Genomic DNA, 125,957 nt, shown 5'->3' with positions numbered 1-125,957 from the left:
GAGTATCACCAAGCTGAAGGGAGAATTGTGGCTTTGTCTGGCAGTAGCTCAGTTTTGTTTCAGTTTTGTTGGGCTGGGAGGAGGAGTTGGCCGTCCCATTGGGGTCTGGAATGTGGGGCCTCCCTGCTGCTGCGGAGTCGGGGCGGTCTGCTTCTCTCCACCCCAGGGAAGAGGGTAACACCACCTGGGTCTGGGTGCAGTTTCCCCCTCTAGGGGCAAGGGTACCTAGATCTGGGGCTTAGGGTACGCTTGGGGAGTGTGATTGTGTGTACAGTGTCTATTTATGTCTGTCTCCACGTTGGGTGAGTGTTGAGTAATTGCATATGAGAGCATGAAGGTGGGAATGGATGTTTGTATCTGTGTGTGCCTGTTTGTCTGTGTCCATATGTCAGGTCGGGTATCAGACGCCACCTCTGTAGGGACATCTCAGGCCCTCCAATGTATGGAGGCCTATCTCCCCCACCATTCCCCCTTTCATTGGCAGACGCCCTCAGACATCGGTGCATTGGTGGTTCTTTGTGTCCGGGGATGGGCGTCCAGGTACACACCGGCTCACTCCTGGTGGCTGCTTGGCGGGGCCTGGAGCCTGGGCTCGCTCGGGCCCCTTCGGGGGTGGGGTGCCCTCGGCCTCTGGGCCTGGGGCTCGGTCACTCTGGCACAGCTGGCTGCCGGTGGAGCTCACGGGCACATCACTGCAACTCCCCCTGGCTTCTGCTCCGCGGCTGCTGAGTGACCCCTCATCTGGGGTTCTCCTCAGCTCTTTCTGGGAGAGTGGCACGGCTGCCCCTCTGTTGGTCTTCCTTGGTCTCTTGTGTTCTGGGGGCCTCTGGATGTCTGGAGCCAGGATCTCCTCTATACCTGCTTCATGTGCTGGAGGACGGGGCTATGGCCCCCCACACCCTCTAGCAGATCATTACATGAAGTAACCTTTTGAATACAAGTGCGCTCATGCTCACAGGTGTACACATGGGTGCTCACACACACAAACTAAACCTTTTTTGGCTCCTACCTCAAAACACACTGTGCGCTGTTGATCTTATGTGCTGCACAATAATATTCAATATTTAGTATTTACTGTTATATTCACATAGATTATTGTGATGATGTTGTTTATTATATTGCTCTCTTTTTTTGCTTGTTTTCTCTTTTTTTCTTTCTCACCAGGTGATTGACATATGTATTTTTTGTCTGTTTTGTTTTGATTGTTTTTCTTTTATGCCCTTTATCACTGTTCCTCTTCCCCGCTGTTTTTCTTTCCCTCTTTCTTTCTCCCTTTTCTTTCCCCCAGTCATGTCTATCCCGTGTTTAGCAAGTGAAAATATATTGGTAAAGAAAACCCATTGGGCATCTTTCTTGGCCTTTAGACAATAATTCTGATGGCAAAAGAACCAAACGGGACAGGCGGGGAAAAAAAAGAGTATCAGGAAGAAAGGTGACCGAACATGACGTGGTCATCGATGTCAGATGGGCTGTATTTCCCACACTTTTTCATGTACTGGGTTTTTCCCACATAACCATCGCTAAGGGTTTATAGAGAGTCATCTGAAATGAGAAAATATCCAGTGAGCAGCAGTTATCTGGGTGAAAATACTTTGATGATGTCAAAGGTCAGAGGAGAAAGCCAGACTACTTTGAGCTAATAGGTTTGTTACAAAGAAGCTACAGAGAAGAACATCTCTGAAAGCAAAACAGACCAACAGACCTTGAAGCAGACAGGTTACAGTAGCAGAAGACCACACTGGAGGCTACGCCTGTCAACTAAGAACAGGAAACAGAAGCTCCATTTCGCAGTAACTCATCAAAATAAGATAATACAAGATTGTAAAAACACTGTCAGTCCATTACAGAACCTTTGTGATGTGGCTGAAGGGAACAGCTAACATATCTCTCACTCTCAGGTTACATTAGCTTAGTAAACCTGTACTTTTGACATAAATCTGAGTAATTTTTAAGACTGATTTAGTGTTGAATATAGAGAACTAATTTCCTCATAACATTCAATTTTACTGTTGAAAGTAAAATACTCATTTGTTCTAAATCATTATGCAGATGCCACTTTTGTGTGTTATTTCTATACAGTCACCACAACTGCTGAAGTGACACACAGGCTAATTTAACCTGTTATTCTGTGAAAGGTTTTCACTGAGAACTTTAGAGGCGGTACGCCTAAGCAGCTTTGCATTCAACTGCATGCTGACCTCTCCTGTTTGATGAATGTCACTGAATATCACCGATGTCATAACCAGAAAATTCACTAGAGCACAGACGTCAAACTTATGGGCCACATACAGCCAGCTTCGATCTTAACTCAGCCGGTTTCTTTATGACAGTGTCAAGAGGTTTAACAAGGCTTGACATTGTCAGGAAGGAACGTTTTCAAAACTGAGCTCATCATTAGAATAATCATAAAGTAAAAACAAGAATCAAAGACACAATGAAATTAAATTTCAACATAATAATGTAACAGTGATCAAAACAGGAATGAAATGCACAGATATTAGCAGCTAGCTGTGGTTAGGGAAATGTGCTTCTTAAATGAAGAAGACATGCTTACTAAATTATTATTTACTGATGAGCATAATGATGATGGCCACATTGGAACGCGGTGCTTTTAATTATATGTTAATTAGAATCTGCAATATTGATCATAGAGGATTTAATACATTGTATAAATATCTTCTATTCATTAAAAACTCTTTTGTTGCCAGCCATTGAAATGGAAAATATTGGACTCAACAGGTGAACTTAAGACATAAAGCTTATTTCTGAGTCATTTCAGAACAGATTTACTGGATGAAAGTAAAAGCGACTGTTGTTATTGTGTTTTACAGAGGTCTGCAATGACACTTTGGTGTTTTCAGTAATAAGTCTACAGTATATCTATGTGGGACACAAATACACACATTCACACTCAATGAATCTTCTGTACAGTGTAACCTGTTTATTAATCCTCAGAGCTGGCATCACTCATTTCCATATCTGCATTGGGCTGGTGTTTGGAGCTCCAGGAGGTCTGCTTATGAGAGGGACTGGAATTGTTTTTTTTTCAGTCCCTGGAGCTACTGGCTGACAACCAGAAACTCATGGGATACAAACACACAACAAGTCCCACCATAGGAGCTCTGATGGGGTGGCAGGGCCAGTAGGGGTATGCAACAGGAAAGCTACAGATCAATATGGACAAGTTGCAGATAAGTATGGAGTATGTAGGAAAGTTGGGGGTGACAGTGGGGGCAGCTGCAGGAGGTTTTCTATCCTCGTGTACTCACAGCGGGCCGTCAGCAGTGTTCATGGGTCTGTGTGCAGCCATGGTTCCTGCTGCTGTTATCGTTTGTGCAAAGGCATGAAACATGCTTGTGGTGTTTGCATATAGTATTAGCTATACTGCTTTTAATATGGTTCTACTGCTCTTGCTCTTGTCATCATTCTCAAAGTTGGAGGAATTTTCATTTTAGCATTGATAACCTTAGCTACTAAAACTGAATTCTGTGTCCTTTGTAGTGCAAAGGAGGATTTACCACCTAACATTTTCAGCCTTTCTGTACTTCAGGAAGCAGAGGACAGAGTCAAGCAGAAAGGATTTTACTCAAAATGGTAAAGGAGGAGTCAGTCTTCTTGCTGTCAGGAAGGCCAGACATAGGAGCAGGAAGGTGAAAGCTCAAAAGCCGGCGTCTTGTATTTCAAGTCCCACAACTTCAGAGCCCTAGCTAACACAGTACTTCTCATCCATAATGGAATTAAGGTAAGGTTGGTCTACTGTCTGGCCCTCCTCCACCCCATCTCCTGCACTTAAGATACTTGTGTTAAAAAAAATAATCCAGTAAAAGTACTGAGTCAACTTCTTTACTCAAGTTAAAGTGAAAAAATACAGTCTCTGAAATCAAAGTAAGAAAGTCCTTACTTCTACCATCCATCTACCATCTATTTTTATGCTCAAGTAACTCGACCTTCAGCGATATAAATATAAAACTAATATAATATTAGTACATGACAATACAAATGATCATCGAAGCTAAATTCTAGTTCTAAAGAACAAAGTGGGGGAACACTAGGATCTGTTGTAGTGGCTCAGCGTGGGGAAAATACTAATAGCTCACAATAATAATGGGCTGTGATCAGCTGACCTGCTGTTATTTGTGGATTTACACAAGTGAATTCAACAAAATGTAAGCAGATGTTTCACATCTGGGCTGAGTTCCAACATTTTTCTGTATATTGTCTTTATACCAGACAGTATGAAGTTGGTATGAACTTAAATATAAATGAATCTCTGCTACACTTGATGTAACCTTTCGCTGACCACCACAGTCACTGTGATTTCTCCACGTTAATGGTAAATGGACTGGTTCTTATACAGCGCTTTTCTACTCTGAGTACTCAAAGCGCTTCATACAACTTACCTCATTCACACCAATTCATTTTTCTGCATAAGTGCTTTCTATCTAACAGTCACACACATGTATATGTCATTCATACTCTGATGGACACATCGGAGAACAACTTGGGATTAGTATCTTTCCCAAGGATATTTGGCATGCATACTACTTTCCACATCCTGCTCTACATTGTCACATTACATGTGTAAATCTGCAATTTATTTCACTGATTACAACACACTGCACTCGTTCCGGCCCAATTTGACTCCTGAGTATGAACACAATCACTGCAGTACTTTCAGCTTTCTCTTTCATCTCTGTACCTCAGGAGTTTGATCCACAATGAAAAAACAGCGCACTCTAATGGCTTCAAGCTGGAATTTGAGCTCACTCAACAGACCAATGGACGTCAGATTCCTGTTATGCCTTGTGCCACAGCTGACTGTGATCTTGAGTGGGCTGAACTACTGACACAAGTGTCAGTTTTTCTGCTCTAGTAAATGAAAGAAATCTTTTTCAGCATAAAGTGCAGTAAATACATGTGTCAAGGTTCAGATATCTCATTACTCAAACTGTCTTATAATGAAAAAAGAGAGCTCTTTAATCACTGTAAAATCAGAAATTTCTATAGTTGTGAAATAACAGAAAGATCTCTATCATTTAAACATTTATTTATTGACTGTCTGTCCATGGTGTCACTGTGTCTGCTTGTGAGTCTGTCTGTTGAGTTCAGTGTCTTGTCTGGTTCTTTGTGTCTGTAAGTTTCCTGTTATATTCTGAAGGTCTTTGTCTCATGTGAGTGTGGTCAGTTTACGTTTCCCCTGTCTCGTCAGCTCTGATTTGTCCCAGGTGTGTTCCCCTCCTGTCTCCCATCCCTTGGTTACTGCTGTGTGTATTTAAGCCCTGTGTGTTCTCTTGCCTGTTGCTAGTTCGTCTGTGTTAATTCCCTGTGTCAACCTGTGTTCCTCCCTGCGTGTTTCTATGTTCCCGGGTCTCCAGTTAGCGCTTCAGGTTCGTTTTGTTAGTTTTCTACAGTTTAGGTTATGCTTAGTTTCCTACACACCTCCGCCGTTTCTGTTTGTATCTCCATCTTCTCAATAAAACTCTCCTGCATCTCAGCTGCCAGCATCTTGGGTCCTAGTTAAATTCCACACAGCTCACCCCACGAGCCATGATACCTCCTAAGGAATTGTTGACTGCATTAATTAAGTCCACTTTGATGTTTAATTGGCTAACTTAATCTGAAAATACCATCGCAGATTTGTTTGAACAATCTGTCTTCACGTCACTGATGGTGGTATAGAAAAGTCTTAGACATGCTCTTGGCAGACAGGGGAGGTGTGTGTTCAGTGTTTGCTATTATTTGCTCCACTTTTGTTCTGAAACACACAACTTCAGGAGACATTGATGGAGTACCGTTGAGGACCTGGAAAGTGAGGACGAGAATCAAGCAAGTTAGCATGATTATCCACTTGAATGCGTTGAATCTTTCTGGCCAGTTGATCACCAAAAGGCAGATCACACGAAGCCCTGTTTAACAGCTCGTTTGGAAGTACTGTTAGTTTTTCAAAGAGCAGCAGGATTGTGGGGTCGCAAATTTTAAAGGCTTTGCAGAATTTCTATAGGCTGGAAAGATGTTGATTCAGGCTTTTGGAACACAATTGAAACCAAAACACAAAATCTACAGGAGATGAGTGAAGTGTGATGCCAACAGTTTTATTGAACATACAAGATTAACAAAGATTTAGAAGAAAGAAAAGCCCACTAGGGTGTTCGCCATAAGTACATGCAGGCCAAACGCCAATCAAGATAAATAAAGATGAAGACTCCCGGGACTGTTCTGAGGTCCTTTTACAAAACAACAGCTGGGTATCAACAGGTGGTCACATAACAGTAGTGCAAGCTATGTTAAAAATATGAATAATGAATGACCTAAGTATATGGGTCACAAACAATACGAGAACCTGAATCAACCGCCTAACATTGTCATTCCCTAAAATATTCCCTTTCCATCTACAAAGCACTTCCCATTAATGTCAATCTAGTGTATAAATTCATTAAAAAAAACCAAAATCCCAACAGGAGTTCTGGCAGTGTGCAAGTTAGCGAACAGTGTACAGTTAGTAAACTGTTTCATGCTTTAAACACCTTCAAACTGTGAACTTCAGAGAAAAAACTGATTTCAATAAAGGCTACCGCATGTACACGGGTAGTTTTTTTAAACTGATATTTCCAAGTGTGATTCTGAGAAATAGTTCTTTTATGTCAAGACCCAAAAATATCTCAAGCACTGTTGAGGCCATGCCAAAGAAAATGAAGAAACTTCAGTAAAGACAAAGCCCATAAACAATAAAAAATGATGTCAGAAAATGTGATAAAGGTGCAAACATTTCATGTTGCGAGACAAACACTTTTTCTTGTCCATGTGTGAAAAAAGAAACTGAGCTTCTGAAAACCTTTTCAAAATGAAGTTTTTAAATGATCCAAACACTGTTTATGTGATCTGCCATCACCATTTTCTAAGAATGAAACTTAGCATGTAGGATGGTTTCCGAAATGCATTTTCAACTGTACTAAAGTAATACAGAATGTGGCTTCTCACCTGTGTGAATTTGCATGTGTCTCTTCAAATGACTCTTCCTAGTAAATCTTTTCCCACAGGTGCTACAGCAATGTGGCTTCTCACCTGTGTGAATTTGCATGTGCATATTCAACTCACTCTTGCTAGTAAATCTTTTCCCACAGGTGCTACAGCAATGTGGCTTCTCGCCTGTGTGAATTTGCATGTGCATATTCAAATGACCCTTCATAGTAAATCTTTTCCCACAGGTGCTACAGCAATGTGGCTTCTCACCTGTGTGAATTTGCATGTGTCTCTTCAAATGACTCTTCCTAGTAAATCTTTTCCCACAGGTGCTACAGCAATGTGGCTTCTCACCTGTGTGAATTTGCATGTGTCTCTTCAAATGACTCTTCCTAGTAAATCTTTTCCCCAGTTGATACAGCAATGTGGCTTCTCACCTGTTGAATTTTGCATGTGCATATTCACTCACTTCTTGCTAGTAAATCTTTTCCCCACAGTGCTACAGCAATGTGGCTTCCTCACCTGTGTGAATTTGCATGTGCATATTCAAATGACCCTTCATAGTAAATCTTTTCCCACAGGTGCTACAAGAATGTGGCTTCTCGCCTGTGTGAATTCGCATGTGCATATTCAAATGACCCTTCATAGTAAATCTTTTCCCACAGGTGCTACAGCAATGTGGCTTCTCGCCTGTGTGAATTCGCATGTGCATATTCAAATGACCCTTCATAGTAAATCTTTTCCCACAGGTGCTACAAGAATGTGGCTTCTCGCCTGTGTGAATTCGCATGTGTGTTTTCAAATTAGATTTTACATGAAATCTTTTCCCACAACTACTACAGCAATGTGGCTTCTCGCCTGTGTGAATTCGCATGTGTGTTTTCAGATTTAATTTTACAAGAAATCTTTTCCCACAGGTGCTACAGCAATGTGGTTTCTCACCAGTGTGACTTCGCATGTGTTTAGTTAAGTCTGACTTCCAAATAAATCTTTTCCCACAAGTTCTACATAACTTAGCTGTCTTGGAATTTTGAACTGACAAGCCTGATACGATTTGCTCTGACTTATTTCTGTGTGAGTTACCATCCTTGCTTTCATCCTCATCTGTGTCAGAAGAGTTGTGAGAAAGGCACTGGTCACAGCATGGTTCTGATTCACTGTGGTCACTTTTTTCACGAGATGGAAAATTTGCAGTCTCCTGCATTAGTACAAGCGGTTTTTCCTCTTCAGTGGTACTGAGTTCCTCCTGTTCCCCTTTAATCTGTGAAGGATCCTCCTGGCCTAAACTGGAGTTCTTCTCCTGGTTACAGACCTGCTGATTTGTGAGCCCCTCCTCATCCTTACAGTCATGTTGTGGAAAATCTGAAGGGACAGATCAAAAAGCATACATTTTTTTGCCTTAACCATTAGCAAATCTCCACATGGTAAGCATGTTGCTTAGATATACCAATGAAAATCATGTTGTGGGGAGAAACAGTTTTGCTGACTCAGTGAAAACCATTTTGGCTGCTCATTTACAAACTCTACAAATAATATAAACAGACCATCTACGATGAGAAAATAAAGACGATATATAATCAAACAAAACAAAGTCGTATCCCTGAAAATTTTTAATCAAAGTGCACAAAACATTTAAAAGTTTATTTAAAATTAGTTAAAAACTTTACAGGACACTCACTGCAGTATTTTTTTGTTTATTTTTTTAGATTAACCATTCATTGCCTGAAAGTTGGGGAGAATGGCAGGTAGAACCTTCACCTTTCAGGTCCCTCTTCTGTGAAAACAGCTGCCAATTTGGATTCGGAAGACAGATACCCTCTCTACTTTTAAGATTAGGCTTAGGTCAGTACTGTTGGGGCAGTTAGCATTCTCTTAAAGTCTCTTTGTATGTTTTACTGTCTGGTGGCCTCTTGTTGGTTTACATTATGGTTAACACTAGAAATACTGACTTTTTTCTTGGTGCAAGTCCCTACCACTAGATTTACTAACCCCGTGCAAATTTGCGTAAATTCCCTGAACCTAACACCTACTAGCACCTCAATATATATATATATATATATATATATATATATATATATATATATATATTAGGGGTGCAACAATACATGTATCGGTATTGAACCGTTCGATACAGTGCTTTCAGTTCGGTACGCATATGTATCGAACAATACAAATTTAAATTTATTTTATCAACTTTTCTTCTGACGATGCTGTCTGTGTTGAGAGCTCAGTGGATCTGCGTTCGACTACTCCGCCTAGGCTGCCCTGTCGAGCGCAGATCCACTGAGCGCAGCGCAAGCTAATGAGACAGAAGCTAAGCTCGTTGCAACATGGCAACAGGGCTTTGGAGCGTGATGTCACGGGGGTGGGCGTGAAAAGGATTTTGGCCCGATCTGCCATTTTGGGGGTCTTGCGCAAGTGAAGAGGGAGCGAAGGCACACACAACAGCCATGGTTCGTTCTTGCTGTGTGGTCGTCTGCAATGTTCGATCGCACGACCGGCAAGAGAATAAGCTTGAAAAGGGTTTATCTTTTAATTCTTTCCCAACCCGGAAGCAACATGAGGCAGCTCGTGTATTGATGTTACCAAACAAAGGTGTCTAGCCTGGATAGCAGCTGTGAGACGAGCTGATATCCAGTTCTCTTCCATCTCCAAATATCTGTTGATGCTCCTGACATTTTCATTCCGGTAAGTTCTAAATATGTTCATATCACTCTTATTAGAGTCTTATTAGAGCCTATTAGTTTTATTTTCTATGCGCTCTGAGCTCATAGCAAATTAGAACAAACATCCTACTGAGTGATTTTGCAGAACTACCTTCTATTTATAGAGTTGCTAATTATTTGGCATTATTGCAGCAAACCAGCCTATGAAATGGGTGAAACACATCATGACTGGGTTCCAGCGCTACACAAGGGACCTGCTTCAAACATACCACCATGCCAATCAGATTACTTCTTCCATGTGAGGGTGAAGAGGTGACCCTCCTGGATAAGATGGTGAAGGTTTGCTGCGTTTTGGTGAACAGTGTGATAATAAAACCAGGGAAAAATGAAACCTGCTCCTGTTAAATATTCTTAAGTCTTGTGTTGTTAAAATTGCTGTATTTTTTCAAAAGATACAGTAAATAAAGTAATGTTAGTAGTGGGTGATATCATGTAAACACTATCATGATTTTGTGTAAACATTTTGTCATTTGTAAACTATAAATGACATTGATTCTACATTGTAACTGATGTGATGTTCTATAAGGTGGTTGTAATAAAAAAAGAGGCAAAAATTAGTTTGTTTCTTTATTCAACTTTTGAACAGTGGTACTCAGTCAGTATATATTCAGTAAATGCAAATTATTTACACGGCAGTGCACTACAGGCATAAATCTACAGGGAGTGCAGAATTATTAGGCAAATGAGTATTTTGTCCACATCATCCTCTTCATGCATGTTGTCTTACTCCAAGCTGTATAGGCTTGAAAGCCTACTACCAATTAAGCATATTAGGTGATGTGCATCTCTGTAATGAGAAGGGGTGTTGTCTAATGACATCAACACCCTATATCAGGTGTGCATAATTATTAGGCAACGTCCTTTCCTTTGGCAAAATGGGTCAAAAGAAGGACTTGACAGGCTCAGAAAAGTCAAAAATAGTGAGATATCTTGCAGAGGGATGCAGCAGTCTCAAAATTGCAAAGCCTCTGAAGAGTGATCATCGAACAATCAAGCATTTCATTCAAAATACTCAACAGGGTCGCATGAAGCGTGTGGAAAAACCAAGGCGCAAAATAACTGCCCATGAACTGAGAAAAGTCAAGCGTGCAGCTGCCAAGATGCCACTTGCCACCAGTTTGGCCATATTTCAGAGCTGCAACATCACTGGAGTGCCCAAAAGCACAAGGTGTGCAATACTCAGAGACATGGCCAAGGTAAGAAAGGCTGAAAGACGACCACCACTGAACAAGACACACAAGCTGAAACGTCAAGACTGGGCCAAGAAATATCTCAAGACTGATTTTTCTAAGGTTTTATGGACTGATGAAATGAGAGTGAGTCTTGATGGGCCAGATGGATGGGCCGGTGGCTGGATTGGTAAAGGGCAGAGAGCTCCAGTCTGACTCAGACGCCAGCAAGGTGGAGGTGGAGTACTGGTTTGGGCTGGTATCATCAAAGATGAGCTTGTGGGGCCTTTTCGGGTTGAGGATGAAGTCAAGCTCAACTCCCAGTCCTACTGCCAGTTTCTGGAAGACACCTTCTTCAAGCAGTGGTACAGGAAGAAGTCTGCATCCTTCAAGAAAAACATGATTTTCATGCAGGACAATGCTCCGTCACACGCGCCCAAGTACTCCACAGCGTGGCTGGCAAGAAAGGGTATAAAAGAAGAAAAACTAATGACATGGCCTCCTTGTTCACCTGATCTGAACCCCATTGAGAACCTGTGGTCCATCATCAAATGTGAGATTTACAAGGAGGGAAAACAGTACACCTCTCTGAACAGTGTCTGGGAGGCTGTGGTTGCTGCTGCACGCAATGTTGATGGTGAACAGATCAAAACACTGACAGAATCCATGGGTGGCAGGCTTTTGAGTGTCCTTGCAAAGAAAGGTGGCTATATTGGTCGCTGATTTGTTTTTGTTTTGTTTTTGAATGTCAGAAATGTATATTTGTGAATGTGATGTTATATTGGTTTCACTGGTAAAAATAAATAATTGAAATGGGTATATATTTGTTTTTGTTAAGTTGCCTAATAATTATGCACAGTAATAGTCACCTGCACACACAGATATCCCCCTAAAATAGCTAAAACTAAAAACAAACTAAAAACTACTTCCAAAAACATTCAGCTTTGATATTAATGAGTTTTTTGGGTTCATTGAGAACATGGTTGTTGTTCAATAATAAAATTATTCCTCAAAAATACAACTTGCCTAATAATTCTGCACTCCCTGTAGACCCCTAGATAAAACATTATGGGTCATTCCCACAACCCACAGCTTTACTGTGTTCCAGCAAAGTATCCAATAGCAGTGACAACTCCTCCACAGTAGCAGGTGGGATTTTTCTGTTTTGAGGACGGCTCCTTTTACCTGTCACTACAGATGGTCTGTTTATGTTTTGATTGAGAGCCTTTTTTTGGGCAGCTGAAGAGGAGAAGTCTATCTTATGGCCAACCTCTGGCTGTATATTGGTCATATTACCCAGCAAAACCCAGTATGCAGGTTCATCTGTAACAGTCCTTGTGCCACGGATCAACACTGTTGCTTCTACATTAAACAGAAGAGCAGTGACGTGGGTGCAGGTCTCCGCGACTCCGGCCTTACAGGTGCAGTGGGCGGCTTCAACCTTCCCTGTGATGCTCACAGTGACCCATGGCTGCAATGCTGGTTCATTCAGTCTTTGAGAGTGCAGTACCTGAAACACACACAGACAAAGTTCATTTAAAGACAAGAACTAATGAGCCATGGCCGACACAAATGTGTTTTATCTACTTTATCATAAATGTAACAGAGTGTTTAGAAAGTTAGCACATACATGTAATTTTTCATTTCTTTATGTGTCCATCTATAGAACGCTGCATGTTATATTCTAAATCTGCCTGTTCTGTCAGAAACCTGCCTGCAGAAAATGAACCTAAAGGATGTAATGCAAGGATGTAATCACTTTCAAGATGGAGAAAGCATAAAGTGACAATTATGAATCACTTAATATGATAAGGAGATTCTGCAGGTCATTAATCAATGTATAAAACTAAAATAAAATGTATTTTTAGTGACACAGGATACAAACATGGAAGCAAGATGCATAATTAGGATTATTTATAATAAATATGAATAAATTAGTGCAATTTCTTAACCATAAAGAATAACTAAATCCTTTAGGACAGTGTCTCATCAATGCACTGAACTCACTATGTTATCCACCTAACAGCCTCCACATGTTCTCACTGTAATTTCCCCTCATGAATGAATTTATGCTGCACTAATCTGAATGTTTGCAGGGAAATCAAACGCATTTCACTCGCAGTACTTGAGCTGACTTACCTTTGTTTGAATGACGACTTGTACGCGCTGACTCCACAGACAAGGTACGAAAATATGTCAGGCTAAGTCAGTAGCGGTTGGTCTTCAGGGTTTCTACTCCACGGCCGTATTTCATACGGGTCCACATTTCCAATGCACGCTATTTTCTGCAAGTACCGCTGCTTCGCCTCTGGACGTAATCGGTCTCTATACAGTCCGTTCTCTTTTGAGCTGCTTTTAAGCATCTTTCTTGTAGTCGTTGTTCCAACACAGTGTGTTTGTTTTGATTCGTAGACCCCGAAAATGGCGCTGCGCTCCCACAATGCATTGCGGTGTGACGTCAACTCCAAAGCCCTACTGCCTCAACGCTACCCGAAATTGAACCTCCCCCACCCTCATTCAGATCTGGCGTTTGGAACTATTTTGGTTTTCATGTGAAGTATGACCCTGAAGGTTAAGCGTGTCATGGACAAAAGTAAAACAGTATGTTGGATGTGCCACGCAATGCTCAATTACATTGGTGGAAACTAGTGCGTTAGCGCAGTTAGCTGGTTAACATGTTGACGCCGTCCAGCCCCACACACGGGGCGATCCACGGTAACTCGTTAACGGAGATTTGCCGCGTTATGATGTTGACGTCATTTTAACGAGATTAACGCTGACAGCACTAGTGGGAACACAACGAATATCACTGCACATTTACGCCGACATCATCCTAGTGCAAAGACAAGTGGAAGCAGACAAAAACAACAAGCACGCATGCTACAAACTTTACCCGAGTCATTTAGACAGCCGTTAGCACATGATTCTCCTTATGGGGACCTGATATGTTTAACATGCTGCTGAGAATATAGCCCAGAAGAAGCGTATAGTATAGCTTTTATTTTGGAAAGAGCCATTTCTCTGTAATAAACTCTCTTTTCCAAAGATGAGTGATGTTGAGTCTGTGTTTCCACAGGTCCCGCTAGTTTAGAGACTTATTCCTCATGAAGAACACAAGACAAAACAGAACATCTTCAACCGGTCAGAACCACGCAGTGGAGCAATGCTCCTCACCTGTCTCTAGCCCAGTTCCTTCAAAGAGCAGCTCTCCTCGTAGCCATTTTATTGACATGACAGTTACAATACACATCACAGCACAAGCACCCCCCAATGGTTCTAAGACAAGGCACTGTGTGTGTGTGTGTGTCATGGGGGTGCGTTTGTGTGACCTCCTGCTCACCAAAAGGGTCATAAAAGCAGGAAGCTTACAACACAAGAAACAGATCTTTCAGATAGAATGTATCTACAATAAAACCTACGTCAGCCTCCCCTAACACCAAATTGGCTGGAGAGGTGGTCAGGATCAAAGGAATGGCTTTGATCCTACTGCTTGAACTAAGACTTTACAAATTTAAGAAACACAATGAGAACATTCAAAAATTTGACTTAACAAGTGATTTCTCGATCAGATAGATTTCTTTTTTTATTTTTTTTATTTTGTTTTTTCAGCAACATTAAATTTAAAAACTGTACTTTTGAGTTAAAATATATATTTATAATTTAATAAATGACAAATTAAAAAGGCATGAACATTTTTTTTATTGAATAAATATCGAACCGTGACACCAAAGTATCGTGAATTTTGTGTATTGTTGCACCCCTAATATATATATATATATATATATATATATATGTATATACACATACACACACACATTTATACACAGGTCACGGTGATAATTGAACAAAAAGCACAAAGATCAGATGTTGACTGGATTTGTTTTTGCTCCATCTCCTCCTTAAATATGTTTTTAACATTAGTTATAATTCAGAATTGGCGACTGAAACAAGTATGGCACATACAAAGGATAGATATATCCTCACTAAACCAAGTCTATGTTGAAACTCCGAGAGGTGACAGTCAGCAGGGGTTATGACAGTTGTGTACCGAGCAGGTCTGTCACACGTGTGTGAAGGTTCTCAGTCATCCAGGTCATCACAGTCTAAGGAGCTTGGAAAGAAAACGTCTGGACTTCTTTATCATCTTCACGGAAACTTAAAGTCCAGACACTTTTCTTTCCAAGCTCCTTAGATGGACTATCACACACTTTGCTGTGAGACAAGGCTGGGCAGCCATCTCCGAAATCATCGAAGCACTTTTACAAACAGGCTCTATCTTGACAAACCTATAAGATATCTGAAGATTAAACCACTACATTCACTGCTAAAAAATATTAAAAGTGTATTTGGTGACACACAAACGGGGTTTTTCAAAGTGCATTTCAGTTATTTTCCACATGCCGGTTGTTAGTGTGGAGAAGGACAAAGGGGGCCACCAGGCTAAAGCAATGGTTTTGACTCTATCAGCGTTAACCTCGCCCCCTGAGTTTGATGGGTGAGGCTGACAGATAAAATAAATTCATGAACAGCCAGAGGTCAGGACTGTGAAAAAGAAAGAAATCATGAAATAATTAATTAAATGTGTCAAGAAATAATTTAAACATGAAATAAATAAATAATTAAATGAGTCAAGAATTTATTAAATGTGTCAATAATTAATTACTTAAATATGTACTAAATATGTATTTAATTCCAATTTTAATTAATAATTGATACATTTTATTAATTATTTTATGGTGTATTTAATTAATTCACTTTGGCAGTCCTGGCATTCCACAGCACTATCCACTTTTCTGCAATGACAATGCCAATTTTCCACTTGTGGGACTAATAAAGACAGATTTGCTGTGTTTGTGCGTGCGTGTGTGTTGTTGTGCAACATTTGCGTTTCTTTACTGCTCAGATCCAAGGCAGGCCAAACCTCTGTGTTACAACCTTCAGAAATGCCTGCCGTATCTATACAAAAAACACACATTCACAATATATGGATACACAAGTCTGCTTTATTTTAAAATGTTGCGAACTTTACAGTGTTTGCAGATCCCGTGTCCATCATCCCTGCATTTGTGAATTTCTGACATGTTGCACAGGTAAACCTGCTGCGATTCCTGTTGCAGCTCTCTTGCACCTGGCACTGCGTTGTCTTTACAGTCCCTGGCACAGCAGCTACAGCAGCTTCAGCAGCCTGCCTCTGTGCTAGTATTTCCTTGTGCTGCATGAATCGACAACAAAGTTCCTGAGCTAGAAGACTCAGAAACAATCTTCTTTCGCTTGTCCATCCTGTACATGCCTTGTACAAAATGTAGGCATTCATCGCCGCCAGGTCCAGAATACTGTAGAAAACCACTACTGGCCACCTGCGTGTGGCTGCTCTTACGGAATACATCCGCGCCATTTGGTCCAACACATCTACACCACACTGTAAAAGCAGAGAGAGAGAGTCATGAGTATATGGGTTAGGGGGTTAGAGGGTTAAGGGTTAGGGTTAGGTCTTTGCTGACGACACAAACATTTTTTGCTCTAGTGATGATCTGCAGAATTTATTGGAGGATATGACTAATGAAATAAGTGAAGTGAAGTTCTGGCTTGATAAAAACAGATTATCATTAAATTTGAATAAATCTAAACGTATGTTATTTAGAAACAGTAGTTTAAATACAAATGCTAAGATTCAAATAAATGGTGTTGATATTGAAAGAGTCAGTGAAAATTAGATGAAAAACTTAAATGGAGAGCTCACGTAAGATATATTCATTCCAAAGTATCACGAAGCATTGCAATACTAAACAAGGCAAAACAGGTATTCGACAGAACATCACTTCATATTCTATACTGTTCACTGGTTTCACCATACTTAAGCTATTGTGCAGAGGTCTGGGGAAACAACTATAAAACCACATTACATTCACTTTTTACTCTTCAAAAAAAAAGCAATTCAAATCATCCACAATGCAGGTTATAGGGAACATACAAACTCACTATTTTTGCAGTCTGAAATATTGAAAGCACAACAAACAGCACAAATTCTATTCAAAAAATAAAGAACTGCCAAGTAATATTCAGAGTATGTTTGTTTTGAAAGAAGGAAATTATAATTTAAGAGGTTTTTGTAACTTCAAAACAGGGAATGTACATACTACAAGAAAGAGCTTTTGTTTTTCTGTTCATGGAGTGAAACTGTGGAACAGTCTGAATATGGAATTAAAGCAATCTCCAAACATAAAACAGTTCAAAAAGAGTTATAAAAATATGATCTTCTTGAACTATAAAGAAAGGGAAAATATTGAAATTATGTGAACGTCCCTATTTTAAAAAAAAAGAAAAGAAAAGAAAAATCATGACGTGATAGTATAGGATATAGTATATAGTATATCAGAAATCTGTTCACTATTTTTATTACAAATTATATCAGTAAGGAAGCTGACTAAATATTAACTGATAATTTATGGCAAAGGGGTGGGATCAAATAAGTGTTTACTTCTTCCCACTCCCTTTCAACATGTAAATGAATCAGAATGGTAGCAATATTGAAATGTATTGATTTTCGTATTTTTTTCTCTCTTATTTTCTTTTCTAAATGTACCTGTATATTGTTAACATGTTTGAAATAAATAAATAAAATAAAATAAAATAAATATGTGCTTTTTTTCTATAGGCCTGTATAGCACACATGAGAAAACACTGTAGCACTGGTATAAAATTATACACACATTCACATACCTTCATGTGGTTAAAGTCGGTTATCGTATTGGGCTTCCTCTTTCTGTTGTCACCAATCGTCATGTCTTGGTGCCTTGAAGTTAAGACACACAGTCTTGGTTTTTTTAGGTGCATAAATTGTCAAGCAGACACTGACACTTCCAAGCACTGAAGTGGAGAATACCTCTCGCTGTGCAGTGTCACAGGGAAGTAAAGGAACTGTCCGTTGTGACATTTCTCCCATCATCCAAAAATGCCTCCATCAGTTTCATGACCACGTTGTCTGCCAGCCTCTCTCCCTTCTGACGACTGGGGTCCTTTCCCAGGTAAGGAGATGCATTGGAGACATGTTTGGTCTCCAAATCTGTGGCCATCCAGAATTTGATCCCAAATTTGTCTGGCTCGGTTGCAATATACTGTGTGGATGGACAACGAACCTTGGTAGGGAACAGCTGTTCATCTATGGTCATGTGTTCTCCTGGAGTAAAACTCTTAGCACAGTTCTCGTTGAAGCGTGTCCAGATGTCGGAGATCGCCACAAATTTGTCTGTTTTCACCCGTTCTGCCTGCGTGTCCTTGTCATCAAATCAAAGGTGTTGCATAATTGAAATGAATCTGTCTCGGGGCCTTGATTACCAGCACCAGAAATCTTTCTTACCAGCAATCCACAATGGCACCAACGGGACACATGATTGCTCTTTGTTGTAGCGTCCTGATGACACCCAGTTTGTGCTCCAGTGGATGATGAGAGTCAAACCTTAGATACTGATCCGTATGTGCAGGTTTACGGTACACGTCAGCTTTTAGATGTCCCCCATTCCTGATGGAAATCTCGCAGTCTAAGAAGGCTAACCTGCCACTTTTCATATCCTCCCTGGTGAATTTGATGTGTCGGTCCACCGAGTTAATGTAATCCGTGAAATGTAGTACGTCCTGGGACCAATGGCTTGGTGGTGTTCCAGGGTAGGATAGCAAAGCCCTCTTTTCCACTTGACCTCCCAGTCCAGTGTTCCTTCAGTGGGCTGGTTTCAGTCATTATGCAAATTTACTGTTTATAAGATTTGGGGAAACCTGCAGTCAGCTGAGATTGAAGAAGTCACTTGGATGAGTGACGAAACGTTTCTCCCACAAAACGCTACGTCCAGATGAACAGAATCAATTTTTGGAGATTTACTTTCCTGGATGATTGAGAATGCATCAAGACATAAACAAATAGAGAATGGTAAATTTACATGAACCTCACTCTAAATGGCTTTATATAAATATCATACGTACTATGGCAATGACAGACCTTAGCAGACTCTGTGGGTCCAGCTTGTGCAGTGAAGCACGAGCGATTTGCTACTGCACTGGGCATTCCAATGTCCTCCTCTACCCACACAGTGCCGTCTTTTGCCGTGTGGCTCAGACTGGGCTTCCCAGTACCACGGTGCCGCTTCCATGGAGGCATGTTGGGTTCTTGTTCCGTCTCCTTTTTAGATTCTTCTGAGGAGGTATCAGTGGCCTGCTGGACAAATGAAACCTCTCCTACATCAGAGTCTGCTTCATCCATTTCCTGAAGCAAGGAAATGGATGCGCGCCTGTTGCGCGCAGATGTTCTTCCTGTGAGGCAGTGATACAGAGGCCATCCTGATGTGCGTTGTCAGAAATGCGAAGAAGAAATGATTCTCCCGCCTGGGCTGTCTGCTTTTATGCACAGCACTGTGCTGAAGTAATGCAATGCCACTCCCTCACATACACAGTCACAATGGAAGATCTGTGGTGAGAGTCAAGGAACTGCATTGCTGAATGCTGCAAACAGACTATGACACAGACAGACTGTGTGGGAGAGTAACCTAAGACAAAAGGCAGAAAGATGAAGAGATGAACCAACCTGGAACTGAGGGACAGAATTAATTTTTTATGTTTTCTTTTTTATGTTTTGCTATTTTTACATGAACAGGCAAAGGAGAGAACATGCAACGCTGGGGAGATCACACATGTCACTCATGTCATTGTATTAGCAACTTTTCATTCTGTTTTCACACAATTTTTTATAAATAAAACAGACTTGTGTTTCCATATATTGTGAATATGTCTTACACATTTGCAGGTCAGTCAATGTGTGGGATATTTTGTATAGATACGGCAGGCATTTCTGAAGGTTGTAACACAGAGGTTTGGCCTGCCTTGGATCTGAGCTACTCTGAGTAAACAAATGCAAATGTGCCAGGCCTCAAAGATAATGGGTGGTTTGCACAACAAAAGCAGGAGAATTGAGCTGACGACCTTTGAAAATCTCAGTAGGGGTGAATAACACCTTGGGTTAGTAAATTTAGTGTTAAAAAAGTAAGAAAAAATAAACAACATCATTTTAAAAAATGTTTGAAACTCAAGAGGTCAGAAATTTCACCAAGCTGTGTTATGGCTATTCTTCCCATCCCATGCAAGGACACCTGGATTGGCTGGAGGACTGTTTACTTAGCCTGATAGGCCGAAGGACACTGTCTCAGCTAAACTATGGACACGCACACACACACACTTACACTGATAAGCACTCACTCATCCTCCCTCCCTTTCCAACGCCTTCGATGCTTGTGCCCTACCGGGGAAGATAGCAGTCAACTGGACCAGCACAGATGCTGCAGGACCGGATGCGCTGTCTACACCGGCTCTCTCTTACCCTTTACCCGCCCCTGTTGCTTGTCTTGTGTTTCTATGGTGTATTGATAGTCATGTGCTTTTGTGCTGAGGTGTTTTTTCTGTTATCAAACTGTTCTCCCACTAGGAGCTCAGTCTGAGTGGAGTTTTTTTTCTCCTCCTCTTACCTCATGTAGTGTATTTTCGTTGTTTTTTCCTATCAGCCTACCTTTCTGACATGTCTGCCCAATGTGATGTTTGTGTAAAGTTGGTCAGAAGGTTCCTTTGTAAGTGCGCATGCGCCATTAGCGTGCTGCCTGCTGTGACCCTAATTTCCCTCGGGATGAATAAAGTATTCTGATTCTGATTCTGAAGCTGAGCATTTTTAAAATCAGCGTCACACCTATACTTCTCTATAGCTCGTAAACATGAAGCAAAGACAGCGCTTTGTATGTTGCAGACATTCATCAGCAGCTGCTTAAAACAAATCCTCCGTATCCAGTGGCCAGAGAGGATTACAAACTGTGGACAAGTACAAACCAGAAACCAATAGCAATACAGTTCTGAGAGAAACTGGTGCTGGATTGGCCACACAATCAGGAAGTCCACCAATAACATCACTACACAGGCCTTGTGCTGGAATCCAAAGCGAAAGAAGAAGAAAGAAAGACCCAGAAACACATGGCACAAGGACACACCTATCATAGTGTTGTGTGGTTTGCTAAAAGCTTAGTTTCAAATCAATATATTTTATTTTTAAATTGATCGTTCAGTCCTCATGGGGATTATTATGTTATCCACAAAAGGTTTAGTGGATGTACTCAGTCATAATGTACAGGGGCGGCTCCAGAATTTTTTCATATGGGTGGCCATATGGGGGCCACTGAAAACATTGAGATGGCACACCAAAAACATAATTTAAAGTTCTTTTTTTGTTTTGTTTTTTTATATGCTGTTGTCAAATATAGGTCACTTGAAAAAAGAAAGAAAAGTACATGCGTAGTTAATTTCCTGTTATTAAATTTGATATTCACTGTAAGTGTGCCTGCAGGTGCAGGGGCGCAGCACAGGCGAAGGAGTGACGACTGCAATTTGGAGGGACAAACAAAGTGACCATATGAATGACAAATATGAATATGGAGGAATAAATAACAAACTGACGTTTCAACTCATTGTAGGGTGTCTTCCTCTCTCTTGTACTCAATTATTTTCAACATAAGACAGTCCTGACAGGGGCGACACTGGGAGGGCTAGACATTTTGGCTCTTAGAATATTACGTCAGTTTCCTTATTGCAGTCGGTCTTTAAATTCTTCATGTGCCTCTATAAAGTATATCGGAGGTCTGATTAGGACCCAACATGAGTTAGATTTCTTAATACAAAACTGAATCTATCTATTAAAGTTTTGCATACCTATTCTGTGCAACTTTACTTCAGGGTTCCACATGATGCCCAGCTCCTGCCCGGTCCAGATGATGATGCCTTTGGTTTCCTGCTTCAGTGCAAGCTGCTCTCCTTCCTCATTGGTGGAGATTTCCTCCTGTTCCTCTTTAGTCTGTGGAGGATCTGTGTTCTGCTGGTCCAGACTGGAGTTCCTTTCCTGGCTACAGACCTGCGGGTCATCCAGATCCTCATTTTCCTTACAATCATGTTGCTGTGGGAGGTCTTGATGGACAGAACACACAAGAAAAAAGTCACACTGTGAGCAGGTCTCTCAGATATGTGAGCGATATTTAAATATTCTCTCTCATGCAGCGAACAGAGAAGAATTCTGTTTACATGCAGAAAGTCATCATTTATGAGGCGTACAGCTCACTACTCCAACTTGGTCCTTGTGGCCAATAATCCACAGTTTTCATTGTCTCAACATTTTTCTACATTCTGCGTACAGTTCTGGGCTAACATGACTTAAATCTGAAACAGAAAACATGTCTCCAGTGAGGCAGTATCCCAGGCGGTAATGCACGCCATGTGTCTTTGTGACATTTTGTTATAAGTCATATTCATTTCTATATTATGAAATCTGCTTATTACACTTTTACATACCAAATCTGGTCAGCCGTGATCCAGGTTTCCACAACAAATCCAGCTGTTCTCCGGTCCAGACATTAATCCCTTCATCCTCCTGCTTCAGTGCAAGCTGCTCTCCTTCCTGATTGGTGGAGATTTCCTCCTGTTCCTCTTTAGTCTGTAGAGGCTCTGGGTCCTCCTGGTTGAGACTGGAGCTCCTCTCCTGGTCACAGAACTGCTGATCGTTCAGACCTTCGTGTTCAACAAAAGGACACAAGAAAATAGTGACTAATGTGATGATAAGAAAGCTCAAGAAGGATGAAAACGGTCACCTATTGAGAATTTAGCTTGCGTTTTATGTTGCCACAGAAACATTCACTGATAGTCATTTGTTCACTGGATGATGTTGATAACCTTACAGCTGTCAGGGGTCTGATTTTTAGAGGTGACTGCCAGTGATCATCACACACTGTGAATAAACAAACAAATGAACAGCAGCATGATCTGAATATGATCATGAAAGCTTAAAGTATTTTACGACAGCAGGTAAGATATGCTGTTAATGCTAATCTTTTAACATTTTACTAATAAATATGATGCAAATCTCATGGTCCACTACATTCCAAAGATGCTCTGTTGGGTTGAGAGCTGGTGACTCTGGAGACCCGAGTACAGAGAACTCAATGTCATTTTAAGGGAACTGCATATTTTCTCTTTTTTGGACTACTCTCTGTAAATCATACAGATGTTTGTGCTGGAAATTTAAACAGATCAGCAGTTTCTGAAATACTCAGATCAGCCAATGTGGCACCAACACCCACACCATGATCAAAGTGATTTCAATCACCGTCACTGATCGCTATATGCTGAAATGCATGGACTGCTGCCATCTGATTGGCTGATTACATTTTGGATTAAAGAGTAGTTGAACGGGTGTAGTTAACAAAGTGGCCGTAAGTATGTTTACATAGATGCAGTGTTAGGGAGTAACGGCATACATGTTATGCGTTATGCGTTTAAATGCGTTATGCATTTAAAATACAAAACATGAGTAACTGTATTCCGATAGTTACCGATAAATTGGTAATAATTATAATACAGTTACTTCTAAATAAATGGATTACACGATGGTCTTTTCCTGTTTCATATCTCAGGCTATACCCTCTCTAATTTTGTTGATTTCACGCATTACCGGAAACCCAAACAAAACACGCAACAAGAGGCTCTAGTGTAAGTGTCTCTGTAATGTTGGTGGCGTCAGTTATACAATGGACCCAGCAACTGAGCTGCTCTCAACTATAAAGACTCCACCCGAAAGAAACATCTGGAAGTACATTCTTTTTTTAAAGACTAACATTAGCTAGGGCTGTGCGACATGACCAAAATCTCATATCCCAATATAAGACATCTCTCGTCCCGATAATGATATATATGACAAAATAGTGCTTTTTCTGTAAATTCTGTGAATGTGGGGCAATTTGACTTTCATGAAGTGTTTTCAGCTGGGTGTCGTGTACCTGGAGTCGAGTATTTTGACCAATGCACTATATATTTTTAGATATATGTTGTAACGGCCGCCATTTTCTTTCTGAGTATTTATTACACGTGGGGGAAAAGCCTGTTCTAACGTTTGAGTCTAAGGTTTATATTGAGCACCTGATGGCTCTTTTTTGCTTCTCATCTATAAACTCTCTCCACAAACTTTCACATGATTCATGCGTAGGTGGTCGAAGAGGTTTGTCGTGTTTGAGTCCGTGGTGGGAACCAGTCTGGGCATAATTTCCATAGTACAGTTTTCTGATCCGTGTCAGACTTTTCATAACCAAACCATGTCCATGCAACAGGGGGAGCCCCTCATTTAGGAATAACATCCTCAATTTGTTTTGACTGGTCCTTCTGTTTGGAGCTACCAGGTTCTGCCTCATCTTTATTGATAGCTACATCTTTATGTAGCTATCTAGGTTATGTCTCACTTCAGAATCTTCGATGTACTATTGCTGTGTGACTCATTACTATTACTGAAGGCTGCATTACAACCTGCTACCTGCAAATAATCATGTGCAGTTCTGAAAGCAAACAGAAAGAAAACCTATTACTGATACAGAAATTGTGTTCTATACGAGATCGCTGCAAAAACTGCAGCCTTGCCTAATGTCCACTCTACTGTTACTCATTTTACATCACGATTTAAAAATTTACTTGAGATTGCTTTCAGAACTGCACATGATTGTTTGTAGCTAGCAGGATGTTAATGCTATGAATCAAGTCTAACAGTCTTTAGTCTATGAAATAACTTTAGCTAAAGCCAGCTAACAATGTTAGCTCGGTGGCTAGTAGCCTTCGGTTATAGCAATAATTCACACAGCAATAGTACATTCAAGTAGTTGTAACAAGCAAGTAATAAAGTAATAAAGTAATCCGGACCAAAGTATTCAGAATACGTTATTCACATTGAGTAACTTAACGGAATAGTTACAAACTCCATTTGGGCCATGTATTCTGTAATCTTTAGTGGAAAACATTTTAAAAGTAACCTTCTCAACACTGCACAGATATAACTTCATACACTTTACTGTGGTGTATTACTAGTTCAATGCATTTAGATCATGCCCACGTTGATCCCGCAACCCTCACACCTCCACACCTGTATTGTGTGACTTTATCCCGGGTCTGATATCAAGCAGTCTTAGCTGACGGATCTCTTCCTCATACCGGATGATCGTTTTTTCAAACTCTGAGAAGATTTCTTCTGCAGCAGAAGTTAATCTCTCCTTGATAAACTCTCTAAGATTCTGAACTGAAGACATTATTGCAACAACAACCGACACGGCCAAACCAACATCTTCAAACTTAATTCAGGATCGCGATGGGATCTCTCAATGGCGCCATTGCTGCTTTTCTTCTTCTACTGAATTTACGGTAGGCTGGAGGTATAAAAGGCGTAATACTGCCCTCGTCAGGTCTCCTGATTTCTCTAGTACAGACTCTGCTTTGTCTTTCTACAAAGAGTTGATGACATTAAATACAGATGTTTTAACAGTGCTTGAATGTTTTATTTTGTTTACTCTAGCCTCCAACTCAAACTTTGGTTGCTCCTATGCCCACGTCACTTCCTCCACCAATCAGAATGAGGGTCCAGGTTCAGGAAGACGTCTTTCTGATCCCAGTTCCACAAAGGTCGGTGAAAAGTTTTAAGTTTGAGCAGTATATAAAAATAAATCCCAATCTGATTGGTATAGTGTTTTTTTGTTGTTGTTGTTGTTGTTTTGTTTTTAATTTCTGTTTAATCACCTCTCATTGCTCTGCATCCCAGTGAGGCCAACTCCTGCTCTGTGTCGTGGCTGTGTGAGCAGGCAGCTCAGCGTTACTACCAGAAATGTGGCCTCCTGCCTCGTCTCTCTCTGCAGAAAGAAGGCGCTCTACTCTCCCCGCAGGACCAGCTACTGGCCGTCCTGCACACAAATGAAGAGGTGAGGTGACACTGAGGAGAGCCAGAAGTGACCATACTTGGACCACAGACAATTTAAAAGATGCTGAAGACTACCATGATTGGTTGATGAAGTCTGATCACGAGTGTTTAAGACAAATGTTGTCACCGTTGCTATCTTGGATTTAAAAAAAACAACAACCTACAGTGACAAGAGGACGGCTATGACTGTGAAACAGCTTGCATGTCAGCCAGTGAGCATACTCCTTTTCTTAGGCAAAGTATGACCCAAATTCATAAAATAGACTTTCTCATAGACACAGAGGTCTTTTTTAAATCACTGATAGAAGGAATGGAGGTTCTAGGTCCTTCCACAATGACTTCATCTTTCTTACCCAGATGAGGTGTGCAGGTTTTAGACTGTATGATTCTGGTAAGAAGGTGAAGGGCTGATTATGTTAACAAGCTGCCTGAGAAACTACAATCTGAGAAACTGTAAAGATTAGAACCATTTCTATTACCAGACTGGATGCTGACTTGCTTTTGGAGCCAGCTTCCAGGAGACACTGAAGGAATCACAGTTTTTGGGATTGAATCCTTGGCTTCACTTTCCCGCACCAGTGCAGGATAACTGATGGGTTTGTATTGCAGGTTCTGGCTGAAGTTTGCTCGTGCACTCTCAGAAATAGAGGTATGAGAGAAGAACATTTTTGTACCTATAGGTACATTTTTTAAAAATGTTCCCTTAAAAGTACAATACTGGTCTTTAAAAGTCCAGAAATGCCCCTTTAAAGGTACAATTTAAAGTACAAATCTGTACCATTTTGACCTGTACTGCAGTGACAGTGGCAGAATGTGGTAATGGGTCAGCATGGGAAAATCTCGATGGGCCTGGTTAATTGTAAAATTCATATGAGATGTGAGTGTGCTCATAAAAGCTACATGTTATAATCAAATCTGTTGGTCCTCTCCTCTGTACGTAAATTATCCTATGATGCAAAGAATATCTGTAACCTACCTTTGTGTAAGTTATGTTAAATTATATTTAAAAAAAAAAAAAAACACACAATGACATGCAGGCACAACCAAATGATGTTAAAAAAAAACTGGTCCATTTCCATTTTATTAAGTTCCAGTTATAATTTTTAATGTTTTAAATCTTGGTTGTAGCCTTCAAAAACGTGAAATCATATTACTGTTATGTTTGGCCATTTACTTTTTCGCTTTTACTACATCCTAGAATTGTTCATTAATTGGGAGGTTTTTATGGAATTTGCAACATCAAGTTAAACCGAGGTTCTTTGGAAGTTAAAATGTCAAGCAGATTTTTATGTTACGGTGACTACATTTTGTAAGTTACAAATATAGTTCGCCAAGACAGCATAACGGTTTCTAAACAACTGCGCATTAATACCACAATGTTGTATTTCCATGTATCAAGTTCGCAACGCGCATTAATCCCAAAGGCTGAAAAGCCAGCAGCGATGAGTGCTCCGCCTCCGCGCTGACTAGCGCAGAAAATGACTCTCGGGGGGTTATCGATGGAGGAGCTCCTTAAAAAGTTGATGGAAGAAGGCATTGATGTGTCAGACGACGAGGCGCAAAGGTTTAGAGGTAAGTCGGGTGTGATTTTGTGTTGTTATAAAAATTACAACGTGTAATTTTACAGTAGAGTTAGCAAAAGTCCGAAGAGCTAGCTTTAACATGGGTGAATGCTAGCAGTTAGCTAAGTTTTAAACAAAGAAAGGTACAAATGTGGACTATTTAGACTGTTGGTGGAATGGTCAACGTCTGTCTGCCCGCCGTATTCCAGTGTTTTATCAATAAATAGTCACTAACCTTGTACAACAATGTAAAAAAATCAATAATTTCTCAAAACATGCTAGTATGTAAATATAGCTATTAACAAAAACGTTTTCTAAGCAAAATTTATCGCATCTAACTTGTTTCCCGCTCAAAGGGATTTTAAACAATGGAAGGTACACATTTGTACCATTCCACCTACTTAGTGGGATTTGGGATTTTCGAATATGAGAGCTGTAAGCTCTGCACAGGGACACTGTCTGCAACCCAAGAATTGTTAAGATGATTGGGGAAACAGCTAATGATTTTTTTTTTTGTCTCTAAATCTGATTATTATTATTTTCTGTACTAACTGATTAATCAATCTGTTTATTAGCTTTAGAATTTTTTGATCAAGGGTTAAAGCACTTTACATTTATCTCCAGTCTGTGTCTTTAAACATGTCAAAAGTTTAAATCCTCAATGTAAAATGTCATTCTTTTGTCTATTCTGCTCTTTTCATTTCCAGTTGTGTGATGAGGTTGATTTAATGCATCTCTGCCAAGACAACAGCTGTCGCCGCTTTAGCAAAAACTTCACTGCTGTTCTTCAAATGACCAAGGATTTGCCACTGAAGAAGGTCTACATGGAGGCAAGAGAGAATGCACTGGCTGAAGACATTACAGGTGCTAATTTGACCTCATACAAATAGTAAATTTTGTGACAATTCATTTGCTCTCTCTTCCAAAGATAATTGATGTACCATAGTGTCATGTGAAGAGCATGTTAATGGGAATTTGCATGCTATCAAAATCTAATGAAGTGCATTTGCATCTGTATGACCTAGGAATTGACTTCAAGGGGGCACTTCTCTTGCCATCCATCTTCAAGGAGAAGATAGAAGATTTCATCATCCTTGGAGAGGTAAATGCATGATGCAATGCATAGCCTTTGGCCACAAGTTTCATTCTCGGTGTTTTGTTGGCATGGAGCTGAATTCAGCTGCGGTTCAGCATCTCAGCTAAGCTAATGTAGGGGAAACACTGCTGTTAATCCACAGTGCTGCTGTGCTCTTGGGTTTTGTCTGGTGTTTATATAGATAGATAGACCTTTATTGTACCCTTAGGGAAATTCTTCTTCACAGGTACTGTCACTGTCAGGGGTGATTGCTTTTGCCCTTGAATATTATGTCAAACTTTAGCAGCTTATCAAACACTACCACAACAGTCATTGGTCAAGAAGCTTTTTGTTTGGAGTAGGGGCCATGTTTACAGGTTATCAGAATAGACAGTTTTGTTTTGCAGCAAATAAAGAAGGTAATTTGAGGAATCTGTTGAAAATCCACTTGGCACATATTGCTTAAACATACTGTATACTAATGTTTTTCTTCCTCTTCTGCAGAATACTCCCACGAGTCCACCCAACCATTCGAATGAAGGATAAGAGTTGGACAACTGCCCTCTTAAGACAGTTTCGCTGTGTTGTGACAGTTGGAGTGGATGTTTGCTCGTGCCGCTCGCTGGATGAGGCCTACATCTCAGCATTCTCCACCTTCTTCGTGTTCAACATGACCTACCCTGCATACTTCAAGAAAACACTTGTCTTTCTTCAGAACTGCATTGTCAACATAGGAGACCAGGGAGACAAACCCCTGCCAGTAAGTGTCACCAGGGTACTTAACCAACTCTATTAAATATGCCCCCACCCAAGTGTCACTACCTTATTCACTACCCAAGGCTGATTTTGATGTATGGTCCTCTTCGCCCTTTGTGGTGTATGGGATATGAAAGCAAGCATCAATATTTCAAAAATCTAGCGAGTAAATGCAAAAACTTTGTAAACATCACTGCAACTCTTAACAATCGTCATCAAATGAAACAGTGCTGGGAGTTTTCTTCAGATAAGTTGCTTTTTGACTTTGAACATTCACTCAGCACAAGTGTCAGTGTGCCATTTTCATCTCTGCCAGGTGACTTACAGAATGCTCTGGAAATGAACAAAAGTTTTACAGATGTGCATTTTCAGGATAAAGTGCTTCAGTGTGTGTCTGCTATATCTGTCAGCAGTGTCAAATATGAACTTGAGGATGTTTTTGTAGTTGGCCATGTACACACTGAAGCCATACCTATATTCCTTAAAATCAAGTATATTTTGAATGTTGATACTTGTTGGGTATTGTGTGGGAAACTGTTACTTCCTTGCACTTATGAATGTAATTTCCATGCTTACCAAGTGGCAGTTGACAATGACTGGATCCTGTTCAATCCAGGAAATGAATTAGACTTTCAAGCTCTAGACACGTATTTAGTAGATGATAGGCTGTTTGTGTCCTTGAGGTATTCTGTGTGACGTGATTGCAAGCACATTTTCCATTGTGTTCAGGTGTTTAATGTCTTTATGTGATTGTTTACTTTTTTTTTGTTTTTTGTTTTTTTAAATGAATGTATTTTTCTTGACATGTCCTATGGCAATATACGAAAGTAATCAAGGATGTATTCCTGTGGTTGTTTAAATGCTTTGATGTGATTCTATTATCGAGAATAAATGGTTAAATAACCAAATATTTTGGACTATTGGGGGTACATTTTTGTCTCTTTAGGTACGAAATAGGTTGTCGCTGGGGGGGTACCCTCATAGGTACCCTATTGTACCCTTTTCAAGGGAACATTTCTGTACTATAGTTTCAAGGTACATTTATGTCTTAGGAAAGTACATGATTGTACTTCAGATGGTACAACTTCATAAGGTACAAAAATGTCCTTCAAAAAGGAACACCCCCAGCGACAAGCATTTGTACCCTTTTTGGTACACTTTGGTACCCCTATTTCTGAGAGTGTGGGGATCTCCCTCCTCTCCCTGAGCGATACAAGAAGGCCTGTCAAAGTCTGGCAGTGGGTGAGCAACACAGAGGAAATGCATTATAAAACGCACACAAGTGCATTTTTGTATTCTGTTATGAAGTACCATCTCTTTCTACCTGTAGATGAGAACAAGCGTGTCTCCCGGCTATGTGAGGTTCGGGACCGGGGTTCCTCTGTGTCAGGACTCCAAGTGTCTCGGTTTGGCCGCCTCTTCCCTCGGCCCGCTCCTCCGTGCCCTAAAACTTCAGGCCAGCCTCACGGAGCTGCAAATTTCTGGAAACCGTATGTCTGACGACCTTCTCCCTGAGCTGATTGCCACAACGCTCACCATGCCTCGTCTGCAGCTGCTGGACATTTCTGCCAACTGCATTACAGGGGACGGCCTGGAGAAGGCTGTAAATGCTTTAAAGGGACAGAGTGCACCTGCATTCCCGGTAAGGGCCTCAGCTAGCCAATAGTGGCAGCTCCAGGTTTACCATCTAACCTGTATTTAAGTACCTCTGGTCTTAATAACTACCTTAGATCTTAATAACAAGCTAACCTGATTCGTATCAATGATATCTGTCAGAGAGAATTGGCTCTCGTGATCATTTGCTTTTTCTGCTCGTTTCCACTCAAAGTGCCTGGAGGAGCTGGACCTCAGTATGAACCCACTGGGGGACGGCGTGTCTGAGTCTCTGTCCTGTCTGCTGTCCTGCTGCCCTGTGCTAGCCAAGCGGTCTCTGCAGGCCTGCGGCCTCACTGCTCGTTTCCTTCAGCAGCATCGACTGCTGCTAGCCAGCGCGCTCACAGGTGACTCTCTAACAAGCAGCTGACTGAAGTCTTAAGCTTCACTGAACTCCCACCCATAAGCAAAACTGCAACTAACTTTACATCTTCTGAACGTTCAGGCACAGGCCATTTGAAAGCAGTGTGCCTGTCCCTCAATCCCCTAGGCTCCACCGGCTTTGAGCTGGTGTTAAAGACTCTGCCCCTCCACTGCCTCCCACACGTGGACCTGTCAGCTGTCTGCAGAGGGCCTGCTGATTACCCGGCACTGGAACACCTCGCCAAAGTCCTGTCACAGGTGTGCACGCAAAAATCATGCAATGTCATTTATTGTCGAAAGATATAATTGTGCAATCAGGTTAAGACTTTTGTGTTTTTGCAGGACGAGTGCTCTCTGACCCACCTCAGCCTGGCTGCAAATGGGCTGACAGACAGCAGTGTAGCTACCTTGGCGAGGTGTGTGTGTGTGTGTGTGTGTGAGGGCGTCATTTCTACGGCTCAGTTATTACTCATGTTAGTGGGGCTTTGCCTTTGTTGAAATTGTCACTCTTTACTGGCCTGTTGGACTTTTTATTATTATTTCACAGGTGCCTCTCGTCGTGTCCCACACTGGTGAGTCTGAATCTGTCAGGAAATCCGTCTGTTACATCAGCGGTACTTCACAACATCCTGGCGTCTGTCAGAGAGGCCTGTCGACCACTGACACTTCTAAACCTCGAAGGTATGTCTGAACTTGGAGATACTCCATGGAGTTCCTTTTTTTTTTCTAAAGCTATTCTTAGATTCACCGTTTCGCACTAATTCACAATTTGGATTTCTTTGATGTTTTTATCACCTGTGCAAAGTTGTACTTGGCAACAGTTTGTTTCTTGCTATCAGTCCGTTTCCTTTTGACGCATTTCTAAGTTTGAACATTTAGTATGTATGCACAGAGGTGTTACATGATGATTACACACACAGACATTACAATATAGAAGTGTGGTTTAAAGATTAAAAAAAAAAAAATTAGTTGTGAATTAATTTTCCATTTTATGGAGCAGAAAACATTGCTGAATGCTAGCTAACAGGCTACATTTGGATGTCAAATATTTATAGGGGGGAAAATGGAAATTATGGATATGAAATAAAATGTTTCTTTGTTGCTTAACCTGCAGGTTGTCAGGTCTCTGGCCCCTGGGAGAGTCAAGACCTGGACAGTTTGTCAGAGCTGGTCCAGGATATCCGTCTTTGCTCTCAGGCCCTCAACAAGCTGGACCGACAGACCTTGAAGCAGAGCTGGGACAGGACTCAGTCACACGGACACTTTCTCTGCCACCTCTACTTGAGGGTGGCAGGTGTGTTCATAATAAATAATTAATAATGAAATATTAATTTCCTAATAATTCATAATAAAAGTGGTCATTTTTATAAACATTTTGTTTAATGAGGCTACACCAAAAAGAAACAAGATAAAAACAAAATAAAGTGACATGGCGTCCACCGACAGTCTGTGGATAGCTTGTGTTTTATGCATTTTTGTCTGCCTTATTTATACATGTAAAGCTCTGTATCTGTATAAAGAGTTTGTGTTAGTGTGTGAGAGGTTTTGTGTCACAATGGTCCTGTTTTGTAGGATTTGATTTAAAAAAACAAACATAATTAAAGTAACCCACGATGCTATACGTTGACATCGTTCTTTCACTGTAAGACTCAGCAGGCTATGATGAATAATCACAGCGATTTTCAGGTCTCTGAAGAAATCTATCTAGGAGCTATGACAGTGTAAAGACACCCTGCAATTTTAAATGTGTGGCGACATTTGAATGAGGCGCGTACCAGTAGAGGGAGCCAACGCACCACGAATGGTACACAGCCACAGATGCGCTTTGTGCAACGTATTTGTGACATGCAGGAGTGTCCGCAAAGAAATGTGGATAAGTTGTAAATCAAAAGCTAAAGAGCTCATTCTTGCACTGTTTTGATCAGAACACACGTGGGAATGTTCAAGTGTTGAGAATTTGTAATTATAAAGTGAATTAGGGAAAGATATTAGATACTGCCACTGGCTAGATTTCAACCTGGGTCTCTCGCTCCCAAAGCGCGTTCTCTGCGCCGCGGCCTGCCCTATAATATATTTCAAGCGTTTACCACAACTGAGAGGTGAAAACTGCCGTTTCTTCGTGTTACAAAATGTTCTGTAACTCCAAAAGTACACGGACTGCCGACATCATTCTTTCACTGTAACAATCAGCAGGCTTTACTAAAAAAGAAAAAAAAATCAAGGCGGTTTTCAGGTCTCTAAAGAAAAATACATCTAGGAGATATGAGGAGTTGAAAACGCCCCTGTTACAGAATTTCAGCTGTCATTTTCACTCAAGTCTCCATAGACTTTGAATGTGGACATTTTTTAACTGTGTTGCTTCAAGGCCATTTGCGAGGAAACGGCAACTCCGACAATAATGACAGTGCCATTTTGTGAAAGGCAAGAAAAATACCTACATTTTGATGTATAATTTGTGTTAATGAAGGCAAACTTGAGCGTTTGTTCGGACATGAAGAAGAGATTGAGAAAGCGACAATGCATGGTGTGTTTGGCGTCCTTAGCAACCATAACAACCAATATTGATTGATGGAAGAGATTTTGAGACAGGGGTAAAAAAAAAAAAAAAAAAAAGGCAGAGAGAGCCCATTCTGTAGGCTCGCCTGTAGGCTTCTAGCAAGCATAGCAGGTGAATTTCAGAGCCAGGGATTTTTTTTTTTTTTTTATTTTTTGGCCCCAACATATGGTCCGCATGGGATTCGAACCACTGCCCTCTGTCCTCAATCTCTGCCATAGGACCTGTCACGTTCCCTTGAGCCACTTGGGCGGCCCGGAATGACAGGGCAAAAGTGCTATATTTAAAGTGCACACCCGCGCAGCCGCACCCCAATTTTCGGCTCTTTTTCATTAGCTGGACACCAGGCCTTATCTAGTCAGCCGTTCCAACCACATCCCTGCCAATGTGTGCCTACTTCAAGCCGCATACAAGTGTGTTCACACCGAACGCGATGGACGCGAGAAAAAAGCCCCAAACGCCCCTAACTTGAGGCGTGCACATTCGCACCTCTACGCGTGTCCAAGAAAAATCCACCGCGCCCCAAAATATCATATTTTAACGCGCGTGAACCGGAAATGTGGGAGGGATGTGGGACGAAGTTTTGCCAGACCGGTATCTTTGCAGTCTCCCTTCTCTATTTACTGTGGAGAGCAGAGTAGCGGCGTAAAGGACATCCTCGCCGTACCTGGGTCCATCAGGTCCTCCAGAGGTGTGAGCAGTTTGGTGAGTTTCACCACTTGCTCCAGGAGCTGCGCCTGGATTATGGCCGATTCCAGCGCTATCACCGTCATTCACTCGGCCAGTTTGAGGACCTGCTGTCCCGCGTCGGTCCCAGAATCGCCCGCCTAGACACCAACTACAGGCGCTCAATCCCACCTGCAGAGCGCCTGTCCGTCTGCCTGAGGTTAGTAAAAGTATTTAATACGGTAGTCCTTTATTGATACCTGTGCTAATATGCTAAACCATCCATATATACACTGCTAACATGGATGTGCTATGCTAACAGTGAATGCTGTCGGTGTTTACTGAAAGCAAACTGGGGTACAGAGACGACTATTTATAATATTTCTAGTGATACTCAGAAGGTCTCATCAAGCCCCGATTTAATTTGATTTATGCTGTTATCAGTGTTTGCATGATAGCATTGCTGTGGTGTCACATCAATGTATGCGCTGGTGTTTGCTGATATCAAACTGTAGCATTAGGACCACTGAGTTAACCTTTGTAGTGATACTCACCAGAGGCGGAGCATGGGGGTGGCTTATTGGGCTTAAGCCCGGGTTGTTTTGTCAGAAGCCCGGGGTCTTTTGGAGTGTAATTTTTTCATAGTTAGATGCCTGGCTGACAACTGTATAAAACAAAAAGTACACACAATATTCGAAGCACATAGTGCACACTGTGGGAATTTACGACTGTGCGTGAATCCCCCCTGATATTGGTATGATCCGAGCTCAGGCACTAAGCGACTGAGCGAGGGGGCGGGGCAGCTGCCGCCTGTGAGTGCGCTGTTGGAGAAACGGAGCCAGCCATACTAAGGAGAGCTTAAGTTTGACCAGGTACCAAAGCAAACCATTCATACCGTACAAATAATGTAAATATGACGGTGTATCAAGAAAGATTGATATCAAACTGATCACTTGACCAATATTACGTTACTTGCTCTTCAAGTGAATCAACAAATGGCGAAATGAAAAGCCGAACAAATGCTATTTTTTTTATAGAGTCTTATCTTACGTGTGTTTATTTCATATTTTCAGTTCTTACCCTCCCCGACTAAATCGGTTTCAGTTATGTACTGAAATATAAGAATGGACATTAGAGGCTTCTTTCAAAGAAAAAACTCAGGTAAATGTTATTTTTTATATTATGCTTTGTATGTTGTTCAGTATATTTCTATGCAAAACAAGAGGGATTTCAGTACACAGCAGGATATTCACATTTGTAACCAGATATTTACATACACTTTAGGGAGAAAACATAAAACATTTTTACTGTACAACATCAATTTAGAGTAAACTTTTGTTTTAGATAAATATTGAAATATCTTTTGAATTAGTTAAATGTCAGAATAAAGAGAGACAGAGCTGTCTATTTTTTATCACTTTGATCAAATTTAGGAGTACATATATACTAAGTTTGTTAATTAATAAGAAACTGCAGACGATTCCATTCTGAGCTGAAGAAGCTTCTGATAGGTTAGTAGAGTCCATGTGAGTAAATTGGTGGCACAGCTGTGGATGCATATAAGGCAAAACACAGAGCCTGTTTTTTTGAAATGGGAAAATCAAGAGATGTCAACCAAAACACCAGGAAAAGAACTGTGGAGCTGCATAAGTGTGGCTCAAGTTTGAATACAATTTGGTGCCATTTGCAATTAAGAAATACAGATAGTTTCTCTCTTTACTCTTAAAGTTAACAAACATGTTTTTCATATTTATCAATCTAAAAAAAATAAACATTTAGTCTGATTTGATGTTACAATTAAAAAAGTGTTTGTGTTTTTATCTGAAGAGTTTGTAAATATCTGTATATTTGATGATTGTCAGCACAAAGAGGGAGAGAGAGGAACAGAGAGGGAGATGGAGGAGAATGAGGACAGAACAGAGATGAACAAGAGCAGGTGAGACACATGTTAGTCAAATGGTCGTTTACCAAAAGTATCACTGTATCATAGGTCCTCATGTATCTCGTACCTAGTGTTTCTTTTTAGGTTTGTTATTTTTCAAATTCTATATTTATTAAGTTCTGCAGGCTTGTTTGCACAACAAGGCTAAATAATTATATAAACTTTTCTCAATCTAAATAGTGTACTTTGGTAGAATTAAAAAATAAGTGTAGTGCAGGTCTATGATGATTTTTAGTGCTACTATCATCTAGTTCTGATTCTGGTTCTGTCTTGGTTAAATCCTAAGTAGTCCTGATTTTGAACTGTTGCAGTCCTGTTTTAATTCCGGATCAGTTCTGGGTCTGGTTGAATTGGGGTTTAGTCCGCCTGTCTTGATACAGCCCTGACCTTGCTGCTTAATTAAAAAACTAGTTTAAGGTGTCCTGCACATGTGATATATATTTATCCCTATAAAACTCAAAACAGAGCCAATTAATCTTTCAGTCATTTCTACCCCCCCCCCCCCCAAAAAAAAAAAAAAAAAAAAAAAAAAATCCCACATGCATACTACCCTTTAGGGCTAAGCCCCGGGTGTTTCAAATGTCTGGCTCCGCCTCTGATACTCACTCCTTTTTATTTAGACCTGGTTTAATTCTGGGATAGTTGAATATTTGTATATAATCCCTGCAGCTGTCAGACTCTATAGCAGGGGTCACCAGCCTTTATTAAAACAGAGTTAGATAAAACTGAACAGTTTGGTTCATCTTTAGTTACATGGTTCTATCTTGATAAGCTGTCTTATCACAGATTAATTTTTCAAAAATATTAATGATTTAAGCAAGGAAAGGGCTACATGTCAACATACAACTCTTTATTTCTATTAGTGTCTTACTTCATTCCTACCTGATTGACATGTTTAGGAATTATGAGTGATTGGCTCACTGTAGTTGTGAAAGTTGCTACCAATCAAATTATGATATGTTAAAGTTAAAATAAAACACAACTGTTTTAGATATTATCTAATATACATTTTGTAATTATCCTTATAATTACAAAAGGTTTTATGTAAGATTCATGTTTTGTGATTTAAATCTGACATCACAAAAGTATTTTGGAATTTGAATAATGTATTTTGTAACTGCAGTACACATAATACTGATTTTGAACAATTTTGTCCAGGTTCCTTGTCACCGCGGACTCCTTCAGCACCAAGCGTTCAGTTACAGAGTCGGTGTGTCAGATCACCCCCCAGGCAGCAACGACCATCTGGGACTGTCTAGTGGACGACTTCATGGCTGTGCCTTCACCTGGAGACTGGCGGTCCATCACAGAGGGATTTCCGGGAGCGCTGGAACTTCCCTCTGTGTTGTGCAGCTCTGGATGGGAAGCACGTCCAGACAAAGGCACCCCATATATCATATAGGAGACACACACATTGATATACACTAAATATTTATTTCATTTCTTTTTTTGTGGTGCCCAAATTTATGTACCTGCTTGATTTTGTTTAAACAATTATTGCACACTTTCTGTAAATCCAGTAAACTTCTTTTCACTTCTCAAGTATCACTGTGTGTGTCTCCTGTATGATATTTAACTGACATTTTTTATTGTAACAACCAACGATTTATACAGGAAAATAATGTCTATTAACAAGGTTGCCCAAACTTTTGCATCCCACTGTATCAGTATATTTTGTCATTAGTATAATATGAAATAAATTCTACATGTGTCAAGTCGTGTGCCAACATTTGCTGTGTAGTAGAACTGAGACATTAGTCATTATAAAAATTTATTTGAAATAATATTAGAATTCTCAAACAGAAAAACATTAAACATAAATATATAAAATATAAGTATTTACAGAGAGACAGGAATAAAAAGGACCAGCTGCTCTCCAGAGCAGGAACAAGGCTGAGGAGGAAATGCTCCATTGGAGACTGGCGTGGCCTCTTCAGGGACACCAGGATGGCCAGCTCCACCACCGATGGACCGTCCTGGGACCCGTCCCTCATCTGCCTCGGAGCCGTCCTCCCCTGTGGGCCTGTAAAACAGCACAAAACACAAAGAAATGAGAAGGCTGCTACTAGATTTTAATTTCAACATTGAAAAAAACAAACAAAACAAAAACAGGATATAATCAGATTGGTTGTAGATATTTAAGGTGATCACAAGGCAATCCCACCGACTAAAAAGGTATCAGTGCTTGCTGTACATACCTGTGGGTGCAGCAGCAGGAGCTCAGGGACTGGGGAGCCAGGAGAAGCAACAGGGGATGCTCTGCTTCAGAATCAGTTGGTTCTATCAATACAGTATTAAATGTTAACATGTTGAATATAATAATCGTAGAGTAGACAGTGGTCCCTCATTTATTGCAGCAGGGGTTCTCAGAATAACTAGCCCCTGGTCACGCACTTTATACACTGTTTTCCCCACACACATGAACATTGGTCACATTTCTCACAATTGATTCTCAAAGTGCAAACCTTTGTAGATTGCAAAACGTAAAAGTATTATTATGCCGTGTTTTGTCTTCATCTGCCTGCCACTTTCATGCGCCTTTTTCCCTCGCGGTGCAGGTGTCTATTTCCGAATGAGGGTCGTAGTTATGGGTGTTTTTGTGCTGTTTTTTCTATTGGACGTGATAGTTATCAAAACCAAACATGATCAATTTGGCAAGCGCAGGAGACATGACACGAAGGAGATTTGTCAATCAGGCTGCAGAATGCAATGCTGTACGGTGCAAAAAAAAGAATAGAAAAAGAAAATCAGCGAAAAAGCGAAGCAGTGACGGATGAACAGCGGGACCACTGTGTGCTGTTTATTAATAAACAAAATATATTCCTAAATGACAACATGCCTAAAAGCAGAACGGTATTTGTACGTCAGTGGGAAAATAGCGGTGGCTTGCTAGCTTTTGTGTGCGGCTTCCCCGGGTCAGTGAAAACTTTAGAGAAAACTTAAGAGAAATGAATGAACTTACCAGGTTGCCTGATCTCTTCACATATCTTCCTCCAAGCTCGGTCCTTTATATTCCTGTCTCGGTACAGAAAGCAGCTGGTGTCGTAGAGCTCCGGGTTGTTTGCTACCGCATTGATTAGCCTTCCTTCCATTGAAGTATGAAAGGCTTTGGCTGGATCTGCCCCTTTGACCTAGGTAACAGCCACGTCACCAAGCTCCTGATTGGTTGTCGCGGCGCGATTTGACGCTGGAGTTCAGATTTTTCCAACTCGAGCGGTAGACGCGAAACGCGCGTATGCACAAACTGCAACACAAAAACTCACACGCGTTTTTTTTTTCGCGAGTCAAACGCCTGAAACGCGCTACACTGACGCGCGTTTCACGCGTTTTGGCGTTTTGGCGACGCAAATCTGCTTCCGAATTTTCGCGGGAGCCGCAATCGCGGGTCATCGCGCCTTTCCATTGACTTTACATGTAAGCCTGACGCTCTGCCCGCCTCTATCGCGTTCGGTGTGAACACACCGTAAGGGAACTTAAGTGTTAGTGACGTCACACCTATGCGCCACTGCCCTCTGTGGAGAATGGGAGAAATGTTCTTGCACCTCAACCTATGGACTCAGACGGACATTCAATCATCATCTTCCTCACTCAAGGTAACCTTATGGCTTGTAGGAACACTGCACATGTATGATAAGACTGTAGCCGTTCAACCGGCCCTTGTAAGGTTGCTGAAGACAGTGAACACCGTGGAATTCTCAGTATCACTGTGGTCCTGGGTTTTTCCACTGTCCTGCTAAGTGCTTATGTAATTGTAACCAACATAAGAGAGAGACATAACATCGTGGAAGAGACATAAAGTGAGTAAAACGATCTAAATGCATTTAGAATATATTTAGCTTGGGACCAGCAAAAGTGACCTGAAATTTGGTCTTTAAGTCTGGTCATTAGCCGTGTCTGGACCCAAACTACACTGCAGGTCCCAAAGTCAAATGATCACTGAGAGTTAAAAATCTGTCTGAAGTTAGAAGTTAGCAGAGAGTTAGCTCGCTAGTTTCCGTCTAAATATAATATACCAGGTTCTGACTGAGGGATTTCTAAAACAAATCAAAAGGCACAGCTCTGCTATCACTTCTGACATACATGAAGACAGGAAAGTAAGCAGCAGTGATGTTTGTAGGGTTACTGAAGTTTGGCTAGCTGGTATATAGTGATGTGCTATGTGACTAGCGAAACAGCTATGTTAGCATAACATTAACACAGTGATGAAGGGGAACTTTTTTTCCACTGGATAAGAGTTAAGGTGAGGGTTCCCGATGGTTAGGGACAAATGCAGTGGCATGGCAGGATGCTGTAAACGGACCAAACTTCAGTCAAGAGAACAACTGAGATAATCCATCCACATACAGGTTAGTCATTAATGTGCTGCTGCATTGCCTGGGCTGTAGTTACATGGTAAGGTTTTAAAAACTGAGCTTTAAAATGAATAGTTGTAATAAAAACTGAGAGAGGCCGACAGTGATCACTTACTTTTTGTAAGGGGCTTGTTGAGATTAAATAGACCAAGTTACAAAGCATTAAAACATGTTAAAAACACAACAGCCTTATTAAACACAGAGTAGTTTGGGCCCAGAAGTAGGATTCATCACGTCATCACTTAAAGACCGGATAGACACACGGTGGAGTTACTCATGTTTGCTGTTGTTGCCACTTTCTAAATGTAGCAGGATGAATATTATATGTACTGGTTGATCCCACTTTTAGTCAGGCGCATTTTGAGGAGAAATAACTTTGCTCGTTATCAAATTATCAGTATCTTTGGAAACATTTAATACATCGTGATGGTTTAAATGCTCAGTCGTTTTCTGTTGTAGAATTCATATTCATAATAATATTTAGACAGCGGCACTATAGGTGTTGGCAGTTTTTGCAGTTTTACAAGCCCTCACGGTAAAAATATGGAATTAAATGTCACTAATGGGCTCTTCTCAAAAACATCAGCGTCTGTGTCACACTGATTTTGATTAACTGACTTATTTTATTGTAATCAAACCTATTTTGATATTGTTGTCTTGTTTTTCCTTTAGCGAGGTGGTTTCCTTCCAATTGTAGCAGGACTGCCAGCTCCAGGTAGAGCTCCAGTGACCAGGAAGACCTCAGCATTCACCAATTACTGCAAACAGAAAGAACTGACAGAGGGCATTGGAATAGAGGATGATTATAACACTGAAGACCAAGGTAATAGGTCTGTCTAAGGGCCAGTGGAATATAAGCTATATGTTGTAGTGGTGATTATTTTAGATTAGGGCTGCCACGATTAGTCGACTAGTCACGATTACGTCGACTATCAAAATCGTCGACGACTGATTTAATAGTCGACGCCTCGTTTGAAGCATCACAAAAGACGCAGGAATAAGTAGTAGGATTTAAGAGTGTAATAACGGACTGAAATAGAAGATGGCAGCACTGCATGTACAAGGATGCCAGCTGCCGTTAAACCCCAAAGAAGAAGAAGCTGTATCCCAGAATTCGTAGCGCAGCGCAGCGCAGCTCAGTTTACAACAATGGCGGCAGCTAGTTAGTTTTAATATTACTCTTATTATTCTTTCTGGGTCACAAAATAAACGATTAAAATATTTTCAGGCGAGAATGTAGCTGTGTAAACCTCAAATATTTGCTCAGTTTATCAAGACACCACACGTTTTCGGAGACATCTGTTACCCACTAGTTCGATAGCTAACTGGGGGCAAGGCTCACTAGGGCTGTATCCCAATTCAGGGTCTGCAGCCAAAGTACGCAGCCTCAACGATCCTCAAGAGCCGTGTACTTAAAAACTGCTAAGGCCGGAAGTGCGAGGCTTGTGAAATGGGACGGTCTAGCCCAGGTTGCCTAGCAACCATGATACTAACAGCTGGAAACGTTTCATACAGCTTTGTTTGACAGAAATGAAGGAGAAAATCTTTTGTTCATTTGTTTGTTTGTTTCTACATGAGCTTTGATCATTCTCTGTAAGATTAAGCTCAGCTATTGAACGGCGTATATTTTAAAGTAAAGGCTTTAAAACCAAGTTAGTACAAACGTCACTAATGTCACATAACTTTGCCGACATGTGGCCAACAGTAATGTTTAAATGTTCTTCGTTATTAAACATTTGCACATAAATAAGTGACATAATATTCAGTACTTAAAGTTCCCTCTTCGGGCGCCCCTCATCCGCTATTTTTTTCGGCAAAATTATCCACACCCACCGCCGCGCTATGCATTCTGGGATATGTTGGGCCATGAAGTCTACACCGCCACGTCCTTAAAATTCAGGGAAAGGAAGGACGCATTTGAGGGCCGCATTTCGAGCAGCCTTCGAATTGGGACAGCCTTCGTCGCGTCGCGGTGACGTAATCGGCCTTAAAATGCGGCCTTTAAGGCTGCAGACCCTGAATTGGGATACAGCCTAGTAGTGATGTGCGATACCACTGATTTCCTTTCCGATCCGATACCAAGTAATATTCAGGGTGGTATCGACGATACTGATCCGATACCGATACTTTATACAAAAACGTATTTTATTTATTGTATCTCAAATTATAGCGTCATAATAATTTACAGGACATCAGATTACTTGTTCTTATCACTTAATAATGCAGAGTTCATCATATAGAAATAAAAAAAACTGAAGTTGTGCGCTATTTGAACACCTTGCCTGCCTGCAGCACTAAAGGACTCCATGAGAGAGGTCTGTCTCGCCCTAGCAGCACCTGTCCCTCTCATCCTCTTCAGTTCGTCTCAACATACGCTCCTCATATTCTGTGATATGATTTACTCTGAGGTGTTTGACAAGGTTAGTGATGTTGCCACAACCATACATGCCAACCCTCCCACCATTCTCCCGAATTTCCACCTGGACAACAAAATTGAAAAACCACATTGCAGAATTCATAGCGCGGCCCAGCCAATTCCAGTTTCCAACAATGGCGGCAGCAACTTAGTTTTAATATTACAATTATTTCTCTTTCTGGGTCGCAAAAAAACAAACAACTTTTAACATGTTTTCAGGTGAGAATGTAGCTGTGTAAACTTCAAATATCTGAGCCGATCGACACATCGTCTTCAAACCCCCGCGGTCTTTCACCACTCGGGTTAAACATGATATATAAGTCACTTTGATAACTTAAAAATGTTATTGTTTGGCTTTTTCAGTGTTTTATTTGTTCGTGAGTAAATCGGTTTGGCTGAGATTAAAGTTATTAGATTAGATTAAATTAAATTTAACTTTATTAATCCCTCGGGAGGGTTCCTCCGGGGTTTTCACACAGCTGAATAAACATCAAACAGAAAACTAATTAAAGAAAGTGTGAGACGGTCGAGAGTTTACGCCAGCGCCCGGTTATATTTTAGATAGCAAGGAGCAGACGGCAGTTTCACTCCACCGAGGGAACTCATGACGTACTACCCGGCTTTCTTTAGACTGCGAAGGGCGGGTCCTCAGGTGGAAGCAGCCTCTGAATTTCGACACCCCCGCTGTTTCCGGGCCGGCTAATAATAACGGTGACATTTAACGTATTTTATCCAATAAATAAACACTGTAAAATGTATTTATCACCCCCCCCCCCCCCCCTCCCCAACAGCCCTTTTGAATGTCTCCCTAATTCTGAGGTCTCAAGGTTGGGAAAGTATAGCCACAACACCTCACTGTTGGAGCACTTTTTTGCCACATGTATCGCAAACCACGTCTCAGCTGTTTGTGGAGGTAAAATACGTCTGCACAATTACGCTCAGCCATTGTTGTGAGTGCGCGCGCCAAGGGGCTGTGAGACATTTATACAGCCGTATTTCGCACATGACTATGAAAGGCGGAAGAGGAAGTAGTTCCTTTGAATGTAGACAATCCGAATGTTATAGTTTCTTTCCACTGTGTTGCTGTTAATTATAAACTACAAATTTACCCTAAATTACTAAAAAATATCGATATTTTAATGTGAGAATCGATTCTAGAACATAAACGACTGGTATCGGAGGAATCGATATTTCAGGATCGATCCGCACATCACTACAGCCTAGAGCCCGTGAGAACACCGGACTCCCGCAAATCGTTTTCAAACCCACCGCCGTCTTTCGCTACTCAGGTTAAACATACATAAGTCACTTAGATAACTTCAAAAATGTTATTGTTTGGCTTTTTTTAGTATTTTATTTGTTCCTGAGTAAATCGGTTTGGCTGAGATTAAAGTTATAATTTTTACACAGCTGAATAAATGTCAAGCAGACAACTGATTATCAGAAGTGTGAGATGCTCGAGAATATACTCCGGTGTCCCGTTATATTTTAGATAGCAAGGAGCAGACGGCCGAGTTTATTAAACTTCACCGAAACAATCTGCAAATTTCATTAAAATTTAATAAACTATCATCTTGTCTTTATTTTTAGTTAGCACATACCTTAAACACTTAAAGCTGTAAGCTAATGATAGTTATATAAGAGCAGATGCATGCTGGTGGAATAAGCTGTATGTTTTACGTCCAATGGATGCATGATCTGATTAGTCGACTAATCGCAAAAATAATCGGTGACTAGTCGACTATCAAAATAATCGTTTGTGGCAGCCCTATTTTAGATTCAGAGTGTAGAGGAGATGGATCATTGTAATTAAGAGTCATAGAAATCTGAACCTCACTGCAAAACTGGCGGTCTAACTGTACATGTGCTCCATTGCAGAGGTCCTTCCCTTTGAGTGTAAGGATGTTGAAGATACTGGTAGTCCTGATGTGAAAGCAGAGCTTCCCTCCCACCTCAGCATCACTAAGGATGTTATGGAGCGCTGCATTCATCTGCTGTCTGATCCCAGCCTCAGGCTCCGACTCAAGGTACTGTATCAGTAGTTTTACGTAGAGTCAACTGTTGGACTAATAACAAAAATAATCATTCTTGTGAAGGTAGGACCGCCAGCGTTGGTACAATTCATCCTGTCAGAACTGTGTGGAGGACTGTTCAGTGGTGTAATGCTCATCAAGGAAAAACATTCAGTCTGGTCCAGGAGTGAAACAGAAATAAGTCTGTGCTGAAGTTGTGCCTGCTCAGGAGTTTGGGCTCTCAATGAAGACCTCAATAATTAGTTTCAGCTCACATATAATCAGGATCAAAACAGAGATAATTGTTAGGTGTGTTGTGTGTCTTTGTCCTTAGGTACTGGACGTGCTGGAGTTGTGCGTTCAGGTGCTGAGTGACAGGGAAAATGAACTGCTGCCTATGGCTCATCACTGCTGGCCAGCACTCCTGCAGAGACTCACAGCTGATGACCCATTAGCAGTCCTCAGAGCCTTCAGGGTAAGTAAAACAAACCTCTCTTTTCATTACGTGAGTCAAAATTATTCAAGTCGTCTTTAGTTTTAAACTCTTAGTAGTAGTGATGGGCAGATGAAGCTTCATGAAGCACTGAAGCTTTTCATCCAATTGGTTCACCCCAGTGCAAAGCTTCTTGAAGCTTCATTTGCTCTAGTAGGACACCTACTGGACGTAAAAATATTAGTTGGCATGAATTTGAAGAGTGTGGCCTTTTGCACACAGCCTGTAAATATCAACAACTAAAGGAGTGTGTAAAACATGTATATTGTAGTGATGCAGTATACTGTGTATATTTATACTGGCAGTATGGAAAATGATTATTTGGAAATGCTTAAAATGGAAATGATCATTTACTGTGAGGTGAGGTGTGGTTGGGGTGTGGACAGTGGTTGTGCTTTTGTAACGTTGAGGTATGGACAGCTACAGGCTTTGAGCCTCAGTCCTGCCTGTTCACATTTTATTCTGTAAAAACTAAATTTTCACTGCATTTATGACCTTTTTAGTGGGGAGAACATAGCTAGGATTTAATGATTTAACAAATCTTTTAAATCCTTTGTCCTCCACAATGCTAAATGGCTGGGAGTCCTCAATCACCATGCTAACCAGGTCTTCATCTATTTGAGATTGTTCTCCTGAGGAAAGACAATAAAGACAAAGCACAAATATAAATATCACACACGTAACTTATTATAGTTGTATAATATTGTTATATCATTTAGTAACATTACTGCATGCTATATTATCATGACATTTGATGGCTCACCTGGTCTTGCTCCACAATCGGTGTTCCCCTTATTCTCATTCAAAGCTCTGTAATGCCTAAGCATGGATGAGGTGTTGTTGTTATATCCCAGCTCCCTGGCACATAGCAAACACTTCACCTTGTACAAAAGTACAGACAGCTTAACATAAATTGTATTGCACCATCAGTATTATGAAAATACATCTTCTGTGGAAATTTACATACCTTGTTGGGAGATATAAGATCAAAATGTTCCCACACAGGGGAGGACATCCTCCTCTTCTTAGCTGGCTCCATTCTCTCCTGACTTTCTCTCTAAACCTCCAAACTCTCACTAACCGCAACTCTCCATCAAACACCCACATTTTGAATGAAGTCTGAGGGGTTTATATCGCTGTCATAGCTCGCGGCAAAGTTCGAACCACTTCATGAACCAGTCACGTGGTACAGCCGGGCAGCGAGGCTTCAGACGTCATCATTTTCAGCTCCTCCCATAAATGAAGCAAGCCTCGATACGCGCATCGCGGAAACGCTCCCTCCATTACTCGACACAAGCTTCGAAGCCTCGATACAGAACGTCACATCACTACTTAGTAGTCAAAAAATGAAAGATGGTGCCCAACAACAGGCTTATTTCATTCAGAAATAGTTCTATTATTTTCTTTTTTGGGTTGTAGTGTGAAGACTCTTTAAACTAACATTTCTTCTATCAGCACAGAAAGATCACTGTGTGGATGCCTTCTTAGAGGCTGCTTTTCAAACTGTCTCAGAGAATCACAAAGTAGGACTTTGTGATAAATGAAGCTGATAGTTTTTTGTGATCTTTGGTGCAAGTGTCAGCTGATTCAACTTGTCGGTGTAAATTAGGCTACTCGTCAGCTCCTGTCATCAGCTGGAATATTTTTAAATTCGTTATTCATATTTTCATTGATGAACTGACAAATACAGACATGTTAAGTCTGTAAACAGTCATTTATTCACTCAGAGCTGCTACTAGGAAATTGTTTCATCAGCTTTTGGATATATACGAGTTTTGTAAATACTACAATTCATCCAGGAGTACACAACGGTAAAGTTTTATTGAATTTTGACAGCTTGCTGCTTTTGTACATTACATTTTTGTACATTACATGCCAGGTGCTGTGCGTGCTGGGTGAAACATGTGGGGACTTTGTGAGGAGGACTGTACCTGGGCTCTGGCAATGATCAAAGCAGCCACAACATGGACAAATCAGAGCAAGACAACTATTCTTAGTATGATGCCTCACTTTATGGAGATTGGTGCAACATGAAGCCCATTTATGTAAAACCACATTGAAGATAGATGACCTCTTATCTTATCTTATCAAAGCCTATTTGATCACACGGCTGTAACTTTCTTGTAGGAATAAACTTAATGGTTCTTCTTAAATGAATGAGTTATAGTCAGCTTTCTTCCTGTGATTGAGACAACAGCAATACAAGTTTGTGTCTGTACTTTAGTACAGAGATGAAGACGTCTCTATACTAAGGTTAACAATTAGGTTGTTAGCCTGATTTGACATTAAAGCTGTGTGTGGGGAGATGCGTCGTCAGAAAAAGCCAAAAAAGTCAAAGAACTCATTGAAACTCTTTCACCACCAGGTGGCAGTCTTGTATAACAATGAAAATCAACCATTGGTATCATCGTCAGGGCATCTCGGTTTTATTATAAAAACCTTAAACTGTGAAACAGTTTGACATCCTAAACGCATGACAGTGATGTTGTTCCTAAAAATGCCTCTTCACTGTGGCAGCTCTGTCATTCAACATATGTTAACCATGACTTTGATGATACGGACCACAGCCAGCTGTGCCAGCAGGATGCTGCTCAGGTCCAAACTGCACACACAGCTACGACTGCAAGCAGCTCTTCTTATACCCAACTGAGAAACATGATTGTTCAATCAGCGAATGCAAAGCCATTTAATTGATAAGCTCAGAGAAGTTGTTGTTTTTGTTTTTGTTTACTTTGTGCTCAACATACTTCCATTAGCATGTTGAAAATATTCAAGGCCTGCAGGCTTCTGCCATTACATTACCAATTATGCAATTATGAGCTGCTTGTGTGATTTTTGGTCACCTGCGCAGTGTATTACCACAACTGATCTGAAATCACACAAAAACAAAAAATCCGAGTAGTAGTTAGTACCACAGACACGTTTAGTGAATTATTTTCATAACTTGAAATGCAAATATAAATTGTCAATTTTGAAAACTTGTGCACAAACTTTGTAAACAATAAAGTTATATACAACTATTTATCTAAAAATGCAGCCAGTGCATGTAGTGGGGTTTTTTTGGACAACCATTAAAAAATACTACGATAGCTAAAATGAGAGAACGATCAAGTGTCACAATAAGATGCCACACAAATTATTTGTGCCTGTATTAAAATAAAAAATAAAAAAATAAAAAAATAGTTTGTCCGCCACAAGACAGAAGAGAACTCCACAGGGATCCAGTTTTCCATTTGGAGACAGTGTTTACATTGCAATCTGCTTTTGTGACATTCATTAGTACCTTCACCGACACTCAAAACAAAACAACGAACACACACCACACTAACTATAAGCTCCACGCTAAACGTCACAAATCTTTCACATCTCAAAACTCTCTCTCGCTGCCATCACTCCCAAAACTTTCCCCTCTTCCTAAACAACCAAATCTCACGTGTTGCCATTTTTTTTTATTGCTCAACATGGTACATTTTTCCACCAATAGGAAAGAGGTGGCTTTTTTTTTTCTTTCTTTACTGTTTCAAGTAATAATTTTACACAGGTAAAACCATTACTTGAAAATGATTACAAACACTGATGTGAAGCTATTGGATGCCTGACAAAGGATAAATGGGGACAAAATACAACACGTGGAAATAAAGACAGAGCCTTTAATGGTAAAATAATGTCTTATCACATTATAATTAAAAATCAGAATAATCAAATAAGTACAGTTGAAGATCACATGAAGTTGTCTAAGGAGCTTGGAAAAGAAAGCAACTAGACTTTGAATAGTGGGTTAAAGACCCTCTTAAGTGACCATCCCCACTAGTGTTTAAATACACAGGACTCTGCACCATTTGGTCTTAGAAGAGAAGAAGTCTCCTGAACCAGGTGAAACATAAAGGAGTCCAGTTGTTGTTTTTCATGCTCTTAGACTACTGTGACCTGGATGACTGAGAACCTACACTGACATTACATGAAGCTGTTTGCTGATTACATAAATTTTAGTTTTAACCTTTAGGGCCCTACATGGTCAGGCTCCCCAGTATATGTCTGACCTGCTGAAACCTCATTCTTCTTCCCGAGCTCTAAGGTCATCAGGTCAGAGTCTGCTAGCTCGTGGTGATCGGGCCTTTCAGGCAGTGGCACCACGGTTGTGGAATTCTCTTCCACTGTTTTTACACTGCACTGACTCCATTGTTTCTTTTAAAAAGCAGCTAAAGACATTTTTATATACACAAGCTGTCAACTAATTAGTTGTTTTTATGTTGTTTTACATTGTTATTTCTTATATTTTCATTCTTATTCATTTTCATTCTCTGTATTGTGAATCACTTTGTGATTTTTATCTGTGAAGCGCGCTATATAAATAGATTTTACTTTACTTTTACTTACTTACTTTGCCTTTGTACATAAAAAAACAAACAAACATCCAAACTCTTGCTAACGATAACCATCTTAGCTCTTATCTCCTCACTTTCAATTTTTGACAATTGTTTTGCTTACACTGAAGTGTTGTATGTAATATAACCATAACCATATGACAAGACTACACATGAACTGTTGTGCACATCAATTCATGACACAACAGAATGACAGCAGGGAGCCACATACCAGTTACAACACCAGTTATTGAACATTACAGAGTAATAAAATCCAGCCTCCAATAAACAGATTATCACAGTATGTTGCTTTAATACCTAATACTCCTCTAAACCTGGCTTGTTAGGTCATGTCTTCCATCACCCTAACAATGATTATGTGTAATATGACAGAGGGCTGTCATACAGTCCATTACAGTGATCAAGAAAGGTAACAAATATGTAGTGTTGTCTCCCTCTAGTGGCAGGAAATAAGTCTTAAAATAGCATGTGCCAAGACCTTTTTGTTTTTTTCCTCTTAGTCTTCATAGGATTAGTTTGCAGGTTCACTGTTTAAGTTTTTATTGTGAAAATGAGATAAATGTTGAAAAATAGTGGCAAATAAAAACTAGTCCCTTTGGCTAAAATAACATCAGTTGGTTGGCGCACAGCAAGAAAAAAAAAAGGTGTGTGTGTGTGTGTGCAGGGGTGTAAGGCCCAGGGGCCAAGCAAGGACTAATCCGGCCCAAAGTTAAATGTGAGGGAGAACACAAATGTTGGACATTTAACTGTGTTTTATAAGTTTTGCATTTTCCTCTGCTGATAAAGGCCTTCCTCACAGCTATTTAAATTACACCAAAGTAATAAATAAATGATTAAATGATAGAAATCTTCCTGTTATTTCACAACTATAGAAATTTCAGATTTTACAGTGATTAAAAGCTTTCTCTTTTTTAATTATAATGAGATATCTCTACCACATCAAGGCACAAGCAATAGAAAAAGCCTTGTTAAAGGGATACCTGAACTTTTACACGTGTATTTCCTACACTTTATGCCCCCAAAACGACTTAAAATTATCAGTGCACAAGTAGTACACAAGAGCATTGATACATTTGATTTTTAATATTCTTTTATTGTCCTCAACTCATAAACTGTACTAAAACATAATGACAGCATAACCTTTTTGTCAGTTTGTCCTCATGTAAATGTGTTCATAGACATTCAAGTGGCTTCAAAGTGCTTTCTTCAAACATGACACCTGACATACAAAAAAATGAAACAATATTTGCACATTTAACAATATCCAGACCACTGCTGTGGTTGTTTTAGCTCAGCCAAACAGTTAAGGTGTGATTTACATCCATGTCTGTCCACTCATGATATATTATACATATGCAGTTAGTTATGGCTAAAAACTCACCATTGATTACTGACTTGCATTCGCTTCATCAATGAATCAGAGTGAACATTTGTCCTAGATTAACACTGTAGGGTCTTTACCTTACAATATGACGTGCCTTGATAAAAGATTTGTTGACAGTGGTGCTATATGAATAAAACTGAACACATCTAAAAGTCTTCCGGAAATTTGGCTTTATTAGAACAGGATGGATTGATGACCACAGCCCTCTCAGCACAGGGCTGACAGGACTTTTCCCCATATAGTAAATAAAACACAAAATAGATTAAGACAGAATACTATACCAAACTTAAAGATAAAAGGGCATTAACTGTTTTATCAGCTCTCGCTTTTCAAAGACAATGAGGAGCAAAGTACAGTTAGAAGTGTTTGTTCTGATGAAGACTTTTAAACTGTAAACAGCGGCTAAGTGAACAAGAATCTGTGTCCACGAATCCTGGGCAGTGACAACACTTAAACACCATCGTCCAAAATCCTCAGTGCAACCCCTTATCAAAAAGTTTGACATATTTTACAACCATTAAATGTTAGAGAAGCCTCTGAAAAAGAGGTCACAGTTACTACCTGAGCAAAAACCTCTGCTTATGCTCACAGACCCTAAATCGTAACAAATAAGACAATAACACCAACACGAGTGATGACAAAGTGACACCAAAGGTTGGTGAAGAGCAAGCATGAAGTGAGACATTGTGTGCACACTTTCTCTTTTAAAAAGTATAATGCTAACTCTGTTTGGAGCTGGGTAGGTATACTACTGTATATGCTGAATTTACCAAACATGCTCAGCTGCTGGAAATTGATAAGCAAAGTGAGAGTGAAGACGAGGTGAAACCAAAACAATTAGCTGAAAGAATCTAAAATGTCCTCTGGGTTGTTCAACATTTAGAACAACTCCCTAAAATGTTTAGATCACAGATTCTGTGGGTTTAAGATTTGTTATCATTTCTGTGAGGAAAACAGAAGAAAAATGTTTCCCGTGTGAGCTTGGCTACTATTGCCGTGCGAATTGTGGAGACTGTTATTTTTAGATAAACAGTCAAAGTGTCCCAGTGGAGGAAATCATAGCTGTGACATGTAAAATTTTAAAGCTTGTCTTTATTTATTTTTAAGACTGTACACGCCACATTAAAGACCCATGTATTTTGAACATGCGTGTGCCATGTGTGTGCATTCAACCTTTGCGTTTGATAACATTCTCCCATTTCTGTTGTCGGAAATATTTATGGTAAGTCCTCATTTGAGCATGAAGCTCAGACGGACAAGGTACGGCACGTTTTTCTCTTTCCAAACACAGGATCTGGGAGGCCTCCCCGTGCACGCACGATCTGCCTCTCCCCTATACCCTGCCCCAATTTATATGTTTATATTTAGGCCTGATATTAATTTCCATCACCACCATAGCTTGGAGTTATTTATTTTTAGACAGCAAGGAGCAGCTTGAAGTGAGCTGTGATATGTAAATTGTTGTGATCCATTACAGGTGTCTCAGCGCCCACACACGGGACACATGGTCTGATGTTTAGAGAGAAGAAGATGAAAAGGGTTCAGCCAGTTTGGCAGAAATCTGTGCACACGAGTGTTTATGGAAGCTAAATTTGATAACAATGTATCAGAGCTGGAGGTAATTCAAGTTTTGATATAAATATTTCTTGTCACCACACCAGACTGCAAAGCAAGTTTAGCACAGCCAAGGGTTTTCTTTCTTTTCTTTTTTTTTTTGTTAGCTGGGATAAACCCCAGTCAGAGCTTCATGAAGACAGTTTTAGCAATTTGATCCATTCTTTGCATAAAGTGGAAAAACCAAGTGCCACCTTCAGTCAAGAGCAGGGGTGGGAATTTAATTTACCCCAAAGGGAAACTGGGACTGTTGTGGAGGGGCACACCGATAAGCTAAACTCAATTCTGCTAAATATTAATTTCATCTCTTTCTAAAACTGCTACCGGTAACTGTAGATGTTACAGTTTAGCAATGGAAAAGTGAAATGGGCATATTAAATGGACATATATATATATATATATACATATACAGTGGGGCAAAAAAGTATTTAGTCAGCCACCGATTGTGCAAGTTCCCCCACCTAAAATGATGACAGAGGTCAGTAATTTGCACCAGAGGTACACTTCAACTGTGAGAGACAGAATGTGAAAAAAAAAATCCATGAATCCACATGGTAGGATTTGTAAAGAATTTATTCGTAAATCAGGGTGGAAAATAAGTATTTGGTCAATAACAAAAATACAACTCAATACTTTGTAACATAACCTTTGTTGGCAATAACAGAGGTCAAACGTTTACTATAGGTCTATACCAGGTTTGCACACACAGTAGCTGGTATTTTGGCCCATTCCTCCATGCAGATCTTCTCGAGAGCAGTGATGTTTTGGGGCTGTCGCCGAGCAACACGGACTTTCAACTCCCGCCACAGATTTTCTATGGGGTTGAGGTCTGGAGACTGGCTAGGCCACTCCAGGACTTTCAAATGCTTCTTACGGAGCCACTCCTTTGTTGCCCGGGCGGTGTGTTTTGGATCATTGTCATGTTGGAAGACCCAGCCTCGTTTCATCTTCAAAGTTCTCACTGATGGAAGGAGGTTTTGGCTCAAAATCTCACGATACATGGCCCCATTCATTCTGTCCTTAACACGGATCAGTCGTCCTGTCCCCTTGGCAGAAAAACAGCCCCATAGCATGATGTTTCCACCCCCATGCTTCACAGTAGGTATGGTGTTCTTGGGATGCAACTCAGTATTCTTCTTCCTCCAAACACGACGAGTTGAGTTTATACCAAAAAGTTCTACTTTGGTTTCATCTGACCACATGACATTCTCCCAATCCTCTGCTGTATCATCCATGTGCTCTCTGGCAAACTTCAGACGGGCCTGGACATGCACTGGCTTCAGCAGCGGAACACGTCTGGCACTGCGGGATTTGATTCCCTGCCGTTGTAGTGTGTTACTGATGGTGACCTTTGTTACTTTGGTCCCAGCTCTCTGCAGGTCATTCACCAGGTCCCCCCGTGTGGTTCTGGGATCTTTGCTCACCGTTCTCATGATCATTTTGACCCCACGGGATGAGATCTTGCGTGGAGCCCCAGATCGAGGGAGATTATCAGTGGTCTTGTATGTCTTCCATTTTCTGATGATTGCTCCCACAGTTGATTTTTTCACACCAAGCTGCTTTGCCTATTGTAGATTCACTCTTCCCAGTCCTGGTGCAGGTCTACAATACTTTTCCTGGTGTCCTTCGAAAGCTCTTTGGTTTTGGCCATGGCGGAGTTTGGAGTCTGACTGTTTGAGGCTGTGGACAGGTGTCTTTTATACAGATGATGAGTTCAAACAGGTGCCATTCATACAGGTAACGAGTGGGGGACAGAAAAGCTTCTTACAGAAGACGTTACAGGTCTGTGAGAGCCAGAGATTTTCCTTGTTTGAGGTGACCAAATACTTATTTTCCACCCTGATTTACGAATAAATTCTTTACAAATCCTACCATGTGAATTCATGGATTTTTTTTTCACATTCTGTCTCTCACAGTTGAAGTGTACCTCTGGTGCAAATTACTGACCTCTGTCATCATTTTAGGTGGGGGAACTTGCACAATCGGTGGCTGACTAAATACTTTTTTGCCCCACTGTGTGTATATATATATATATATATATATATATATATATATTTTCCTAAATATATATATATTTTCCTAAATCTTGCATCAAGCATTTGCCATAAATACAATAATACTTAAGAGACATTTTCAAACAATAAAAACTTGAGTGAAATGGGCAAACCTGCTCTGGAAACTAACTAAAATAAAATGGAATTAAAAAGAGAAAAGTTAAAAAAAAAAAAAAACTAATAAGAGAATACAAAACTATAATAACTTTGATATGTACTTAACTCCATTAAATCCCATTCTTCAGCTCTCTATCCTGTTTCTGCTGGTGTGCCCCAGGGTTCAGTATTGGGGCCTCTTTTATTCATTATTTATATGCTTCCTCTTGGTTATATTACCGAAAATATATATAAATTTTCACTGTTATGCCGATGACCCCCAGCTCTACCTTTCTTCTAAACCCAATTCATCCCTCCCACCTACCTCCCTCTCAGACTGTCTTATTGAGATTAGATCCTGGTTCTCCTCCAATTTCCTCAAACTTAACAGTAATAAAACTGAAGTTTTACTTGTTGGTACACCATCTATCTTAAACCAAATCCCACAGCTTTTCCGATTAACGTGAAAATTCTCCCACCCTTCCCTCCCCTCAGGTTAAGAGTTTGGGTGTCATACTTGATAATACTCTTTCATTCCAGTCTCACATTAATTACATAACACGGTCTGCTTACTTCCATTTACGTAATATTCACCGACTCCGTCCCTTCCTTACTCCCATGCTGCTGCCATCCTTGTCCATAGTCTTATTACATCCCGTATTGATTACTGTAATTCCCTCCTATTTGGTCTCCCTAAAAGGTCCCTTCATAAACTCCAACTTCTTCAAAATTCTGCAGCTCGGGTCATAACTTGCACTCCGTTAAGTGCTCATATTACCCCAGTTCTTCAGCAGCTTCACTGGTTGCCCATAGAAGCCAGGATAAATTTTAAAATCTTACTTCTTGCATACAAGTGTATCCATAAATCTGCTCCTTCATATTTGTGTGACCTGCTCCATATCACCACTGTTTCCCGCACTCTCAGATCATCATCTGCTATTCATCTTACTGTTCCGTCCTCACACCTTATCACTATGGGGAACAGAGCTTTCAGTCGCTCTGCTCCTCGGCTCTGGAACTCTCTTCCTCCTGCACTAAGAAATATTGACTCCTCTCCGTATTTAAGACACAGCTCAAAACACATCTGTTTAAAACTGGCTTATTCACTTTAATGCTGATTTTATCTGTTGTCCACGCTCTGTTTGTAATTTTTAACTTATTTTATGTATTTATGACTATTGTTCCTTTTATTAATGTGTTTTTGTAAGGTGACCTTGGGTTTCTGAAAGGCGCCCTCAAATAAAATGTATTATTATTATTATTATTATTATTTATTATTAACAGACCATTCTCTGGTGTTATCTCAACTGCAAAGTTGATTAATTGTCGGTATTGCAATTGAAGCTCTGTGTTTCTGGCTGTGCCCTCGATCCATTTTGTTACAGGTTGTCCAGAGACGGGCACATTTTTGAAGACTTCGTTTTTCTTAGGACATATTAGCGAGGCAGTGTCGATCAAGCCCTCATTGCTAAACTCCCCATCAGAGAGTGGCTTACTGCTTTTTGTGATTTAGTGGGAAATTACAAAGCAGGCCTTGACTGCTCCATCCCTGGGTGTGTAAAGCTGGGTAAACAGTTGTTCTTGTCAGATGGGCATTTGAATCTCATCAGTCAGGTTCATGTTTTTTTTTCTGTAAGTTGAGTCTTCTAATAGTGATTTAAATCATGCTCCTTAAACGCAGCAAGCTGCTCTTCATTAAATAAATACTCAGGAGTGCAAATCTTGTTAAAAACCATACATTCAGAAGAGAAACTTTTGTGGTTGTTACATTCTCTTTAACTAACCAGACCAAAACAGCACAGAACCACATCATCAACTTTTTTATATTTACAGTTGCTTTAATTTCTGTATGATCTGTGTAATACTGAATAATATTCTTGTAGCTACAGAGCAGCAGATATGCCCATCCTACACTGATGATCTTGATAAGCATGAAGAGGCTATGACTGAGGAGAATAGTCTTAACAGAGTCATTTAAATTAAGTCATTTAAATGATTTATGTGTATTTAATTTTAAATCATATCAAAGGATTCTGATCATGTCTTCATGATGGCTGGTAGCCTTATTTATTTGAGCCTACCAGGACAAATAACTTATATTGTGCATCACAAAGATGAATTGTAGACTAATTTGTTATAAATTGTTTTTTTGTTTTTTTTTAAATCCACTGTGGAAAAGGTGGACTGGGTTTGACAATGTCTGCAATCTGATACAACTGCAACTAGATAGTAACACAGAGACGTGTCCTTCTCTCACTGCAGCTGGACAATGTCCATGACGTGTCTGCTCAGATGTTTTTTTGTTAGTTAGTAATAATTATTTTGTTTTATTTTGTCCAGTTGCTTTCTTTTTTCAAGTTAATACAACCACGCCGTTTGATGGAAGTGAAAATGATCAACCTAGGTGAATTCAAAGACACCTTTGTGCTGATATTTGGTACTCAGTAGTTTGTATGACCCCACGTGCTTGTATGCGTGCCTGATATCGGGGCATTCTCCTAATGAGATGTCTCCTGGGGGATTTCCTCCCAGATCTTGATCAGGGCCTTGATAGTGTGAGATGCGACCTGGGGATTTCAGATGGACCAAAACATCATCTCCTAGAGGTGTTCTGTTGAATTTTAGGTAGCATGGGGGCCAGTCAATGGTATCAATCCTTCATCCTCCAGGAACTGTCTGCATACTCCTGCCGCATGAGCCCGGGCATTGCTGTGGACCTTCTCCAGATCCTTTATCATTTGTTACATGTGCTCAGGGTGAACCTCCTCTCATCTGTGAAAACCACAGGGCACCAGTGGTGGATCTTTCAATTTTGGTATTCTGTGGTATTCTGATCCTAAAGTGAAGGGGGAAAAAAAAAGAAAATGCGAGGAGAGAAAAAAAAATGGCCTCTACTTTAAAAGCAGATGGGGATTGTCTCATTGTTGCCCTTCTACTGTAGCTGCCGTTAATTTAATTAACAGCAGAGCAACAGAAACAGATTAAAAAACCCTCTGCTACTTAACTCAGCATATCAATATCCCAGATGTTTAATTGACTTCATCCTATACTCTGATTAAAAACTGTTTTAGCAGTATTTATTCACTAGAACAAAAATCTGTTGCAAAAAGAGCACTTTGATGCTGAGCAGTGGTGTGTGCACAAGAGAAATGACATCATTTATTATCAGGAAAACAGAGGTTTCTCTTCTAACTGTGGATTTGACTTATAACTCAGTGGGAGAGTTTGAGAATTTCCAGCTCTGTGTCCTAACTGCGAGTGTCAAAGAAACTCATCATGAACCGGGTGTTTTCATCAGAGGGAAGCATCTTTCCTATGAAATGCAAAATGCTAACAATAGACTCTTCTCTTGTCAGGGTGTGGCTGTGGGCCATGCTGTACTGGAGGCTGACCCAGAAATTTGGAGAGCTAAAGCCCACGTTGGATCTGGACCAGTGCATGCTGAAGCACAGTGGATGAAAGTAACAAAATGTCCCACAGGCCTGCCTCTGATTCACAGTACTCATTCTTTCCTTAATGCTGTGATTAGACCTCAGTGCTGACTGAATGCCAGCTCCTTCCTCCCTCCAGGTCTGTGTTTAGTAACTACAGCTAAGGCATTGCCAGTAAAATAAAACAGTATTGTTTCAAAAACAAGAACCTTCTGTCTTCATTCTTTTAGTATTGTAAGGAAATGTATCAACTCTTTATACAAGAGATCATTATTTATGTATTTTTGCATTTACTACATATGGAAAATAATGGTGCCTCATTGGTGGCCAAGTGTTGTGGTAATAGACTACCATGTTCATTGTATTTCATGTAATTTAATAAGTATTATATACAGCAGTTCCTGTTAATCCCACACCTTTAATCATTGCATACGGCCAAAATCGCAACACTAGCTGAATTTTCTTTTCTCCAAGTTTTAACTATTACTCCATCTGCTTGGAATGTGTTTAAAAAATCACCACATTTCATTATTTGTAAAGCACAAAAAACAACCTAGGGGCAGAAAAATCTAAGTTGAACTTTGCCCAACTTTATAATCAGAGACAAACATTGGTGGAGCTTCTTTTTAATGAATTTTTTTGTTTTTAATTATATTGAAGGCAATGGTTGACTGTGCTGAACTGTTAAGAGAAGACGACAGAGAACGGTCTGCGAGAGGCGGGGGATGGTAATGGCTTACTTTAGAGGAAATCTGGAACCTATAAACTCGGGCAACTTCTGGGACCAGAAACGTCAGAGCGATTCGTTTCACTTGGTTGTATGGCACACCTTTGTCTCCGCCTCATCCTTTGATCCGACCAATCAGTCAGAATTCATTTTTTTCTGTTGTCTTGTGCTCAGCTGTCCCCCAGAAAAAGAAACCTTTGGACCAATCAGTGAGTCAGATGGGTGGGCAGCTGAAAGCTTCATGCTCCCTTCGCTTTAAAAAGTCTGATTCGATTTGCTGTTGTCTCACATGCTGCAGTGGGAGTGGGACATGAGAACGTTCTAGCTTTGCTGATGCAGCGTTCTCTCAGCGAGTATGGGAAGAGATTTTTAACATGTAATGCGACAGAGCTGATCAGAAAAACTGAACTCATTACTTACGTGTTTTGGTTTGGCATGTCTGGATATGACAATGTGAAAAGTTGGTTGGCGAAGAAGAAGAACCCAGCAGAAGATCAGAGGAACCCGCGGCTGTACTGAGGGAGTTCCCGACAGCAATCGGAAGGGAGGGAAACTGCTGTTACGGGTGGAGGAGTGGAGAGAGACATTAAAGGAAACTGGACAAAATAAGAGTGAAGGATACAGTGAAATAAAGAAGAGAGGAGATAGAAGAAGAACGTGGCCAAGCATGCGAGAGGAGGAACACTCAAATGACCATCCTGAGGGAGGGGTGGTGTCCAGCAAGGAGAACAACAAACGACCACTTTCTAACGCCTGTCCTGTTGTGGTTGCGACGGCGGGGATCACCGGGCGTAAGCGGCAGATGGGTGCCCAAATGGAGGATCACATTTCCGCAATTACACCCACCATGTCGGCAGACGACGGCAAGGTCAAGCCAGTAGATGACATTCAGAGCTACAATCCTACTGGCCCCAAAAAGCTCAAGAAGAGTCCTCAGCATCACCCGCTTTCCCTTTCTCCTGCGCCCGGTCCCAGCCCTGAAGGTCTTTCAAGCGGCCTCGAGGACCCACACGGCCAGCGGGTCATCGCCAACATCCGGGAGCGCCAGCGGACGCGATCTCTGAATGAAGCCTTTGCCTCGTTGCGCAAAATAATCCCAACGCTCCCGTCTGACAAACTGAGCAAGATCCAGACACTTAAGTTGGCGTCACGCTACATTGACTTTCTGTACCAGGTTCTGCAGAGTGATGAGATGGACACCAAGCTGGCAGGATGTAACTACCTGGCCCATGAGAGACTGAGCTATGCTTTCTCTGTCTGGAGGATGGAGGGAGCCTGGTCAACCATGTCTGCTGGTCACTAGCCTTGTCTGGAAGCCTAAAAAGTATGATGCAAAGGGGCTGAGGAGATGTCCAAACTGTGTCTGCTCACTAGTGGATTCACACTACTTGACACCTCGGTTGCGATCTGGTTGCCTCAATGAAAAGACAGCGTAACACTTCATGAGAGGAAGCTTTCACATGAGCATTTGTTTGATTGGTTATGAACTTATGAGATGTAACCGTGGATTATTGTCATTCCACTTATCTGCTTTTACCAAAGCAGCTATCACTGCTCACGAATGCAAATGCAATGAGTTCAAGCAGGGACTGCTAGCTTATTTAGGGATTGTTTTCTCTCTTTTTTTCTTTTAACATGTGTATTTTGTTTACATGAATCACAATGGAAGCTTTCATTCAACATGCATTCGCTTCATCAAGCTGATGGTTAAGGACTCGATCGTCTTTGACGCTTCATAGCAGCACAGCTAATTCTGCTGGAGCCCCCTGACCCATCAGCTCTCTCAGGTACTGAAGCATGACAGCTGGTTTCATCATCATTGCCATCACCCCTGATTTTATCACCTTAAATAAAATCAGTATTATCACTATTATCAGTAACATAATCATCACCATAGGTCTACATACAATGAGCCATTTTTTATTTAACTTTCTTTCTTTCTTGAGGTAGAAAGTGTATAAAGGTTTGTGTAATATCTATAGAGCAGAGGACTTAAAAGAAAGAAAGAACTGCGAACACCATACTGAATGTTGCAAGAGTTGTCAGGCTTTTGACTTTTCCGTGGGCTTTCAGCTCCTGGTTTTCCAACATTGACATTTAAGGAATCCCTGACTACCTCTGAACCTTAGCAAAAGTTGGAAAAAAAAAAAAAAAGCAGCCACGGCCGTCCGTCACTCTGCCTTAAGTTTCTTGTCCATCCCAAAACCTAGCCCCTTTGTTTCTTTCAGTGCCAAAAAAACCTCTCCCCTTGACATTCTTTCCTCTCGTTCTGGCCCGAATTTGCTTGCGTTGCACGAAACCGCGATACAGCTAGCGAGCTGACGAGGAGGCGTAATGAAAACAAACGGTCTCGGAAAGCCATGAATCATGTGTGTCACCATCAAAGGGGAAGGCTGATGTGGCTCCCTGCTGGGCTCCCATAAACCACTGGTAGTGATGGAGGAGGTGAGAGCTGATTTATACACACAAATGTAGAGGTGCACACATGCAACTATGCACTTAAAAAAATACACTTTTTTCAATACATTGGCTCCACTAGGGAAATGCTATTGGAGTCCACATCATTACCAAATGATATACCTTTCTTTCTAATATTGTAGGCTTTTGTTTTGTGAGACGCAATGAACATTAAGTGTAAGGTTTACAGTTATTTCAAGACAACAGGACTGACATGCTGTTTGGCTTCAAAGCACATCCATGACAATCCATTTCTCCCCTCACTGCCAAAATACATGAAGACCGGCAACCTATCATTAGAACGTCCCAGGGAGGTAGCTAATGTTTCCAGCTCTTTTAAAGACTTATGGAGATGTTTACCGAGCCCCACAGTCAGCACAGTGCGGTCTCTGAAGGCTAGACTTCACTGACATGTTAGAAGACACTTGACATTTAGAAAGAATCCAGTTGTGGGCCAACAGAGAAAAAGCAGCCCCTGTGCATTTCTATGTGAAATGCAAACATTAAAATGAGTGCATGGCCTTGCCTATTCTCTATGTTGTCATGTAATTCAAGTTGTATTCTAAATTTTCATTTATGGATCAAATTGAAACTGGAAGTGACTCATCTCTCGCTTGAGATGCCTTAGAATAACATACAGTTATATCCTGCCTTTTGCCATTCTTACTTGGAAACAGGAATTTTGAATTATCTTTATATACGCAACATCCAATGCTGATGTGTATAAGTGGTTACAGTAGTAATATGTCTTTCTTTGTCTGACCAGCTGCTGAATAAAGTGACTGTGATCTTTCTTTTGAATCTCTGTTCTGCTCCTTGTTCTTCTGTCTGCGTATGCACTTTGTATGTCATGCTTCAGAGTAATGTGGGAAAACGAGGATCAGCTATACATACAAAGTGCCGTCATTTACCGAGAACATTTTTTGACCACTTTCCTTCTGTAGTACCTTAAAGAAGCTGATATTATAGCTGTCGCTGTAAAAGATTGTGTAGTCGAAGCCAGGCTTTCATTTCAGAGAGCATTAGCGTATCCATCTCTTGTGCACTTCTCAGACTTTAAAATCAGGCTTTGCTTTTATGACTTATTACTTGAAATGTGTACAGTGTGATGCTTTACATACTGACACAGTATGACTTCGTAAAGCATCCTAAGCAGAAAACTCCTGAAAAATAAAACTATCTGCAAAACTTTCTTGAAGTTCTTATTTTCAGTGATTGGTGCACAGATTTCTACTCTCACCACGCCTTCCTTGTCTCCTGTCTCTCTTGTTAAACTGTCTCCTTTCCTTTCCTTTCCCTTCCTCCTGCCTCCCCCTGCTTTCTGTTTTTTAACGAGGTCTGTGTGCCTTTGCCCGGTCAGGAACACTTAATTCTTCCCAAAAGAAACATGTTAAAGTGCAATTAAGTGCTCAGGAAATATTTATAGTATGTTTAGACCTAAATAATAACTTATAGCTTTATCATCTCAGTTGTGCTGTAGAGTTACTGTTTTGAAACTTGATGATTTAACAAACACTAAATGAATAAAGCTTTTGCACCACAATGTAAGAGTATTTTATTTTCATTTTTATGATCGCAAGGGAACATACAGTATAAAACTAAGTGAAGAATTTCAGTACAAAAACCCTGAATTGCAAACTATCCAGTGATGACAAAGCTCCCAAATAAAACAAGAATAACGTGATCTTAAGACTTGTGATATCTGTCTGCTAAGATATGTAGCTCCCCGATTTACAGCTTCTGATGTGCTGTGGTTTACAGAAAAATATAAACCCAAATGATTTTGACACAACATAAATACACTCACCAGCAACTTTAATCTTTAGTGTTAGCTTGTTAGCAGCCATCGTGCTGGATTTATAGATGCAAAAGTGACGATATTCAGATAACAGATGAAGTCCTAAGTTTTAAGCTAGTGCTAGCAAGTTTGATTAGCAATCAATTACCAACCATAACAACCATCTGAAAGGTGTGACTTGAAACTAAGTGATTTAGTATTTTTAAATGTCTCTTAAATATCAAGTGACACGTTTTCGCTGTCAGCTACGACACTACATCCTCACAGGTTAGCGACACTGACATGGCATAGCAGAGCCTGACTTATCCTCCCATTTTTCTCGCTAATGGAAACAATAAGTTACAAATCAAACAGAATGCTGTAATTTGTCATTTCCTTTGTAATTAAAGGAAAGTGTTTACTGAGCTAGCAGACAAAAGAGCCTTAAGCATCATTAAGTTGCCCCCTGCTGACTGTTAGAAAGAATGCAAATTTAAGGCACTTCCATTATCTTTTTACTTTTCTGACCTAGAAATGTCCACCTTTTATATACAGTATTTCAGATTTACTGCACTTCCTTTTAGAAATGCAATCATCAGATTGAGTGGGGGCAATCAGGTCCATCAGCTAAATGCTACTTTTAGTAAAGTATATATATTATCAAAAGTGATATTGCATGTATACACTTATTAAAACTTGTATTAAATGGATAAACAGTTCTAGCAGATCTCAAACTAAATGAGTCCATTATGTTCATAATTTCTGTTTGTCATAGGTGTATTTTCCTTTCTTACGATGGGTCTTTTCTTTTTCACAGTCTAGTGTACACTATTAGTGTTAATTTCTGCAGAAAAAATAACTTTCTGAAAAAAATGACACGGAAAAAAATCAAGGGCTTATACTGGAAATTATTTTTTAATCAAGAGGAAAAGACAAAAGTACAAAATAGATAATCTTTCTATACATACAAATGGTAGGAAATGTAAGAAAATAACATAAGTAAATAATAAAGAATAGTATGAAATAAAGATTTCAATGTCATGTTTAGAGATACAGAGTTACTGTACGTCCAGTTAGTTAAGAGTTACCAATACACATACTACTGAATGCATCAAGGCACATGTGCAACGTGTATTTTGGTCTTTGAGTTACTATTTACAGTGTCTTTCTTTAAGAAGAAGGTACAAATTACATAAGTAATAAAGGGAATTAAGAGCTGAGGCAATACTGGCCTCTACATAAGACCAAAAACACGAGTATAATACAAGAGAGGTCATTTACAGAATCACAGACAAGCAGTTTAACACTTGCAAATCCATGCACATTATGTACTAGTGTGCATGCAATAACAACACACTCTCTCTCACACACGCACACACGTCAGATAACGTTGACTTCATACTTTACTTTCTTTTAAGAAAGACGCAGCATCGCGTTTCAATGCTGCCACTTTGCTGTCGAGAATACTCTGGTACTCTACAAGAAAGACATACCAGCTGCATTTATCGGAGAACAACGATCCTCCGTGCAACATTTTCTCAATAATTCCTGTTGAGATACACGTGTACTGCAGCAACATTGGGATAATAAAAAAAAAAGGAAAAAAAAAAAAAACATTTTGGTGTCCACTGTAATTTTTGTTTAAGGTAAAAGCTCCGAGGCCTCCTGTCGGGCAGAGTGTACCCAGGGTCTGATTAAAACAAATGCTTAAACAGTTTATTTTACTCGGATTAAAAAAAAAATGATTCTTTGTTACTTATAAACACCAAAATCATGGAAAAAAAAAAAAATCTAATTGTGCTGCTCAATCAATCAAATCATGGATGTAAAAAAACCAAAGAAAACTTTTAGACAAAGCTAAAGAGCCACTGCACTGATCAGTTAAGAATTCTAGTAGTTATTCGCTGTTAACAGAGGTCTGAACTTTACACTTTACCTTCAAAAGCTCAACTAAAAACATTAGTACTGGTCATCAAAATGTGAAACTGGTCAAACCTCATATGATGGGAAAAAAATACTTTAACAAACTAGATTTTGCTACAAAATAACCTAGAAGAAAAACGAAGAAACACAGTCTTGGACTTTGACTGTTTGGAATGCCGAGCCCTTTATATGCTCCTTTAAGAGGGTGGTCCAACCCCCCCAAAAAACAAACGTCAAATGATTGACAACATGTCAATTACAAACATCAGCTTAGATGATGGACTGACGTGTTGTAGCGTTGTCTAGGCTGATTGCATGATAACAGTTTGAATGAAAAGATTCTCACAATGAAGTTCACTTCAACATAGCATTCATTTCCTTAATTAGGCTGTGATGGATTATAGATAATGAACTAAATATTTACCAAAAATAAAAAAAACAAAAACAAGTCACTGTACTCATTAACCAAATCAAACAATTTACAAAAAGACTGCATATGTGATGTTCATCTAAATCCACAGGTTTAAACGTTGTTTTACAAAAGTCAAGTCGCTGCGGGAGCAGTATCCATACTGGTCCCTTGCGGTGCTTCAACACAGTCCCATCACCAAGTGCAGGCTGTTTTAAGGCAATTTTCTTTGGGTGATGTCCTTTAAGTGCATTAACAGTATTGCTACTACAATAGAACAATACAGTGGTCCTCAGTGGTGCCACGGTGGAATGAACACTCCTTTAGTCTCAAATATAAACAATAATACACAGTATTGAATACTAGTGGTACATCGATAGTTTGTCATTGCTGTGTGTGTGTGTGTGTGTGTGTGTGTGTGTGTGTGTGTGTGTGTGTGTGTGTGTGTGTGTGTGTGTGTGTGTGTGTAGGCTTTTAAATGCACATGAATGTGAGACACTGAACAGCAGTAAATAATAATTCTGCTTTGAAAATATTGCCTACTTTTCAGATGAATTAAACTCTACAGTATTTCAGCCCAGACGTGTCCACAGTCAGTCAGAGACCATTTAAGACATCTCAGATGAAGATTGGGAAAAAGATAGCAAACAACATTTCATCCAAATCTTCAAAAAACCTTTAAATTATCTACAGAGAGGAGAAGTTTGTTTTTTCTTTCCCAGAGCTTTGGAATTTCTCATGGTTCACATTATGGAATGAACAGTGCAATAAAACAATGAAGAACTGCCCGTTCTTTCTTTGTTTTGTGTCTTTGTTTCCTCTTCTTTGCTTCTAGTGGTTAAATTGTAGGTAATGACATCATTATAGCAGACGCAGCAACTAGGTCTCTCTTTTTTTAAATCTTGTTTCTTATTGATGGGGCCACTTCTTCATGGTGCTACGTTTGCATCGTGTCCATCAAGCATATACGCCTTTACCTGCTGGTATACAGTAGTTTTGTTCTGCATTGTTTTTCATCCCACTCAGTTCGAGTCTGATATGAGAAGCAATGTGGCAGAAAGAATTTATGATCTGAAGTTTCCCTCTGATGTTGGTATTAAGGCAAAGGTAAGGCAACAAAAACAGCTGCTGGTGCTCCAAGAGGAATCAGAGCTCAAGTCCACTTCTGATTTTTGGTCTGATCCTCAAAGGTTTGTGGTAACAGGGCTGTGGCCCTGACAATACGCACACACACACGGTCCAATGTCAGTAAGAAGACATGAGAAGACTTATTGAAATCAACTTGTATTGCTCTTTGGTGAGGTTTCAGAAGGTTACTCAGCTGCAGGTAGTGCTGCTGGCTTCAGCTGAGTGGTTGAGGTGCTCAAAACGGCGGGTCTGTAGAGGTTCAGCATTGTGTCTCAGTTGGCCTGCATATGTGTGAAGAAGGTTGGGGCTCAGTGGCTTTGAAAATGTGTCCCCTTCATGTTCATATGACAACACGGGAGATCTGAGGCTTCTGAACGTTCTGCGAGGTGATTGGTTGGGTTTTCTTACATGGAGTCGCTGTCATGTTCCATTGGCTCATCAGGGAGGCTGGAGGGAAGTGTGAAAAGCACATGTGAGCAGAGACCTGGGAGAGTTTGCATCAATATAAAGGATGGAAGTGGGATTTTTGACTGTGTGTGTTTGTATCCATGCACTGTACCTCTTGCTTGAAAGAACTCCAACAGAGAGCGAGGCCAAAGCCTTGACAGCATCTGTTTCCTCACAGTCTCTGCTCTGAGCAGCCATGTATGACAGACCCACTGATCCACTGTAGGCCTTCACACTCTGCCAGTACTGACCTGCAAACAACACAAGACGTAACAAAAATGTCAAGCGAATTTCAACGTTGTAGTTTTGACATCATATCCACTGGTTATGTGTCGATTACAACTGAAATAAAAATGCAGAGAAGAAGATGAAACATAAGCGCTGCTCACTTTGTATCTGTATGACAGTTTGTAGGGAGCGGACTGCGTTAGCGTTGGGCTTCTGGAGGAGGACGTCTTCCGGCAGCGGTTCCTACAGGACAAACACACAACAAAACACCATCTTTAGAACCAAAATGGCTACAACAGTATCATTTAATTTCTACAAATTGAAAAGACATTATTTATTTTTCATTTGAAGCTTACACATGCACAAACTGGTTAAACAGAGAATATTTTTAAAGGTCTTGCAAAACAGGCAGGCTAATGAAACAGTCTTAACATCCTGACAATAAACCAGAATTCAGCTGACCCTGGAAAGAATTTCAGCACTGATCATCTGCTGGTAAAGTAGGACTGTGATCAATTCTGTCAAAACTTGGCACTATGTTTATTGAAATGGAAGCACCACTTCAGTGAGCACATTGTGGTAGCTGATCCATGATGTGACGAGTGACACTTGTACAAAATGAAAGAATAACGAACTCCGAGATACACTGTCCCGACCAAGTCCCTCTAACTGTAGTAAAAATGGTACACTGTGCTCCAGCTAACTGTAAAAAAAACAAACACTAGTAAAGAACTCCATTAGTCATACCTGTATGCCCAAGAGTGAACTGACACAGGCTTCAGATGCGTCACAGATTGCTGTGAGGTCGTGACCTCCCTCAAGGGCCAAAACCAGACGGCCTCCTGCTAGAGACATCAGCTGACGGGTCAGGAAACCAAAACCTGCGGCGAACACAAACACGCACACAGAGTTGTTAACATTAAATGACAACAAAGCTTGGCAGGTGAACTGTTGCAATTTCCAATAGTCTCCAAAAACAAATGCATATTTTCATCCGTAGATCCTCCCACAGCAACATACCAATTACTGTAATTATGGTAATATCAGCGGTGAAGCAAGACACAGTAGAAGGAACTTGAATCCTGCTCTTTTGTTCATGCTAAACATGAGCTTCAAGAAACTCTAATATCTTGAGACACTCAGGGTCTTAACAGAAAGTTTCACTGTCTCCTGCTACAAATAAGACAAAGGTTAAGACCAAGTGCAGTCTGCGGTGGGAAACTGTTCTTACATTTGGCCGAGACCTTGTAGCCTCCTAGAGGAGCGGGGTTTCCCTCGGCGGCGTCAAACCCGGCTGACACCAGAACTACATCCGGAGAGAACTCCTGAGCGATCGGCATCACCACAGACCTGTATGAACACACAGAGTAATTTTACTCAAATATCTTGTGTGTTTTGTACTTTTGTGTCATTTTCCTGGCTGTAACATGCGCCTACAGTTGTTAGAAACACATTGCTGTCGAGGAATAGGACAATAAATTCTGATGTGCACATTTGAGCCTTAATTATAAAGTTCAACAGGAAACTGAGTCACTGATTGATTTGAAAAATCAACACCGTTGACAAAATTAACACAAAATGAACGTGAAAAACAAAACAAAAAAACGATATATTGACATCACCACTGAAACATCGTGGGGGAAGTTAAGTTGCACTAACAGGACACAAAGTGATGAAAAGCAAAGAAGAACCAGCTGTAGTCTCCATCTCTGTTGATTCAATGTTTAAATAAACTGCTGACAGAAGCACTTCGGTGTGGATTCATTTCATTAGGGTGCTTATGAAGACCGGCCCTAGCATTCAGTGAAATATAGCCGTTTTCAAACACAACTGGGCATGTCCAAACTGGACACAAGACAAATATTTACCATTAAATCTAAAGAAGTCATTAACATGACAAGAGAAACTACGTACTGGCTGATCCCAGACTCAGCAGCCCGAGCACAGCTGACAAAGAACTATTGTTTCCTCTGTGGGAGAAGCTGCAGAGCTCGAGGAACACAAGCCAGCTCAACAAAGTCATATTGTTGTTTTGTCAGCTCTTATACTCGCTAACTTCTTTGTGGATTTCCAATAGATGAAATTGTCCTTAATGCTCTTGTTGTTAGGGAAGAAAGTAGTACTGTCCGGAGACGGCGAGAAGCTCGACTCGATGCTGTCGGCGAGAAGTTCAAAGCTGCAGCGTGCGAGTCTGTTTCCCATTAGAGCCTTGTCACTCTCCTCACGTCATTGACAACACAGGGAAAAAGAGGAAAAACAGTCCATCTGGGATCCATTTACCTTCATTATTCTGCCTGGGGACTTTGGAGACCTCCCCTCCTTCCCCCTTCAAGCACACGCACACACAGACACAGAGGCGCACATATCCAAACGCATACTGCTGACATGACTGCGTGCAGATGGACAACATGAGCTCATAGAGAGAAATAAGGTCGCCGAGATAAAACAAACACATTCCAAAATGAGCGTGCACGTGCAAACACGCACGCGCACTGATGCAAACGCACATCAGCGGTGCTTTGATTCGTCCAATAATTGTAATTCATAAAGCAGGCCTAAGCTTTATCACACCGATGCAGATATGAATCAAAAGCGTGCGCACACTCCTCACTCATCCCCACACGCCTGACCGCAAAACCCAACCCCACCTCCCCTGTAGAGCCATTAAAGCTGCCACGGTCCCCCTAGAGAGAGAGACTGCAGACAAACTAATGGAAATATGGAAGAAAGGAGGGGAGGGCAGGATTGGGGAGAGGAGGGGACGGTTATTAAAGATCAATCAAGGGAGGACAGGAAGAGGGCGAGAATGTGTGCTGGGTGGTGGTGGGTGAGGGTTGGGGTGATGGAAAACTTAAGGGTGGGGAGGGTGAGTGAGGGATAAGGTGAAAATACAACAAAGCTCCCCCTCTGCAGCTAAGCGCTTGCAAACTTAACTCATAAAATGGATTCCATTAAACAGCGCCGGCACTTTGTGTTTTTCCACAAACCCTTCGATGCTTTCAAAAAAACTTTATTAATTACAAAGCGCATTCATAGCACTTTAAATGCTGGGTGGCTGAGTGGTGAGGGAGTTGGGGTTTTTAAAAAGTTTTTCAGGCAAAGCACCTCCCCATTAGGGCTTAAACAGGGATTATGTTGACTTACAGGCTAATCATAATAGAATTATAAACATTTGCTTTCAAAATAGCTAAAAAATACTTCCAGCTAATCCTCATCAGGAAATCCAGCACAGTTATTTATTTATTCTGAACACTGTCAGAAAAATGAGCTCACGGCTACATTTAAGACGTGCAGGCTGATTTGATTAGCCTGACGTTCTAAATAAAGATCTACTTTTTTCACAACAAGAATAATTCAAATATGTAGTAAACCTACAGTGGTGTTGAATGGGTGGGTCACAAAATCGGTGCACCATACTTCACTGCACATGGAAGAAATGTGAGTTTCTGAAGTTTTGCAACTTATATACGAAAAGCTCACATATTAGCATCAGTATTATTTTGAATAACTGAGAAGGCAATTATCTGAGAAAGCTTTGATGTCGTGATCTTTTGTCCTCATGGGGCTCCAGGCAGAGTGAAAAACAGAAAATTACTTAGAAGTTCTATTAGGTCCAGATCTGTGTTATGTACTAAAGATGATACTCTGAAGCAATTTCACTGTGTCCACTGCAGATGAGTCAGCGCGCTCCTCTCAAGTAAGATCTGATTACTTTAGAGACCCTTTCAACTTAATTTTGTTAGTGATCATATTTTTTTAAAGAACTAAGTCTGTTTTAAATCTGAAAAAAAAAGAGAAAAAGAGATCAGTATTTTATCATGTTACTCTAGAAGGTACAAACATGCCAGATAATCAAAAGCGTCCTGAATGTTAGGGACGGTATTAAAGCACTGAAGTCAAGGGACCAAACCTCAATACAAATGATCAGAAAATAGATCCACCGGCTTTAAAGGTAACAAAATTTCAAACTGAACTTACAGTAATGTTTCTCTTCACACTCGACACAGAAGTATTTTTGTCACCATATGCCCTTGGAATATAAGGCATGCTCTGACTATCAATGTGCGGATAAACCCAAAAATCCGAATAAAACTAAGAGCCAGTCCTAAAATAAGCACTTTTAGAAATGCTCTAGAACTAAAGGAGCACTGCATAAATAAAACTCACACAGAGTGAGCTTGTGTATTATGCGGAGTAAACAGTCAGAACTAAATATTTTGGCAGATGACTGTTGAAGGCGCACGGCTATTTTGTCATTTCCCGAGTTTCCGGATTATGACCGATCCACCTGATACGTACTTGAATAGGTTTGATCTTACGTGTTTGGGTTTAAACATTTGTGGACATGCATATATGCAGAGTTCCCCCACTTATGTCTTTGAGCTCACCACTGTGCCTCTTTTCCAGTAACCACATGGTTGCCAGTGTTTCCTTGGGGCTTGGAAGCACCAGACAACCAAAGAGCCCACAAGACTGAAACTTTATTGGTGCTAAACTCCCACCGATGACAATTATCCAACCCACCAGCAGGAAGTAATGGTTTGCAATCTGTCAAACACAAGACCTGGAGACCATTTACTGTAAACCATCTGAAGTTATTGGAAACAGGGAGGGCCAGACACATGCTCTCCAAATGACAAGGATTATTAATTACGCAAGAAGTACGTCAGAGGTAGCAGGGAGCTGAGTCTCTGATCGACTTCAGTGTTTCAGTTGTGGCTCAGTTTAGAGGAAATGGGAGAAATCTACTGATTACACTTGTGCTAAATGACACTGTCCTTATCAATCAAAACTACTGTCGTACAGGAAAAGAGAAAATACCTATAAATGTTCATTCTTTCTACACTTTGATATATTTCCAGTCTCCACGAAAAAGCTAACGAATAAAGAACTCTGTGTAATAAAGCATGGCGAACGCAGATATTTCCATGGATGGCGCAAGGGGCCAATGGAAAGTAATGATGTGAATCATGTATCTTATTCAACAAGGCAACCTTCATTCAACCCAACTGAACATTTAAGAGAAATATTTCAGGGAGGTTTCCATCACTATATTTTAATTTGTCACCCATTTAGCTGCACTGTGCTGTAAACGCAGCCAGAGTTGGCTCTACCTGAATGCAGCGAGGTATTCAGCATCTCCCATGGGTGGGTCCAGTCCTCCTGTCCACGCCACATTCACATTAAAGCCCTCACCAGCTCCAGATCCAACCTAAACGCCAAATAACAAAGACAATTGATGTCATTCTTCTCTGATAGCATTACTCTCTCAAAAGGGAAGCAAACAGTCCTGGATGTCACCTACCTCAGCGGGAGACCCACTGCCGGGGAAGAAGTTTCCGTCGTCATAACGATGAAGTGAGATGTAGAGAACACTGGGGTCGTTGTAAAACACTTCCTCCGTGCCATTACCATGGTGAACGTCCTAGCCATGGCGATGAGGAGAGATTACTTTAGCACAATAGTTGCCACAGTCATGTTCTAAGGGGATGGGTATCACACAGTAAAATGAGGCCACAGTTAACAGGAAGTCTTACCCAGTCGACAATGAGGATCTTGCTGACGCTGAGCTTGTGTTGGAGCTGTTTAGCAGCTATAGCTACAGAATTGAAGTAACAGAAACCCCTGAAAGACAGAGACAGAGCCAATGTTTAAAGACAAAGAATATAAAGACTTTAATCTTTAACTGACAAAAAAGTAAAGGTAATTGGTTAATGAAAAGACCTGTGTGATTCTGACTTTTGCTGTTTTTTGACGTTTCCTTATTCTTGGTTTCAGAGATATGCAAGGTGTTCCGTACTAATACAAATGTTTAAAAGAAGGTATCCGACTGGTCTCCAAATCATTCTGAACCATGAAAATTGTCCCTAGCATACAATCAGACAAACTATATTTACTCTTTAACAGGGTAAAGAGTCCTGCAAAAGTTATTGATGCACAAATATTGCTTAAAAAATTAAATAAAAAAATAAAAGAACATCATGTAAACAAACCCCCACCACAAAAATATTATATTCTGTCAGTTTTTTTCTCTTTCACAATCATCCACAGAGGACATGCTGACAGCGCAGTAAGAACAGGAAAACCAACTATGACTCACACATAAACACACACTTACATGGGATTGGAGGGGTCTGCATGATGCCCTGGTGGTCTGACAACAGCAAAGCCATTCTGCAAAGAAGAGATAGATGCCACTAATTAGCATTGTGACATGGTAAACTTTAACAGAGCTGTTCAGAACCTACGATCTTTGGCACACAAGACTAAAGACTCACGCGTTCCCAAAAAGGTACAATGCTACTGTCAAAAACCCTGCTAAGCTCAAGCTAACTGACAGAGGTCACGTAAGGAAGGATGGTTTACATCAGTGCTCTTTGCATTTATAGGTGTGAAGTAGCTTTCTGATCTCTTAATAGATCATTTTTAATCCCAACAAATGTTATAACTTTGGCAGTTTGTACTATTTAAGTGTAACATCTAGCTTTGTTAGCTAGCTCTACTATACCAGTGTAATACACTGATGCGGTATATTAGAACATAAGCACAGGTGCAGGCATAAGAACAACATTATTATATTAATATTAATTATGTGTGTAAAGCGCATGCATAATATGCACTGAATGTAGCATGCACAGTTTATAGAGCTGAATGCCAGGATGCTGCTTTACCATTTTTAACACTGTACTTCACCTGCTCGTTTCACACATTTGCTTCATGCTCGTTTGGTTGGGTTTTTAACAAAAAACCTTTTAGGTCAACCTGCTATTTCATCTTTTTTTTTTATTAAACCAATTATGTTTTTACAAAAAAAAAAAAAAAGTCTTTCATCCCAAATTTTGAGTGCAACGAGGAAAAGAAAGACAATTAAGGCCATAATATAACAGAAAAGCTCTTTTTTGAAACCCATCACCTTTGAAGTGGCTTCTGCTGAGAAACGCTTCTCTGCTCAGTTCTAGTCTACTAGTTTACTCGTAGAAACAAAGCACTGCCATGGTGGATATAACCTCCTCGAAAACAAGTTAGAGTTTCTCTAATTTGTTTTGGCCCACAGCTCAGAGCCTGAGGAGCATTAAATAAGTCATAAATACACTTACTGTACTACATGTTTTTAAAATACTGTTTCTCAGAAGGTGCTGTGCAGTTTTTGGTGAAGCAGTTGTTCAACTTACTGACATCATGACAGCTACACATTACATCATATTACAGCTGCTTAGAAACGTCAACTTTATTGATCGTTACCACCGACAGCTAACGTTGAATGCCAACTTTAAACTCGGTCCATTCAGTAGCTCAGTGGTTCCAAATAAAGTGCTTTACTGCAATTGCAGCAGGTGACTACATGTCGGAAACTAGCCTGTCCATCTGTGGTCTGTCTCTTTCACACAGCGCTAGATGACTGCAGAGTTTCGAGTCTCACCTTTAGTTCTCCTTTGGCCACTCTGAACGCCAGCTCCACGACACTTCCTGCTGCCAGACGTGACGCCGTGGAGGTGTGCGACTCATTCCAAACGGTGTCATTATCAACCTGCCGATCCAAAAATACAAATGATCAGTATGCATTGAAGGAAGCATTAAAAACTACACAGTTTATGTCGTTGCTGCTGAAATAATCTCATTTTTTAAAACAGAATCTCCTGCACTAATGTGACTCGAGAGTAAACATGTCACTTTTCTCTCCCGTGTTAATACAGATGTATATTTACAAGTCATTTTTCTTTCCATTGGCTTTTTTTTCCTCTCCTCTGTTTGTTCGCAACCTGGCATAACTGCATTTGGCTCAGACGATGAAATCTAAGGCATTCCTTTCAACCCTGGTCCTGGACATGTTGTTCTCATTAGTCTGAGTTGTCATGGTTCGACTTGGACTGTCAGGCAAATGTTAGCGCAGGGCTGAGCCAGGTCTCTTTTCCACTCTAATATATTCTCTTTATTTCTGTCTGTTTTGTAATATTCGTGTCTTTGCTGCTTTTCTTTGAAACAGTGTTGACTTTCATTATTTCAGCGATTGTGGCATTTTCTACGGCATTCATTAAGTCTTGGTGTGTGTTGTTGGTTTTTCTTACCCCTACACCGCCGCATGGTAACATCACAAACATCCTTTGAGACAGGATCCCTGAAAATCAAAGAGAAATATACATTTTTATTGTGCATTCATACATTTATTAGAAGTAATTGTTTTGTTTTTTAAGCTTGTATAATCCTTTTATGTCATGAGGAATCAGGCATATTGTGATTAAGCTATCATAATGCCATAAATGTCATTTTTGTGTATAAGACAGCATACACAAATACACGCTTCCAAAACACATTTATTTCATATAAATATTTAAAAAGAAGTGCAGAGTGTTTGTCTCCCCCATCTGGCAGTGAGAATAACTGCAGAACTGAAAACTTGTTTTTGATGATAAACTGTTTTTGTCCCTGCCATTAGATTTTTAACAGTTTAATCCCTCAAAAGACTTAAACTAATACTGAATACATGCCTGATCTTCATTTAATATTCTTAATTTCTTTAAAATCTTTCCACCATTTTTCCACTGCTGATGCCTCCTAACAAACTCTGTCTTCACTGCTATTGTTGATCATCTGTCTTCAGCTCTGTCAAACCAGCCTTTACTGGTTTGAATAAAATTAATCTATTTTGTCATCACTTGATTTAAAACCCAAGTACGCTGCCAAATACAGAGAGATCTGACTGGTTCTGATAGGCATAATCAGCACTGCATGAACTCATTTGGCAGGGCTTGAATTCAAAGGATGTTTTGTGGATAAAAGTATAATTTCTTTCACTCTAAAACCCTTGAAATTACTCTTTGATGATTCTAAACACAATCAATATGAGGTGAAGCGTACCAGCCAGTTTGCGGTTATCCAGTTTGAGCCTGTTGAGCGGGTTGGTGCCATATAGCAACACGTGACGCTCCGTGTGGACGGACTGCAGCTCCTCCAGAGTGGCTTTACGGCCGCGGATACTCTGCAAGACGAGCATAACATGCATAAAATGATGAGACATTCGAAATCAAAGAAATTAATATCTTATTAATAACAATAATGATACCTGACTAACCATATCCTGTGTGTGTGTGTGTGTGTGTGTGTGTGTGTGTGTGTGTGTGTGTGTGTCCGTCCTGTGTCATACCTCGCACTGTCCCTTCAGGCCTCTCTCCTGTAGTCGGGACCAGATGCTCTGTATCCTCCCAGCATGCTCTGGGTGACTGCTGTTATCTCCACAGGTACACTGGTGTTTCAGCATTTGAGAGTCATAGACGAGGCCTGTGTACAAAAAAAGGATTTATAACAACATGTTAGTCGAGATGGCCATTTTGATAAGAACTGCCACCAGTAATCACATAAAAACACCCACTGTTGCAGATTAACCACTATTAACTGAGCATGCTCCTCACTTATGATTTTTGTCAACATATCAATATAAAGATACATTTAATAATACACAACTAACTCTCGTGAGTAGACCAGCTATTACAGCACATAATTTGTGAAACCATCTGGAAAAACCCTGTCAACTGTTTGATAGATCTGACATGTTATACAGCCCCAGCCTAAAAATAATAAAAATTTGTACACAGAAGGTGCGATATGCATTAGAACACTGTGTGACTCACCAGTGGTGAAGCGTGGCTTGCTGCTGGTGTCTTGTGCAGGCAGACTGAGGGTTTTCTCTGGCAGAGTGAGAGAGGTGGAGGCTGGGGAAGACTGCGTACGGAACACGGGGCGATGGACGCCCAAGCCACCAACGGCCCTGCCGCCTCCACGCAACACAGGTACTGCCAGGGTCTCCATTTGTCGGTGGAGCTGCTGCAGCTGCTTCTGCTGTTCCCATAGCAACGACTAGTGGGAGAAATTGATAGGAAACATAGATAAATCAGATATACAGTCTACAGTTATCAATAATAAAAGAATAAAAAGGAGAAAAAGTTAAATTACACAAAGAAAAATGTTCAGTTGCTACTAATATGAAATATGCAGATGCCAGTGTTAGGCTGCCATCTACAGGACTGGATGATGAAGAAAAAAGTTGTGTTGTGTTTTACCCAACTACCTGTTTGTGTTTGTACAAGAGTGTGTGTGTGTTTGAAGGTAGTCTATGTTTCCAAACCTGATTAAGTATGAGGGCATGCTGCAGGTTCATCTGCTCTTCTTGTGTCTTGGATGCTGATGGCTCCACTTCCCTCAGCGACTCTGACCGCCCTCTGCTGTGATAGGCTGGCTCCGTGGGTGACGTCCCGCCACCGTCCTCTGAGTCCATATCCTCAGAAGGTATCTGATGCAATCTGGGCTTCTCACTGGACTTGGACATCAGCTGTACATGGACATACACACGTTAAAGATGGATTTAAAAGTAAAAAATGTTTGTGAATCTGTGTTCAGTTCAGTTCAGTTCAATCCATTAAAAAGAACGGCTCAGGATGGCTGATGTCGGAGGTAAAGTGAATTTAACGAGTGAAGGGCAATGAGCTGTGACAAGAGGCTTAATAAAACAATCTCAAGAAAGGCTCAGCCTCCCCTACACCTTTAATCATGTTTAAAAGGTTACAGGCAGCCAGTTTTATCAGTCTTGATGCAAATGTGGCAAAGAGGAGATCATGTATGATCTCAAACAGCACTGAAAGGTGCACATGTATTCCTACCTTGCCCAGGTGTGTCTGCTGTTTGAGCCTCTCCAGTAGTTGTGTGTTGTGCTGTTGTTGTAGGAGATGTGTGTGAAGCGCGTGGGGACTCTGAGGAAGGGGTTCTGAGCGTGCTCTGCTCAGGGGCTTGTGTGATTGAGCACCTCCAGCAGACAGGTGGTCCAATGGCTGCGCAAACTGAAGTGGAACGGAGTCTAGGCCTTGAACTGCCAAGAGACAGGGTGATAGAGGAAATTCACTTGCGTGAAAGTAAAGACATACGTTCAAACAAAATGAAAAGAAAGAAAAGTTACTGAAATGAAGCACAAAAAAGGTGAGAGATTAAAAATAGTCTGAAAGTGGTAGCCTCCCAGTTTACTCGTCTGAAAGTCAACAAAAGTGCATTCCCAATGTAACCACCAGGTGGTGCTGTAACATTTCATTCACTAAAACTAATAGCAGGGTTACACAACTGTCAATACCATGGATGTGCATATTTTGCAGCGTTGTGCTTCTGTTTTAATGCTGATGAAGTTTTGCAAATAAATCACACATAACATTAAAATGAAAACTTTTCAACTGTGAACTTCAGAGCTTTTGCCTCAACACTGTGGATGAGTGCAGAGTCTCACCGGTGAGTAGCGGAGTGCGGACCAGTCCAGATGGCTCCAGGATGATGACAGGTAGGTGTGGGTTCATCTGCCCTGCCTGATCTTCTCTGCTGAGGGGGAGGAACACTGAAGAGCCGCCGGCAGTGACCACCGGTACTCGGCTGACCTTCAGCGAGGACAGCTCTCCTTCAGTCTGCACACACAGTTGAAAAGACCTTTGTAGTCACAGCAAACACACTATTTTACGTTCAACACGGATGAATTCACAGGACAACAAATAACAACACACATTTTGTTGTGACAAACATTTCTGTGTTGATCAGTTCTGACGACACTGATGTAAAGTGGAAGTGACATAACCGCCTAAAGTGTCTTTTAATTTCATCACGCTGTAATGTCAGAAAGCCAGAGTTTCAGGTCATAGTGAAACAGCAACTCCTGAGAATCAAGCTTCCTTTAATTGACTTACTTCCTTTGTAAAACAGGATATGTGAAACAGAGATGATTTCATTCACTTCAGAGAGATTTTGAAGTCACTGTGATGTGACTTAGGTTAATTGTAACACTACAGACTGCACTGCACAGTCATCTCAACACTCAGATTTGAGTCTAGATCATTTATTATAACACAAATTTAATAGTTTAGCAATAAATAGCAAAGGAAAAAAACCCTTATTCAGAAACAGTGTACATTAATTTTTTTTACCTTAATGTACATAACAAAGTCATAATAATTAATATGATATTTAGAATCCTTATATAACATTCCCTGTATGCCTGTATGTTGTCAATACAAACTGGTAACTGGAGTGGTTCTCATGTAGTGCTTTTCTACTCCTACCTACAACATGACTTAGTCACCCCTTCACATCCAATCATAAAACCACTTTTTTTCCTATGCTTTCTAGCTAACAGTCACACACATCGACACTCTGATGGATGCATCAGAGAGCAACATGTGGTTCAGTATTTTGCCCAAGGATACTTTGGCAAGCAGTCTGGAGCAGCCAGGGATCAAAGCATGAACCTTACCAGTGGTAGATTAGTTCCATCGCCTGAGCTACAGCCAACCCTAACCCACCCACACAAGGAAATTAAGAAACACAGTTTTAAATAGCTCTATATCGCATTATGACTTTTCACCGTCATATCAATCTATTGTGAGGTCAGAGGTCAAATGTGTCACGATATTTAAAACTTCAATCACAGTTTCTATGTTATAAGACTTTTTGTCACTTTTTGATTAACAAATAATCAAGTTGACCTTGAATACCTTGGTGGACAAATTTCAACAGATGTTTAACATGAAACTGCTCTACACCCCTAAAAAGTTCAGTCAGAATTCATCCAAAACCTTTTGAGATGTCGCGTTTACAGACAGAATGACACGCACACACACAAACGCTACCAGAAACATAACCTCCTTGGCAGAGGTAAGAAATGAGTTCAGTTTTTACCCTCGAGTTAGCTGGTAGTCCCAGTGTGATGGTGGGCAGGGTGGAGGGACTCTGGATGGTGAAGTTAGCTAGAGTACCATCTCTGAGCAGCAGTTTCTGGGCCTGAGAATACCAAACATAAACATGATGTAAAATTGAAATCCAACTGAAACTGTGCTGATGAAAATAAACTTTCCTAATCTACACCATATGTGAAAAAAAACAAACAAACTGATTTTCACATTTTAAACCAAAGCTGGTATACTGTCTAACATTTTCTACTGTTAATAATAACTGAAAATGTTATTATTTAGAATAATTTCAGTCTGTTTTGAGCTACTCTACACCAGCATGGTCTAATGAAACCTAAGCTAATGTTTTGTCTCTAGCTGCCTCGACACTGGGAAATCATGAGTCAGACATTCGCAGCAGGTGTGACAGAGGTTGCTTTGTTTTGACTTTGATGATTAAATGAATTATGTATAAACAGCTGACAAACAGTGTTCCCATACTCTTATGGCTTTAAACATATCATTACCCAGCATCTCAGCAGCCAATGCATGGAAAACAACTTTTTAACCCTGCTCAAAATACCTGTTTTACTATTTTACTAAAACAAGTGTGAAAATAACTTAATATCATTATGTCAACTTAGATAGAGTTAATACAGTAAAACTGAGAGGACTCAACAGCACTGTGTGTGTGTGTTTCTTGTCAAACCTCATGTGAGAGGCCGCCTGCAGATGGCAGCAGTCCATTCTCATTAGGCAGACTGTCGTTAGGAGAGCTACAGCCAGAGACTGGAGTGCTGCTGCTGCTCGGGGACGAGTCTGCAGACAGACAAACAGAAGGTGAGTTTGATATTTGACTATGAAGCTCGATTGTGTTTCAATCACATCACAGCAGATCAATCAAACAATCATGTACAAAACAAACAAGCCAAAAAAACAAAAATGAACAAATGAAAAACATTGCTCGCATCGGTAATAATTGAGAACAGCTTACGGCTACAATAATGCAGCGCTCTTATGTATTGCTGCGTTTGTGTGTCTGTAAGTTTACCCAGTGTATCAGGAACTCTGTGCTTGACAGTGGGTGGGGCACTCTCTTTGCGGGTGAGCGGACTCTTGCGGGTATTCAGGTGTTTCTTCAGCTTGTGTTTCACCTTCAGATTAGGCTCCGACGCTAGTGAATAAGAGATGCACAAAGGAATATTACTTCATGCTGTTTGCTGACTGTAAAAGCTGAAAATGAATCAATTTCCATGTAATGAAATCCCAAATGTTCACAATGTGTCATAACAGGAAAATGTTAGTGTTACCAAATATTTAATACACAGGAACTCCTACTCTCTGGACTGAGTAAAGATTATTCAGTAGTTTTTGATAGAAAGGTTGGAGACAACAGACTAAATAGTAAAAGCTCCATTTGAATATATATTTATATATATATTTTTTAACAGATTTTGATTCCTCCGCTTTTGGCATGAAGTCAGGAGCAGTGCAATATTTCTTCCCTTCTGAAAGAACTAACTGAAGTAAATATTTCACTTTGCTATTTGAATGATAAATGAGAAATGACCAGGCTGTCTTTGGGTCTTTCACGTCATAACTCACTTTCACTTCCCTATAGTGTCAATTCATAGCTTCCGCCATGATATGTATTCGTCAGATTTCTCCTTAATAGGATTTTGCGTCAAATGTTTCACCTGCTCTGCGTAGCGGCGTGCCCTCTGGACCCTCAGGAGGGGGCTGCGTTGAAGAGGAAACAAGAGTGGGTATGCTAGGGTCAGGGCCCAGCTTTCTGCAAAAAACACAACATAACAACAATTACACATCAAACCATTCATGTAAACAGTGACGCAACACCTGGTACAGCTTTACTTCAAATTCACGATATAAAGTGCATTTAAAAAATAACACTATTATTATGATGTGACTGTGTTGTACACTTAGTGTTTTGTGTTCTGCTTGTTCACACATGCTGCGTTACCTGTATTGGACAGGAGGTGCAGTCAGAGAGTTAGCGTTTGTTCTTTCCAGCTCAGCCTTTTTCTGCTTCTTAAGAATCACCTCCTGGAGTTTCTGTTTCACTAAGGAACTTGCCACCGCACCTGTCAATCAGCCACAGCAACCAATCAAATCCACAGAAACATTTACCAGCTGTATCAGCATGAAGGGAGGAGCAAGCCCTGCCTAAAGCACAGTGTTCACAGCTAGACATTATTTGCATAGTTGTGCAGGAAATAAATACATAAATAAAACGCAAATACTATACATGCATGTATGCTTCCAAGTGTCGATGCATTTGTGTGCAATGCACTGTGAAGTCACCGGTTAGGCCTGAGACTATGTTTGCTTCCATTCTTGTGTGTAAGTGTGCACACCGAGGTGGCAGCTGGTGCTAGGAGTGATCAAGTCAATATTGACCCAGGGACTTTATGTGCCTGGATGCAAAACTATATTTATCTCCACTTTTTCAGGTTATATTTAGATCTCACTTCAAAGAAAGCAGCTTTGCAATTGAAGAAACACTGTGTAACAAAGATGAAGATGATCTCTTGCAGGGACTTTCCTCTCTGGCCATGATTAGTACTCTGGGCCATAATTATTCTTAAATTTGTGGAAATGGTTTTATGAAAAGTGAAAAAAATAAATAAATAAATATTAGCTGGAGTCTTGTAGAGACCTGTAGAGTAGCAAAGTTAGAGTTTAATTTCCCATTTTGTGTGTGTGTGTGTGGACTCACTCTGTTGACTCTTGTCTTTGTGCTTTAGCTGCTGCAACTCTTGTTGTTTCTCGTGATGTTCGTGCTCTCGCCTCCTTTGTTCCATATTAAACTACCCCACCAAACACATACACACATTAGCAACATTTAGAAAGCAAAAAGTCAGGTAAGACTGCAGTGTAATAAAATATATTGTACAAAAGTTTTCCCAAGAAGTCTTTTATGGTTTTACTCAGTTTTTCCCCCTTACCCGGATTTGCTGGTGAAGCTGTTGTTGGGAGAAGGAGCTGCGAGGTTGTGGGGAGAATGGTGAAAGGTGTAAAGGCGGGTGCAGCGGGGTGAGGAGCACCGTGTCCGAACCAGGGCGCATCCCCCGCTCTCCCACCCTGAGATCCATGGGAAACAGCAAGGATGTGCGCGACACTGCCACTGCCACTGAGGAATCTGGGAAAAGGCAAGGATAAAGTGAAGAGAGAGAGACAGTTTGCTCCATCCTCAACGAGGAACAGTTGATGCTCTGTGGGAAGTGCTCCCTGAAAAAACAAACATTTAGGATTTCAAGGAGCACATGGGAGTCGCTATGAAGCAGGCTTTATATAAATTGCTTTACAATAAAAACGGAAAAGCACAAAATTATTTGGGCCTTCTAGATCTGTGCTTGAAATAGCTTTCAGGAACCTTGGAACAAATTACAACAGGATTTGAAACTACAGCAGTGAAAGCATGAAAGGCTCTTCAGCAACTACCTAAGCTGATGCCCAATGCAGTACACCAAGACCCAAAGTGAAGGAATAATAAGAAACTGACACAGGAATCAAGAAAGTTGGGTTTATGTAAGCACAACAAGTAGAAACAGCATTCCTGAAGCATTTATGGCATCTGTGTAGGTCTTTCATTACCAACACTCACACGAGACACACACACACACACACACACACACACACACACACACACACACACACACTTCCATGCTTTTTGCTGTTGGGATTATCTGCATCGCACAGCTGAGTCAATGGGAAAGATTGCCTCACCCAGTGCTAAAAACAAGATCCAGGGAGGGAACAGCTTGGGAAAAGCTTGGGGGTGGGGGGTTTCCGTCCATGAGGCACACACAGACACAAATGTCTACACATGACTAAAAAAAATAAATTAATAAAATAATATACAGTGGCTCACACCAAAAAAGAGACAGAGCTGTAAGCACATATAGGCATTCAAATATATCTCACCACACATGTGGATAATGCTGCAGCAGGTGACACACATTCACCTGCATATGTCGGTTTATTTATTCACACATTTGAATAACCACCCACGCATAAACAAGCTTTCCGAAAGCAAGCAGGCACACGTACGGTAAAAAACATTTACACACAATCACGAGCTGCACACAAAATAGGCTTGAGTAAATACCGATTGCACAAACCTGCCTAATGCTTAAACTTGCATGTGTGCACACACGCGTGCACGCACACACACAGCACAATGAAATAACTTCATATGACATCATCTTGGGTGCCGCTCAGATGTCGGGCTGCAGAGTGTGAAGTAAATGTCACTCACAGCGTGGCCTGGCCTGATGCCAATAGCAGCACTTGACTGGATATGGGTAAAAGGGAAATGAATAGACGCCACAGTCTCAGGGGAATTTGTAAAGTAATCGCCAAAATTAATCTTATTTGTATTCGTGCAAACAAAATGATCTGCTTCCAGTCTGAAAAACAAGACCACCTTACGAGCCAGGAGCCGGTGGTGGTCGGGTAAGTCAAACAGCTTTCACCAAGGAGACTGCAGCTCGAATCCCACACTATCATAAAAATAAATATTTTTACACTTAAGCTGCCTTTTCTCTCACTGTTTGGTTAGGTTTGAGAAAAGATTGTGGTTTAGGTTAAAAGAAGTCCTTTACCGCATGTCTGACAGCTACTACATTTTGTAGGTTACCTCAGTCACGGGTCCTAACAGAGGAGTTTAAAGAAAGAAAAAAAATACTCAATGTAGTCAGAAAACACACTTTCAGTTTCAAAATCTTGCTGCCCTTCAGGACCATTCATGTTTATGTGCACCACATAACGTCAAGCAAACTGCCTGAGGGGCAGAAACTCACCTTTAAAAGTAGCCAATCCAGCCCCTTTAGATGGCCTTGGAAAATGTAAAAGATTTAAATAAAGGAGGGAAGATTTTTCTTTTTCTTGTTTTTTTTGTCTGAACTTTTAATTCCGTCCGAGCCAGAAGTCTGAAGTTTTACAACAAAACTATCTGGTTAAGCCAAGAAGCTGTGCTGATGCTTTTTTAAAGTTTATTACAGTGACCGCAGAATGACTGAAGATGGAAATTTTAAGCACCATGTTGACATTGTGCATCTCACGCTGATCATCATTCGCTTTGTAAATGGATGATTTATTCATTGTGAATAATTACATAATGTGCATGGACTTCTTCAGAAGGTGACTATTTTTACAATCTGCGACAAGGCTGGGCATGAACACAACAGTACAGAAGACAGATGATGTCAGTAGTGCTGTGTCTCCTAGAACAAACATTAAACCTCACCTACTGTATTAGATCGTCAGTACTCTTCCTCCATATTAGGCTACAAATGCAGAAAGACATCCCGAATGCCGGCCGTGGCTGGAATAATAGAAATCCCTTGGCAAACACACACATTCACAAAGACACAGGCGGCTATGCACACATATTTTCTTTAATGACAACACAGAATAATAATTCTGTGTTGTAAAATGTAGAGGAGAACATGATCGTGCAAGGAAACAAAGGCTGGCACAGTACACACACACACACACACACACACACACACACACACACACTTTGGGAACACCAGTGTCTGTCACCCTCCTCTCCTGGGTTATAAATAGCAAATGGCACTCTATTCCAACATTTACCTACACAGACGTCTTTGTTTCTACAGGGAAACCACACTCTCTCTTCTAGAGTAACCCAGTGATGTCACCTGCAGTTTCTAGTTAGTTGTCAAAAAAAATAAATAAAAAAAAACACAACGAAGATGTCCATGAAATGCTGGCCTACACACACACACACACACACACACACACACACACACACACACGCAAAAATACAAAAGGACACACACATAAAACAGCTTTCTCTTATTAATTTCAAGAGTTTGGAAAAATCCTCATTACTGCCAAATGTTGCTAAACTTGCTTGTCTTTATGAAGAACTTACAAAACATGAAATCACTTGGCAGTAGAGCTCAATTATCTCAGCAGAGTACAATGTAAAAAAGTTTTTTATAAACTTGTTACTCCCTGATGTGTAATCTGTGTACCAAGCTATAACTTTATTTGACACTGTTGATATCCAACAGACCTCTAAGGAACGTCTGTTACATGTTACTCTGTAAAGCATTCAAACTAGACTGACCAGGGGACTGGAATCAGTCGATTTCCAGCACTCTTGACCCTGACCAGACATTGTCCGGTAAGCCCATGTGAACGGGAGTGCAGGACACGCACACTCACAACCTCGCGCTGACATGCCGTTAGCGTGGAACCTCACTGTGAATGAAGACCCAAAGTAAACGCAACCATCCTAATATCTGGTCTTTGTCCTTTAACAAGATATAAACATTTGCCAGTAATTATTTAAACACAGGACAATCATTTTGTTTTTGTATTTCGGGGGGTTGAAAATCGTGTAATTATACTGGTTTTGGTACAAACTACTGCATTTCTAGTATTGTGATGTGCTTACATTGGAGTATAGGACTCAGTAGTCATCATGGTTGAATGCCTCATGAGCACCACATCAGATTTTGAGCTGTTGGTTAATTATAAACAAACTGCGTTTTTTAAATTTCTTTAAATCTGGGTTCAGATTAAAATCTGTTTTTGTGCATCTATAGGGTTTTTCCTCTCCCCAGATTCCTCAGTGTGTAGTGATACTTCAGGAGTATCACTAGTAAGCGGACACATTATGCTGTTTTTAGAAATGCCGAATAACTAAGAATAACACACTGCCCATGAAACCAACATGACTTTAAGGCTAGACACCATGTAGTGGTTTAACTTCTGCAGGCACATTTAAATCATCCAAAGTCTCTCTCTCTGGGGCCTCTCCCAGTAATACGAGGCTCTGGTGTTTTCAGTTCCCTTAAAGAATGGCATTATGTTACACTTCATTACATCTGCGTGTTGCACTCAGATAGAAATAACAAATCTTGGCCTTGTGCTTATGATTGCATGTTGATTTTATTTAAAAAGCACAGCTATTTTCTGCAAATAGAGCTGGGAATGCATGTGCTAAAATAACATGCATATCATGCACACATACATTTAAGCAATAGGTCCTTTTTCGAGCATTAGTAACATGATACTCATGAAAGCCAAAGAAAGTTGAGAAACTAATTTTAAATTTATTTTAAAACCCCCACTGCATTTGGAACTTGATGGGTTTTATGTATTTATTTGTCCCAAAGTTCCAGAGGAGTACCAAAGAGGTTATGTTTTTGGTAATGTGTGGTAATTGTGTGTGTACCATTCTTTCTGTGTGTAAACATGACAGTTTGGAAAGAATTCTGGGGTGTAGGGCGGGGTCATCTTAACTATCCATTAAAATATGACTTTCATCCATCAAAGTCTTCAAGGTCGACTTAATGATTTATTTGAGAAAAATGTTTACTGAAAGCCTGATAACTATGATTTTTAATAGCTGACCCCAAAAATATGTTATATCACTAAAGGAAGTACAGTCAAGAGAGAGAATGTGCTGTCTAATTATTTGGAAATATACTGAAGTAGTAAAATACTATATAATAAGGTCAAGTTATTTATGTCCAGTGACACACACACACACACACACACACACACACACACACATATAAACGATAGTACTGTTTCCTTAACAGTAAATACTGCCCAGAGAGTGAGCTGTGCTTCTTGTTAATGTGTTTTTTTAACCTTACACTAAATCTGAGACCAACATTCAGAAAACAACGTGGTCGTGCATTCAGCATCGGCAGACTTTTATACTAAAACAAAACGGTGCCCACATCTTCCAGTCAAGGGTAACAAAGTAACTACTCTGTTTAAATGTGCACAGAACTCCAAGACTTCTTGGTGCCAAGATTAAAACTTCAACATACCTAACACTGTAATAGGTTACGTTTTATTTTGAAATTTGGATTTAACGGTGACACACAGCTAAGCTCTTTGTGAAACAAAGACAGACAAATTCAACTGAGAGGTTTACATTCAGTGAGTGTGTTTGTGCGAGTGAGAACGTGTGGGAGTGTCAGTGTGTCATTATGAAAATTACCAAGGGTGCAGTACGATACTGCTCGCCTAGTTGCAGAAACCGTTGGGAATGTGCTGAATTATCAGGCAGATTATGTAGATTAGGTGCATGTCCTCAATGAAGACAACATGAAATTCAAATGGGTGCGTCCAGATGTGTGTGACTGATAGAGAGAGACAAGGAGTCCTTCCCACAGCAAGTGATTTTGGGTAATCCCTTACATCTGAGTCCTCCCTTCTTCTATTCTTTTATTCTGTACTGGTGTACAGCTCAGTCTGGACTGGTTTTACAGGTAAGACAAGGATATGCAAAGGCCTCTCTCTCGTTCTCTCCCTCGCTTGGTATTTTCCTCTCTCCCTTTCTTCCTCAAAACCATCTTGTGGAGTGGAAAATAGGGGCGAGAGAGAAAAAGCCGCTGCAATAAAACTGAGGAACACTGGAAAGAAAAAAAACAACAACCCCAAAACAAAACGAAAAAAGTACAAGCAGACAAGAAAGGTGAAGAGGTGCCCTCTCTTTAACACCGTGTAGATAAGGCGAGTTATTCTCACTCACTGAGAGCTGACAGCCAGAATAGTGCCACAAGTGAGAACCACTCACTACAAAGTCAACAATCAAGAGAGCACACAACCGCTTTGTGTCTTGTCACACATCCAAATATAGTTAGAACTCCTTCTCTTTTCTCTCTGCTGCATGCGTGTGTGTCTAAATCACACTACACCTTTTAGAGGCACCAGCTAATTTCAGAAGATAAAAATGTCATTACCGCAAGGTATCTGTTGAGCTGCAGGCACAAAAAAAGACTCCAATGCAAATTAGGACCTTTCAGATGAAGGAAAGAATAAGCACAGTTAACAGAGGTTCAACGACATTCAGAGATCAAATCAAATCAAATCTGAAAGAAGGCTGCCTTTTGACTCCGATTTTCGAGTCTTTCTCTTTAAGCCTGAGACGGCATTCATCCATGTTATTACAGTGCTTTTTCAAGCTTATGTAATAGAAGAATCCACCTGTGTTTATAATGTGGAGTCAAATATGATTGCGCACACACTCTGAACACCTGTCAAACCATTGTGCGCTTAGTGTGATGGTATTTGAGGATGTGCGCGTGAATACTTGCTCCATAGAATTCCTGATCCAAGCCTGCAGCATGTCTTTGGAGCGCTTTGCCAAGGAAAACAGTTCCAGTTTCATCTAAAGCAAACAAATACAGGGTCAGACCCATGGGGTTTAAGCCTGGCTCTTCTTAAGTAAGCAGCTTCTTATAATCTGCAAAAACTAAACTAAAATAACACACTGCAGCAGTTATCGGAAGCAGGATGAGAAATGGTCAGCTCTTGAAGCCACATGTTGACACAAATAGAAGTGGCTTTATGAAACTTTATGTCACCATTTTCTGATGCAATGTAAATCTGGCAAATGACAGCACTTAGCAGCGTGACTTTTGATCTATACTAGGCTACTACTAGAAATTCCCTCGATGCTAAATTGCACACTCGTGCAACGTATATTCCTGAAATCCTACTACTTCTCACTTCCTTATTTGCCAAACCAAAAATCTGAACTTTATGCTGGAAGTGCATTTTAAACCTTCCTCTATGTTGCTGACTCAACCAGAACCATCCATCGATAATAGCAGCAGAAAACTATGTCAAAGGCAGGTTTTACTGCATAGTATTGTGGGCACATGGCAGTTGAAGTAAACGCTAAAAATCTCACATGTTGGTTGATTTCATTCGTTTAAAATTGCCACCCTTCCCTCACAGGAACCGCTGGCACGTGCAAACAACCAGAGCAGTCATCCCAAAACCATTTAAGTGTATAAAAAGGTGTGTGTGCATATGTGTGTGTGTAACAAACAGATGGGACTGCAAGTGTGTGGTTATGTCAGTATACGTGTGTGTGTGTGTGTGTGTGTGTGTGTGTGTGTGTGTGTGTGTGTGTGTGTGTGTGTGTGTGTGTGTGTAATAGAAGAAGGTTGATGTATAATGCACTGAGGGTCCAGTTTCCCAAGTCCTCAACGAGTTTCCATAAACATCCAGTGCTGCTGTGTGTGAGATCAGCAAGAGCTCACACACACACACACACACACCTGTAAACTGTGCTGCCGCTGTTAAAAAAAAAAGTTTAGTAGTAACTGTCGAAGCACAGTAGTGCAGTATCGAAGAAAAGTGAGACACACGGCTGAGAATTAAACAACGCAAGAAAGAAGCTCTTTAACTTTCTTCACCGCTCTCTTTAATACACAAGCTGGGCTGATGGATGTCAGTCATCACACTCTCAGACGCACACATCACAGCAGGATTCTAGTGCGCGGTATCCAGTGAATTTCGTACAAGTTTTCCCTCACTGTACTCTCACGAGATATAAAAAACAAACAAAAAAAAAAAAACAACTGTCGCATGCACAAGTACACACATGGAAGTAACAATAAAAAAAGTCAGTGGCACATACCCGTGTTTGTCTTGTAAATATCCGGCAATGTGAAAGCCCCAGTAGCACTTCTGCCTCAGCCAACTCACAGCAGGATCTATAATTAGACAGAGAGCTCCACTCCCCTCCAGTCATCTTTTACTGTCGGCCACATCCTCTTTTTTTTTTTTTCTTTAACTCCTTCTCTTTCTTTCCTCCCTCCCTCTCTCTGCCTCTATTTGGCGAATCTCTCTGACACCAGACTGTTCATTTCATCATTTTGCTCACACTCCCTCACTCACCTGGAGCAAAACAGTCCTAAGAATATCATAATTAGTATAATAAGTATAACAAATAAAATCTGAACTACATAAATTAAGTGATAACTCATATCTGTAGTAACACTAAAGGAAGCGTTCTAAATCCTCACGAGCGCACACCTCTGTACAACTAAAAGCATATTTCAGCCCCACACACACACACACACACACACACACACACACACACACACACACACACACACACTTTCCGCATCACACTCTTGACACAGCAGTGACCATTAGTGTCTTGCCACCAGGGGATCTTTGAAGTCCATCCCATAAACAACATGGATTGCAACCATGGTAACGGGGGCGGTCATGTCAGCAGGAAGTCGAGTCTATAAAAACACAACAATGAGAGAACCAGGGTGGCTTCCTGTTTAAGAGCTCAGTTTAGACTCCCATTTCCTCCCCTCTCCTCCTCCCCCTGCTGTTGTTGTGACGCTGACGCTGCCACAGTGCCCTTGAGCCCTACAGCTGGAAAGTTTCTCATTAGAATAACACTGCTTTCTCTGAAGGCCTCTTTGTCGGACACTATCGCCCGATCGGTTCAAATCGCCATTTCTGTTCACAAAGAGCCGAGAGCCTGACATCCATTAACGACTCAGATTAATGACTAACACTGGCCCTGAAGGCAACACACTAATGTAATGAACACACACGTTATAGACACATGGAAAACTACTAAGTCAGCTATTGACAGCCCAGATAAGTTGTGTTTCATCCATTTCAATTGTTTGTAGTACTAAATAGGCTCAGACACAGCTTAAAGAGTTCAAGAACTTTGCAGTGCTACTTGACCAGGACATTTAGTTTTTCCACTACTCAAGGAATACTTTGGCTTTTTAGGACATTATCTCAGCTAATTTTTAGGAAGCAGGAGTGGTGCAAGAAATTTTCTCCACTGTTGTGTTTTGTTAACATGTATTGACATGTTACAGGAATGACAAACACATTTTTTAAACAGCATATTAGAAAAAAAAAAAAAAATCTCAGCTGTAAAGCTTACTGTAACTTTTTTTTGTGGGGGAGAAGTGCCACTATGGGGCAAACTGGTCACAGCAATTCGACATCTTTTTCAATGGATTGTTCAATTCCTTCCTGGTTTCCACAGGTGGAGCTGTTTGTTTTGTCTGTCGGCCATGGCGACACCTGATTACACTGTTAATTTTTTCTTCTTTTCCATTTTTGGAAAGGAAGAAAAGAAGAATGATTTGTTCATCTTGACTTTTAGGTTCTTACGAAGCGTCTTACAAGGAAAGATCCAAGTCACTGGGGGAGGGACTCAGAAAACCTATTGCAAATACAGATTTTGTCATTTAGCATTTAGTACAGAGCAACAATAGTAACAGCTAATCAAACAGAGTAAAAAGCACAAGACATGGGGGTGTATTCACAAAAAAAGAAAAATCCACGAAGTTGCTAAATCAGCCTTGTGCAACACAGGATCTTTATAAATAGTCTGGTACTGACAGTTAGAATCACATGCTCTTTACTCTGGGAACGCTCTGTGTCTCTTTGTTCTCTCTAAGAGTACCAACTCAACTGTGTGCTACATCAAAAAGTTAACTGCTGCCAGGACATGTTTATATCTCATTATTTAATCTTTTTCAAACCTGAAATAATACATTTATTTTAAAATGAGACACATATTGATACTAGGATACTTTTTAGGGCCATGGGTAGGTTATATTGATCAGCTTTGATATTACTCTGCTCCATAGAGTGTGGTTCAATTTGCAGGGAGTTTGTTGAGGAAAAAGGAAAGAGGAATTCTGATACACCCCACGGGTTTTCATTCATCCCGATCTGTGTTTTTCTTTGTCATTCCCGCTCTCCTTTTCCACCGCTTCTTCTCACTCGCTCATTCCTTCAGCAACTGATCCCCCTTCCTCGCTCACATTTCCTATCTACTATCTCCCTTTCTCCCTCCTTCATCCAGAGGAATCCACAGCTGTCACTCCCATTCAAAACCTCGTCTTCCCAGAGCAGCTGGCCAGACCGTGGTTTGTGTGTGCGTGTGTGCACACGTGCGCGTGTATGGGTGTGGGCCTCCCTGCCTACAACTGTCGCCAAAATATTTCTATATTTATGATCTCGCTCTGCTGGTGCATAGTTGGAGTATCCAAGTGTAAATGCTAGTGTGTGTGTGGCTGTCAACAAGTTTAGGAACTACCCTCTGCTATGTGTATGCAAGTGTGTGTGTCCGTATGCATGTGTTACAGCAAAAATGAGGACGACCCTCTTAAGTGAAAACATTACCGAGTGTTAAGTGAGGACACCAGAGGCACCTAAATCATCCGCAAGCCTCTGAAAGATATCTGGCTGCAGGCCTTCATGTGAGAACGACAGGAAAAATCCACACTTGGATTCTTTTCACCCTCCTCCAAAACATTTGCCAAGCTCAATACATAACTACTTTGTAATAAATCAATAAATAATTCATGATTTTCTTCCCGCTTTAATACTTTGATTGCAGGTTACCTAAGAATCCTGTTTGCCAGCCGTGGGATTAAAATGAGATGATAATGGTTCAGTGTGTGAGGTTTGACTTCTATTTATATAAACAAAAACCAGCCTGATGAATAATTTATTGATCGTTCAAAAATGAAGTTTTCATTGCCTCTGTAATCAGCGCGTTTATGCAACATCACAATTTTTATATTTTTTTTTCCAAAAATAAGATAAGAGCCAGCTGCCACTGAAATAATAAGTCTACAAATAAACTATACTAGCAGCTTCAACAGGACCAACCACAAGCTAACAACAGTTACAATGACGTTATACAGCTACAGCGTTTACCACTTTCACCGTAGCAATATTGTGTTTTAATGTTCGCCAATTAGCCCTAAACCTGACTGAATTTATATATTTCAGTAGCCTAATCTGCCACATGGCATTTTTCTTATACCACACACATGGTAATTCTTTCTTTTACATTCACATGATGATACATCTGGGACAGTCTTTAGAAAAAGGGACTTCGACAAACAGACAGAAAGAGCTCCACCTCCTGAATCACAGTGAAGATGGAAACAGTTTTAAAGTTAAGGACATAACAGAGTCATTACCGAGTATTTCCAAATCTGAGTCAAGGGCAAGGTATTTGAAACAAAAGCCACTTTATTTTTAATTACACGTTTTTAAAATTTGTCTCATTTCACTTTTTCCATCAGGAGATTTATGAACATCGTGTGAGGAATCTAAGTCATTACATCCTGTTCTAATTCATCTAAACAGGTGCTTTGGGATTCCACCAGCTCAGCATACCAGCAATACACCCATTTACATAACTCACATACAGGTCACACAGATAGAAAAACTCTGACAGAGTGCATCTCTGTCACTTTGGGGTTTTTTTTTTATTATTATCTTAACCCAGTATTATAATTTGCTTGAAGGTGGAAACAACTCACTCATCTGAATGCCTCCGTCTGTCACAGAGGTGACACCAGGTGTGCTCTCCTGTTTGACAAATAACAGTCGACACAGACGTGGTTCAGAGAGCCACATTATCTCCGTTTCCTGTATTCCGCTGAATGCCACACACTAGCTCAGTGACATATTAAAAGACACCAGATCGTCTGCAATTTTTCCCCATTGCTGTTTTACATACTGTCGGTTAAGATATTACTCCAAACACTCTTCTAGCATGGGGAAAGCGATACTTTTTGTGTTTGCTTTGTTTTGCAACAAACAGAAGAACTGTAACTTGGGAAACGAGTACTATGACTGACTGACAAATGTTCTTAAGGCCCAAGTTGGTATTGCAACATGTTAATCATAACACAGGTGAGGAAAGGTTCTCTTTGTGTTGCACGAACTCAGATTCTTTGAGTTTTTGTTTGTATGACATCTGACACCTTCATTGCTCAATACAGGCACTTTGGTTTTTCCTTGTGTCATACTTTTCAGGAGACCAGAGGTTAAACTATGAAACAAACGAAAAATAAATAAATCCTTATACTCCGAGACTGGGGTAATGTGGAGACTTAAGAAACTGATTTCCTTCTTTGACAGGAATAGGACCCTTTATTTGCTGAATTCCACTTCTCCAGCTGATGAAATACAGCTGCTCAACTTCCAAAAGCAGCACTGGTTGTGTTGGGCATGTTCCTGTTCCCAGTGTAACATGAGGAAACTATTCACCATCGAAAAAATACGATTACATTTAAAAATTGTGTGCTGAGCCACACAGGAATAACATTTCCTGTAAAATTACAGTAAAGTACCGGCAGCTGCATTTCTAGTCTTTAAGCTGTTATTTTACAGTTTCTCTACTATTAAAAAAAAAAAAAAGAACCACAGCAATATGTGGTATAGAATATAAACTTTACACTACAATAACTGTTTGATTGCCATTATACTGCTGTTTTAGTGTTCCTACATCACACCAACACAAACTGTTGTGAACTATAAATGGATGACACTCCCTTGCAGCCTGAATGATTACTCAACTGTGGCCAATATTTTTCCCCTCAATGCCATCTGCATTTACAGTACTCAGCTATGACGAGAACAGCAAATTGCTTTTTTTTTTTTTTTTTTTTTAAATCATTTTTTTCTGTAATTTCTCACAGAATTTTAAGAATTCATTGTACTAATCTTCACAAACTCTACTTTAGAGATCAATCCAACTTCAGTTCTGTTGCACATCTGTATACATTTTCCTTTTCTCCTTCACACTCCTGCTGTCCTTCACATCAAACACATTCTTCACATTTCCCAACAAAAAAAGCCACTCAACAGTAGTTCACTCGACGGGATCTCCCTCTTTATCTTTTATAATGCACACACACACACACACACACACACACACACACACACACACACACACACACACACACACACACACACACACACACACACACACACACACAATAAAAAGCCAGAAGAAAAGGGGAAAAAAACCAAACACAGAATTCACACATTTCTTAAACACAAAGCAAGGTAAGGGAAATAAATAATAATGCCTTAAGTGTCTTGCTCATATCTCTTATCTCAAATATTTTGTGAATCTGTAAGCACGATTATTTAAAATAAACTAATATTGCTGGTTGTAAGTGAAAACAGTGAGTCATCAAAATGACAGTGGTGACTGATATGGCAATAGCCACAGGCTATCAGCATATCTGGGGAGAAAAAAAAAAAAAAAGCCTGTGGTAGTGAGATTGGTGGCTACAATCTGCAGCAAAGGCCTTTGGCTGATAAGAACAACACAATATATCTGCTTATCTGGCTGAAGCCTCAGCCCGTCTTGCATGGAAGACGTAGTTTGACTTAACTCAGCAAAATCGGACAAAACTTACATCAACATCCAGTTCAGCGTAAACACAAGTTTGATGAGCGTTCCTGAAGGATAAAGAAAGACTCCCAATTTAATTACTTGAGGAACGCTGCTGAAATGCTGTGTACACTGGAGCAACTATTTAATTTTTTTGAACTGTGAGCAGCAGTTAGTTTGGTTTCCCCCTCTACTTGTTTTATAACAGGTTTCAAGATGCAAAGCTTGACTGCGTGACCTGTTCACATGGAGATTTTTTGGAACGGTGATAACATGCTGGAGTGGCTGACTGCCAGAGCACCCAGCTTTGGTGCCTGTTGCAACTGCAAAACATTAATGAACTACAATAAAGTACATGTGTGAAATAGGATTTGGGAAAAAACTGAAAAGAAACAAAATGAGAAGAGAGAGAATCTACAGTATCGCTCTACTCTATCTGCTTCTCTTAAATTTAAATCTCTTCATTTCATGGGAGTAGTTAACATGTTCCAGGAAAGCAGCTTCATGAATATGCACCATCACACTCTGCCGTCTGCACAGATAACAAAGGAAGAAGGCATTAACATTCCTGCACATGCTCTGCACTCTGGTCAGGGATGAACACACAAACACACATGCGTGTATCTAACAAAGGAAAAAAAAAAAACATTGATTCTGGAAAAACCCAATTCCATTCTCAATCGTACACAAAGATGGAGGCCAAACAGTAAGTTGATGATGTTCAAAAAGAGAAATTGTTTGGTAATCAAGGGTAGATCATATTTTTAAAAGAAAGTCTCTTTGTTTTGTTTTTTCTAATTTTAGTAGATCAAATGTGGAAATTTTCTGGTTTCATTTGATTTCCTTAAATAAACTGAGATGTTTGTTCTGCCCATTGGACAAAAAAAAAAAAAAAAAAAAGCTAATACTTGTAGATGATTTTGTACTCATTTTTGTGAGATTGGTAACATGTGACTCCTGCCTCTTTGGCTGTTGGATGGTATGACAGACATAACAGCAGTAACGTCTATGGTGTGCAATATAAAAACGTCACTACATAATGCAGAAACCTATGTTTGGTGCCATCCCATACTTTATGCCACAGAGCAGCTCTGGCTCTCAGCACTTCCTGCAGGACATGTAGCTGCAAACATCACAGCTGAGCAAATGGTGGTATGGAGTCAAGTGGCATCTTTGCCCTAAGTTGCTAACTAGTTCGGGAAATACATTTCTGGAAAGTCAACAAACAGCAACACCATTGTTTTCCCCTTTCAATGCAATTCCAGCACAACCTCACTTTACCCTTCAATATTGGAAGGTTTTACTCTCTAAAAATAGGTATCTGCCTCGGGCCCAAAACTCCTGTACGTGTCGGGTTTTAGTTTACTGGAGATTTCAAACTACAGAGCAGCTCTTCTCACCTCTGTTGCAGTACTATTTGTTTTCATCATCCTCGGTGAAAAGGGGTGTCTCACAGAAACTTGTCTTACATATACTGAAACACACACCCAGACAGACACACTGACCACAGATGGGCATTGTATAAACCTGTATCGTGTGGTTCTCCTATTCAATTACAAAGAAATCAGCCTGAAGCTGTAAACGTCACTGAAGATAATCAAGACACACACACACACACACGTGGAGTCACATGTAAAGTCAGGAGTCCGGTCAGATCCTATTACATCCGCACCTACAACAAGCCATCTGATCCGAGGTCAGCATCAGTCGGTGTGAGCTGAATCATGACTTGGTTGAGCTGTTTAGGTCAGACGGTATCATCTGGTTCGGAGAACTTGTGACTGATATGTGGCTTCTACAGTATCAGGAATCAGGCTAACTTATTATCTATGAGCAAGATGATCAGCATTAATGATGGACCTGTATCTGCAAAGAACTTTAATGCTTCAGTTAACATCTAAATTTATTTTTTGTTCAGGGCTGTTACATGAATGTTCTTGATTTTTATTGCTACATATGTAATGTTTAGTCAGCAACTAACCATTTCAAAGAAAAAAGAACAAAGACAAGGTCACTGATCCTGAATATTTTAGGATCGGTGACTTAAGTATTAGATGTATAAACAAAAGCAAATTAGCTTTAAAATAAATGGTACACAAATAGTAAAATGTGTCCTTTGATTCAAGTTTATTTCAATGAAAGTTCATGTATATAGAACCAAATCATAACAACAGTCACCTCAAGGTGCTTTAAACTGCAAGGTGAAGAGCCTACAGTAGCTGGAGAAAACACCAACAATCAGATGATCCCCTAGAAACAATCACTAGGCAATAGTGGGAAGAAAAAACTCCCTTTTACCAGGAAGACATCTCCAGCAAAACCCAGCCACTGGTGGTGAGGGAAAGATAAAACAAAAAAAGAAGAGGATACTAATTAAAGCTAGGACATCTTACTTTCCGTGTATTTGTTTCTCACCAATAGTGGGAAACGGGAACAACCCCAGCTTCCTTAAAGTTTGGAACTCAGAAACAGATTTAGATCCAGGGCTTCTCGTCTGGCACAGTGGCTGTAACTGAGGTGAAAATTGAGTGTTTCGGGATTTTTTTTGTGCGTTTTTTTATACCCTGAATGCCACAGGAATAAATCCTTAGAAGAAAGAATTCCATTGACTTCAGTAAATTTAATCCGAATTACGTGCCTCGGCATGTACACGGCTGTGTGCATGGAAGTGAGAGAGAAATGGGAGGGGGAGGTATCAGAGTGAGGCTGGAGGCCAATAAGAGACCAGTTACCCAGCAGACCACAGCAAAAAGATTTTAGCTCAAAGGTTAATGCAACGTGAATTGATTTGACACAGTAATAAAATGTTGAGGACACTCTTACCTCAAGCCACAGCGCACACTCTTACAGTCTCTCAGTCCCCTTGCAAGAAAATACTTTAAATATGTGCAGCCTGTCACACAGACACAGAAAAACTCACACACACACGCTCTAAAATGAAATAAAAAGTAGACAACTGCACCACACACAAACACAGTCCTGTGAGCCCCCCTTGGAGAGTATTATATAACATTACCCCTGACATATCAAGTGATTTCATGCACCTCGAGGCAGGACAATTGAGCCATTTGTTCAGCAGGTCAAAAATAGCCGCCAAACCTCCAACGCCGTCTACTGTTACAACCATTACTACCTCGACTACTGAACAGCTTGTGTCTGCACTCCCATTTGGCTTTAACGGGTATTAGAGTTCAAAATCACCTTAATGTATATGTTGTTCATTAGTACAAAACGTCAGTACGTTTTTGAATTTGCAGCTGCAGAGGATGAATGACCTAATGCTATTTGGGTGCCAAAGCGCAAACTGGAAATTCAAGAAGGAGCACAATTAAGCTCTAAATAAACAGTCTAGCAGCTGCAACATTACAGTCTTCTAGTGATATATCAACTCAATAAAAGGCTAAACCTGCTGATTAAATGTTTCAATAGGAATCATGTTACTTAGATATACAAATAAGTGAGAACGATTACCAGCATTAGAGGTAATGATTGATTGATTGTTGCTTATCAACTTTCCTCCAGTTGAGTCTTTAATTCAACAGGAACCGGTAACTAAAAGAAACACAGCGCCCAGATCAGCTGACCAATGTGGCTGGAAACCACAACTAGGATATGTGATCTCCACTGCATGACTGTTGGAGTTACTCCATTTAGCGATCCATAGAGTAAAGGCCTGAGAAAATGAGCAGAGTACACATGCAAACTGCAATAAGTCATATTTTCTATGAAGAAATTTGTAAGGAATTTTTGTTGATTTCACTGACAGCCCTGAAAAAGGCAGTTTTTTCACTCCTTATTAGGAAAACAATTATTGAAAAATAACATTACTATGGTCAATCAAAAAAAAAAAAAAAAACTGAACTATTTTGAAATATCTCTGTTTGCAGGATTAAGAGTTGTGTCTTTTTTCATTTCTAGGGCGTGTAGAGGAAAAGGCTGCTGGAGGAAGAAGTTGAATATGAGGTGAAGGTCTTTTTATTAATAGACATAGCTTTTGAAAGCAATTGTGAAACTTGTCCGAAATCATCATTATAATAATAATAATAATAATAATAATAATAATACATTTTATTTGAGGGCGCCTTTCAGAAACCCAAGGACACCTTACAAAAAACACAATTAATAAAAGGAACAATAGTACCTGTATGCTCTCACTTCTGGTAACTGCTACAGGAGCCAAGTATTACAAGCTATTCTTTAAGTGAACAGCACTTCTGCGTGTTTTCTGTTTCATGTATGTGGAAAATTAGGGTTCAAGGCTATTACAGACACAGCAGGACAAGTGGGACGTAACCCTGCAGGTCTATTATAGCACTCTGTGTAGTTTAAAGGGCTGTTTGAGCTCCAGAGGCTTTTAAAATGGTGGTTTCACATGTTATGCACATCTGGCGCAGACCGCCGCCACCTTAGATCGCTAACCAATCTCCGACTTCAGACGTCTGGCGTAAGGGCAATGCACTCCACAGGCCAAATGATTTAAAGCGAGGTGTGCATGTTTGAGATGGAGAAATTAGAGAGAGGAAGACAAAGGATAGAGAGCCAGTGCCAGTTGCCCTGCGTGGACAACACGCATGTAACCAGACTCTGCAGTTACGGCCATGACCTCAATGGGGTTTTTTTTTTTTTTTTTTTTTTTTTCCAGAGACATGCACGCAGACACACAAAGCCCATAGTGGGTCCTTGGTTAGCATGCAGTCAGCAGAGCCTGGCACAGCGAGAGCCGGCTTTCATTCAGAGAGTCATGCATTGTAATCCTACACAGCGTGATCACACAGGCATGCTTCACAGCAGAGAATGCTAATCTAAACTAAAAATGGAGGACTAAAAGTGCCAGCCTGGGTCACTTGTTTCTGATGCTTGGAGCAGCAGATCAAATACTTTTTGAGCTCAGGTTTAAGAACAAAAGCATCAACTAGGCTTTTTGTTAAAGAGAGGCACAACAGATGAATACATGACAGGAAGGGTTGCTGAAAATTGTTGAAAATTTGACACGATTACAAAGAAAAGTAACAAGCCAGCTCTTATTTTACTGGAAAGATGGTGGCTTCTTGAAATGAGTGCTAAAGGGTTAGCCTAAGTTCACGTCCTGCATCACACTAGTAGTCAGAGCGAACATTTTCATTATCTAACCATGACCACATTGTGAAAGAAACAGTTGCAATCAGCCATAATTAGGAGGAAATATGTTTTGATATCTCCAGATGTTTATGTGAGACGCTTTTGTGCCAAGAAGAATGACCGTCAGAATCCTTACTGATGACTCTTACACAATCCTGGAAGTGAAAATATAAAAAAGTGAAGTGAATCCCTCTACTGTACTATACACTGGTACCAGTGATTTCCTAATATTAATTCGAACACAGAACTAAGTCTTTTGTTTTAGTAGGAAACTAACTAAAACCGGATGCTATTGGACGTTTACTAAACAATAAATAGCTCATGTGGTAAATTTACATTCACACATTTTTGTAGGACTGCGTGACGCATGTTCAATTAAACTTCTGCATGACCTGCAGCAAAACTAACTTCTAAACCCACATGAAAAACACAGCCGAGGAGGCTGCGTCTTTCCAACTAGGCCAGCACCTGTTCTCTACTTTTACTGCAGCTTAGATCATTGTGGAAAAACTGCTGTCACCCAAATTGCATACACTGTGTGTGTGTGTGTGTGTGTGTGTGTGTGTGTGTGTGTGTGTGTGTACACATGTTAAAAAGAAAATGATGTAAAGAAAACAAGATGTAGTCGTGAGCAGGGACTGCCTGGAGAGCGGTAGCATCTTTTTCCACAAGAGCGTTTCAGCGCTAATGGCTTTTGCCTAACTTTAAGAGGTTCAAGTAAAATATTACCAAAAAACCCAACTACTTATTAAATCAGAACTGCATTCTGAACATTTCCAGCAGAGGTTTAAGGTCTAACCTGCCACTGTGGGAAGTACGCTGTCCTGTCTGTCAGTCTTTACGATGTTCCCAGAGGTGCCGATTCCATCTGTGGAGACAAAGACAAAAGTATATCACTGAACTGGAGCTCATATTCACAATATCTAACAACAATGAACAAAACAAAACAACAACAACAACAAAAAAAAAAAAGCAAACAAAAAAGCAAACAGTTGATAACTGGCAGCTTTCACCTCTGAACCTTTCCTAAAAATGTCACAATAAACAAAGCAGTTTTAATACCAGCCTTAAAGAGAGAGGTGACAACGTTTCTTGCAGGTGTGTATTAATAGATTTCACCACTGCCATGTGCTGGCACTTGGCACAATGTGAGCTGCTCATGTGATGTATCAACCACAGGTCTAGTGCACGATTTTGACCCACATGTGGATAGAAAAGATGAGAAAAGTGTGTGGTGGTCTGGGCTGTACCACGCAAGCACGCGCGCGCGCGCACACTCTCACTCTCTCTCTCTCACACACACACACACACACACACACACACACACACACACGCACGATAATCCCAGTCGTAGAAAAGTAAGCGAATAGTGCACCTGCACTTTAAACTGGGTTGCGGAGGTGCTGCTGCTAGACTGTGATGCTGGCCGACATCTGCTCAACCTCACTGGGGCCAAAAGTAAATAATATTTGAATCTTATCTTAAGAAATGACTGATAAGAAACGTAGGTTTGTGGTTAACACACCTCCGGCAGTTTCAACAAAACACTCCTTACTCTGTTTAGGAAGGCAGACATTATTTACGTGATTTACAGCTTGTCAACGGCACTTTGCTTTAAAGTCACTTTCTTGCTTCATAATGACTTGAGCTGTAATGCAAATCATGTTTTAAAACGACTGTTGGAGTTGATGGTGACTTTATGTAACATATATGTACAAAAGACTAATGAAATAAATTTAAACTCGAGAAAAGTACCAAATTTTTTTTTTTTTTTTTAGTTTTCGTCAAAGATGCGCGCGCGACACTTTTCCAAGTGCTCGCGTGCACTTAAAAGAGTGCACCTGCGCACGTAGCTTAACGCCATACTGCACCTGCCCGACGAGTCGAAAGCCCGACTCAAAACAGCCCGAAATTTAAGAACATTTATCAAACTTTCAGCTGCTTGGACCGTGTCACCACCAGCGCTTGCCTACCTTGTAAACTGGAGCCCGTTTACACCTAACCGCCCCTTCAAAGAGTCCAGTCACACTTGAAGATAATCCAACTTGTATCGGAGTCTGTTTTTGAAACGTTGAACAAGTAAAAAGAGCCAAAAAGCTGACGGAACGTGATGGAAGCGAGATGGAGAGGTCCGCTGGTATTGTCAGTGAAGCCTGTACTGACTGAGGAGCCGAAACAGGAACTTATCGGAGGCAAGTTACAGAGAAGTAAGTCCGGCCCCCTCGAAGCCCTGCTCCCTCCCCTTCGCTCTCCTGCTGACAGAAATAGCAGGCGAGGCGGGCCCCACCAAAAATAGCCTTGACTTCACACAGGACCTTCTTGACTATTGTTTTCCTGCACCGACTCACTCCCTTTAAGTGCACGCTCCGCGTTTGACTGCTCGTAACTTGTATGGCATTCTTAACTTTATTTCTTTTTCTTTTTCTTTTCTTTTTTTCTTTTTTTTAAATTACTTTTTCTTTCAAATGAGATGGGGATTTTGTGTCACATAAAATAATAGCTCCCTCTCTGTGGCTCCATCTGCTGTCAAGAACCTCCAGCAGCAAGCAGAGTGACTCGGCTCTGGGATCTCCAGGGTTCTTTTGGAGGCCCCCAGAAAAAAAACCAAAACAAAATTAGGCTCTATGTGCGAACATTTACTATTTGTCATAAATGCTTAAATGTTTCCAAAACAACAAACAACCCACACAGTGTTATTCATGTCAGGATACGGCAACATGTGACCCTCCAAGATGAGACAGATGTTGGTCAAAATGGAACTTCCATCACTACAGCACTGACTTGCACAGATCTGCTGTGCAATACCTTTCTTAGCGCTCATTTTATTTATAGTACAGTGAATATAAATAGTTGTCCTGCATATTGATTCCTGAGCTTGTACTTACAGTAAATTACATACTGTTGAATAGCGTTTTCAAACGCCTCATACCCCCCACTCCATTAACTTTGTTGTCTGTCTGTGGTGTAGGTGGGGACAAGAAAATCTCTGATTACAGTCATACACCATTGAGCTAATGTGCAATGAAAACCATTATAGCACTGAACAAATTAGCTTGTTTGGGTGCACATTAAAACTCGAGTCTGTGTGAGTTTCTGCACAAAACCATAAAAGCTGCAAGTATTTTCTCAGGAAACAAAAACAATTTTTGAACCTGGTTTGGTTTCCTTTGTAATTCTGATTTCCTGCCTGCAGTGCTCAGTTATGAAGCTATTTCAGATTTTTTTCCTAAATAACTTATATAGACCACTATCACAGTATTATATAGAATCACAAAGGTAAATATTAGAGATATTTCCTAACAAAACTGAACTGTGGGAGCGCAGGAAATAACTTTACATTAATCTTTGGAAATTAATCTGCAGTTGGAGCTGAAGCTAAATAACATTCATTGCTGTCCCAAAGAACAGCAGGAAAAACAAAGTAAGGCTGTTTAAAGGGGCCCTCATAAAAAATGTCTCAGATAGTTTCTATGTGCCAAATTACCAATGCCATATACACTAGTCTCGATTCTACAAATACAAATGACTTTACTTGCTCCTGTACGTGAAGAATGTAAATCTGTGTGTTTAAAACTGCACCCGATTCACTCGTGTGGTAGAGCAAGCAGGAAGTCTGTTATGAAAGAAAATGCAGTCATGTAGAAACATGGACATTTTGTGTAGTTTTTCAATAGCTTGTTCACGCTAATTGAGTATTAAGTGTGAACAAGCTTCCTATTGTGCTTTCAAGTATGTTGTGCAGAAAGAGAGATCATGGTTGCTGGTGGCTTGACGTGATCAGTCCTGCTATTTATGGGAAAAGACTTTATCCATAATCCTCTCTTTAAAATGCTTAATTTTCACGAAGAACTTTGCTTTCAGTCATCATTTGTCAGCTGTTTTTGATGAACTTTTAAGTATTACAGGCATAACAGTAAAAATAACTCCACTGTAAGCGGTGCACACCTTGCCTTGATACAGCAGATACTGCTAATATCAAAAGAAAACTGGGGTAATTAAGAGCAGTTACGGTTAAACCAGGGATGTGGCAGTAAATAAAGCAGGCTGACATAATCCTTAACAAAGTTGAGTCATAATAGACTTTTACAGTTGAAACAGTTAAAGTCAGGGTAAAACTATCCAATTAGATGCTCTCGATGTCTAGCTATCTTTATTTTCCCTCATAATAACGAAGGACTGAATGTTTGTAATTCTCTCCTGCGGCAATGCAGACTACTTTTTTTTTTCCAGAGATTAAAGACACTAAGTTCTGTGCAATGTTCAGATGTGCAGATACACATTTTTTCTTGACATTTTCAGACCACCAAGGAAGTAGAGCATCCTGTCAGTTTTCAAGCGCACACACTTGCAGTACAACACGCTGCTGTGGAAGCCTGCGTGACGCAGGAACATTGCCTTGTCAAATCTTATAGCCCAAAGTCTTCCTAGAATCAAGAGGCAGTTTTCTGGTAGAGGCCACTGACAGTGAATCGCACACATCCTCGCGTCACAACCACTCCACTGTGGTCTGCATGATTCAGTAAACCTCTCTGGCCCTTTTCTACAATTAATTGCAAATCTGTAATTTCTCCAGGGTAGCACCATAAAAATCAAACCTCTGTTTGTACCTGCAAAACAAACTTCCTCCCAGAACTTCCTGTCAAACATTCACATTTAGAAGACATTTTAAAACATAAACTAATACACCAAACTGCTAGAAATTAGTTTGAATTATTTATTTATTTTTTTTAAATAAGGCCGCAGGGAATGTCTTCATGCATGGCGGAGGTGCTTGGAGACGCTATCTACTCCCTGTTTTTCTCACTCTTCTTAATTCAGCACCATCTGTAGAGTACCATTTAAATTTTTTTTTTTTTTGAGTCAGAAACTGACATTTATAATAAGTTTCACAAGCACTTCACAATGTTTTTCCCCACTTTTAACCGTCCTTTTTGTTTCCACAGAGCACGAGCGTGTGCAAGCGTTTTATCCTTTTTTCCGATCTCGGCGTAAGCCAGGTCAACAACTGATGTTTAAGACCAATATTGAAACCAAGAAACGAGCGCTCTGTCTGCTGCTGGTGGTGCTTCATCGTCCGCTCGCTCACCCTCGGGTGGCTCTTTGAACGGGGGGAACCCAGCACTGTTCCCAGAAACCCTCAGTGTGTGGGTGTATCTAACGATATAACGGTGTGTGTGAGAGAGGGTTGTGTCCTGTGTGTTTGTGTTTGCATCGTTTATGCGATTGTGCGCGTTCAAAAAGTGTGTGTGTGTATATGTGGTTAGTCCATTCAATTACACAATCTAGCATGCAGTCTGAATCACATCCGGTTTCGAGCTGAAAATAACCAAACCACAGGGTGACAGAAAAGCAGCGCAGCAGGCAACCGCCCACAGGGAGAGAGGAATACATACATATGCATACACACTCTGTCCAGCATTGGTCACTTGGTATTTTTCACAAACAATAATAGGAACTGGCGTCTATTTCAGTGTGCTATGCTTTGATTCCTGAGATTTTCAAATCAAAATGATTTCACATTTTTGTAAAACTCATCGCATGTATTAACGCTTTTGTAAGAAATCAAATAATCCATGTTATCTTCTTAAGATACAACAGGGGATAACACAGCTATGAAGACAGTGCAGAAAAATGATGCAATGCACATCAGGTTTTTTTTTTTTAGAAACATGATCAGTCATCCTTTAAGATGTAAATTAATTTGAAATGACATAGAAAAGTTTGACGTACGGCTCTTTTTTTGTCAGTTTAGTATATGGGGCAGGATGTGGTCAAATGTGTGCTACAAAGTTGCCTCCCACCTGCAGGGATGTGCTACTGCTAAAGCAACAACATTTGACACAAGAAGTGATTCTTCACAAAAACAACAATAAAAAAATAAAGAATGTGCAAAACTAAACTGAAGTCCTCACAAAATAAAAGGCAACTGATTAAATTCATTTAGGATGCTTTAAATGTCATCTACTTTACAGGTAAAGTGGATGTCTGTCTGTGTGTATGTGTGCGTTGGCTAACTTGGGGGAGCCTTTGCTGTGAGCATCTGTGTCTGATACTTGATCTACCACGTGCAGACAGTGTGTCGTTAAAAAACAGCACATGCTCTGGTATAAACACAAATGAGTCTGTTTTGCGTAAGAGGGAATGGTATGACCCTTATTTCCACTAATTATGAGAGACAGCAGTCTCAGTAAACTGGTTTAACATAGTTAAAGTCCGAGCTTACAGATACTATCAGTAAAATGGAATTAGTGGAGGCTTAAGAGAAAATGAATAAAGGAGTGAATGTTGAAGGGAAGGGATTAAAAAGTTAAAGGAAAGTCAGGAAGAGGATAAGAGGACCTGAGCAGTGTGGTTTAGGAGATAAGCGAGGGGAAAAAAATAAGACAGATAGGATGAGAGAAACAGAGAGAGCGACAGAGAGAGGCTGGGAGCACTGTAATAATGTTTGGCCTTGGTCTGCCAGCGGGGTCCTTCCCCTTATGAAGCCAACAGGAATGTGAGGAATGCTGCATGAAAAGAGGGAAGGAGCTGAGGGAGAGAAAACAGAAGAGGATGATGGGAATGAAGAAAAGCCAAGGAGGAGGAAGCAAAGAAAGGTATCCAGATGAAGACGGAAAGAGGGAGATGGGAAGATGCAGAAGAGGGAGGGTAATAAGAGGAGGAGGAGGAGGGGCAGACGGGGAGGAAAAGATGTATTATCTTTAGTGGGGCTGTGTAAACACAAGAACAAAGAGAATAAAAATAATAAGGCTGGAAAATATTTGGTAGGAAAAGCACTGGGATTTTATTTTTGTGAATATTGCGGACATAGATGTATGCACACAGCCATGTGTTTGTGTGCGTTTACATATTTTCATTTCAGAATTCTCTTTGCTAGTAATTTAAGCGGCTAAAATTATATGGGTGTAACATACTGAAAATGCTTCCCCCCACCATGTTTGAGTTTGCCTTAGTCTGGTGATCATCAGTTTCTAATCATGATATAAAGACAGAAACCTTCAGACATGCTTTTTAAAGTTCCACCAAACTGAGCACACAGAAGAAATGCATTTCTTCACAAATTTAAGCTCAGAGCCTGCATTCTGAGTTATACCAGAAACTGCCAATACCCCACCCACACCCACACAAAAAAATGCATTAACCACACATTCAAAGCATAAAACAAGAAGCTTTTATAAAATGTCAATGTATATGTAAGTAATCCCTATGATTTGAAAACTCAGACATCAAACTGCTCCAATTGTCCAGATGTCCTAATTTTAGAGGGATGAGATGTCCTTAAAATCAGCGGTCCCCAACCTTTTTTGCGCCACGGACCGGTTTATGTCCGATTATATTTTCAGGGACCGGCCTTTAAGGTGTTGTGGATAAATAAACAAAATAAAACCAATACCGGTACCAAAAAAAAGAAGATTTATTCATAACACACAGAAAAAGACCCGGGGAAACCGAGTTAATGATAAAAATGCTAAAAAAAAAAGAAAAAAAAAAGCTAAAAACCAATAAAAACCCTGAAAACCATACATTTCACACCTGAGCCTCAACTCTCGCAGCCCGATATCTGGGCCAGATATATGGCCCGGGTCCATGGGCCACGGGACCACAGGGGTTGGGGACCGCTGCTTAATATGGTCTTCTCAGGCAAACAGAAGCCCCGCCCACCTACTATTTAAGCTTGTGAGGGGCAACCAATCAGAGAAAAGATGCTTAAAGTAGTTGTTTTCAAGACAGATGATAAACTGAGACCCATTCATGACACGTAAGGATTATTTTGAACTCTAAACCATATAAAGCTATTTTAGTAAAGGACAAGAGTAAAAATATGGATGTGGAAATGAGCTTTCACTGTTTCCTCATTTCGCTCATGTATTAAAACACGGACATGTACGTTGATTTACGATGTTATTCTTTTTATGTTCATTGTATCACTATATATAGGTATATGAGGTGGCAAAAATGGCTGTGCATAAATACTAAATAACTAAATAATTGATTTATATATTTATTGTTCTTCTTCTTCCAAGCTACATATTTATTGGTAATCAGGGTACAGGCATTATTAGCGCCACTTTTTCCACACTTATTTACAGATATGCATGACAACACAATTCTCAGACCCCAAAGTTTCACTGTACTAAAAGTACTTTATCAACATGAGTTTAGAAACAGAGTACACGTAATGTACACAATATACATATAATGTAGATCTAATGTTTTAAGCCACCATTCACATAATATATATATGTGAATGTCAAATTTATATAATTTGAAAAGATCAAATTTTAAAATTAATTTTAAAAAGCTATTTAGATGTCGACAGTGCTGGTAACCTGGGCAATGTATATAATAAGTTTAATCCAGATTGATTACCTGTCTAGGAGGAGTTAAGGAGGAGCAGACACAAATGTTGCAGTCGTCATAATGGGTCTGCCTAGCCCAACATACTGTACATACCTGCACACAAAGGCAGTATGACTAGACTAAAACAAAAAAGGACACAATGTTAAAAAGCAAAACCTATAAAAAATGTCAGCAGATGTGAAAGAAACCACAGACTCAGCCGACTTAATGCACCGAGGACGACTGTTCCACATTTTAGGAGCTACAACCTAAAAAGTGTGGTTGCAGAATGGGGAACAGCTGAAAGACCTTGATCTGATAAACGGAAAGCGCGACTGCTGTAATAAGCTTTTGGCAGTTCTCCTGTATAAGCGGGGATAAGGCCATGAAAAGGCATGTGCACTAATAAAATTTTGATATGAATTCTGAATTTCACTGGAAGCAGAGATGAGAAGCAGGGATCAAGGCTGATATGGAGTGGCAGGTTTTGCAGATTTTTGTTAGCGGTCTAGCTGCTGTGCTGTGGACCAATTCATATGAGGAGTGAGTAACAATGAGCTGCATGGGAAACCATGTATTAGGAAATCCAAGCTTTAGGTCGATAGCACAGCGTTGATTGCAAAATCATTCTTAATTGAAAGAACTCTTAATGATATGAGAATAAAATGCATAAAAAAACATAAATATAGATATAGAGATAAGAGATAAATATAGATATATTTATAAATAAATATAAACTTTAAAAACCTTTTTAAACATGAGAAGTTTGCTTCCTCTTTATTGTTAGTTAATTAGGTTGTCTTTGGGTATTAAGAGTTGGGCAAAACAAGAATCCTGAACACATTCCCTTGTGAAGATTGTTACCTTTATATATTATCATTTACTAAAGATTTATGTTTTTATTTTATAAAGTCTATTTTAGGTTTACTCTTAATTTACTTAATTTTGCTGTGAGTCTTAAATATTTAAGTTTTTCCAGCATCAGTTTGTTAGTCCCGTTGTTTTACATGAGGCTGTTAGCATCTTCAAGCAGAAGCCTAATACATAAATAAGCTAAACACACACATTATATACAGTACAGACCTTTGAAAGTCTTTCAGGTTTTATTCATGTTGTGTGGACTGTATTTATCCAGTCACATTATAGGATGTCTTTGTTCTGGGGACTTGCATTTTTTGTTAGTTAAAAAAAACCCTTTGATTAAGATCAAAGTGAGGGAAGTTCCAGGAAGTTAATATACATCTTTCTACTTTGAAATTACAGATATGTGTGAAAAGACTGAGGCTGAACCAGTGTCTGAAAGGACTCGGTGCATGGAAAGCTTCGGTGACATATGCAGTCCACAGAAACACAATGGATCGCTGACAGGCATTTTCCGCAAAATAGCAACAGTGTCATTTGTGCAGTCATCACTAACCACCACTGAAAGGTAAAACAAAGAAACAGTGTTACTTTTTTTCCAGCTTTATGTGCAATATCTCATCATCCACTTCGGTCTAAGAGGCATTACCACACACACCAGTCGTATAGCATTATTTATCTATACAAACTATACATATAGCATCTTTAAACTGCAGAGAAACTTTTATCAGCATTTTAAAAATCCGAGCGCTACCAAAACCATTAAAAAAACTAAGAGATCTGTGAGAGGTTTAATGCAGAGCAACAAAAGATGGCGGTAAATACTTGAACAGAAAGATGGTTTTGACTAAATGAATTACAGCCTCTCTTTTGGACGTTTGATCTGGTTTGATTGAAAGTGAACTGAGGTCAGCTCCGGTGACGGCACAAGAGGAGTATATGATGAAGGACCGAGGATCCCTTAACACCCCGAGGATGTTTGGAGTTATGGTAAGTTATTCAAAACACCACAAGAAACCATAGCTACCACAAGAAAATCCCAGGGATGTCAGCAGCCGGCTCTCACACACACACACACACACACACACACACACACACACACACACACACACACACACACACACACACACAAAGCCTCAAAAACGTAAAGTCAAATCAAATCAAAACTCAGCCTTATAACACCCACCGTTCTGAACAACAACAAGCCTGAGAAGCGTGAGCGTGTGTGTGTGTAGGAAACACCCAGACAGGCCAAAAATAGCTCTACTCTTGTTCCCCCTCTCTCGCTTTCAATCCTTCGCTCATTTGTTTCGCTCTCCGTCTGTCCCTCTGTGTTTCTCTGTGTGTCTTGTTTGTGTCATGATTAACCACGGGTAGGAAAAAAATAAGTTAATTTTTCCATATGGAAAATGTCACCCTCTTAAAGAGCGCACTCGAATGTGAGAATATCAGGCTGAGTATGTGATTCAGCGAACGGAGAGAACAATGACTATACTTTGGCATAACTGTTGCATAAGGGGAAACATGAAGGTTTTCACAAAATGGGAAGAATTAGTTGGTTGAAGTCTGTCTGACACGTTGAGCAAATGAGGCAGTTCTCTGAAGAAACTGTAGAAGATCATAAAGTAGTATTTATCTTTTTTTCCCCTCTAAATTTCCTGTCAAAATAAAACAATCCAGGATAGACTAAAATAGCTGCTGGCACACTCTGGCCATGCACATACAGTAAATTATGATTGGCCTGTGTTTTCCTGCATCCTTTTCACAGTGCTGTCACGCTCACGGATATTTAACCGGGGTCCAAAGCATTGTGGCAACTTTGTCAGTTTGTTTAGATTTAGTATACCCAATTACAAGTGAAGCAGCCCCTGTAAACAAAAGTCACATGGACTCACAAGGTGTTTACCGGACAGTTTTAGTAACCTGTCATCCTGCGTTGTTACTGATTTTTTTTTTAAACAAATATAATTGCAGTCCTTGTTAAATAAGCAAAACAGGCTGGCATGGTTTTGTTTCTCGGGCAGTGTCAGCCTGGGCTTTGTTAAGCCAGCTGTGTGTATGCTTAAAGCATCATTTTGAATTATTAGGGTCTTGCTTTCTGTTATAGTAGCATCCTCCTCGCTTACAGTAAATATGTGAAAACAAAAGGGAGCTCCAACAACAGAATGGGTTGGAAACAAGCCAGAGTTTAACCTGGTTATTTGAACCACTTCAGCTCAAGGTAAAAAAAAAAAACAAAAAAAGAAAGAAAAAAGTCTTTGAATGTTTACTACTTGTCTAATCTGGAACAAGAAGCTTCGAAGATCCTAAGGCCCATAACTATAAGCTCATCGTGCAGCACAGAACGAGACAGTAACATCATTTACATGCAGATACAGATCAATGTCCCCGAGAACATATGTGGTTGTCTGGTCACATCCATTTTTAGACTGCTGGGGTATGTACCATTTAGACCTCTCATCTACATAAAAATCATCTGTGAGAAGCTACTGTTAAGATTGACTATATGCCTTTACCATATACATATATTGATAGTGTGATCTCCAGACACAGAATCATGCATTCCTTTTAGCTGCGCAGAGAGAAAATGCAAACTCCACACAGAGCAGGTTTGAGCCAGTATCCTTGCTTTGAGGTGAGCGTACTAACCACTGCACCACTGTGCTGCCCCGTGCCAGATGGGACAGGCTAAAGTTGGATATCTGGTTAAGAAAATGGCTAGACAGATGTGCCGCCATTAAAAGACGAGTACATTGTGGTCATAAATTGATGGACATGGTCAACAACAATAACCAGAGAGTCTGTAGCATTCAAAATTGGTACTAAAATATCCACACCATTATGGCAGCAGCCTGAATCTTTGAAGGCACATTGGACACGTGCTTTCGTGTTGTTTATACCAGATTCTGACTGTATCATTTGAATTACACAGAGACTCATCGGACCATCTTTTCTGGTCCGGTTTTGGTGAACCTGCTTGTATCCTCAGTTTCCTGTTCTTAGCTGACAGAAGTGGCACCCGGCGTGGTCTTCTGCTGCTGTAGCCCATCTGCTTCAAAGTTTGACATGTTGTGTGTTCAGAGATGCTCTTCTGCAAACCTTGGATGCAGTTTGAGTTACTGTTGCTTTCCTATCAGCTTGAACAAGTTTAACCCTCTGATATCAGCGATGCATTTTCTCCCACAGAACTCCTGCTCAGTTGATATTTTCTCTTGTTCAGGCGATTCTCTGTATAACCTAGAGATGGTCATGTGGGAAAAGCCCAGTCTCTGAAACACTTACACCAGCCTGTCTGGTAACAACCACCACATTCAAAGTCACTTAAATCACCTTTCTTCCCCATTCTGACGCTCAGTTTGAAATTCGGCTTGGCCAACGTCTACATGCCTCAATGCATTGTGGTGCTGCCGTGTGAGCATGTCTGAGTTGAACAGGTGTGCCTAATAAAGTGGCCGTGAGGGTATACTATACTTTACTATCACAAATGCGCTTCAGACTTTCCCCCTTCATTGGTTTCACAACAACACGTGGCAAAGAAGCAAATGAGATGGTGACACCTTTGAAGCAACAAAACCAAAATCTTGTGCTCTCGGTAGTTTCCTGCTATTAGATGTCTTGACAAACCACAGTACTGGTTTTCTTAGAATTGCCTCACAATTTCTGGCATTGATTGCGCTTGTAAGTCATTGTTCACACCGGTTCAAATGAAGGAAAACATGTATAAAAGTGCCAAGTGCCGTCTGATACAAATACCTTTAATATATAACAAATTTCCATTAATTAATTTTCCTCTTCCATAAATGGGGCTTAACTGAGACTGAATAACAGTTCTTTCTGAGTAGTAAGTTGTTGATATCAGTTTAAGGCATGACTGACTGAAATAGAAGAGGGATGATTCATTGTGTTTTTTAGACACTGTCTGGTTAAGATAAGATCAACTTTGCTACCCCTGTAGGAAAATTCCTCCTAGCTGCTGAAGCCCCTGAAACAAGTGGATAAAAACATCATACAGCTGTCATCGCACACTTATATAAAACACTCAGTGTGCTCCGAGTTCTGCTGAAGAAGAAGAACATGAAGTAGGCACATACATCAGCTGTCTGCCACCGATGACTGATGAACTTGTGTTTTCTCAGGGGTTTTCATGGAAAGGTTATACCTCTGCTTACTGCTGTGCCTTTTGTGGGAATTTAAGACAGAGAAGGAGAAGGAGAACCAGATGGCTTTTCCTTGCAGGATATCCTGTTATAAGTTGAGCTAGCCGGGCTCTATCTGACCTCCTCACCCCTCTTGACCCTTAACCCGACCGCAATTTAGGTTCATATCTCCGCTGTTTCCTAATCGCCCAAATGTCTCAGCATCCTTTGCTATGGCATTGTTGCTTTCTCTTCTACTCAGCTCCTCAGTCAAACTCACAAGTAGCTGCCTTTGCCACTCTTCTGTTTATTTCATTAATGTTTTTCCCCCCTTCTGACTTGTGTGGTTAATTACGAGGAAAACCAAGTTATAATGCTAGGCTTTAAATCCAATATCCATAAAATTTAATGACAAGGGCCACAACCTTTAGCATCAATCCACATCCCAGGTACAAATTATCTTTTTTTTCACCATCTGGAAAGTGCAGACAGTCATAGTATATGGCAGATGGCTGCTCCTCCCTGAGCCTGAATCCATCTGAGCTTTCTTCCTGTTAAAAGGGAGTTTTTGCATCCCACTTTCTCCATGTGCTTGCTCGGACTGCTACAAGGTTATCCGATTGACAGGGTTTTCTCTGTATCATTGTAGGGTCTTTGCCTTACAATATAAAGCTGCTTGACTGTTGATGTGATTTGGTGCTATATAAATAAAATTGAATTTAATTGAATTAATTTAAAAAGTAGATGTGTCCTTTTCTCATTATGCAAATTTCTAGCTCGTAAAGTTTAGTAACATGAGACCTCATCCACTTCTGTCACTTAGGCAACTCATTTTCCACCATGCAAGGGTTTTGCGTAAGAGATGATGAATGATTTTCATAGATATATAGACACACACACAGACACACATACACACACAGAAAACACTGGAAAATAATAATAATAAGAGCAGCACTATAAAAACTCTGTGTGTGTGGTGTTTCATACTTAGTCGCTCTGACTTTCACAGTTCCTGCTTTCTCTCTTTTTTCTTTTCTTTTCTTTTTTCTGCCAGTCCAGTTTGGCTCTTCAGAATTGTTGTCTAAAGGCGAAGAAAGATGCCCAACGGATTTACTTTACCAAATGGACCATCCCAGCCTTGCCATAATGGTCTATTTGATTCACCTTTTATTGTTTATTTTATTTTATTTTCACTTGCTAAATACGGGACAGACTTGACTGGGGAAAAGAAAGGGGAGAAAGAGAGAGGGAAAGAAAAACAGCAGGGAAGAGTGATGGGGATAAAGGGCAAAAACCAAAAACCAACAAAATAAGCAGACAAAAAATACATATATCAATCACCTGGATCACCTGTTGAGAAAGAAAAAAGAAAACAAGCAGAAGAAAAAAAAAGGAGCAATATAATAAACAACATCATCGCGATGATCTATGGGAATATAACAGTAAATACTAAATATTAAACATTATTGTGCAGCACGTAAGATCGACAGCGCACAGTGTGCTTTAAGGTAGGAGCCAAAAAGGGTGTCGTTTGTGTGTGTGAGCACCCGTGTGTACACCTGTGAGCATGAACGCGCTTGTATTTAAAAGGTTCCTTCATGTAATGATCTGCTAGAGGGTGTGGGGGGGCCACTGCCCCGTCCTCCAGGGCATGAAGCAGGTATGGAGAAGATCAGAACTCCAGACATCCAGTGGCCCCCAGAACACAAGAGACCAAGGAAGACCAACAGAGGGGCAGCCGCGCCACTGTCCCAGAAAGAGCTGAGGAGAGCCCCAGATGAGGGCTCACTCAGCAGCCGTACAGCAGAAACAAGGGGGAGTTGCAGTGACGTGCCCGGGAGCTCCGCCGGCAGCCAGCTGTGCCAGAGTGACCGAGCCCCAGGCCGAGGGCACCCCACCCCCGAAGTGGCCCGAGCGAGCCCCAGGCTCCAGGCCCCGACAAGCAGCCACCAGGAGTGAGCCGGTGTGTACCTGGACGCCCATCCCCGGACACAAAGAACCACCAACGCACCGATGTCTGAGGGCGTCTGCCACTGGTAGGGGAAGTGGTGGGGGGAGATAGGCCTCCATAACTTGGAGGGCCCGAGATGTCCCCAGAGAGGTGGCGTCTGATACCCAACCTGACATATGGACACAGACAAACAGGCACACACAGATACAAACATCCATTCCCACCCTCATGCTCTCATATGCAATTACTCAACACTCACCCAACGTGGAGACAGACATAAAAAGACACTGTACACACAATCACACTCCCCAAGCGTACTCTAAGCCCCAGGTCTAGGTACCCTTGCCCCTGGAGGGGGAAACTGCACCCAGACCCAGGTAGTGTTACCCTTTTCCCTGGGGTGGAGAGAAGCAGACCGCCCCAACTCGGCAGCAGCAGGGAGGCCCCACTTTCCAGACCCCAATCGGACGGCCAACTCCTCCTCCCAGCCCCCCCGCCCCAACAGGCAGCAGAGAACGGGGGTGTGTGAAGACTCCAAACCTCCCTCCGCCCGCTGTGTTCCTGCTTTCTCTTACAAATCCTTGATTCAGAATTCAAAATAATTCCACTTGTTTTTCTGGCCATGTGCGTCACTCGCTGAAAAATAATATCCTCCTAATACTATCTTGGAACAAGTTTTTAAAAAACCCAACTGAGTGGGTCTGGGATTATTTGATGCCAATACTTTCCCAAATCAAATATAATTTTCTCAGTATTGCTGCTGTGTCCATCTGTCTTTCCCTCTTTACCTTGTTTTCAGTTAGTGAAGATGTTGTTCAAGCAACCTTTAAAAAAAGAAGTCATGACCTCACTTGGCAGTGCAAATTTAAAACACGCACACACAAAGATATCATAACATCATAATAATCTTAACATAATCAGAACAAAAACGAGTAAGAAAACGAAAAAATAACCCTTCAGGTATCGTTTCTGCCCTGATGCACAACTTTTTGTCTTCCCCCACTTTCTCTTTATGTCACCTCTTTCTCCCTCTCTCTCTCTCTGGCTCACACCCAGCCCTCCCACCCACCAGCGTAACTGGAATCCATTAGCTGATGAATGGTTGTTTGTGTTTTTTTAAGCTCAACAGCGCCTCCATCCACATCAGTGGCCACAGAGGGTGATAACAAAACATGCAGCGTGATTAGGGAAATAATTAGCCAATCATCCTGTGACCTGCAAGCCAAGCCTGAGGTCAAAGAGACGCAAACCAGGCTGCTTCCCAGGTGCTTTCCCATGAAAATCAGTCAGGAGGCACAGCTGCGAAGCAAATGCATACTGGGGTCATTGTGAGCAGACAGCTTCCAATCACAACACATGCGCTTCTTTGCCTGTATCCCAGGCTCGCTGCGATACGGCTGAGAGTGCGAGTGAGGATCCCAGTGGACTCAGTGCAGAGTTTGCCCAGGGAGGCTGTGGTGGAAATCAACACTTCCTGCTTCCTGTGGCGAGAGGAAGTGCTACCGTCGCTGTCCCCTTATCGCTGGGTATCCAGGCAGAGCAGAGGGAGGAAGGCAGAGCAGGGAGGGAAGAGGAAGAGGAGGAGGAAGAGGAGCTGGAGGAAGGTCATGCAGGCTAAACAAAGGGAGAGGACTGAAGAGACTGACTGGGTTGTGGCTTATGTTCTCCAGGGTTACATTCTGGCATTAAATGACTTAGAAAGCAGTAAATATTTAAAGGTGGTGAGTGATGAGAAAGAGGAGAACATGTGTAAAATGTCTGTTACTGGCTTGTAAGGCACTGCTGATGGACAAATCAAATTTCTTTCTTTCTTTCTTTTTTTTGTGATATCAGCTTTTTGCCTGTTTTGTTAACCATCAGCCATAATCTCTCCCATGGGACAAAACAATAGCCTTTGGCTGTGACTTGCTGTGACTGAATCACAATGTTGCACAGTCTGTGCTTTGCCTGTGCTTCTTCCACAATGCATTGATACTGTTTTATATTATGCAACATGCAATTCAAAAATGCAGCAGGGCTTCCCCATTCTCTTAGTTTTATGTTGTCATGTTACATCTAACATGCTAGCAGTTTATCCACAGGGAAGCACAGAGGAAAACAGAGGCAGGAGGTGACAAAGGATATTTAAAGAAAGAAAAGGCAGAAGGAAAATGATAGCGGCATGTGTCTGTAAATGCAACAAGTTGGATGCCTTCCACAGACTGAAATCAAAATGTATCCACTTGCATTTTATGGTGAAGGAGAAGGAGAGAGACAATGAGAAAGACAGAGGGAGTGAAGGGGGAGAGAGATGTTTGGGATCAGGGTGGGGAAGCTTTCAGCACTTGGGATTGTCCCAGATGGACACAAGCCGCTCCCTCCCTTTATAAACAGCCCCTTCTCCTCTCCTCTCCTCTCCTCTCCTTTCCTTTCCTTTCCTTTCCTTTCCTTTCCTTTCCTTTCCTCTCCTCTCCTCTCCTCTCCTCTCCTCTCCTCTCCCCTCCTCTCCTAATTTATTCATTTCCCTATAATGCCTGTTATCCACAACTCAGCTCCCACTTTGCACAGATTCTGGGACCCTCACCAGAAAATATGAACAAATTGACACTTTTTGTTTTTCTTCTCTTTCTCTTTTTCTTTTTCTGTCCCCCTGCACTAGCACCACCACCGCCCCCAATCCCTGCCATTTCCAAAGTCAACACACCACTAAATGCCGGGCTGACTCACTTCCACTGTGGGTGGCTCTGTTTCCAATTTTCTCACTACCCCACCACCTTGGAAGAAAAGAGAAAACTTTTGTCCAGAAAAAAAAGTAAGCAACCAGTGCAAAAGGAAGATCCATTTTTCCAAATTGCTCAGTGCTAAAAGGGACAAAAGCTTGCACGGAGGTGCAGAGAGAGAGACGTGGAGCGAAACCATACCATGCTTCTCCCACTTCTTTTGTGGCTCTGAAATAGTTATCGCTGTTTCCCTTCCTTTCTTTCTCTTTAAGAGAGCGTGGGAGCGCCCTCAGAGTACTGCAGAGAAACCACGGGGCTCATAACAACAGGAGGAAGCCGGTAACTTGAGTAAGTTGGGCCGGGCAGAAAGAGGGGGATACGGAGAGGAGGTGGAATGAAAGGAAAGCAAAGAGACAGAGGAACCTTCTGCAAGCGTTTTTATATCTTGAAAACATAAAAAAAAAAAAAGTTCGCAAAGCTCAAAAAACGCAGAAACACACCACACATTTGCAAATAATTTGCTGGATTGCTGACAGCATTTCCCCACACGCAGACCCAAAAACACACACACATACACACACATATAGACACACACGGACACTTTTGCATTTGCATGAAATCAGACAGCTTTCCCAAGAACAGGACTGCCTTACCAGTCTGCCTTGTAAACATTCAGCGCGAGGAGTGCTTTACAAAGTCCCATCAGTCATGTTCATGTACAGTTCCAGAAAGTGGTGAGGATTCTCCAACATCACACACACACACAAACACACACAGGCACAGTATCAGTTCCCTCTGTCCAAGAGTTGAGAAAGTGAGGGGCCGCAACAAAAGGCAACAGAGGGAGGGAGAGACTGAGGGAGAGAGAGCGAGAAAGAGAGAGAGAGATTAACCCCTCTGAGCTGACTGGTGGACTCTCTCCCTCCCTCCCTCCCTCACACACACACACACACACACACACACACACACACACACACACACACACACACACACACACACACAGTTGGTTTTGCCGTATCACTGACTTCTTGTGTTTTCTCTCAAGTGCCAAGAGGAGGAAGGGAGAGCAGAGGGAGGGCAGAGACAGAGAATGTGTGTGTGTGTGTGTGTGTGTGTGTGTGTGTGTGTGTGTGTGTGTGTGTGTGTGTGTGTGTGTGCGCACTCATGGTCATGATGTGTGTGTGTATGTGTGCTTGTGTATTTTAAGGTAGGAGGGACTGGCTGGCTCAAGTCCAGAGGCAGCTAGCCTGGTAGAAAAAGACAATAGCAGGAAACACTATATCAGGAGGAGGCAAAATACCAGCGCAAAAATAATTAACAGACATTGAAAAACAATGACATCCACAGTGGAAAACACAGCCTGCAGCCTGCTTCGAACAATGATAGTGGAAACCAAAAAAAAAAAAATGTATTTTTGTTATTCTAACCACAGGATATAAAAACACTATAAGAAAAAAAACAAAAGAAAAAATGTACACAGATCAAAAGCATTAGCTGTAATGAATGTAAAAAATGCCGCTATTATTTTTGTTGGCGCAACACTGGATGCAAAAATTATAAAAAAGTGCATTGCTGGGTCTCATGGGGGGGAAACAGTTCTCAGCTTCTTCTTTTTTATTTGCATCATTTTAAAAGTTGTGTACTTGTGCACCATCACAGGCATGTAGACACACATTCCCCACACAGTCATGACTCCCACACAAATCTCACCACCACTCCCACACACACACACACACACACACACACACACACACACACACACACACACACACACACACACACACACACATTCCCTCAGCTATAATCATATCTGGTGATAAGAGCAGCTTCCCCCAGCGGTTACTGGTTCTCCAGGCACCGACCACAGTGTCTTACAATGGTCCTGTATTCTAAGCCTGCGCTGATTACACACACAAGGAGCTGCATTACACACTGCTAATTCAATTTCCTCCCCTCTGGGTCAACCTTTGTGTGAGTTTATGTGTGTATGTGAGTCCATAAGGAGGAACTGATTAAGAACCTGATGAAGAGACCAAGATCCAAACTGTGTGTGCGTGTTCTTCATCCACTTATTGCAATTTTGCATTTCAAACAATACACTTAAAGCTGTTCTGTGCTGGAAAAAAAAAATCCCAGTTCACTGGGATCCTAAAGCACTCACAGATTGCTGCTCACTGTTTCCATGTGCTGTAATACGATGGCTCAGTCGCCACAGCAAATATTTAATGGAGTCAGGTAAGTCTTGTTCTAAAAGCAACAAGTGATACTGTGTTATATAGAAGTACTTAACTAAAGTACATGCTTTTTTTTGGAACCAGTTGGATCCATTGCTGCCATAATGTGGACATTTTTACTTTTTTTCCAGTAGTGCAATAACACAGAAAAAGAAATCAGATGTAGAATAGCACGTCACAAGAAAAAGCTATAGAAATCATTCACTTCATACCTCCAAAATTAAAGATACATCCAAGTGAAAAAGAAGGTTTTCACAGTCCTTAGAAAAATTAAGCACATCCTAATTTACACAGTAAGTACACACAAAATGTAAGCAGCACCTCTGTAAAAGCAGAGGTTTCATCCGTTTGCTGCTCTGGCGCATTTAGGGGTATGTTACAGGTGTCCAGGGAGTGGACGTAACTGCAAATATCCCCCAAGGTCAGACCGTGCCATGCTCAGGCAAAACACAAAAAACCGCCTAAAGATACATTAAAGACCTCAGTTAGCATGTCAAATGAGGCCAGAGTGGAAGTGTTTGGCTTTAATGCACAGTCCCAAATTTAGTGAAAAGCAAACACAGAACATCAGCAAAAACACTTCATACCAACTGTCACGTACAGTGATGAAGTGGTGATGATCCAGGCTTGTTTTGCAGCCACAGGACTAGGGCAAGGGCACCTGACCATGAACTTGTCCAGGTCAAGTATTCTGGAGTGAAACGTGAGGTCTGACAGCTAAAGCTTGGCCTAAACTGGGTCATTCATCACCTATGGTGAGATTTGAGGTAAAGCTATGTGAGATCACCAGTGGTAACAGGATTCAGCACTTTGGAGATGAACTTCATAGAAACGTATCCAGTAATCTTTGTAATGTTTTAGCTCATGCTCACCCTGGCTGCTGTATTACACTTAATATTCTAGACCTAAATAAACCTTTACTTTCTGACTTTGGCTCTCAATGTTTTACTCCACTGCTCTTCTTCCTCTCCTACCTTTATCCAAAACTAAAATCTGTACCTCAACCTCCTCTCCTCGTCCTCTTTCTCATATTAAAACAGGGGTTTATCAGTAGGTGACATCACAGTGGCTATGTCTGTCTTTTTTATACAGTCAGTGTCACCAATTTTGGTTAAGAACTGGATCTTCATTATCAAAGTAATGCAAGCTGTGCAATACAGTAACACTGCAAGTTAGTAATTCTTTCAGATGATGCTCAGCGAGGGGAAGCATAGTCAGCTGCAGATTCTGTATTTAGCAGATTGTTTAAGATAAAACAGTATTTAAACCACACCACAGTACATTACAGGTTGGATTGCAGAGCTGTGTGCAAGATTCTGACATCTAGTTTTGCTGCTTGTTTATTGCAAGCTCTGTGACAAACTAAACGAAAAGTATAAAATAGCCACAAACTAAGGAGCGGGCAACCATATTTATATATTTACATCCACACTTCTAATTTATACCTTTACAGTCCAGCTGTAAGAGCACTAAACACTAATTAAAGCTCTGCGGAGGTCTCTATTACAGCCTCCACAGAAAATGCTACAATGAGTCAAAATCACTAAAATGAGGGTGGAGATGCAGAATGCAGAGCTATATCAGCCGTTGGTCTGACTTTTTCATGAAAGCCTCAAATGCTCTTTGGCCTTTTGTGTTCCCCTCCCAGGTTTTTATTTTTTATTAATTTATATTTTAAACCTGGGATAGGGGCCCAAAATAGGTTGCAGGCTTCCCAGCAGAACACAAGCTAGCAACATGTAATCCTGGGTCCCACAGTAAGACGGAGGATATGAGATTTTAATAAAAAATCCTTGCTTTAATTTGAAGCAAGTGGTCAGATCTGTTGGGCTCCTCCAATGATTCTGTGTAATGCAGCCTGATGAGGCGGCTGGCTTGCTGCAGGTTGTTTATGAGACTCGCTCAAAACATCTGAGTCCCATTTTGGCCAAATAAAACAATGCTGTGCTTCACTGTCAAATGCATGGCAAACATAAGGGTGTGAGTGTGTGTGCATGTGCAAGTGCGTGACTAGGACTGTGTGTATGTGTATGTCCAAAAGCAGAGAATATGGTTGTCATTAAAATGACTGAATATGAGGGCGAGGTCCCTTTGGAGGGGTGGGTAGCTGCACATCTGGAGCATAGACACACACATATGCACAAACCTGGGATTTTAGCTGATGTTACTTTCCAGCGCCTCACGCCGATGTTGCCTCATCTACCTTTGACTACATCTCTCCTGGGAATCAAACCAGCGTCCTCTCTAACTTCTTTCTGAAACCTCAGACAAACAACTCTTTGTTCTAACCACAGACTTAACAATTACAAAAGCGCACACGCTCAGACCGTTACACACCTTTTCTGTCATTGTCTGACTAAACTCCTGTTCACACTCTGCCTTTCGCTCACACGCGCGTGGAAAGATGTCTTCAGATGTGGGTGTGATGCTAGTACACAGTGATTAGTGACCAAGCACACTGTGTTGTATGTTTTCAGCTCCCCTCCTCTGTTTTGGTTACCAGCCTGGTCTGCTAAGCCTCACTAAGCAGTTCTGGTGTCCAGAGAAGAAACACAAGACCTGAACATATCATATACAGTGAACTTGCTTGTGACTCGGAGCATTGTCCTCACTCCATATTGTCAGTCTTCCTACAGTAAATTTCCAGTCTAAATAAGCTGCTGTTCAGCATACAAAAGAACAAAGACATTACAGAAACAAAAATCATATGCAGTAAGCTCTTTGAGCTCATGCTTAGTAGGTATTAAGCAAGATATTCATGAGCAGCCCATATTGACTGGCAGTTGATCGTATGGTGCTGCAACTCCTGGAGAAAACTGTACTCTCTCAAAGGCTGCTAAAAATATTCTGGGAAAGAGAAATCAGATCTGGTGAAAACTGGGACGAGAGAGACAAAATGAGCTGAGGTCAGGGCCTAATTTCAACATAAATGTATTAAATGAGAGCATATGGAAGCCTCAAGTTCAACATGTTGTCTGCTATTCATTCGTACCTTGGAATTTGTTCTGTTCAGGAAATACAGGTTTGCATATAAAATGAACAAAAAAAATAATTACAATAAAGCACCGATCTTTTTTTGTGAGCAGGGCACAGTAAGTGTGTAGTGTGAACGACAGTAATTAACTCAAATAATTACCACTATTGTTGCATGTACAGAGTGCAAAAGTCTTGAGAAACCCCCCATTCCTTTATACTTTGCAAGGAAAATAAGAAATAAGGGCAGGAGTTTATTAAAATATGGGCAGGCTTGAGTCAGTCAGAATTTGATGTGACCACTTTTACGTTTTCTTCTCTGGCACTGTGTTTGGAATCACATCTCACAGTAATTTGTATTAAGAACTGCAGTAGTTTTTGTTTGTGTACAGGTTATGATCAGCTGACCCGTGCTGCTGATGCTGCTCTAAGGTTTGCTGCTCCTTGTGGATTTACACAACTGAATTAAATAAAATGTAAGCAGATGCTTCACAAGCTACCTTTTCTGATTTCCGTCCTCTGCACTGACAGTATACCGTCAATGCTGTCTTTATACTACACAATGAAGTATTTATTGACATTCACTGTTGTACCACTCTCCTGACCTTCTCCTTGGACACTCAGGGTGATTTGCATTTCACATTTTGGATTCATCATTGGATTAATCACCCAGTTCTTGTGTAACTTGGTATACCTCACTCTTTTCTCCCTGTTTACCTTCTTAAGAATGGTTTCTTAACAGTTATCCCTCCACTGAGGGATAACAACATACATTTCAGATACTGTTCATCTGCAGTAGGTATTTTTCGGCCTTCCACTTATGCTTTTTAATTTCTTAAAGTTTTTAGCTATTAGTTCTCACCAAGGAATCACAAAGAACAAGGTATCACCTTATTGATGCAAAAATAATCTTATATAGTGCTGAATATATCATCATGTTAATTGCATAAGCTCTTTGTGTTTGTTTCAGTGCTGTGTTGGCCTTTTTTTTGCGTTTTGCCTTTAAAAGACAGATAAAAATGATAACTTAGAGACTAATTTTAAGACTATTAGATGGATGCACGTGAAACAGACAAAGCTTGCTGAAAGGCAGAGACCAATTTATTAGTTTAGAAATTGGTGGAGACCAGTTTCAAAACTAAAAGTAGGTGAACACGGTGTGTTAGCATGCCACTATCATCTTAAAACCTTGCCGTATGGCCCTAAAATGGATTTTTTTAAAAAGTCTCTTTAATCACCTGCAAGGACAATAAAGCATCCCGTTGCTGCTCAGTGTTCCCGCTACTGCTATTATTTGGAGCATCTGTGACTCTGGCTGTTATTAAGTGAAAGGATAAGAGCTTCCTCTCAGAGCAACAGCAATGAAACCCAGATGTAAACAACGTGGCTCA

General features: G+C 40.6%; 5 protein-coding genes and 1 long non-coding RNA gene across 12 annotated transcripts; 4 read left to right on the top strand and 2 right to left on the bottom strand.

Moving 5' to 3' along the window:
* Positions 1–5,965: 5,965 nt before the first annotated feature.
* On the bottom strand, positions 5,966–25,090 carry LOC120722633 (zinc finger protein 260-like). 2 transcript variants are annotated; one of them, XM_040013685.1, is made up of 5 exons: positions 24,828–25,090; positions 22,220–22,435; positions 21,587–21,838; positions 7,483–8,322; positions 5,966–7,314 (listed from the first exon to the last, which is right to left on the bottom strand). In XM_040013685.1, exons 1-5 carry the CDS (start codon positions 24,988–24,990, stop codon positions 6,950–6,952), a joined length of 1,836 nt encoding a protein of 611 aa, XP_039869619.1. In that variant the 5' UTR covers positions 24,991–25,090; the 3' UTR covers positions 5,966–6,949. The 2 variants fall into 2 exon arrangements, with proteins under 2 accessions (XP_039869619.1, XP_039869620.1); XM_040013686.1 differs by lacking the exons at positions 5,966–7,314; positions 7,483–8,322 and adding an exon at positions 8,659–8,776.
* A 163-nt stretch (positions 25,091–25,253) lies between these two features.
* LOC120722639 lies at positions 25,254–25,589 on the top strand. The gene is made up of 2 exons (XR_005693557.1): positions 25,254–25,360; positions 25,497–25,589. It is a non-coding gene; the product is annotated as an uncharacterized LOC120722639 (long non-coding RNA).
* Positions 25,590–26,500: 911 nt separating this feature from the next.
* On the top strand, positions 26,501–32,641 carry LOC120722634 (tonsoku-like protein). Its single transcript, XM_040013687.1, has 9 exons — positions 26,501–27,224; positions 27,922–28,078; positions 28,240–28,316; positions 28,794–30,687; positions 30,874–31,045; positions 31,144–31,319; positions 31,404–31,477; positions 31,609–31,742; positions 32,176–32,641. The coding sequence occupies exons 4-9, from the start codon at positions 30,376–30,378 to the stop codon at positions 32,376–32,378; spliced, it is 1,071 nt and encodes a 356-aa protein (XP_039869621.1). The 5' UTR covers positions 26,501–27,224; positions 27,922–28,078; positions 28,240–28,316; positions 28,794–30,375; the 3' UTR covers positions 32,379–32,641.
* A 7,054-nt stretch (positions 32,642–39,695) lies between these two features.
* Positions 39,696–58,655, top strand: LOC120722635 (TELO2-interacting protein 1 homolog). 2 transcript variants are annotated; one of them, XM_040013688.1, is made up of 5 exons: positions 39,696–39,816; positions 41,248–41,398; positions 44,870–45,018; positions 45,338–45,478; positions 58,386–58,655. In XM_040013688.1, the coding sequence occupies exons 1-5, from the start codon at positions 39,721–39,723 to the stop codon at positions 58,569–58,571; spliced, it is 723 nt and encodes a 240-aa protein (XP_039869622.1). In that variant the 5' UTR covers positions 39,696–39,720; the 3' UTR covers positions 58,572–58,655. The 2 variants fall into 2 exon arrangements, with proteins under 2 accessions (XP_039869622.1, XP_039869623.1); XM_040013689.1 differs by lacking the exon at positions 58,386–58,655 and adding an exon at positions 47,376–48,678.
* A 531-nt stretch (positions 58,656–59,186) lies between these two features.
* Positions 59,187–63,187, top strand: LOC120722638 (twist-related protein 2-like). The gene has a single exon (XM_040013690.1). The coding sequence runs from the start codon at positions 59,855–59,857 to the stop codon at positions 60,488–60,490; it is 636 nt and encodes a 211-aa protein (XP_039869624.1). The 5' UTR covers positions 59,187–59,854; the 3' UTR covers positions 60,491–63,187.
* A 1,130-nt stretch (positions 63,188–64,317) lies between these two features.
* LOC120722632 (histone deacetylase 7-like) lies at positions 64,318–120,237 on the bottom strand. 5 transcript variants are annotated; one of them, XM_040013682.1, is made up of 27 exons: positions 103,346–103,621; positions 102,172–102,240; positions 89,005–89,432; positions 83,212–83,405; positions 82,983–83,073; positions 82,227–82,347; positions 81,943–82,037; positions 81,297–81,419; positions 80,955–81,064; positions 80,256–80,357; positions 78,820–78,991; positions 78,209–78,414; positions 77,677–77,880; positions 77,183–77,408; positions 76,699–76,832; positions 76,413–76,533; positions 75,623–75,672; positions 74,977–75,084; positions 73,675–73,730; positions 73,094–73,181; positions 72,862–72,981; positions 72,671–72,768; positions 68,788–68,906; positions 68,304–68,437; positions 67,718–67,799; positions 67,441–67,579; positions 64,318–67,328 (listed from the first exon to the last, which is right to left on the bottom strand). In XM_040013682.1, the coding sequence occupies exons 4-27, from the start codon at positions 83,356–83,358 to the stop codon at positions 67,286–67,288; spliced, it is 2,889 nt and encodes a 962-aa protein (XP_039869616.1). In that variant the 5' UTR covers positions 83,359–83,405; positions 89,005–89,432; positions 102,172–102,240; positions 103,346–103,621; the 3' UTR covers positions 64,318–67,285. The 5 variants fall into 5 exon arrangements, with proteins under 5 accessions (XP_039869616.1, XP_039869614.1, XP_039869615.1 ...); XM_040013680.1 differs by lacking the exons at positions 89,005–89,432; positions 103,346–103,621 and adding an exon at positions 120,013–120,237; XM_040013681.1 differs by lacking the exon at positions 89,005–89,432 and having other exon boundaries at positions 103,346–103,620.
* Positions 120,238–125,957: the final 5,720 nt, after the last annotated feature.

The sequence above is a fragment of the Simochromis diagramma genome, unplaced genomic scaffold, assembly GCF_900408965.1.
Source record: "Simochromis diagramma unplaced genomic scaffold, fSimDia1.1 OVJJ01000705.1, whole genome shotgun sequence".
NCBI lineage: Eukaryota > Metazoa > Chordata > Actinopteri > Cichliformes > Cichlidae > Simochromis > Simochromis diagramma.
This window is presented reverse-complemented; position numbering and strand designations above follow the sequence as displayed.

What these genes read in the sequence shown, in the direction of transcription:
- LOC120722633 (XM_040013685.1), bottom strand. Translation starts at nt 24,990, where the DNA reads ATGTCTTCAGTTCAGAATCTTAGAGAGTTTATCAAGGAGAGATTAACT. An exon ending in ATCACGGCTGACCAGATTTG is followed by an intron (nt 21,839 to 22,219) that starts GTATGTAAAAGT and finishes CTGTCCATCAAG; the next exon opens with ACCTCCCACAGCAACATGAT. An exon ending in GCACATGCAAATTCACACAG is followed by an intron (nt 7,315 to 7,482) that starts GTGAGGAAGCCA and finishes AAATTCACACAG; the next exon opens with GTGAGAAGCCACATTGCTGT.
- LOC120722634 (XM_040013687.1), top strand. Translation starts at nt 30,376, where the DNA reads ATGAGAACAAGCGTGTCTCCCGGCTATGTGAGGTTCGGGACCGGGGTT. An exon ending in AGAGTGCACCTGCATTCCCG is followed by an intron (nt 30,688 to 30,873) that starts GTAAGGGCCTCA and finishes TTCCACTCAAAG; the next exon opens with TGCCTGGAGGAGCTGGACCT. An exon ending in GACACTTCTAAACCTCGAAG is followed by an intron (nt 31,743 to 32,175) that starts GTATGTCTGAAC and finishes CTTAACCTGCAG; the next exon opens with GTTGTCAGGTCTCTGGCCCC.
- LOC120722635 (XM_040013688.1), top strand. Translation starts at nt 39,721, where the DNA reads ATGCGCCACTGCCCTCTGTGGAGAATGGGAGAAATGTTCTTGCACCTC. An exon ending in TTATAACACTGAAGACCAAG is followed by an intron (nt 41,399 to 44,869) that starts GTAATAGGTCTG and finishes GCTCCATTGCAG; the next exon opens with AGGTCCTTCCCTTTGAGTGT. An exon ending in GCCTCAGGCTCCGACTCAAG is followed by an intron (nt 45,019 to 45,337) that starts GTACTGTATCAG and finishes CTTTGTCCTTAG; the next exon opens with GTACTGGACGTGCTGGAGTT.
- LOC120722638 (XM_040013690.1), top strand. Translation starts at nt 59,855, where the DNA reads ATGCGAGAGGAGGAACACTCAAATGACCATCCTGAGGGAGGGGTGGTG.
- LOC120722632 (XM_040013680.1), bottom strand. An exon ending in GCAGACCCCTCCAATCCCAT is followed by an intron (nt 73,182 to 73,674) that starts GTAAGTGTGTGT and finishes TCTGTCTTTCAG; the next exon opens with GGGTTTCTGTTACTTCAATT. An exon ending in GGAGTTCTTTCAAGCAAGAG is followed by an intron (nt 67,329 to 67,440) that starts GTACAGTGCATG and finishes ACTTCCCTCCAG; the next exon opens with CCTCCCTGATGAGCCAATGG.